The sequence below is a fragment of the Hemitrygon akajei genome, chromosome 29 (assembly GCF_048418815.1).
Source record: "Hemitrygon akajei chromosome 29, sHemAka1.3, whole genome shotgun sequence".
NCBI lineage: Eukaryota > Metazoa > Chordata > Chondrichthyes > Myliobatiformes > Dasyatidae > Hemitrygon > Hemitrygon akajei.
This window is the reverse complement of record NC_133152.1, coordinates 41843708-41987886: the sequence shown is the minus strand read 5'-3', so window position 1 is coordinate 41987886 and position 144179 is coordinate 41843708. Positions and strand designations below refer to the sequence as shown.

At 41.1% G+C, this 144179-nt stretch overlaps 1 protein-coding gene across 4 annotated transcripts; it reads left to right on the top strand.

Annotated features, from left to right (window-relative positions):
- The first annotated feature begins 64913 nt into the window (after window positions 1-64913).
- Window positions 64914-138301, top strand: clstn1 (calsyntenin 1). 4 transcript variants are annotated; one of them, XM_073032241.1, is made up of 19 exons: window positions 64914-65142; window positions 97395-97517; window positions 102853-102882; window positions 106754-106949; window positions 109828-110036; window positions 113541-113690; window positions 114626-114811; window positions 114990-115247; window positions 118223-118344; window positions 119511-119673; window positions 122287-122337; window positions 123751-123908; window positions 127612-127760; window positions 128890-129116; window positions 131180-131350; window positions 132522-132667; window positions 132944-133079; window positions 135089-135273; window positions 135419-138301. In XM_073032241.1, exons 1-19 carry the CDS (start codon window positions 65061-65063, stop codon window positions 135608-135610), a joined length of 2934 nt encoding a protein of 977 aa, XP_072888342.1. In that variant the 5' UTR covers window positions 64914-65060; the 3' UTR covers window positions 135611-138301. The 4 variants fall into 4 exon arrangements, with proteins under 4 accessions (XP_072888342.1, XP_072888339.1, XP_072888340.1 ...); XM_073032238.1 differs by lacking the exon at window positions 102853-102882 and having other exon boundaries at window positions 64937-65142; XM_073032239.1 differs by lacking the exon at window positions 122287-122337 and having other exon boundaries at window positions 64937-65142.
- Window positions 138302-144179: the final 5878 nt, after the last annotated feature.

Below are 144179 nucleotides of genomic sequence, written 5' to 3'. Positions count from 1 at the left end.
CCAATTTAATCCTTGTCTTATCACGGGACAATTAATAATGACTGGTTAACCTACCGAGCAGAACATCTTTTAGACTGTGGGGGGAAACTGGAGCACCAGGAGGAAACTCACTCGGCCACGGGGAGAATGTACAAACTCCTTACAGCCAGTGGCGGGAATTGAACCTGGGTTGTCGCCAGTACCGTTAAGCGTTGTGCTAACCACGACGCTACGCTGCCGGCTCAACAAGCCACGCACGTGCATTCTGTAAATGAATAAATAACATGCTACCTCCTTCGTCATAGAGTCCCAGAGTGCCACAGCATAGAAACAGGCCCTTCTGCCCATTTAGTTCGTGCTGACCGCTTTTCTACTGTAACCCTCAGGTTCTGTCAGCTGCGTAAGTCTTGGGAAAATGATCTCTGGTCCCGCCAAACGGTGAGATTGAGAGGCTAGTCTACCCCCAAAACCCCTGTTTGTGTGGATGCTGCGTGACTTGTAACGCTGCTACAAATCAGTACCATGAAATAGCAGACAGTATACCACACACAATTGAATGATTTAGCTTTATAATACTTACTGTGACTACAGGGTTAGTGAAGAAAAAGCAGAAGGAAGAAAAGGGCCCATTTCAATGAAACGGACTAACGTGCACAAGTTGGTCCTCCTGGTTTCCCCTTATCTCCCGGCCTTCGTCGGATCGTGGTTCTGCTCCGGCATCTTCTCTCTTCACCCCCTGCCGAACAAAAGACCCAGATCACACTGGTGTCAGACACACGGGATGGAAACACCCTCCCGTCAATGGACGGCTGACATTCCAAAGCACCGGTTCTCTCTAACCATAACCCTTTTATCTCGTGTTCACCTTTCACCCTCGCCCTTTGTAGGAGAATGACCCTGACGACTTGACTTCCTCTAAGTTTGTACGTCAGTCTGGACAAAGATTACGCTCTTGGGATGGCAGGTTACAGCTTTGAAATCACTGAGGCGAGGCTAACAGTCAAAATAGTCTGAGAGATCTAATTTATTTATTTATTTAGCAATACAGTGTCGATTAGGCCCTTCCGGCCCTTTGAACCATGTTGGACAGCAACCCCTGACAACCCCGATTTAAACTATGGGACAATTTACAATGACCATTTAACCTACTTGGTGTCTTTGGACTGTGGGAGGAAACCAGAGCACCCAGGGAAAACCCAGCACATTCCACGGGAGGACGTACAGAGACTCCTTACGGAGGACACTGGGATCGGACTCTGTACTCTGACACCAAGAGCTGTAATAGCGTCGCGCTAACCATCGCGCTAACTGTGGCGCTAACCATGGCGCTAACCGTGGCGCCCCTATGAGCTGCCTTGTGCTTTAACATGGCTATTTCACATCCAGCGCAGTTGGGTTCATCTGCGCATGTGGTTCGAGGCCCTTCTGGAAGGTTACCCCTCTCTGAAGAACAGTAAAAGGTGGAAATATTTCAGTTACGTAACGGAGAGGAACCTTCGAAGTCAAAGTCGAGTTTATTGTCATCGACACGTCCATGTGAACACAGGTGCAATGAAAATCATCCATGCAGCGACATCAGAGGCATCCTCTACGCAACATTCACACACCAATATATATATAAATTTAAACATAAATTGTTGGCAATTATTGCAAGAAAGAACACAATTAAAACACAAAGTGGCTAAAATAGATCTAGTGTCGCTATACTGAGGTAGTGATAAAGGTCGTGCAGGTTTGTTCATGAACTGAATAGTTAAGGGAAGTAGCTGTTCTTGAACCTGGTGGTGTAGGACTTCAAACCTCTGTACCTCCAACCTGATGGTATCTACAGGAAGATGGCAAGGCCTCGATTTGAGAATCTTTGATGAAAGATTTTACCTTTATAGATTCAGCACTGGAGCTGCGTTTAGCCACAGGGACTAAAGCAGAAGGTAGTACCCATTGGCTAAAAATGGTTCTAAAGATGAGTAGTGGAGAGTGTATTGATTGGCTGTATCACAGCCTGGTATGGAAACACCAATGCCCTTGAACAGAAAATCCTTCAGAGGGTCCATCACGAGTAAAGCCCTCCCCACTATTAACCACATCTACTTGAAACGCTGGTGCAGGAAAACAGCATCCATCAACAGGGACCCCCACCACCCAGGACGTGCTGTCTTCTTGCTGCTGCCATCAGGAAGGAGGTACAGAAACCTCGGGACCCACATCACCAGGTCCAGGAACAGTTATTACCCCTCAACCACCAGGCTTTTAAGCCAAAGAGGATAACTTCACTTGACCCATCACTGAAATGTCTCCACAACCTATGGACTCACTTGCAAGGACTCTTCCTTATTGCTTATTTATTATTATCATTCCTTTTTTGTTTGTATTTATTTGAACAGTTTGTTGCGTTTTGCTTTCTGGTTGAACGCCCAGTTGGTGTGGTCTTTCATTGATTCTAATATGGTTATTATTTCATTAAGGATTTATTGAGCATGCTCACAAAAAATGAATCTTAAGGGTTGTATATGGTGATATACTTGTCATCCTTTGATGATAAATTTACTTTGAAGAAAATGAGTTGCACCTGGGTTTATGGTCATTGAAGGTGACGCGTTGTTACCTGTCTATCCTTGCTAAGGGTGAACGCACTTAGTCTTTTTCCCAGAAAAAGGGAACTGAAAACTAGAGGGCATGGGTTCAGGGTGAGAGGTGGTAGATTGAAGAGACACCTGAGGGGCAACTTCTTAACACATTGGGTGCCAGAGAAGGTGGTTCTGGCCAGTACAATTACAACATTGGAAAGGCATCGATAAGTCAATGGATAGGAGGCATTTAGAGATCTGGTCCAAGCAGAATCAGCTTTAATCTCTCTGACACACGTTGTGAAATCTGTTGTTTTGTGCCAGCGGTTTTGCAACACTTCATGAAGAGCGAAGGACGTGACGAGACACAGGAGAAGTCACGGTCATCCACTGCAACCAAGTTTCTGACGACTCCTCGTACCACCAGACACTGACTTCCGAGGCTGAGTGAGTGGACCTGCCCCAGTACAACGGCTTTTCCGCTTTAAAAACTTTCCCGGAGAGGACGGACAACCAGCACAGTGCAATACATAAAATGTACTATATAGCACAAGAGGGAATGTGTATTAACAAATATGTAAGCAATGCAAAGAGAGAATAAAAATAGTGAGGGTAGTGTTCATGGGTTCGCTGTCTTTCAGAGATCTGATGATGGAGGGGAATGTTAAAATGTTAAGTTGAGAAGTGGGAACACTCAATGGGGAAATAGGACTAGTTTGCTCCTCTTCACTAGTGCCAAGAGGAGACCAGCCTCAAGATGGAGGAGCAACACCTTATATTCCGTCTGGGTACCCTAACAACCTGATGGCATGAACATCGATTTCTCCTTCCAGCAAACAAATTTCCCCCTCTCCTCCTTCCTTTATTCCCCACTTGAACCTTCTCACCTATTACTACCCCACGGGCCCTCTCCTCCTTCCCTTTCCCCTGTTGTCCACTCTCCTCTCCTATCAGATTCTTTCTTCTCCAGCCCTTGACCTTTCCCACCCACCTGGCTTCACCTATCACCTTCCAGCTATCCTCCTTCTCCTCCCCCCCCCCCCACCTTTTTATTCTGGTGTCCTGTCCCTTCCTTTGCATTCCCGAAGAAGGGTCTCAGCCTGCAATGTCTTCTGTTTATTCCTCTCCATAGATGCTGCCTGACCTCCAGCATTTTGTGTGTGTGTGTCAATAGGACTAGTTTGATGGGCACCTTGATTGGTATGACGAAGTTGGGCCAAAGAGCCTGCTTCTATCTGTATTACCCAATAGCAGTGATTCCCAACCTGGAGCCCACAGACCTCTCGGTTAATGGTGGGGTCTATGGCATTAAAAAGTTTGGGAACCCCTGCTCTACAGTAAATTTCCTGGAGCAGCATCATGTCAGAGGTTATAAATACCTATTCCTTTGTCACGGTCCTTCTGCTGTACAGCAATGCCAATGAAAAATGTACTTTTACCTCCGCTGCTCGTCGTTAATATGTCAGCTGAAAGTGCCTAAATATTGCTTTCACCTTGAAGAAACCGTCATCCATGTTAATGTCGTGTGGTGGAGGTAAGGTTTAAAAAAAGTAACAAGTTGCTATTGTTGGCATCAGCTTAAGGTCCAAGTTCCAAATGTAGGCAAAGAGAGCCCAGAGGCTTCATCACAATGAAGGACTCAGATGATATCATTAATCATGAGTGTTGAGTCAGGAAGGTTTAATAATGCAATTTGACCCTGAGGTCCTGTATCCAGTGATGTTCCTGATTATTTGGTGTCTGGCTGTGCTGTCTGCCAAGCTTAATTGCATTTAAACATTCTAACAAAAGAAATTTGATATTCGGGGGTTTATTGATTTTAACTATTGGTTTAAGAACGTGCAGAAAAGCCTGTGTTGGGTGCGTCGAGCAGCGTTAAGAATCAAACAAGGAAGCGGCCAGAGTTCTACACCTGCCCATTCACCTCTTCCCTCACCTCCACTCAGGACCCCAAGCAGTCCTTCCAGATGAGGTAATACTTCACCTGCGTGTGTCCGGTGCTCCTGATGTGGCCTCCTCTACATCGGTGAGACACATAGTAAATTCAGGGGCCACTTCTTCGAGCACCGATTCCTAATCCGCCAAACGCAGAACTTCCCATTCCCTTTCTCTTTCCAACGTTGGTCCGTGGCCTCCTCTTGTGCCAAGATGAAGCCACCCTCAGGGTGGAAGAGCAACACTTTATATTCCTACTGGGTACCCTCCAACATGATGGCGTGAATATCAATTTCTCCTGTGAAATTTTCCCTCCCGCTCCCCTCTTCTTCTATTCGGGATCATTCGGGAGGCAGAGGCAGAGATAGATAAGAGTTATCGGGAGGCAGTCACACCGAAAAGACAGGAGGTAGGCAAATGGGTGACAGTCAAGAGCGGCAGGGGGAGCAGACAGAGAGAGAAGAGCACCCCTGTGGCCGTTCCCATCAACAATAAGTATACCGTTTTGGATACTGTTGGTGGGGATGACCTACCAGGAACAAGCTGCAGTGGTCCTGTCTCTGGCACTGAGGTTGGACCCGCGACTAGGAAGGGGAGGAGGGAAGAGAAGAGAGCGGTATTGATAGGGGATTCTATAGTCAGGGGGGCGGATAGGAGATTTTGTGGGGAAGATCGGAAGTCTCGGATGGTATGTTGCTTCCCTGGTGCCGGGGTCCGGGACATCTCAGATCGGGTGCAGGTTATTCTCGAGAGGGAGGGCAAGAATCCAGATGTTGTGGTCCATGTAGGGACCAATGACGTGGGTAGGATGAGTGAGGGGGTCCTGCGTAGGGAGTTCAGGGAGTTAGATGCGAAGCTGAAGAGCAGGACCTCCAGGGTAACAATCTCAGGATTGCTACCTGTGCCACGTGCGAGTGAGGCAAGGAACAGGAGGATTATAAAGATTAATACGTGGCTGAGAGGATGGTGCAGGAGGGAGGGCTTCAGGTTTGTAGATAATTGGGCCTTGTTCCAGGGAAGGTGGGATCTGTTCCGAAGGGATGGTTTACACCTGAACTGGAGCGGTACTAACATTCTTGCAGGGAAGTTTGCTAGAGCTTCTTGGGGGGGGGTTTAAACTAAATTTGCAGGGGGCGGGGATCCAGAATATGAGAGAGGATAGCGAGAGGAAGAATAAAGGACAGGTGGGGACTACATGGTTCCAGAATATTAAGTGTGTAGTAGAGGAAGGTGGGGCGGAACAAGTGATAAGGAGGACTCGTGTACAGAGGGATGGTCTGACGGAACATGGAGTTAAATGTGTTGAAAGAATAAGTAAATGTAGGAAGGACAACAAAATTCTAGGGGCGAATAGCCCGATGGGAGTTCGGGGAGCTGGGTTAAGCACAATAGGCAGCGATTCAAACAGAGAGAGGAGAAATGGGTTAAAAATTCTATATCTGAATGCACGAAGTGTCAGGAATAAGGCGGATGAGCTTGAAGCCCAGGTGCGAATGGATAACTATGATGTTGTTGGGATAACGGAGACATGGCTGCAGGGAGATCAGACCTGGGAAATGAATGTACAAGGGTATACGTGCTATCATAGGGACAGAAATGTGGGCAGAGGGGGTGGGGTGGCTGATGCACCATCAATAACTCACTCTGCTACGTAAAAGCGAGGTATCGGCTTTTATTGACTGGAAGAAGGAACAAGCAGTGAGTGACCACCATACTACATCCTGGAGACTGAGAGGCCGGGCTCAGACCTCCATCACCTTTATACAGGGGTCTGTGGGAGGAGCCACAGGAGCAGTCATCAGGGGCGTGTCCAGACAGGTATATGTAGTTCACCACAGTGGCCCTGTTGGTGAGGAATGAGATTCAGTCCTTTGCAAGGGGGGACATAGGGTCAGGAGAAGTAGAGTCTGTGTGGATAGAACTGAGGAACAGTAAGGGCAAAAGGACCCAAATGGGTGTTGTCTACAGGCCACCAAACAGTAGCATGGATATTGGGTGCAAGTTGAATAGGGAGTTAACATTGGCATGTGGCAAAGGTAATGTCGCAGTAGTTATGGGGGATTTCAACATGCAGGTGAACTGGGAGAATCAGGTTGGTGCTGGACCACAGGATAGGGAGTTTGTAGAGTGCCTACGGGATGCATTCTTGGAACAACTTGTACGAGAGCCGACCAGGGACAAGACTATTCTGGATTTAGTGTTATGTAATGAACAGGATTTGATAAGTGATGTCGCAGTAAAGGAGCCATTAGGAGGTAGAGATCACAATATGATAAGCTTTTATCTGAAATTTGAGAAGGATAAGGGCAGCTCGGAGGTGTCAGTGTTGCAGATGAACAGGGGAAACTATGGAGCCATGAGGGAGGAGCTGGCCAAAGTTGACTGGACGGATAGCCTAGCAGAAAAGACAGTGGAACAGCAATGGCAGGTATTCTTGGGAATAATGCACAAGGTGCAAAATCAGTTCATCCCCCAGAGAAGGAAGGATTCAAAGGGGGGAAAGGGGCCTCAGTGGTTGACAAAGGAAGTCAGAGACTGCATAGCATTAAAAAAAAGGAAATATGACAGAGCTAAGGTGAGTGGGAGGACAGATGATTGGGAAGTTTTTAAGGAACAACAGAACTTAACTAAGAAGACAATACGGGGAGAAAAAATGAGGTACGAACGCAAGCTAGCCAGGAATATAAAGGAAGATAGCAAAAGCTTTTTTAGGTATGTGAAGAGAAAGAAGATAGTTAAGAACAATGTTGGGCCCTTGAAGAATGAATTGGGTGAAATTGTTATGGGAAACAGAGAAATGGCAGAAGAATTTAATGAGTACTTTAGATCTGTTTTCACTAAGGAAGACACAAGCAATCTCCCAGATGTATGGATGGGCCAAGGACATAGGGTAACAGAGGAAATGAAACAGATTGACAGTCAGAAGGAAACGGTGATGAGAAGACTGATGGGACTGAAGGCTGACAAATCCCCAGGTCCAGATGGTCTGCACCCTAGGGTACTAAAGGAGGTGGCCCTGGAAATTGCGGATGCATTGGTAATCATTTTCCAATGTTCCTTAGATTCAGGATCATTTCCTGAGGATTGGAGAATGGCTAATGTTATCCCACTTTTTAAGAAAGGAGGGAGGGAGAAAACAGAGAACTATCGACCTGTCAGCCTGACATCGGTGGTGAGAAAGATGCTAGAGTCCATTATTAAGGATGAAATAGTGGCATACCTAGATAGCAGTGATAGGATTGGGCCGAGCCAGCATGGATTTACCAAGGGTAAATCATGCTTGACTAATCTGTTGGAGTTTTTCGAGGATGTAACCAGGAAGTTAGACGGGGGAGATCCAGTGGATGTCGTGTACCTCGATTTTCAGAAGGCATTTGATAAGGTCCCACAAAGAAGATTGGTGGGTAAAATCAAAGCTCAGGGCATCGGGGGGAAGGCATTGACATGGATAGAAAACTGGTTGGCAGATAGAAAGCAAAGGGTAGCGGTGAATGGGTGTTTCTCGGAATGGCAGGTGGTGACTAGTGGGGTGCCACAGGGCTCGGTATTGGGACCACAGCTGTTTACCATTTACGTTAACGATTTGGATGAAGGCATAGAAAATAACATCAGCAAATTTGCTGATGATACTAAGCTGGGTGGCAGTGTGACATGTGATGAGGATGTTAGGAAAATTCAGGGTGACTTGGATAGGCTGGGTGAGTGGGCAGATACTTGGCAGATGTCGTTTAATGTGAATAAGTGTGAGGTTATCCACTTTGGGAGTAAGAACAGGAAGGCAGATTATTATCTGAACGGTATAGAGTTGGGTAAGGGAGTAATACAAAGAGATCTCGGAGTCCTTGTTCATCAGTCACTGAAGGTGAATGAGCAAGTGCAGCAGGCAGTGAAGAAGGCTAATGGAATGTTGGCCTTTGTTACAAAGGGAATTGAGTACAAGAGCAAGGAAATCCTCTTGCATTTGTACAGAGCCCTGGTGAGACCACACCTGGAGTATTGTGTACAGTTTTGGTCTCCAGGGTTAAGGAAGGACATCCTGGCTGTAGAGGAAGTGCAGCGTAGATTCACGAGGTTAATTCCTGGGATGTCTGGACTGTCTTACGCAGAGAGGTTAGAGAGACTGGGCTTGTACACGCTGCAATTAAGGAGATTGAGAGGGGATCTGATTGAAACATATAAGATTATTAAGGGATTGGACAAGATAGAGGCAGGAAATATGTTCCAGATGCTGGGAGAGTCCAGTACCAGAGGGCATGGTTTGAGAATAAGGGGTAAGTCATTTAGGACAGAGTTAAGGAAAAACTTCTTCTCCCAGAGAGTTGTGGGGGTCTGGAATGCACTGCCTCGGAAGGTAGTGGAGGCCAATTCTCTGGATGCTTTCAAGAAGGAGCTAGATAGGTATCTTATGGATAGGGGAATCAAGGGATATGGAGACAAGGCAGGAACCGGGTATTGATAGGAATTGATCAGCCATGATCTCAAAATGGTGGTGCAGGCTCGAAGGGCCGAATGGTCTACTTCTGCACCTATTGTCTATTGTCTATTGTCTATTCCCCACTCTGGCTGCTTACCTCTTCCCTTCACCTCCTCCAGGTGCCTCTCCTCCTTCCCTGTCTCCCATGGTCCACTCTCCTCTCCTATCAGATTCCTTCATCTCCAGTCTTAACCTTTCCAACTTCACCCATCGCCTTCTGGCTGGCCTTCTTCCCCTCCCCCCACCTTTTAATTCTGGCATCTTCACCCTTCGTTTCCAATCCGGAAGAAGTGTCTCAACCCAAAACGGCAACTGTTTGTTCATTTCCATGGATGCTGCCTGAGCTGCTGAGTTCCTCCTGCATTTTGTGTGTGTTGATTAGGAAGCAAAGTTGGGAAATAGAGCGAGGATGCGGTCAGGAAATGTCGGTACAGAGTTCACATATTCTTTCTCTGACCACGTTCCACACTGTTCCCTCCGGGTGTTCCATTTTCCTCTCGTGCTCCATCAGGCACTAGCCTCCCAGCACTGAGCACATCTTCAAAAGATGATGCCAGAAATAGGCAGCATCCATCCCTGTCACCCAGGACATGCCCTCTTCTCATTGCTACCATCAGGTAGGAGGTACAGGAGCCTGAAGACACACACTCAATGAATCAGGAACAGCTTCTTCCCCTCTGCCATCAGATCTCTAAATGGACATTGAACCCATGAACATTAGCTCACTAATTTTTTTTCCCTATTTTTTTTGCTCACCTATTGCATTACAGACAGACATACTTTATTGATCCCGAGGGAAATTGGGTTTCGTTACAGCCACACCAACCAAGAATAGTGAAGAAATATAGCAATATAAAACCATAAATAATTAAATAAAAATAAGTTAATCATGAGGGTGTCTGACACTCCGAGGGAGGAGTTGTAAAGTTTGATGGCCACAGGTAGGAATGACTTCCTATGACGCTCAGTGTTGCATCTCGGTGGAATGAGTCTCTGGCTGAATGTACTCCTGTGCCTAACCAGTACATTATGGAGTGGATGGGAGACATTGTCCAAGATAGCATGCAACTTGGACAGCATCCTCTTTTCAGACACCACCACCGTCAGAGAGTCCAGTTCCACCCCCACAACATCACTGGCCTTACGAATGAGTTTGTTGATTCTGTCGGTGTCTGCTACCCTCAGCCTGCTGCCCCAGCACACAACAGCCAACATGATAGCACTGGCCACCACAGCCTCGTAGAACCTCCTCAGCATCGTCCGGCAGATGTTAAAGGACCTCAGTCTCCTCAGGAAATAGAGAGACGGCTCTGATCCTTCTTGTAGACAGCCTCAGTGTTCTTTGAACAGTCCAGTTTATTGTCCATTTGTATCCCCAGGTATTTGTAATCCTCCACCATGTCCACATTGACCCCTTGGATGGAAACAGGGGTCACTTATCAAACAGGATTACTTAACAAATTTGAATTTGTATGTTTATATATTTCTTGTGTATTGCAATGCACTTCAGCCACAAAACAACAAATTTCACGCCATATGCCAGCGATATAGAGTCATAGAGTTGTAGAAAATTACAGAACTGAAATAGGCCCTTCGGCCCATCTAGTCTGTGCACTCCCACTGACCTGCACCCTGATCATAGCCCTCTCTCCATACCCCTTCCATCCATGTACCTAGCGAGACTTCCCTTAAACCTGATTCTGATTCCCAAATGTATATGTGAAAGTGCCTCCTCTTCGGTTGTCCATCGGATTCCAATGACGACATCCACTCCTTTAAGCACCTACCACAGTGCTCAAGGACAGCTTCTATCCCACAGTTACCAAACTGTTGGATGGACCTCTTGATAAGAAGGGCTCCCGGCCTCACAATCTACCTCGTTATGATCTCAAAATCAAAGGAAATTTATATTCCAAGTACGTATGCGTTACCATATACTACCTTGAGATCCAGTTTCTTGCAGATTATAATCTTGCAGGATTATAAAGAAATACAATTAAATTTATGGAAAGTATATGGAGGAATTTAAGGTTGAGGGTTATATGGGAGGCAGGGTTTAAGGGTCGGCACAACATAGTGGGCTGAAAGGCCTGTACTGTGCTGTATTGTTCTATGTTCTATATGAAAACATATATATATATCAACAAAGATTTACAAATAACCTGATGAAGAGTGTCAGCCCAAAACGTCGACTCTTTATTCCTCTCCATAGATGCTGCCTGACTTGCTGAGTTCTTCCAGCATTTTGTGCAAATGTTTAAAAAATAGAGCGTAGGTATCTTGCACTCCATTGTTCACCTACCCTAAGCTTTTTTTGTAGCTTTCAGACTTCAAAGGTTCAAATTAAAGATTAAAAATTAAAGAAATGCTTTGTTTGTCAGAAGTTCATCGAAACATTAAATCACGCAGTGAACACATCGTTTTGCGTCAACACCAAACGCAGTTTGGGGATTGTGCGGTGGGGCAGCCCACAAGTGTGGTCAGACTTCCTGCATCAACATAGCATGTCCACAGCTTACTGACCTTAACCCGTACGTCTTTGGAATGTGGGTGAATACCAGGGCACCTGCCGGAAACCCACGTGGTCACAGGAAGGATGTACAGACTCCTTACAGACAGTGGCAAGAATTTATTCTGCACTGTTATTGTTTTGCCTCGTTCCACCTCAAAGCACTGTGGAAGGATTTGGGTGGCGGGATGGAGGTACCTTTTTGCCAACTGAGGTGTGAGGCGCTCCTTTTCATCGCTAGCCTGCAGGTCGCCTATGGGCAAGATGTAGCACCTGCTTAGCCCCCAAATCAGGGTCACGAGAAGCCATTGGAGCAGCTGGTGGATATCACAAGTCCTGGTTATGTGACCACTGTCACCAGGCAGACAATCTCTGAAGGGTATTGATAATGGCTGGGGTAACCCCTCTTGTAAAGACACTGTCCAGAAGAAGACAATGGCAGACCACTTCTGCAGAAACATCTGCCAATAATTGTATAACTGTATGCAATAATCCAGATGTGGCCTAACCAGTTTCATAAAGTTACAACATAACCTCCTGACTTTTGAACTCAATGCCTCGACTAATAAAAGCAAGCATTTCGTAAGCTTTCTTAACCACCTTATCGACCTGTCGAGGAGCTATGACCTTGATTGTTCAAAGGAGTGCTGGCTGCCTGGAATGTGCTGCTAGGATTGGTGGTAAATTCGATAGAGGCTTTCTACATCTTTTAGAAGAAAACACAATAAGAACAATAAAAAAAAACAGTGATCATAGTCTTGCTAAACTGATATCATTGTTATGGAACTTTTCTGTAAGTGTAGCGCTTTATAGTGACAGTGATCAGGATTCACTTCCTAACACTGCCAGTAAGGAGTTTCTACATTCTCCACTTGACCACATGGGATTTCTCCGGCTGCCCAGGTTTCCTCCCCCATTCCAAAGAAACACAGCATTGTGCAAAAGTCTTAGGCACATATATACCTGTATGCCGTAAATCTACGGAGCCCAAGATTTTTGCACAGTATTCGTTAACGTAGAGCAGAGAGTGAGTTTGTAAATCTGGCGGGAGCAAAGGATGTTGGGAATGGCGAGGGTGGAGTGCCACAGGAGGGGTGTGGGGCAGGTGGCAGAGAAGGAGTGCCAAGGGTGGGGGGTTGGCGTGGGTGCAGACACACCCAGCCCTGAGACACCAGGCAAGGTGATTTGATTCCAAATAGCTGCTTTACTGATCATTACACAATGTCTCTCTGATGCTTCCTGCTCCCTCCCCTCTCCCTTCCCCTTTCCTCATCCATAATTTCCCTCTCCCTAAACCCTTCCCACTCTCATTCCTCCAACATAGAGCAGAATAGGGTTTATATATCAGAATCCGGTTTGTCAGCACTCACATATGTCATGACTACATGTTTATGGATTTCCAAGCAGCTTTTGATGATTTATTTATTTACTTACTTATTGAGATACAGTGCGGAAAACACCCTTCCAAATCTTTGAGCCACACTGCCCAGCATGCCTAATCCTAGCCTAATTATGGGACAATTTACAATGACCGGTTAACCTACCAGCTGGTACATGTTTGGACCGTGGGAGGAAACCGGAGCACCCGGAGGAAACCCACGCAGTCACAGGGAGAACGTACAAGCTCCAGACAGCAGCGGGAATTGAACCTGGATCACTGGTACTGTAAAGAGTTGTGCTAGCCGCTAGGCTGCTGCCCCCAAATCCCAACAGATGAAAGGGTTGCTGGCTGCATCACTGTGAAATTTGAAGTTTCCACCCATCCTCATAACTGTCGGAATGGAGCTGGAGGTGTGAATCCTCCCACAGCACCGCTTTGTGGAGCAGTCTTTCTTTTCTTTTCCATGTGGCTGGGGTCCTGTCGGAGTCCGTGATCCACATCCGCAGCTCATATCGTGGTTCTGCTTTGTGTTTAGGTTGCAGGGGTAACGTTGAGCTTGCCCTTGCCTTTTGCTTTAATTCCCCAGTCTACGCTGACTCTAACCAGTCTGTTTGTGGCCTCCAGCACCAATGTACGTAACCTCAGTGGCCACACCTGCTCATTAACACAACTATCTAATCAGCCAATCGTGTGGCAGCGACTCAATGTATAAAAGCACGCGGACATGGTCAAAAGGCTCAGTTGTTGTTAAAACCAAACATCAGACTGGGGAAGAAATGTGATCCAAGTGAAAGAGGATGTAATACTTCCCTGGCATATATGACGAATAAACTCTTCTCGGGCTTCCAGCCGGGTTTAGATTCAGGTATCGATTATAACCGACGTTTTGATGACAAACTTTACCATCTTCATTGCTGAATGATTGTTGGTGCCAGATGGGGTGGTCTGAGTATCTGAGATACTGCTGCTCTCCTGGGATTTCCACACACTACCCTCTCCAGAGTTTCCAGAGAATGGTGTGAAAAACAAAGAACATCCAGTGATTGGCAGTTCTCTGGGCAGAAATGCCTTGTTAGTGAGAGAGGTCAGGGGAAAATGGCCAGACTGGTTCAAGCTGACAGGAAACGACAATAACTCAAATAATCATGCGTTACAATGGTGGTGTGGAGAAGAGCATCCCTGAATGCACAACATGTAAAGTGGACAGGCTACAGCAAAGAAGTTACCTAATTAAAGTGGCTACTGATGTCGACTGCGAGCAACAGATTGGTGAGGTAGGTAGTGTTGTTCCCTCACAGCTCCTGTAATCTGGGCTCATTTTCAACCTCGGGAGCTGTCACAACATATGCCAGAGATATTAAACCTGATTCCGCGTCTGTGTGAAGGTTACACTTTCTGCCTGTGAGTTGTTGGAGTTCATCCATATCCTCCCATATCCCAAGGATACACGGGTGCTGAGGTTAATTGGCCACTGTAAAGTGTGAAAATGAGTTGTAAATTCCAATAGGGACCGATGAGAATAAAACCATTGGAGCAGATTTAGGCCTTTCAGCCCATTGAGTCTGTTCTGCTGTTCCACCATGGCTGATTTATTAACCTTCTCAACCCCATTTTCCTGCCTTCTTCTCTGACTAATCAAGAACCTATCAACCCCCACATTAAATATATTCAATGACTTGGCCTCCACAGCCGTTTGTAGTAATGAATTCCACTGATTCACCATCCTCTGGCTAACAAAGTTCCTCCTCATCTCTGTGCTAAAGGGACATCCTTGTATTCTGAGTCTGTGCCCTTTGGTCCGAGACTCCCCCACTGTAGGAAACATCCTCTCCATGTCCACACTATCTAGTCCTTTCAATATTCAATTGATGAGGCCCCCCTCTCATTCTTCCAAACTCCAGAGGGAACCAGAGCCATCGAATAGTCCTGATACGTTAACCCTTTCATTCCTGGAGGATCATGCCTTTTCTAAAGAGTAAACAAACCAACTTCGCCTATTAGAAAACATCCTCTCCACTTTCACTCTATTTAGGCCTTTCAGTATTAGAGTATAGGGAAAACAAAATGGGATTAGTGTAGAATTAATGTAAGTGGTTCATTAAGATTGTCATAGCTGGGGATAAGCTCCCATGACCCATTGAATAGTCCCGATGGTGTTAGCCTCAAATACTTTTGCTAGCCAAGTTCAGCTCCTGGCCTTCATGTGTGGCTTAGCTACTAAATGCGGTGTCTCCATTTCTACTGACAGGAGGAGGGGCAAAGGCAGATTACTGGCACCTTAATACCAGTCACTTCAGGCACGTCGGTCATGGTTGGCAGCTCATCTAGGAGAAGGAAAACTCCGATCTCAAAACTCCACTGCCTTGCGGCTACACCCACTCTTGGGGAAGGCTTCGGGAGTAAACCCCGAGGGGAAAATCCGGAGCTGGAGTCTCTAAGTTGAGTTTGACGCTGACTGGCAACTCCTGCAACGCCGCTGGTGCCAAACTGGATCGGTCTCTGCTGTTTCTTTGGATTCAGCAGCTGCGTGGAGAGGGGGAGTCCGCTGCCAGGGACAACAGCTTGCTCTCCATATCGTACTGCCCTGGCTTGTGTATCATGGGACTCAAAATCCATTGTACCCCAGCCGACAGAGGGCCTGAACATAGTTGATGATTGGTATAGACTCAGTAGGCCGAAGGGCTGCCTCTATGCTGTAAGTCTCTGAGGCATTCAAGAGGCATTTAGATAAGCTCATGAATAGGCATGAAATGGAAGGATACTGACATTATGAAGGCTGAAGAGATTAAATTTAGTTGGGAATGTGATAGCAAATTTAAAAATTCAGCACAACATTGTGGGCCGAAGCCCTGTTCCTGTACTGTAATGCTCTATGTTCAATGCTGTATGTATATATCTGGAGCCACAAGTGGAGTAGAATTCCTTCACAAAAGGGCACCAGTCCATCTGGTGGGTTTTTATAACAATCTGGTAGCTTCATGGTCACTGTGAATAGCATTCCTGATGCTGCCAGGTCAGCAGAAAAGGTCACTGGCTGCCGTCTACCCTCTCCGCAGGACTTGTGTGTCTCCAGGACAAAGAGGAGGGCAGAAGAAATCTCTGCAAACACTACCCTCCCAGTACACCGCCTTTTGCAAAAACTCCCTTCCGGTAAGTGCTATAGGGCTACTAACACAAGAACTTCCCACCATCTTTAAAGTTTCTTCCACGGGCAGTTTGTCTGAGCAAGCATTCTAGTAAACATCCTCTATGTATTACCCCGTCACTGCACTGTAAACCGCTTTTTATAATGCTGTAAATGCATGCTGGTATTTATGTATTTCTGCATATTTTGTTCCATATCCATACTTTAACCTCAAATTTATTTTTATATAATTCTTTATTCTCTATTAATTGTCGAATGTTGTTGTTTTTTTGTTGCATGTCACACCCTGACCAACACACCACAGCAAATTCCTTATACATGGCGAATAAAGACCAGAACACATAGGAGCAGAATTAGGCCATTCAGCCCATCGAGTCTGCTCCACCATTCCATCATGGCTGACCCTGGATCCCACTCAACCCCATACACCTGCCTTCTCGCCAAATTGTTTGATGCCCTGACCGATCAGGAAATGATCAACTTCCGCCTTGACTATACACACGGACTTGGCCTCCACCGCAGTCTGTGGCAGAGCATTCCACAGATTCACTATTCTCTGGCTAAAAAAATGCCTCCTTACCTCTGTTCTAAAAGGTCGCATCTCAATTCTGAGGCTGTACCCTCCAGTTCTGGATACCCCCACCATCAGAAACATCCACCCTATCTATTCCTTTCAACATTCGGTAGGTTTTAATGAGATTTCCCCCTGCATTCTTCTAAATTCCAGTTAGTACAGGCCCAAAGCTGCCAAGCACTCCTCATATGTTAACCCCTTCATTCCCAGAATCATCCTCGTGAACCTCCTCTGGACTCTGTCCAATGATAACACATCCTTTCCGAGATACGGGGCCCAAAACTGTTGAAAGTTGATTCTTGATCCCTGTAACAGCTTGACAAACCACTCTGAATAATTTTCCCAATGATTTAATTCATCGAATTAAATTGGTCAGCTGTCGTGATGATATTTCTTGTCCACCATCAAGGATATTAAACCCCTCCTTGTGACTACCTGTTGGTAATGTAACCATTATGCTTCCTCGCTCCTGTAAAAGTACCTCTATTTTCTTAGAAGTTTACATAGATTTGGCATGGCATCTAAAACTTGGACAAACTTCTTTAGGTGCTCACTGTGGAGAGAGTACCCTAACTGGTTGCATCTCGGCCTGGTATGGACACCAATGCTCACGAATCTACAGAAGGTGATCCAGGCCATCACAGGCAAAGCCCTCCTCACCACTAAGTAAACACATAGAGTGCTGCCACAGGAAAGAGGAATTCATCATCAAGGACCCCCACCATTAGACCATGCTCTCTTCCCTCTACCGCCATCGGGAAAGAGGTACAGGAGCCTCAGGTCCCCCACCACTGAGTTCAGGAACAGTTATTACCCCTTGACCATCAGGGTCCTGAACCAGCGTGGATAACTTCACTCACCTCAGCCCTGAACTGACTCCACAACCTGAAGACTCACTTTCAAGGACTCGAAACTTGTGTTCTCATTGTTATTTATTTACTTTTTCATATTTTTATTTTCACGGTTTGTCTTTTGCACATTGGTGGTTTGTCAGCTTCAGATTGTCTGTGGCTTTTCATCGATTCTATTGTATTTCTGTGAATGCCTGCAAGAAAATAAATCTCAGGGTGGCAGACGCTGACATATATGTACTTTGGAAATTAATTTACTTTGAGCTCTGAACCCTGTAGTTGAAGCTAATCAATGAGATTATTTTAAGTGCTGATGTTTCAACAAAATATCTTCCATCTCTCCTGAATTCACAAATCCAGAGGTGAGACCTGTGTTTCGGTCAAGAGGTTCAAAGCTCAAGTTCAAAGTAAATTTATTATCGAAGTACATATACTGCATGTCACCCTATCCTATCCTGAGATTTATTTTCCTTGTTCTGAGATTGGTGGTTTGTTCTGATGAAGGTTAATTGACCTGAAATATTAACTGTTTCTGTCTGCACAGATAACCTTTTAATGCAGGTTTCCCGACCTTTTTTATGCCAAGGACCCCTCCTGTTCTAATGGACTGAGTGATTTTCATAATTTTCCTTCTTACATCCAGCTTCCACAGAGTGAAGGTTTCCTATTTCTGCTGTATGAACAGTAAATGAGACACTGACTGTTGTCCCAGTGGGATTAATGCTGACAGAGTGAAATGACGTAATCCTGAGACCAGGAAGGCAATTGTCCTGATTGCTTTCTGACATGTCACAAAACTCCAGTGAAACAAAGACGGTCACTGAATCATTACAGATATTTTAGTATTTATGTAAAGTTGTGGCTTTATTTTCATGCTAACTGCATTATCCTATACGACTGTTTACTTCTGGACACAGATTATTATCCTATTTCTCAATTCAATTTCAGATGAACAGATAAATTAAACTGTGTTCTAATTCAGGAAGCTCATTTGCAAACCAGCACAGGAAAGAGGTGATTCCTTTCATTCTATTTATTGATAAGCTCATACAGTTGCTTTAATTTTATCACTGTAATTCAAATTTCCTGCAGTACGGTGTATTATGGCATCCGTTCTAATAGGCATCTGTTAGTCTCGTGAGACCATGGATTTGCGCCTTGGAAGGTTTCCAGGACGTAGGCCTAGGCAGGGTTGTATGGGAGACCGGCAGTTGCCCAAGCTGCAAGTCTCCCCTCTCCACGCCACCGATGTTGTCCAAGGGAAGGGCAAGGGCTGATACAGCTTGGCACCGGTGTCGTCGCAGAGCAATGTGTGGTTAAGTGTCTTGCTCAAGGACACAACACACTGCCGAACTAGCGACCTTAAGATCACTAGACCAAAGCCTTAACCACTTGGCCACATGCCAACTATGGGATATAATTGCTCTGTTAATTTACATTATGCTGTTATAAGAGTACTACAGCAGAGAATCTGGCCCTTTGGCCCATCCAGTCCATGCTGACCAGATCCCCTGCCATCCACCTGCACCCAGGTTATAGCCTGTTAGGGCAGATTCTGGAGTCATGGTTTATAACAAATATTAATTTCAACAACAGCCAGTCTTCAGACCTGAATGTGGATTGTAGATTGAACTTAAAATGCAGCTCTGAACAATGGTCTTCCTAGAGCTGCACTTAGGGGTTGATGGCCCAGACTGAGTGGGAATTAACATTCATTTTGGGTGCCTGGAGTGTGGGTGTGAAGAAAGAGGTGTTTGAAAATTGTACATAATTCAGATAATATACATTGTAACTATAAAATTTCCCTGCTGTTGCCTTATAAAAATGTCAAGTAATATTGGGTCGAGCAGGCCTCTTCCTCCAAAAGTGTCTCAATATGATGCCTTTTGCTCTATTTTTTTGCTGAATAAAGACTTCTATATCTACTGGCTTCTGTCTCTTTCTGGTGACTTTGTCCACAGTCACAACAAAGCCCCCCATACCCCTCTCATTCATGTATCTATCCAAACCTCCCTTCAGTCAGAATCAGAACCAGGTTTATTATCACTGGCATATGTCAGGAAATCTGTTGTTTTACGGCAGCAGTAGAATGAGATACATTTGGGTGGATGGAGCTCGTCAGCCTGGGAAGGCAGTCCATCTAAGAGAGGGAAAACTCTGATTTCAAACCTCCGCTGCCTTGCGGCCATACCCACTCATGGGAAAGGCTTCGGGAGTAAACCCTGAGGACAAATCCGGAGCTGGAGTCCCTAAGGCAGTCCGACGTTGCCTTCAACCTCTCTCTGGCAACTCCTGCGACGACACCGGTGCCAAGCTGTATCAGCCCTTGCCCTTCCCTTGGACAACATCAGTGGCGTGGAGAGGGGAGACTCGCTGCATGGGCAACTGCCGGTCTCCCATACAACCTTGCCTAGGCCTGCGTCCTGGAGACCTTCCAGGCGCAGATCCATGGTCTCGTGAGACTAACGGATGCCACCACCACAGTGAAATACAATAAAATATACAGTATATTCAAAGATTCAAGGTACATTTATTATCAAAGTATTTATACAGGATACAACTCTGGGATTTGCCCTCCCACAGGCAGCTGTGAAACAAAGAAACAATGGAACCCATTCAAGGAAACATCAGACACCCACTGTGCTATGTAGAGAGAGCAGGACCACAGTACTGAGGTAAATGACCAGATACAAGTGATATTCTCTGTGAATCTGAGTCATAGACTCATAGAAACAAGCCCTTTGAACCAACTCATCCATCCTGACCACAGAATGGCACCATTTTCCTGCATTTGGTTCATACTCCCCCCCCCGAAGCCCTCCCCCATCCAAGTACCTACCCACTTACTTTAATTAATCTCTCTCTCTCTCTCTCTCTCTCTCTCTCTCTCTCTCTCTCTCTCTCTCTCTCTCTCTCTCTCTCTCTCTCTCTCTCTCTCTCTCTCTCTCTCTCTCTCTCCCTCTCCCTCTCTCTCCCTCTCTCTCTCTCTCTCTCTCTCTCCTTTGAACTGTAGGAGGAAACCGGAGCACCCGGAGGAAACCCACACGGGGAGAACGTACAAACTCCTTACGGGCAATGGTGGGAATTGAACCCTGGTTGCTGGTACTGAAGAGTGTTGTGCTAACCACTATGCCATTGTACTGTTGTTGCTATTGTACCTGCCTCAATCGTGTTCCCTAGCAGCTCGTTCCATATACGCATCACCCTCTGCATGACGAAATTGGCTATCAGGTCTCTTTTAAATCTTTCCCCTCACACCTTAAACATACGCCTTCTGGTTATTAGCTTTCTTTCCCTGGGAAAGTGGCTACGTGCATTTACACTATCTGTATCCCCTCATGGTTTTATGCACCTCTTTCAGAACATCCCTTAACCTCCTACTTTCCAAAGAATCCTGGCCTGGCTAACATCTCCCTAGAACTTGGGCCCTCAGTTACTGGCAGCATCCACATGTTGAATGGTAAGGCAGGTTCAAAAGGGCAGAATGGCCTGTTGTTGGTGGTCTCTTTATTGGGTACCTCCTATATGTAATAAAGTGGCCATTGAGTTTATGTTCATGGTCTTCTGCTGCTGTAGCCCATCCACTTCAAGATTCGAAATGTTGTGCATTCAGAGATGCTCTTCTGCACACCACTGTTGTAACAAGTGGTTATTTGAGTTACTGTCACCTTCCCATCAGCTTGAACCAGTCCGACCATTCTCCTCTGACCTCTCACACTAACAAGGCACTTTCACCCACTGGACTGTCGCTCACTGGATGTTTTTTTTAAATTTTTCACAGCCTTCTCTGTAAACTCCAGAGACCGTTTTGTGAAGATCCCAAGAGATCAGCAGTTTCTGAGCTACTCAAACCACCCCATCTGGGACCAACAGTTATTCCACAGTCAAAGTCATTTAGATCGCATGACTTCCCCATTCTGATGTTTGGTCTGAATAATAGCTAAATCTTTTGACCACGTCTGCATGTTTTTATGCATGAAGATACTGCAACGTGATTGGCTGATTAGATATTTGCATTACAGAGCAGGTGTACAGGAGGTACCTAATAAAATGGCCTCTAAGTGCAATAAATCGTAAGCAGCCCTACCTCAGAATAATGAATCAGAGTCAGAATCAAGTTTAATATCGCTGGCGTAAGTCATGAAATTTGTTGTCATTTTAAGTTTGTCCCTGGCTCAATCAGTATTCACTCCAGAAGCCAGGACTAATAACTAAGTGAGCCAGGCAGTTTAAGAATGTGAATTGAGCTATTAAAACTTCAAGGTAAAGAAGATGACATTGGAGCTGTGGAGCAGTGAATAACATTGAAACTGTTTCACTAATGCCCTTCAGAGATACAAGCTGTGACTGAGTCCTATTCAATGGAGGAGTTGGTACTGCTCTATTAATGGTATTGATTTGATTATTGTCTCAGGTACCCAGATGCAGTGAAAAGCTTTTCTTTGCATGTCACCAAGACACATCATTCCAGACATTAATGCACTCACGTAGCAAAAAGTAAAACGGGATGCAGAATATAGACGCACACACAAAATGCTGGAGGAACTCGGCAGCTCAGGCAGCATCTATGGAGGGGGGTAAACGGTTGATGTTTGGTCTGAGACCCTTCATCAGGACTAGAAAGGAAAGGGGAATAAGCCAAAATATTGAGGGGAGGGAAAGGTGTACGAGCTGGCAGGCTGTACTATCACCTTCTTGCTTGTATTCCTTCCTCTCCCTCACCTCCTTGTTCTTCCCCCTTCCTTTCCAGCCCTGATGAAGGGAGTTGGCCTGAAACGTCGACTGTTTCTTCCCCTTCATAGGTGCTGCCTGACTTGCCGAATTCCTCCAGCATTTTTGTGTGTGCTGCTCAAGCCGGCAGGCGGTAGGTGAGCACAGGTGAGAGGAAGGTGGGAGAGGGGAGGAGGTAAGAAGCTGGGAGGGGTAAGGCTTGGGTCCCACTCTGCCAGGTTCGGGAGCCATTATTACCCTGAAGCCATCAGGCTCCTGGACCCGATTCACCCGCCACACCGCTGAACGGACTCTGCAGCTCACATTTTCACTATTACTTATTTACTTTTTAAAAATTATTTGCACAATTCATCCCTTTTTGCACCTTGGATGTTTGTCGGTCTTTGTTATATGTGGCTCTTTCATGAATTCTATTGTGTTTCTTTGTTCTCCTGCAGCTGCCTACAAGAAAATGAATCTCAAGGTTCTATACATACTTGGATAATAATTTACTTTGACTTTGGGTGAAGGGCTGAGGAAGAAGGGATCTGATAGGAGAAGAGAGCGGATCATGGGAGAACGGGAAGGAGAAGGGGCACAAGGAGGAGATGGAGATGGTGGACAGGTGGGGAGAAGGGAAGGCTGAGAAGGGAGCCAGAATAGGGAATGGAAGAAGAGGGAAGGCAGAGGAGGAAAAATTGCTGGAAATTAGAGAAATCAATGTCCATGGCTTCAGATTTGAGGCTAGCCAAGGGGAATAGAAGGTGTTGCTCCTCCAACCTGTGTTTGGCCTCACCTTGGCAGGAAAGGAGGCCATGGTCTGGAGGGGAATGGGATGTCAAATTGAAATGGGTGGTCACCAGGATGTCTTGCCTTTCGTGACTGATGGAGCAAAGGTGCTTGATGAAGCAGTCCGCCAACCTGGGACGGGTCTCCAGAGAAAGCCAACCAGGAATGCCTGGTCTCTAGATGACTCTGACAGACCCACAGGTGAAGTGTCACCTCACCTGGAAGGACTGTGCTACGTCTGCCCTACCCTGTACACATCAGACTTCCAATATAACTCGGAGTCCTGCCATGTGCAGAAGTTCGCTGATGACACGGCCATAGTGGGGTGTGTCAGGAATGGACAGGAGGAGGAGTATAGGAAACTGATACAGGACTTTGTGATATGGTGCAACTCAAACTACCTGCGTCTCAATATCACCAAGACCAAGGAGATGGTGGTGGACTTTAGGAGATCTAGGCCTCAAATGGAGCCAGTGATCATTAATGGAGAATGTGTGGAGCAGGTTAAGACCTACAAGTATCTGGGAGTACAGTTAGACGAGAAGCTAGACTGGACTGCCAACACAGATGCCTTGTGCAGGAAGGCACAGAGTCGACTGTACTTCCTAAGAAGGTTGGCGTCATTCAATGTCTGTAGTGAGATGCTGAAGATGTTCTATAGGTCAGTTGTGGAGAGCACCCTCTTCTTTGTGGTGGCGTGTTGGGGAGGAAGCATTAAGAAGAGGGACGCCTCACGTCTTAATAAGCTGGTAAGGAAGGCGGGCTCTGTCGTGGGCAAAGTACTGGAGGGTTTAACATCGGTAGCTGAGCGAAGGGCGCTGAGTAGGCTACGGTCAATTATGGATAACTCTGAACATCCTCTACATAGCACCATCCAGAGACAGAGAAGCAGTTTCAGTGACAGGTTACTATCGATGCAATGCTCCTCAGACAGGATGAAGAGGTCAATACTCCCCAATGCCATTAGGCTCTACAATTCTACCGCCAGGACTTAAGAACTTTTTAAAAGCTATTATTAATGCTTTTTGAGATAGTGATTTAGATGCATATCATTTTTTTTACTGAGTTAAGTATTGTATGTAATTAGTTTTGCTACAACAAGTGTATGGGACATTGGAAAAAAGTTGAATTTCCCCATGGGGATGAATAAAGTATCTATCTATCTATCTATCTATCTATCTACCTCCTCCCTCACCAACATTCAAGGCCTCAAACATTCGCCGTTTCGGATCGAAACCCTGCATCTCACCCAGCAGATTGGTTGTTTCTCCAGATTCCAGCATCTGTCATCTCCAGTGCCTTCATCATTTGCAGGCCTTGCTGCCTCTCTCTGTCCCTCACCGGACTCCATTTGCCAAGGACTGTGGAACATCTGCCCCTACACATCCTTCCTCACCACCATTCAGGGCCCCAAACACTCCTTCTTCCACTGATTAATATCAGATTACATAAAGCTCTCGGATCTGGGACGAATTGTTAAATGTGTGCATCTTTCTCTGCAACCCGTACATGAAATATTACCGTACTCTGAAATATTAATTTTCAATGTGCAGAAGTCAGTGGACGCAGCCCAGCCCATCACAGGCAAAGCTTTCCCCACCATTAAGCACATCTACAAGGAGCACTCCCACAAGAAAGCAGCATTCGTCATCGAGGAACCCAAACATCCAGACCGTGCTCTCTTCTCACTGCTGCCGTCGGGAAGGAGGTACAGGGGCCTTAGGTCCAACATCATGAGGTTCAGGAACAGTTATCACCCTAAACCATCAGTGTGGACAACTTCACTCACCTCAACAATGAATTGATTCTTGAAACCTATGGTCTCACCTTTCAAGGACTCTGCAACTCATATTTTCAGTATTATTTATTTATGTATTGTTATCTTTTTTTTTTGCATTGCCACAGTTTGTCTTGCTTTGCACATTGGTTATTTGTCAGTGCGTAGTTTTTCTTCGATTCTATTGTATCTCCTTGTTCTTCTGTGAAAATCCACAAGAAAACTTGTCTCAGGGTTGTATATGGTGACATGCTCATACTTTGATAATAAATTTACTTTGAACTTTGAGCTAATGAATACTGATTTTAAAACCACTCTATTTTTCTGACCACGTCTCACTTAGTTGTGGCTGCCTTTTGGGTGTGGACCTGATTGGCTGCAGGGCAGAGAGATTCTTCTGTCCAGCTCACTGGGAATGCTTTCTAGTGACACAAAATGCCCAAAATAGAACACATTCTGTTTTCCTGCTCTTTAGTCCATCATAACAATTTCACTAACATAAAAATTAAAAATGACCTGAGCCATCTCATTAGGATCGTACATCGTTACACAGAGGAGTTGTGCACCTGTATCCCTTTAAAATTATACAAGTTTAAATCGTTCAGTCCTGAAGGCTCCATATCTAAGAAACTGTGAGCTGACATTGGAAAGGGTCCAGAAGAGATTTACAAGATTGAAGCATTGAAAGGGTTAACATATGATGGGTTTTTGATGGCTCTGGGCCTGTACTTGCTGGAGTTTAGAAGAGTGGGGGGCAGGCATCTCATTGAAGTCTCCCCCATTTTGAAAGGCCTAGATAGAGTGGAGATGCAAAGGATGTTTACGATAGTGGGGGCGGGGGAAAGTCTAGGACCAGGGGGGCATGCCCTCGGAATAGAAGGACGTCCCTTTAGAGCAGAGGTGAGGAGGAATTCCTTTCACTAGAAAGCTGCGGATCCGTGGAATTCATTGACTGTGGAGGCAAAGTCATTGGGTATATTTGAAGCGGAGGTTGCTAGGTTCTTGATTAGTAAGGGGATCAAAGGTTAGGGGAAGAGGGCAGGAGAATGGAGTTGGGAGGGAAAATATCAGAATCAGGTTTAATGTCAATGATGTACGTTGGTGAATTTGTTGTTTTGTGGTAGCAGTACAGTGCAATAGATTAAAAAACTATAAATCAAATAACAAATACACACACACACACACACACACACACACACACACACACACACACACACACACACACACACACACACACACACACACACACACACACACACACACACACACACACATATATATATATATATATATACATACACATGCAAAATAAATTAAGTAATGCAAAAAAGGAGCAAAAGTCAGCCATGATGGATTGGCGGAGCAGACTCGATGGACTGAATGGACTAATTCTGCTCCTATGCCCTGCTGTCTTATTATCAGAGATCTGGTCGTTACTGGCGAGATCAGCAATTACTGCCCTTGAGATGACAGTGGTGGGTGTCTTTTGGAACTGCCCCAGCCCTTCCAGTGTCAGTGCTTCCAGAGGGGGTATTGGACAAGAGTTCCAGGATTTAAACCCGGCCACGATGAAAGGATGGTGGCATATTGCCAAGGATGGCACACAACCTGGCGGGTGGTCCTCAGGTGGTGACACCGCTTGTGCCCACTGCCCTTTCTGTTCTATGGTTCATGGGTTTGGGAGGTGCTACCACACACAGAACATGTACAGCCACAATTATATGCTTCTCTGGAAATCCTGTGGAAAAATTAGTATTGGAATAAATTAAGCTTAAACAAGTTATTTAAACATATTTATAGTGTTGACACCCCTTCCCACAGTCTACAAAGAGAAAATGCTGGAGGAACTCAGCAGGTCAGGCAGCATCTATAGAGAGGAATAAAGAGTCAACGCTTTGGGCTGAGACCCAAAAGTGAGACCAGGTGAGCAGGAAGTTGGTGGGTGGGGGAGGCGGGAATGAAGTGAGAAGCTGGGCATCTCCTCCCACCGTCTCTTGCTTCTGGTTGCTCTATCTATACATTCTTCGAAATAAGCACAAATTGCTGGAGGAATTTATTAGGTTAGGCAGCATCTTTTCAGGTCATGGTCCATTGTCACGGACACTGATGAAGTACCTTCATCTCTGGGGCAGACAACAGATTCTGAGTATGTAGGCCCCTGCTTGAAAAATGGCCAACCACCATTGTAACAGAGACAGCAGCTCACTTCAGTGAGAAGCTAACCACGCTATTCTGAGAGGGAAGAAGGAGGAAGCTAATCATTTAACCACATATCAGATCAAAGTGGCTGATAAAGCAATACATAACACCAGCAGAGAGCCAGATAAGATCAAAATACTCAATACTCCTGACCTTCTACAGATGCACAGATGAGAGCATGGTAACCAGCTGCACCACACTGTGTGGTATGGACACTGTACTGCAGTGGACAGGACGGGTCAACAAAGGGCAGTCAAAGCTGCCCAACATGTCGCCAGCATCAACCTACCCACCATCAAGGATGTATGTACAGAAAGCTGCTGGAAAAAAGCCAGGAACATCATGAAGGATCCCACCCACCCTGCTCACAGACTGTTTGTCCCATTCCCATCAGGGAGGAGGCTACGTAGCATCCACACCAGGACCACCAGACTCAAAAACAGTTACTTTCCCCAAGCAGTAAGGCCGATCAACACCTCCACCCACTAACCCACCTGTCCACACCCCCAACTACCACCACTTTATCATTTCCTGTCAGAGTCACCTTACGTACAGACACTCCTGTGCCTAGCGTCACTTTATGGACATACAATCAATCTGTGTATATAAGTTATCTTATGTATTTATATTTATTGTGTTTCTTGTTACTATTGTGTATATTTATTGACAGATACAACACAGAGTATGCCACTCGGGCCCTTCGCACCACATTGCCCCAGCAAACCTAGCCTAATCACATGACAATTTACAATGACCAGTTAATCTACTAACACGCACAATTTAGGTCTGTGGGAAGGAATGAGGGCACCCAGAGAGAACCCACGCATTCCACAGGGAGGACTCACAGACTCCTTACAGAACGGTCAGAATTGAACTCCGAACTCCGGAACGGCCAGAGGTGTGATAGTGTCGTGCTAACACGACACTATCATTTATTTTATTGTGTTTTTTCTGCGCTGCGTCAGGTCCGGAGTAACAATTATTTAGTTCTCCTTTACACTTGTATACTGGAAATGACACTAAACAATCTTGAATGTTGAATCTTAAAAATCAAGGAGTGTTCAAAATGAGTGTGGCTGTGATTAATGTAATTTCCTGTGAGTACTTATGCCAGTCTGTTTCCCTAGTTTCATGTTCAGAACACTGACTGTGGTAAAGCCATGTTGTTTATAGAAAACATGTTCTCAGCACCACCCTCACCCTCCCATGACAGCAGTGATTCACTGTCTAGACTCACGACTGAGTCAATAGTCACTTCGTGCTGTACAAAACAGCATCAGCCCTCTGACACACAGCTCCCTGTTTGTGAATGCAGCACAGAATTTCCAAAATAGTTAACCAGGGTCCAGGAGAAAACCCAGCCTTGTACTCTTTTATGCTGTTCAAGGGTCGGAAACTGCTGGCCGGTGGGCGCGGGTGGACAAACTCAGGAAACATGAACTGAAATCAGAAAATGCTGGTTGATACTCAGCAGGTCAGGCAGCATCTGTGGAGGGAGCAAATGGTCGATTGCTCTTCACTGGAATTGGAAAGATGTGAAGACGGATAGAGAGGGAGAGGAGAGGAAAGAACAGTCCTTTGAGGGCCAGAAAGAGAGTGTAGATTGAGAGCAAATTCTCTCCACCATCTTCAGAAGGCTCAAAAAATGTTAAGGACCCCCATCACTCAGGGCATGCCCTCTTTTCATTGCTACAATCAAGGAAGAGGTACTGGAGCCTAAAGATACAAACTCAACGTTTTAGGAAAATCTTCATCTCCTTTGCCACCAGCTTTCCTGATGGACAGTGAACCAACTCATGAACACTACCTTACATAGACCTGAATGGCAGAACATAGAAGCATAGAAAATCTACAGCACAATACAAGCCCTTCGGCCCACAAAGTTGTGCCGAACATGTCCCTACATTAGAAATTACCAGGCTTACCTATAGCCCTCTATTTTACTAAGCTCCATGTACCTATCTAAAAGTCTCTTAAAAGACCCTATCGTATCTGTCTCCACCACCGTTGCCAGCAGCCCATTCCATACACTCACCACTCTTTGAGTAAAAAACTTATCTCTGACATGTCCTCTGTACCTGCACCCCAGAACCTTAAACCTGTATCCTATTGTGGCAACCATTTCAGCCCTGGGAAAAAGCCTCCGACTTATCCATACAATCAATGCCTCTCATCATCTTGCACACCTCTATCAGGTCTCCTCTCATCCTCCTTCACTCCAAAGAGAAAAGGCCGAGTTCACTCAACCTATTCTCATAAGGCATGCTCCCCAATCCAGGCAACGTCCTTGTAAATCTCCTCTGCACCCTTTCTATGGCTTCCACATCCTTCCTGTAGTCAGGCGACCAGGAATGAGCACAGTACTCCAAGTGGCGTCCAAAATAGCTGCAACATTACCCCTCGGCCCCTAAATTCAATTCCACGATTGATGAAGGCCGATACACCATACGCCTTCTTAACCACAGCGTCAATATCAAAGGCCAACACACAGAACAAGCACCCAGCAACATGCACTAGCCAGGTGGCGTACACTGGGGGAGTGCCAGGTGTCGCAGGTTAATACTAGCTCTCAGACAAATTGTAGGAATTGGTTCTTGATGCACCTAATTCACTGGTAAACTTGATCAGCCAATCTTATGAGAACAGCATTGCACCAACTCTGATGTCTTATGCAATGCCCACTCCCTAACTCCACCACTGGCAATCCTGCTTTCAACTATCTAAGCCCAAATCCCCGGAATTCCTTCCCACCACCCTTCCATCTCTGTAACTGCAACACTATTTTCTTTCCCCGTTTCCCATTCTGGTTCCTCTTTGTGCAGGTATGGAGCATGGAGGGTTATAATCTAGCCGCAGGCTGGATGGGATGAGGGAGAGTAACAGTTTGGTGCAGACTGGATGGGCCGAAGGGTCTTTTGCAGCTCTCGATAACTCTATGAAACTAGTGAATGCTCCTGTTTTTGACCCAATATCCAATGACACCCACTGGGAGATAGAATCAGAATCAGATTTATTACTCAAATTTGTTGTTGTATAGCAGAAATACAGGGACAAGGCATAAAATTAATGTGAATTACTAAGTAAATAAATAGTGCAATACAGAAGGAATGGCGAGGTAATGTTCACGGGTTTATGGACGGATCATAAATTTGATAGCAGAGAGGAAGGATCTGTTTCTGAATCATTGAGTGTGTGTCTTCAGTCTCCTGTACCTCCCCCGATGGTTTGTTCGTTCATTATGCACCACACATAAGGCAATCATGGTCTTTCCATGACTGATTATTCTTGGTAATTTTTTCTACAGAAGTGGTTTGCCATTGCTGCCTTCAGGACAATGTCTTTACCTGACGGGTGATCCCAGCCATTATCAATACTCTTCAGAGATTGTCTGCCTGGCCTCAGTGGTCGCATAACCAGGACTTGTGATGTGCACCGGCTGCTCATACGACCATCCACCACCTGCTCCCATGGCTTCACGTGACCCTGATCGGGGGTTTGGGGGGGGGGGGTGCTAAACAGGTGCTACACCTGGCCCAAGAGACTGCAGGCTAGTGGAGGAAAGGTGCGCCTTTCACCTCCTTTGGTAGTGGCATATCTCCACCCCACAACCCTTGATGGTGGTGAAGAGAAAAGGCATGTCCCAGTTGGCGAGGATCCTTAGTAGTGGATGCTGCCTGGTTGAGGAACTGTGTCTCGAAGGTGGTTTCAGTAGTGGGGAGGATAGTGCCATATGGGAGCTGGCTAAGTCTACAACCTCCTTCGCCTTCTTGCAATCCTGTGTATTGGAGTGTCCATACCATACACCCTGTCAGAGTGCCTTCCACTATACATCTACAGAACTTTTTAAGTCTTAGGTGACACACAAAATCTCCTCAAACTATTGGAAGTGGGGCCACTGATGTGCCTTTTTCAGGATACATCAATGTGTTGGGCCCAGGGTAGATGCTGACACCCACAAACTTGAAACCGCTCCCCGTTCCCATCACTGACCCCTCAATGGGGACTGGTGTGCTTTCTCCCAGCTTCACCTTCCTGAAGTTTACCGTCAATTCCTTGGTCTTAACGGATGTAGAGCATGAGTTTCTTGTCATGACGCCATTTGATGTTGAGGGTGTGTCATCAGGCTCCTGTACCTCCTCCTTGATGATAGCAACAAGAAAAGGCCATGTTCTAGATGGTGAGGGATCCTTAATGGTAAATGCCAGTTCTTTGAGGTACAAGCTCTTGAGGACGTCTTTGAAGGTAACGCCCATGACGGAGCTGGCTGAGTCAATAACCCTCTGCAGCCTCTTACCTAAGATAATGATCAAAAAAACATCAGTGTCCAAGCTCAAACATGGCCAATCAGAACACATATGAAGTGGCTTTTTGAACTCTGAAATGATTTAATTCATAAATTCAAGTATTACTCTTACGACACTGTACAAGTTCTTCCCCGTATATTCAGAGGTTGCCAGCCATCTCCTCAACTATATTTAAAGTTCAAAATTCAAAGTAAGTTTATTATCAAAGTACATATATGTCACCGTATGCAACTCTGAGATTCATTTTCTTGCAGGCATACTCAATAAATCCATAATAGAATAATAACCATAACTGAATCAATGAAAGACCGCACCATGCTGGGCATTCAACCATTGCGCAGAAGATAAGAAACTGTGCAAATACAAAAATAAAGAAATAATAATAATAATAAATAAGCAATAACTATTGAGAACATGAGCTGAAGAGCTCTTAAAAGTGAGTCCACAGATTGTGGGAACTTCTCAATGATGAGGTAAGTGAAGTTGAGTGACGTTATCCCCTTTGGTTCAAGAGGCTGATGGTTGAGGGGTAATAACTGTTCCTGATCCTGGTGATATGAGTCCTGAGGCTCCTTTACCTTCCTCCTGTTGGCAGCAGCAAGATGAGAGCATGGCCTGGGTGGTGGGGGTCCCTGATGATGAATGCTGCTTTCCCGTGACAATGCTTTATGTAGATGTGCTATATCTACTATAAAGCTTTCTTTTATGACAATGGGAATATATACTCACTGCAGCCATGAGAGAAAGAAAAGAAAATGCAGGTATATATAAAGCTGCCTTTAAATATGGTCAAGCCAAAGCTAACAGAGCGAGATTCTTTTTATTGCATATAAATTAGATCACGCAGCCTGTTGGATTTACAGCACTGGGTCATAGTTGTCAGATCAACATGGATCACAGATTTATTCAGAGTAAAATAACAGTCTAATTGCCATGACGCTCCAAAAAAGATTGCTCAGAGCTAGAGAGAGCCAGCTGTAACTATAGCAACACAAGACCAATCTCCACATTCAATTAATGTACCTCACCCTGTACGAGTTCAGTGGTACCTTCTCAGTCCAGTTTTTAATTTTTAATAAAGGTGAGGGAGATTTGATTTCATTTCTTTTACAAGTGCAATAGAATAATAGAGTACCACTACAGGCTCTTCAGCCCACCTAGTCCATGCCAGACCATTAATCTGACCTCCACCTGCACCATAGCTCTCCATGCCCGTCCCATCCATGTACCTATCCAAATTTATCTTAATTATTGACATCCACCACTTGTGCTGGCAGTTCGTTCCACACTCTGACCACCCTCTTACTGAAGAAGTTCCCCCTTGTGTTCCCCTTAAACATTTCACCCTTCACCCTTAACCCATGACCTCTAGCATTTACGTGATTGCATTCACCCTCTCTATGCCCCTCATATTCTTGTATACCTCTATCAAATCTCCTCTCATTCTCCTATGTTCTGGGGAATTAAATAATAACGTTCAATTTTTCCCTATAAGTCAGGTCCGCAAGTCCTGGCAAATTCATTGAAAAATTTCTCTGCACTTTTTCAACCTCATTGATATTTTCCTGTAAACAGGTGATCAAAACTGCACACAATACTCCAAATTAGGCCTCACCAACATCTTGTACAACTTCAACATCCCAACTCATGTACTCAATCCAGTGGATTCTGGTTCATTGGAGCAGCCACTTATTTCGGACAACTCAAAGAACAAAAACTAATCAACAAAATAGCCTGGATTCCCTTTGTTAATTTGGGACACTGTGCCACTTAATTGGGACAGGAGTATGTTGCCAAACAGTTTCTAACTAGCATAATTCCTGTGCATGTGTGTGACCTTTAGACACGATACCGTGCTTAGAGTAAACAATTTTTAAATGGCATCAGTAGTGGGTGTTTGTGTTCAAAAAGCAGTGATCTTTATTGTCACTGATACTTAGTGAGAAATAAGCAGTAAGATAATTAGAACTGTTTTGCTCACTGCGGTTTCCAGTATTCGGGCTTGGAGATGCCAGAAATGGCGGGGAGTGAAAATGAAATGATTTCACCACTTCGACAAGTTAGAATTCACTACTTCAACTACAAAGAATTTGAAGGTATCACCAGTCATCATGAATATTACAATGACAATGAAGATTTGGCGGATGCAATTGTCAACAGCTTTGTATTAAGGCAGTCCATTATCTGCACTAGGTGTCTGCGCTGATTTTGTTCATTTACAATCAATCAAAAGAACACGGCAGTGTACACTGGATGAATTCCTCCAGTGTCAACTATTAGGAACTAATACACAGTTTTATAGTACGGTAGCAATATCAGTAGAGTTCTAACTTGTTGAGTATTTCATTCGAATACATAACTTGTTACTCAGTTAAACAGTAGTTTGTCTTTTTTATACCTTTTGCACTGTTTCCGTGCAACTTCTGCTAATCGGGGCAGCTGCTTAATCGAGCCAATATATACTACTCCCAATTAACTGGAATCTACTGTATCTCACTTATAAAAGCCAATGTGGCAATGTGACGAAGGGTCTCGGCCCGAAACATCCACAGTGCTTCTCCCTATAGATGCTGCCTGGCCTGCTGTGTTCCACCAGCATTTTGTGTGTGTTGTGGCAAAAGCTTGCTTTCTTTCTTTATTTCTTTAGTGGGACAGTGCAGAATAGCCCCTTCTGGCCCGACGAGCCACACGGCCCAGCAACCCACCTATTTAACACTAACCTAATCACAGGACAATTTACAATGACCAATGAACCGACTAATAAATATCTTTGGACTGTGGAACCGGAGGTCCCGGAGGAAACCCATGAAGTTCACGGGAGAAAATACAAACTTCTTACAGGTGGCGCCAGAACTGAACTCCAAACTCTGGAATGCCCTGAGCTTTAATAGATTCATGCTAACCGCTACACTACCATGGATTTGGTAAGTGGGACAGAAGACTGATTGTAAGTAAGCATGTTAACTATTTACAAACGAACAGTGAAACGGTCAACCAAACATCTTAAGTCAAACAAGAACTTATCTAAGTACTTACACAACTACTACCCTAAGAATTCAATAATACTTCTAGCTAAAATAGGTAGTTCGTTAAGTCCCCCCAAGTTACACAAAACTAAACATTCAATAAAAAGTGGGCACACAAGCCCTCTTATCTGCAGCACACTTTGCCAATGGTCTTTCAGCCTTAATTGTGACCCAATCTGACAGGAGCCCTCAGCAAAAAAGAGCCTCTCGCACGCACTTTTCTTATACCCCTGGGATGCCTGAACCAGAACCAGTGCTGTGGGGCAAAAGCTAGCCAATGGGAGAGAGCTGCCACATCCTTCGTGCAGGCCAATGAACGACCAGCATGGGGGAAGCGGCTTCTGACTGGCAGATAAGTTAACACTTCATGTTACAGTGCCCCATCTATCTTTGATGCCACTTTCAAGGAATTATGGATCTGTATTCCCAGCTCCTTCTGTTCTACCATAGTCCACAGTGCCCAACTACTCACTGTGCAAGTTCTACCCTGATTTTCCTCCCAAAGTGCAACATCTCACAGTTGCCTGCATTAAGTTCCATCTGAAATATACCAAATACTTGTGAAAGTAATCTTCGGGATTACCTCACGGGTTTCCACCCGAAGGTTAGTGCTGGTCTGTGAGGCAGACATTTGAAGAAAAGGGATTGCAGTTAGAGCGAGGGAGGGCCCTGACTAGCACTCAACTGTGGCTCAACATCTTGGAATGACTTAGCTCATTAGGGTGTGTCTATTTACCAAAGCCTCCCATAGCAAGGACTGTGATGCAGAATTAGTCTTGAGTGTAACATTGGTTTGGAAAGTAAGAGCAGGTTGACCACAGACTAACCCTCACAGCTTCTTACATCAGCCCCTTTCCCCACCACCTTCCCCCCTAATGTATCTGCTTTTACCTATCACCTTCCAGATTCTCACATCATCCACCCACCTTTCCCCACACCTGCCAGTTTGCTTAACAACTTCAGCAATTTTTTATACAACTGCGTGTAACTTCAAACACTTAAGTTGCACATTCAAATAACTGATTCCAAAACTCTCTTCAACATGAGATACATAAAATAAAGTTGTTTAAGACAAGTAAGAGCTCAGTACTTTTGAGTAAGTTGGAAATGCATGTTTTTTTTGCTCTGGAAATGCTCCCCCACCTTCTTGTTCAGCCCCTTAGCTTCCTAGTCCTGATGAAGCGTCTTGACCCGAAAACTCAACTCTTTATTCTTTTCTATAGATGCTGTCTGACCTGCTGAGTTTCTCCAGCATTTTGTGTGTGTTGCTCTGGATTTCCAGCATCTACAGAATCTCTCGTGTTTATTATCCGTAAGGAGTTTTCATGCTCTTGGTGTGTGTGTGGGTAAGTTTTTCCTGAGCGCTCCAGTTACCTCTCACATCTCAAAAGCATCAAAATGCTGGAGTAATTCAGCATTTAACAAGCTGGGGTGGAGGCAAAGGGCTGAAGAAGGATGAATCTGACGGGCATGGTAGGTTAATTTGTCAATTTAATTGCCCCTCCCTACAGGGTATAGATAGGTGGCAGGGTTAGTCATAAGCTATATAGTAGAGAAACAGGTCCTTCATCCTATGGAGTCCACACCAACAATCAGGCAACTATTAACACTAATTCTATACAAATCCCATTTTATTACTCCCCAGATTCTAGCACCCCTCACAGATTCTACCTTTGCACCAGGGGCAATTTCTATCTCGACCTGGCTATGCAGCAGACACTTTCCTGCCCCAAATCGGAGACGGCGCACCTAGAGTCGGTGAAAATCCTACCCCAGGCTGATCACAGCCAACCCCGGCATTTATCCATCAGATTCTCACAGGATGTCAGAACCAGAATCAGGTTTATTGCAAGTGATACAGTCCTGTGCAAAAGTCTTAGGCACATATATATTGCTCGGGTGCCTAAGATTTTTGCATAGTACTGTATATAAAACATAGAACATTAAAGCACAGGAACAGGCCCTTTGGATATGAAGTAAAATTTGTCATTTTATGGCAGAGGTATGGCACAATACATTAAAAAGTTACTATGATTTACAGTAAGATATTCTGTATAAAAATAAATAAGGAATGTAAAAAGAGAGCAGTATGAGTAACACACACAAAATGCCGGAGGAAATCAGTTGGTCAGGCAGCGTCTATGGAAAGGAATAAAGAGTTGATGTTTTGGAACTAAAATCTTACTCAGGACTGGGAAGGGGGATTAAGAAGGTGTGTGGGAGGGGAAGGAGGACAAGCTAGAAGGCGATAGATAAATTTCACAACATATGCTGGTAACATTAAATCTGATTCTGATTCTGACAGGAAACCTGTGCGTGAGAGTGTTTTAAAGTGGAAATGTTGTTTCACTGGGGCAGTTCCACTCTCTCGGCCTCAGAAGTCCGGGTCCAGTGGTACGAACAAATGCCACTTCCTTGATTGCAGTGGATGACCATGACATCGTCTGTGCCTCGTCACACCCTTCACTTACCACAAGGTGTTGGAGTACAGCCTTCCTGGCCGTTGGATCTCACTGTAGATCTCATCCGCCCGGTCTGTCAGAGCTGACTTGGCATGCTAGGACAGGCATGTTCCTGTCTCACTGGGGTACGAGGCTCACCTGGTTTAGCCTACCTGTCGAAGCCATGTACAGGACAAGTGGCCACTGTCACATGCAAACAGCTACTGAGAGCCCCAGGTGACCGAATCCCCAGCGGGGACCAAAGGTGAGCAATCTGCCCTGGAATGGACACAACAAGCCCCTTCATCGGAGGTGCTACCCCTTCCTTGGACACCCCATACATAGTGAGGTGGTGAGGTAGTTTTCGTGGGTTCATGGACCATTCAGAAATCTGATCTGAACAATTCTGTTGCTTCTGAGTGAAGAATCGGTGCAGGATCAGAAGAGAACACGCACAGAAGATTTTGCTTGTAAGTTTTAATGGAATCTTTCCCTCTTGGTTGCTTAGCAAGTGTTTTGAGTAGATATCAGGAAAGTGTTCATTTGGAATTTGTAATGAATGGCCAATCTTTGACTGGAATTGGTGGGGATTAGGAAATTCCCTTCAACCTGAATCTGACAAAGCAGTCGACTGCTAACAATCGTCATCATCAAATAGGAGGGGTTTCCTGTCTCCACCCTGGTATACACTCACTAATAAAATCAGTGTGACATGGATGTTCACAAGCTCGAAGGAACTACTTCAGACATTTGCGTAATGATTCCGATTGCTGCTTCAGAGAAACAGTTTTAACGGGCGTGTTAATAACCGTGTTAAGAACATCAGTGGATGTTTCAGGTTCCCGGTCAGACAAACACCTGATGAGGGGGTTACACACACACACACAAAATGCTGGAGGAACTCGGCAAGTGGGACACCATCTACGGAATGGAGTAAGCAGTCGACGTTTTGGACTGAGACCTTTCGTCAGTCTTGCGGCACTCCCCCATTTTGTGTGCATGTGTTACTCTGGATTTCCAGCATTTGCAGTATTTCTTGTGTTTATGACAAAGGGTCTCGGCCTGAAATATCAACTGTTTATTCCCCTCCAGAGACCTGCTGAGTTCCTCCAGTGTTTTGCAGAATCTCTTGTGCTTATGATTTGTGAAAGTGGTTGGCAGATTTAATATCTCCCATTTAAATCTTTCAAGAGGTTTGTTTTGTAATTAGACTTAAGTATCCCTTCCAGAATCTGTCTGAATGAAGTACAGTAAATGAGATCACTTTATCCCCACAAATACAGAAGTCCTCCAGTGTGTAATTGCCTGAGTGCCATTTTTCAGAACTTTCCTAAAAACCCTGCTCTTAATTTCCCTAGAGAGAAGGAAATGCCAAGGAGGAAGGAATTGGTTTCACTTTCATCTGTTGCATGTAATGACGACAGAAGCTGGACTTTTGACACCAAACGTAGAGAATTTGGGAATTAACCTTTTGCTCAAACATCTTCATGGAACAAAATAGCAGAAGTATAAAAATTCCACCACCCACAGGAACTGCTAGTAATCGCTTTTAATTTGTATTTATTTATTCATTTAGCAATACAGAGCAGAGTAGCCCTTCTGCCCCTTCAAGTCATGCAAACCCAACTACCCTGATTAACCCTAACCTAACCACAGGACAATTTACAATGACTAATTAACCTACCTGGTACGTCTTTGGACGGCGGGGATTAACCAGCGCACCCGGGGAAAACTCACGCATTCCATGGGGAGGGTTTATAGTGTCTCCTTACAGAACGGTGTTGGATTGAATTCTGAATACAGGAACACCCCGAGCTGTGATAGCATCTCGCTAGCCTCTACGTTACTGTAGTGCATAGGTATCATTCTGAGGTTTTGCTCTCAGGAATTTCCATTCAGGAATTTGATTCAGGAATACTTTCTTCCCCTCTGCCACCAGATTTCTGAATGGACATTGAACCCATGAACACTACCTCACTACCTTTTTTTCTTTCTTTTTGAGCTATTTATTTAATTTAACTTTTTAAATGTATATATGCCTACTGTCATTTTCAGTTTTTATTATTATGTATTACCATGTACTGCAGCCACAGAACAACAAATTTCACGACATATACTGGTGATATTTAAATTGATTCTAATTTCTGATTCCAATTTTACTTAGTTTGAATAGATGCTTCTCATGGTTAGAAACATCATGTGGCTCTGTACTTGATTTCAGATAAAGTACCCAGTACGTCTTTGGATTATGATTATGGGGGGAATCTGGAGCACCCAGAGAAAACCCATGCATTCCACGGAGGTTAGAGACTCCTTACAGAACAATGCCGGATTGAATTCCGAACTCCGGAACGTCCCGAACTGTAATATCGTTGCACTGACCGCTATGCTACCGTGATGTGTAGGAATTGCCCTTGGGAATTCCCCTTCTAACTTTGCTTAGTCTGGGTAATCACTTCTCATGACAGAGTGGTTAGAAACGTCATGTGGCTGTGCACCTGACTCCAGACAAAGTTACGAGGTTCTTGCAGACTTCTAGCGAAGTTGCTTTTGAAAATATCTTGCCCCATGGGTCTGAATCAGAATCAGGTTTATTATCACTGGCATATGTTGTGAAATTTCCTTTTCTGCAGCAGCAACAATACAATGCATACATAAATGAAAACTGTAACTATAAACTATAAAACTGTAAAACTACACTTTATATATATATATATATACATGAAAAACTGGTATGGCAAGTTGAAGTTCAATTTCAAATTTAATTATCACTCAACCATACATGAATACAGCCAAATGAAACAGCATTACTCCAAGGCAAAGGTGCAAAAACACAAAACCAACAGTCACACACAGCACAAGGCATATATATCACATATAAGATAGCAAGCACCTATCGGGTATCAGTAAAATACAGTCACACAAAAAGAAGATGTGCAATTCAAATGTGCAGGAATTTAAGAAGCTGCAGAGAGTAGCGGACCCTGCCCGGTACAGCACGGGCAATCACTCCCCACCATCGGCGTTATCGACAGGAGGCACTGCCTCAAGGTGGTAACATCCATCATCAAAGATCCCCAGCATCTGGGCCGTGACATCATTCCCCAGCTACCACTGGCCAGGAGGGACAGAAGCATTAAGTCCCACACTAGCAGCATCAAGAACTGCCACTTTCATTCAACCATACAGTTCTTGACCCGACCTGCACAACCCTGTTCGCTACCTTGCTGAGGCAGAATCAGAATCAGGTTTATTATCACTGATGTGCTGTGAAATTTGTTATTTTACAGCAGCAGTGCAGTGCAAAACACAGAAAAGATCTATGTTACAATAATTAATACATCAGGGAGTAAATAAGTAGTGCAAAGAGAGAGCAGAATTGTGAGGTAGTGCTCTTGGACCAAGGGAGAAAGGGGAGAGGGGGAAGCTCCAGAGGGAGGTGATGGGCAGGGCTAAGAGGGGAGCCAGAATGAGGAATAGAAAAAGAGAGAAGGTGGAGGGGGGAGAAATGATCAGAAATTAGAGAAATCCATGTTCATGCCATCAGGTTGGAGGCTACCCAGATGGAATATAAGGTGTTGTTCCTCCAACCCGAGTGTGGCCTCATCGCGAAAGTGGAGGAGACCATGGACTGACGTGTTGGAATGGGAATGGGAAGCCTCTGGAGGCCCCTCCGTTTGTGGCGGATGGAGCAAAGGTGCCCAGCGAAGCCGTCCATCCACCTACATCAGGTCTCACCGACGTAGAGGAGGCTGCACTGGGAGCACCCTACACAGTAGAAGACCCGAACAGATTTGCAGATGAAGTTTTGCCTCACCTGGAAGGACTGTTTTGGGAGGGTCTCTGTCCTGAAATCCTACCTCTCTTTCTCTTCCCGCCGATGTGATCTGACCTGCTGAATTGCAGCATTTTCTGTTTTATTTCCCAGCATTTGGAGTTTGTGATTTTCATTTGCTCTGTGTTAAAGGCTTGTTGACATTACTTAGGGAGAACTGCTCTGAAATAAATATTTCCACCTTATCTACCAGTTCACTACTTCATGTTACAACCATTTATAAATAATTCCTGCTGGGAATTCAATCTTGGATTCAGCCTGTAATAAATGTAAACTTCCCCTCCTACATGGTCCCCAGTTTTCCTTTGCTCCCTTGATGCTATCTTCTGTAATGACCGTTGGAAATTAAAGTTCTCCATGTCTATTTGACAGTGGCAAAATAAATGATATATTAAGCCCTGGAGGTATATACTGGCCTACATTCGGCACTTGAGTCTAATGGTGCATTATATTTTCTGTTACGAACAGCTAATATAATATCTTTCTCTCTCATTCACTCTGTCACACTCTCCTGTGTCTTCTAGTTACTATTTTTATACTCAAATACAGCAGTTGCTTCTTCACAACGCTCCCTTTCCACTCCTGAGAGGATATTGCAAGGTTACACACACCTGGATTTACAGAAGTTTCTCAGTAATCTATTCTTCATTCATACGGGATGATCACAAACTGTAGGAAACACTTTTTCTGTACTATTAATACAACCACATCCTTATAATTCACCTCTTTATTAAATGGCACATAATATTTCGATTCAGGTTTACCTATCACATGTACATTGAAACATACAGTGAAATGCATCATTCGTGTTAACAGCCAACATGCCCAAGGGTGTGTTGGGAGAAGCCCACAAGTGTCAAGTCAAGTCAAGTCAAATCACTTTTATTGTCATTTCGACCATAACTGCTGGTACAGTACATAGTAAAAATGAGACAACGTTTTTCAGGACCATCGTGTTACATCACACAGTACAAAAACTAGACTGAACTACGTAAAAAAATAACACAGAGAAAGCTACACTAGACTACAGACCTACACAGGACTGCATAAAGTGCACAAAAACAGTGCAGGCATTACAAATAAATAATAAACAAGACAATAGGGTAGTAAGGTGTCGGCCCAGGCTCTGGGTATTGAGGAGTCTGATAGCTTGGGGGAAGAAACTGTTACATAGTCTGGTCATGAGAGCTCAAATACTTCGGAGCCTTTTCCCAGACGGCAGGAGGAGAAGAGTTTGTATGAGGGGTGCATGGGGTCCTTCATAATGCTGTTCCCTTTGCGGATGCAGTGTGTAGTGTAAATGTCTGTAATGGTGGGAAGAGAGACCCCGATGATCTTCTCAGCTGACCTCACTATCTGTTGCAGGGTCTTGCGATCCGAGATGATGCAATTTCTAAACCAGGCAGTGATGCAGCTGCTCAGGATGCTCTCAATACAACCCCTGTAGAATGTGATGAGAATGGGGGGTAGGAGATGGACTTTCCTCAGCCTTCGCAGAAAGTAGAGATCCTGCTGGGCTTTCTTTGCTAAGGAGCTGGTGTTGAGGGACCAGGTGAGATTTTCCACCAGGTGAACACCAAGAAATTTGGTGCTCTTAACGATCTCTACTGAGGAGCCATTGATGTTCAGCGGGGAGTGGTCGCTCATTACACATTCCAGTGCCAACAGAAGGTCCTCAGGAAAATGAATGGTCTAAAGGTAGACAAGTCACCTGGACCTCAAGGGAAAATTTTGCCTGACTAATCTGTTGGAACCCTTTGAACAAATAACAAGCAGGAGAAACGAAGGAGAATTGGTTGATGTTGGGTACTTGGATGTTCAGAAGGCCTTTGTCAAGGTGACACACGAGGTTGCTTAGCCAGCTATGAGCCCACAGTAGTACAGGAAAGATTCTAGCATGGATAAAGTAGCGGCTGATTGGCAGGAGGCAAAGGGTGGGAATAAAGGGAGCCTCTTCTGGCTGGCTGCCGGTATCTAGTGGTGTTCCACGAGGGTCTGTGTTGAGACCAATTCTTTTTATGTTATAGGTCAATGATTTGGATGACGGAATTGATGGCTTTGTTGCAAAGTTTGCAGATGATACGAAGATAGGGGGAGGATAGATAGTTTTGAGAAAGTAGAGAGGCTACAGAAGGACTTAGACAGATTAGGAGAATGGGCAAAGAAGTGGCAGATGGAATACAGTGTTGGGAAGTGTATGGTCATGCACGTAAGTAGAAGAAATGAAAGGGTTGACTATTTTCCAACTAGAGAGAAAATACAAAAGTCTGAGGCACAAAGGTATTTGTGAGTCCTTGTGTAGGATTTCCTGAAGATTAATTGGCAGGTTGAGTCTATTATGAGGAAAGTAAAACGTGATGTTAGCATTAATTTCAAGAGGACTAGAATATAAAAGCAAGGATGTAATGTTGAGACTTTATAAAGCACTGGTGAAGCCTCACTTAGATTATTGTGAGCAGTCTTGGGCTCCTTATCTTAGAAAGGATGTGCTGAAACTGGAGAGGGTTCAAAGGAAGTTGACAGAAATGATTCCAGAATCGAATGGCTTGTCATATGAAGAGCATTTGATGGCTCTGTGCGTGTATTCACTAGAATTCAGAAGAATGAGGGGTGACCTAATTGAACCCTATTAAATAGTGAAAGGCCTTGATAGAGTGGATGTGGAGAGGATGTTTCCTAAGGTGAGAGAGTCTAAGACCAGAGAACATAGCCTCAGAATAGAGGGGCATCCTTTTAGAATGGAGATAAGAAGGAACTTTTTAAAGCAAAGAGTGGTAAATCAGTGGAATTCTTTGCCACAAGCAGCTGGGGAGGCCAAGTCTTTATGTATATTTAAGACAGAGGTTGATATATTCTTAATTGGTCAGGACATGAAGGGATACAGGGAGAAGGGAAGAGATTGGAGCTGAGAGGAAAATTGGATCAGCCGCCATGAAATGGTGGAACAGATCTAACTCTGCTCCAATATCTAACGGTCTTTGCTGATCGACCTTCAAGCTTTGATCTGGACTTCTGATTGACTTTTGGCCTTTGATCTTGACTTCTGATTGACCTACAGGCTTAGATCTGGACCTCTGATCGACCTATGGGTTTCGATCTGGATCTCCACTTGAGCTATGGGCTTCGATCTTTGGTATCAACCCAATACTTGCAGATGTTGACAATTGAGGATGCTGGATAAGGATCAGTGGTATTAATTAAGTTATGTCATATTATACAAGGCGGGTTCAAAGGGGAAGTGGGATACAGAACTGGATGCTGAACAATCAGGATTTCAGAATAACAGGATAGTGGAATATGGGAATTTGACTGTACTTTATTACATAAGGGAACTACGCTTTCAGCTGAGAGAGCTGATTGGAGCCCAAAAATCATGCAGGATTCAGATTTTCTCAGTAAAATGAAAATATCACAGATGTTGTAAATCATAACAAAAAATAAGCCATTAACATTATTGCAACATTATCTCTGTTTCTCCCTCCGCAGGTGGTGCCCGACACGTCGATTAATTCCAACACATCACTTATTCAGATGTTGGGAACTTTAATTCCCAAAGTTCCTCATTACAGATGAAGCTGAGGAAATGTGTTAATGTGGAATTGTTGAGCATGAAATTTCATAATTTCAAAGGCTGAAATCTGAATGTGAATCTTATAGGTAATAATTATGCTCTCACTCTAAATCCGTACTTGCGCCTTTTCCATTCGTCAGCAACTGAGCTTCAGTTAGAAGTGGATTTTCGCTTCTTCAGCCCAGTACAAATTTACCATAGGACAATAAGGACCTAAAGGCATTGGAGTAGAATTAGGCCATTCAGCCCATCGCATCTGCTTGGCCGTTCCATCATGGCTGATTCATTATCCCTTTCACCCCTCTTCTCCTGCCTCCTCCCAGTAAACTTTGACACCCTTACTAATCCAGAACCTGTCAACCTCTGCTTTAAATATGACCTCTACAGCCATCTGTGGCAATGAATTCCACAGATTCACCACCCTCTGGCTAAAGAAATTCCTCCTCATCTCTGTTCCAAGGGGAGGCTCTTCTATTCTGAGTCTGTGCCCTCTGGTCCTAGACTCTCTTACTATTGGAAACATCCTCTCCACATCCCTTCTATCAAGACCTGAGGATTGTAATTTGTGGAGCATTGACAGACAGAATTTAATCTCAACAAGTGCAAGGTGATAAAGTTTGTAAGCAGATGCATGATGCAGGCATGAACCAGGAAGCTCTGTTGGAATCCCACCCAACCCAAAATGATTTGCCTCCCTAACTGAAGTGAAAACAAAACTCTGGAACAACAGCCCTGAAGACCAGACTCACCACAAGCTCAAAACTGACTCTTGCAAAATTTCCACAAGTATTGACACTTTCTGGCCAGAAACCTCTAGAGCTATTTCACACAGATTCCCAAACAGGATTATTCTATAATTTTTCACCCGCTGGTTGTATCACATCCAGCGAAGCCCAGGAACAGAAAGGCTACAGGAACTAGTGTATATAGCCCAGTCCATTACAAATACGTCTCCACCATTGAACACATCTACAAGGAGGGCTGCCACAGGAAAGCAGCATCCATTATACCATCCAGGTCATGCTCTCTTCACACTACTACCATCGGGCAGGAGGTACTGGAGCCATAGCTCTAACACCACCTGGTTCTGAAACAATTATTACTCTGCAAGCATCAGGCTACTGAACCAGTGTGGATAACTCACTCACCTCAACTCTGAACTGATTCCTTAGCAATACAGACTCACTTTCAAGAACTCTTTGCAAATCATGTTCTCGGTATTTTTTTAATTTGCACAGTTTGTCTTCTTTTCCTCATTGGTTGTTTGTCAGTCTTTGCTTATGTATAGTTTTTCATTAATTCTATTATATTTCTCTATTTTCCTGTAAATGCCTGCAAGATACTGAATCTCAGGATAGCATATGGTAACACATACAGTGCTGTGCAAAAGTCTTAGGCACATAAATATGGGCAGGGTGTCTAAGACTTTTGCACAGTAGTGTAGAAATTTTATGTATTGCACTGTACTGCTGCTACAAAAAACAACTTTCATGACATAGGTGTGTGATGATAAACCCGATTCGGATATGGATCTCTATTGTGGACTGAGAGTGGGATGGAGGCAGGGACAGGGAAATCATGGTTGGGAAAAGGGAAAGGGGAGGGAGGCGGAAGCACCAGAGAGACATTCTGTAATGATCAATAAACCAATTGTTTGGAATCAAATGAGCTTGCCTGGTGTTTCAGGGCTGGGTGCGTCTGCACCTGTGCCAATGCCCCCACCCCCCGCACCTGGCACTCCTTCTCTGCCACCTGCCCAATACCCATCCTGCAGTGCTCCCCTCGCCATTCCCAACATCCTTTGCTCCCGCCAGATTTACAAACTTGTTCTCCACTCCACGTTGACAAATACAGTACTGTGAAAAGTCTTAGGCACCCGAGCGATATATATGTGCCTAAGACTTTTTTGTACATGTCCTTACCTTAGAACTACCTAGGCTTACCCATAGCCCTCTATTTTTCAAAGCTTCATGTATCCATCCAAGAGTCTCTTAAAAGACCCTATCGTTTCCGCCTCCACTGCCGCTGCCTGCAGCCCATTCCACGCACTCACCACTCTCTGAGTAAAAAACTTACCCCTGACATCTCCTCTGTACCTACTTCCAAGCACCTTAAAACTATGCCCTCTCGCGCAAGCCATTTCAGCCCTGGGAAAAAGCCTCTGGCTATCCACACAATCAATGCCTCTCATCATCTTATACACCTCTATCAGGTCTCCTCTCATCCTCCGTTGTTCCAAGGAGAAAAGGCCGAGTTCACTCTACCTATTCTCATATGGCATGCTCCCCAATCCAGGCAACATCCTTGTAAAATCTCTGCTTTGATAATAAATCTACTTTAAACTTTGAACTTTTTTTTTTACCCATGGTAAAATGCAAAGAGGGATGTAGATATAATTATTTATGGCTTTTGGTGGGCTGATAATGCATGCTATGATGGAGAGCTAGTGATTACTGTCATTGTAATTCACTTGAGTTTAAGATGCTGATGTTCATTCAATTGTTGCTGTAATTAATTCACCGCCTCCCACTGTCTTTTAATTATAGGATATGAGCAGAATTACACCATTCAGCCCATCAAGTCTGTTCTGCTATTCAATCATGGCTGTTTATTTATTTGGACGGTACTGTAGAGTAGCGGTTAGCAGAACGCTATTTTGTCGTAGTTTGTAAGGAGTTTGTTTGTTTTCCCTGTGACCAATGAGCTTATTCCAGGTGTTCCAGTTTCCTCTCACATTCCAAAGACATACTGGTTGATTGGTTAATTGGTCACATGTGTGCAATTGGGCTCGTTGGGCCACAAGAACCTGTACTGTGTCGTATCTCTAAGTAAATATAAAAAATCAACCCCATTCTCTCGTCTTCTCCCTGTAACCCTTAACTCTAATTAAGAACCTATCATTGTCTGTATTAAATATATGCAATGATTTGGCTTCCACTGTCCTCTGTGGTAACAAACTTCATGGATGCGCCATAAGTTCTAAATAGGGAAAACGGATTTCCCTTTGCATGGTAGTGAAAAGCTAAGGAGCCCAGAATTGATTGAAGAATTAAATGGAAGAAATGGAAGACTTTTTTCATCTGGAGCTCTGCGCCTGAATGGAACAGTCGGAAACCTCCATCATATATAGAAATTACTTGCATATGTACCTAAGGGCTGTAACCTACATGACTATGGACTGACTGTTAGAAGTTAAAATTAGCCTGGAGACCTCTTTTATAGTAACTGCAGACAAGAATGGTTTCCATATGTGCCGTGAACTTTCTATGATTCTACACTTCCAAAGAATCTGATTGGCTGTAAAATGTATTAGGGTAACTGAAGGCCTTCAAAGGTATTTTTAAAATACTGTATCGACAGCAAGATTTCAAGATTCAGACTTATTTGTCTTGTGTACATCGAAAAATACACTAAAGTGCATTGATTGTGTCCACAGCTAATGTAATCCGAGGGTGTGCTGGGGGCAGGTATCGCCACACGTTCCGATGCCAAAATATCATGCCAAAAGTGCTCAGGAGAACAACACAAATCACAACAAGCAACAAAACGACAGCAAAAATAAGCCCTGTTCCTCTCTCCCATCCTTGGGCAGGCCTTCAGTTTTCAGCCTCCAGCAGACGTGGAATCGGCCCTACAGACACCCAGCTTCAACCTCTCCAGAGGCGTCTTTCTTTATTAGTCTTTTTTCACAATGTTTCCTCCTCATATGTAATTGATTTTAATGCTGCAATTAATCTTTAGGCCAATGTGAATCAAAACTAATCCACTTGAAATACTATCCATAAAGAATTCAAATAATCTAGAACCAACTTTTCGCTATCATTTATTAGAGAAAATAGAAAGTTCGACAAAATATGTTCACCTGGGAACTGGATACATGCATCTGCAATGTCAAAGTTCAAAGTAAATTCATTATCAAGGTACTTATATGTCACCATATACAACCCTGAGATTTATTTCCATAAGACCATATGACCATAAGGCATGGGAGAAGATATAGACTTTTCTGCCCATCGAGTTTGCTCTGCCATTCCATGGCTGATTTATTATCCCACTAAATCCCATTTTCCTGCCTTCTCCCCATAACCTTCAATGAACTTACTAACCAAGAACATATCCTCAGCCATCTGTGGCAATGAATTCCACAGATTCACCACCCTCTGGCTAAAAAAATTTGGTGCCAGGGTAGCACAGCAGTTAGTGCAATGCTATTACAGCCCAGGGCATGAGTTCAATTCCAGCGTCCTCTGTAAGAAAGTTTATACACTCTACACATGGAAGTTTCCCTCCCACAGTCCAAAGACGTAGCAGTTAGAAGGTTAATTGGTCATTGTAACTTGTCTTGTGATTAGGCCGGGGTTAAATAGGTGGGTTGCTGGACTGTGCAGCTCGTTGGGCAGGAAGGGTCTGTTCTGCGCTGTATCTCTAAATAACAATAAATAAATTCTTCCTCACCTCTGTTCTAAATGGACATCCTTTTTTGCATTTCCCTGCAAGCATTCACAGTAGAACAAAGAAATACAACAGAATCAATGAAAAACTATACACAAAGACTACACAGACTGGCAGATGTGTGGAACATCAAAATGCAGCGTACAACAGCATGCTATGGTACACAAAACAAAGATGGCTACGGGGGAAGAACTTGGACTAAATGAATGACTCTTTCATGGAGGTGCTCATTGTGATGTTTGCTGCTGGCTAGAAAGCAATCACTGACTTGAGACCAAAATTAAAGCCTCAGTTCGTTTGATGCTGGAGTTATAGAGCAAATTTTGGTTTCAGCAATCTGGAAGGAAAGAATGAAGTTCTATAACTGACTATAAACACAAGAGATTAAGCAGATGCTGGAAATCCAGAGCAACGCTCACAAAATGCTTGAGGAATTCAGCGGGCCAGGCAGCAGCTATGGAGAGGAATAAACAGTCAATGTTTTAGGCTGACATCCTGCAACGGGACTAGAAAGGAAGGAGGCAGAAGCCAGAATAAGAAGCTGGGGGTGGGGAGGAATAAAGCTGAAGGTGATAGCTGAAGCCAGGTGAAGGGAAAGGTAGGTGGGTGGGGGAAGGGGGATGAAGAGAGAAGCTGGGAGGTGATAGGAGGTAAAGGTAAAGGGCTGAAGAAGGAGGAATCTGATAGGAGCAGAGAGCGGACCATGGGGAAAAGGGGAAAGAGGAGAGGCACCAGAGGGAGATGAGGAGAAGAGAAGGGATAAGAGGAGAGCCAGAATGGGGAATGGAAAAATCTATAACTGACCATCAATTCTTCCACATCAAATCGCAAGAAGAGAGGAATAAAACTCTAAGACAAAAATCATGAGCAGTGCATAATTTATTGCTAATGGTCTTAATAGCTTGTCCACAACTGACCTACAGACTGTAACTTGTTGATGTAGCCAGGCGGAGAGAGACCTTGTCTGCAGAGGACTGCATGACATTAGCACTTTGATGAACAGCAGTGGAGACAGGTACAAAGCAGCATGCCACATCTACGTGTTATGCTATGCATTTTTGCTTGTGTTATAGTGAGACAACAAACAAATATGATGTTGGGCACATATGCCAGAGGCAGAACACTTGGCTATGAAACTCAATCATTATGAGAAAGCATATGCAGAGCACATATTCTTCGTGTTTGGAAAAAAATGCAATTTTTGAACAGTTTAATCCAATAATAATAGATTTGTGTAATGGATTCATTGCTAAAGCAGTCTGGCATCATTCCCATTATAGGGCAGCTTCTCACAAAGACACTAATGGTGAGTGATTTATGTTGAAATAGAACAGACCCTTGGAGGCTCCAAATGTAATACAACAATACATGCTTTTCACTTGCAGGAGATAATCATGCAGGCAATTACAATAATGGATAGAAGTTTATAAAAATTGTTCGTCACCATTTGGGAGTCGTTAAATACTAGGGTAAATGCATGCTGATATAAAATTAGAATTTCTGATACAAAGGCAAAGTGAAGTCCTTGATAAGTGCAAAATGATGTGGATTTTTTCCAACTGCTGATGCTGAAATAAAAATAAAAATTGCTGGGAAAAGAGATGAAGGGTGTTAGGGCATATTCTGGAGATAGGCAATATAGCAAATATTAATTTTAACAGCAACCAGTCTTCAGATCTGAATGTGTATTGTAGATTGAATTCAAGATGCAGCTCAGAACAATGGTCTTCCTGGAGCTGCATTTTAGAGTAAATTGCAAACATCCAATTGACCTGCGATTTCTGCATATGCATGAATGCAATCGACACACCAATGCATGAATGGAGACCATAGTAATTAACACTCATTCTGGGTGTGTTGGTGAGAAGATCCACGGATATTAGAATTACATGTAACTCAAACAAGCATCATGAGGGCATTGTAACTGTAGAAATTGTCTTGTTACCTTTGTTCTTTAATGGATAAAAATGTGCTATAATATTGGATCTGTCAAGTGACTCCAAAGGCTGTCAGCTAGTGTGTGTCTTGAATAAACACTTTTATATCTTCCAGCTGTGTCTCTCCGGTGACTTTGTTCACAGTCACGACAAAGGGTCTCGGTCTGAAACTTCGAATGTTCATTCATTTCCATAAATACCGCCTGACCTGCTGAGTTCTTCCAACATTTTGAGTGTTTTGCATCTGCAGAATCTCGTGTTCAAGAAAGATTACTGTTATTTGTCAGACGTACATCGAAACATCAAAACTTGTAAATGTGTTCCACAGACATTATTGCTTTTGCCCAGATTCATTAACTGACTGTGTACAGACTTGCTGCAGTTCAAGCGGAAAGAAAATAAAGATTAGTTATGTAATCAGGAATGTACTGTGTGTTGTGTGTCTGGAAATCAGATTATCATTTCAAATCAAAATTTTCTCTGAAGGAGAAGTTGAACACAACAAGCTGCATCACTGTGTGGTACAGAAACTGCCCTGGAGCGGACAGGAGGGCTCTACAATGGGTAGTCAAAACTTCCCAACACATCACTGGCATCAGTCTACCTTCCATCAAGGACATATGATGCTCCGCGGAAAAGGCCAGTGATACCATGAAAGATCTCACCCTCCCATGTTAGGACCACCAGACTCAAATACATTTACTTTCCCCAAGCAGTAAGGCTGGTCAACACCTCCACCCACTACCCCACCCCTCCACACCCCCAAGCACCACTGCTTCATCATTTCCTGACAGCTGGTGTACCTTATGCACAGGAAGCAACTGACACGATGAGAGAATCCAGAGGAGGTTCACGAGGATGATTCCAGGAATGAAGGGGTTAACATAGGGGGAGCATTTAGCAGCATTGGACCTGTACTCACTGGAATATGGATCTCATTGAAACCTTCTCAATGCTGGAAGGACTAGATAGGGTGGATGTTTCCTCTGGTGGGGGCATCCAGAACTAGGGGGCCCAGTCTCAAACTTGAGGGGCAACCTTTTAGAACAGAGGTAAGGACGAAATCTTTTAGCCAGAGAGTAGTGAATCTGTGAAATGCTCTGCCACAGACTGCAGTCGAGGCCAAATCCAGGGTATATTTAAGGCGGAAGTTGATCATTTCCTGATCGGTCAGGGTATCAAATGATATGGCGAGAAGGCAGGTGTATGGGGTTGAGTGGGGTCCAGGGTCAGCCATGATGGAATGGCGGAACATATTCAATGGGCTGAATGGCTTAATTCTGCTCCTATGTCTTATGCTGTTATGGATGAAGGAAACCAGAAATGGTGGACCTACATTGCTGTTATAAACAGCAGCAGCGTTACGGGCAAAAGATAGATCTTTTGTACAGACACTTCTGTGCCGAACATCATTTTCTGGACATACAATCAATCTATTTATATAAGCCATCTAATGTATTTAAATTGTTTGTGTTTTTTTGTGCTGCATTGGATCTGGAGTAACAACCATTTTGTTCTCCTTTTGTGAACTGTTGAATGACAATAAACAATTTCGAATATAACATAGAACAGTACAGCGTGGGAACAGACCATTCAGCCCACAATGTTGTGCCAAACCATACGAAAAGTAAATCAAAAACACCCAAAAACTAATTCCTCCTACCTACAGAATGTCCATATCCCTCCAGCTTCCTCATATTCTTGTTCCTAGCCAAACATCTTTTAAAAGCCAACTCTTGGGTTGCATTTCCACAGGCTCCAGGCCTCAATGAGGCAGGCATCAGTTGCTGAAAGAACCCTTGGAAAATTCTGTCCCTACAAGCTGCTTGGCAGTGGGGATATATATACGTGAGCCCGTATCAATGTGGGATCAGAGGGTGGGATTCTCATTCACAATGGCTCTGCAAATAAGTCTCACTCCTGCAGGTTAAGCTAAAATTTTAAAATATAATCTATCTTAAAATAAATTTTAAAGATGAAAAAACACATGGGATTCTGCAGTTGCTGGAAATCCAGAGCGACGCACATAAAATGCTGGAGGATCTCAGCAGGGCAGGCAGCATCTATGAAAATAAAGAAACCGTTGACGTTTTGGGCTGAGTCCGTTCGTCAGATCTGGAAAGGAAGCAAGAAGATGCCAGAATAAGGAGGTAGGGGGAGGGGAAGGAGGACACACTAGAAGATGATAGTTGGAGCTAGATGGGTGAGGGAGGAAGCACTCAGTTATGGGTTATGTTAGGTGGAAAAGGTAAAAGGATGGAAAAGAAGGAATTGGATAGGAGAGGAGAGTGGCCCATGGGAGAAAGGGAAGGAGGAAGGGCACTAGGAAGAGGTGGTGGGCAGGTGAGGAGAAGAGGTAAGAGGCCAGAGTGGGCAATGGAAGAAGAGGGAAGGGGGAGGGAAAAATTACCAGAAGTTGGAGAAATCAATACTTATGTCATCAGTTTGGAGGCAACCTGGACGGAAAATGAGATGTTGCTCCTCCAACCAGAAAGTGGCCTCATCATGCTAGAAGAGGAGGCTATGGGCCTATGTGCCGGAACAGGATTGGCAATAGGAATTAAAATGTTTGGCCACCATGAAACTCTGCATTTTTGCAGATGGAGCAGAGGTGCTCGACAAAGCAATCCCCTAATCTACTTTGGGTCTCACCAACGTAGAGGAAGACACATTTCCAAGATATGATTTGTAACAAATATTCATCCCTTTTAGACATGACCCGGTGGTCCTCCAAACATAAGTAAGGATCGTATTACATCTAAGGAAAAAGTTTACCATACTTTTAATTAATCTATTAAAATTTTAAAAAAACAACTTTCCACTTCTGTGTTTTCATCTTTTATTGCTGTTGTTTTACATATTTTGATGTAAAACCTGCTTGTAAATGCAAATATCTAATCAGCCAATCACGTGGCAGCAACTCAATGCATAAAAGTAAGCAGGCATGGTCAAGAAGTTCAGTTGTGGTTTAGACCAAACATCACAATGGAGCAGAATTCTGATCTAAATGACTTTGACCATGGAATAATTGTCAGAGTGGTTTGAGTATCTCAGAAACTGCTGATCTTCACACAGAACAGTCTCTAGAGTTTACAGAGAATGGTGTGAAAACAAAACAAAACATCCAGTGAGCGGCAGTTCTGTGGGTGAAAGTGCCTTGTTAATGAGATAGATTAAAGGAGAATGGACAGACTGGTTCAAACTGACAGAAAAACAACAGTAACTCAAACAACTATGTGTTAGAATCATGCTGCACAGAAGAGCATCTCTGAACACACAACACGTCAAACATTGAAGTGGATGGGAAACAGCAGCAGAAGATCACAAACACACATAGGAGGTACCTAATAAAGTGGCCACTGAGTGTATGTAAGGCAAGGCATCATGAGGATTATCTTCAGCATTAGCTGTGAATTCTTGCTTGTAGACATACCAGAGCCCAGGGGGTAGAGGATAACTGGCAGTGTAGCTGAATGTTGTCTGAGGTGGCTGTTATGGTGCAATCCTTAATTGAGCAAAAACATTCAATTATATGACAACACACACAAAACACTGGAGGAACTCAGCAGGTCAGGAAGTATCTATGGAAAAACAGTCGATGTTTTGGGCCAAGACCCTTCTTCAGGACTACTTTAATTACGTTGCCTGCTTTCTCCTCCTCTCCTGAAGCAGTAATGTGCCAAGAGATGAGTCAACGAGCCTACTTTATAGCATCACACCCAAAGACTTCACTGCGGCGGACAGGAGGCCTCGACAACAGGTAGTTAAAACTGCGCAATGCATCACTGGCACCAACCTATCCGCCACCAAGAACATATACTCAGTGCCACTTTATTTGGTAATAATGTAGCCCATCCACTTCAAGGTGCTCTTCTACACACCACTGTTGCAACCAACAATCATTCCACAGTCAAAGTCACTTAGAGTACATTTCTCCCCCATTCTGATGTTTGGTCTGAACAACAACTGAACCTCCTGACCATGTCTGCATGCTTTTCTGCATTGGGTTGCTGCCACATGATTGGCTGATTAGAGATTTGCATTAACGATCAGGAGTACAGGTGTACAGATATACCTAATAAATAGTGTAGATACAGAAATGTTCCAGAAAGCAATGTCAGGAAGGATCCCACTTCCGTCAGGACCACCAGACTCAAAAACAGTTATTTCCTATTTCAAACTTCAAAGTTCAAAGTCTATTTATTATCAGAGTATGCATCATTATATACAACACTAAGATTCGTTTTCTTGCGGGCGTACGCAGTAAATCCAAGAAACACAATAGAATCAAATAAAGACCACATCCGACAGGATGGACAGACAGCCAATGTGCAAAGGACAGCAAACCGTGCAAACGTGAAAGAGAAAAAAATAATAATTATAATGCTGTTAAAACAAATGACGAAATTCACTGTGTGTTCTGATGTACATGTGATTAATAAATCTCTGAATCTGAAGGCTGTGCCAATGACATATACGTCCTTCCAGAGAATAGAAGAAAAAAACGCATTTCAAAAGTATCTAAACAGAAGAGATTGTGCAGATGTTAGAAAGAATCTCTTGTGTTTATGATTTACTGCTCCACTATGTAGTATTGAGGTACACCTACCCTGAAAAAGTTAAAATCTTCTCTTCGACGGGAGTTCTGTGAGACCCTCTCTCACTGCTCCTCTCCTGTGATCTCTGCTGCCCTCTGACTCTTCAAACATGTCCTAACCCAGACTTGTACCTTCTAGCTTCTTCCCTCTGCCTTTCCAGTCTCAACCCAAACTCTTTATTCCACTCCACTGATGCTGCCTGACCTGCTGAGTTCCTCCAGCATTTTGTGTGTGTGTGTGTGTGTGTGTGTGTGTTACTTTTAAAAATATCTACACAAGATAACTAGAAGCTGTTATGTTTTATCAGCTACAAGATGCATTTAGCATTTAAATATACAGGCATTTGAACAGTGATAAGAAAATAATACCCTTACTTTGTGTTCCCATTTCTCTACTATAATTATGCTAACATTAGTGGAACAACTGTGGAATTAACAAAATAAGAACAAGAATGAGTAAACCCAGCAAGAGTTAAGTTCACAGTTCCAAATATTAACCATTGTTCATTATAGTTAGATGATATTATGAAGTATGTATATAGATACACTCAGTGGACACTTTGTTAGGTCTGTCCTGTACCTAATAAAGTGGCCATTGAGTATATGTTCATGGTCTTCTGCTGTTGTAGCCATCCACTTCAAGGTTCAACAGATTGAGCGTCCAGAGATGTTCTTCTGCACACCACTGTTGTAATGCATGGTTATTTGAGTTACTATCGTCTTTGCATCAACTTGAACCAGTCTGGCAATCCTCCTCTGAATTCTGTCATTAGCAAGTCATTTTCGCACACAGAACTGCCACTCACAGGATTTTTTTTGCTTTTCACACCATTCTCTGTAAAATCTAGAGACTGTTGTGCATGAAAATCACAGGAGATCAGCAATTTCTGAGATACTCAAACCACCCCATCTGGCACCAACAATCTTTCTATGGTCAAAGTCACTTAGATCACATTTTTCCCCATTCTGATGTTTGCTTTGAACAACAACTGAACCTCCTGACCATGTCGGCATGCTTTTAAGCATTGAGTTGCTGCCACGTGATTGGCCGATGAGATATTTGCATTAATGTACCAGTAGCAAATAAGCTGACCACTGAGTATATAATGAATAACCGTTTACAACATTGTATCAAAAGTAACTTATGATTTAAAAGAGACAATTGTATGGGAATTAAATTGAACAACGTTATTGAGGTACTTCATTGCTTTTGTCAGTGTGTGAATTGAAGCTTGATTAAATTTAAAGAGTAATGGTTTTTGCAGAGAACTGATACAGGATAAAATTAATAGAAAATTGTGGAATGCAGAAAGATAATCTCATATGTAGGGTTGAACATCTATTAAAAATGATCTTTGAAGCCAAGGAAAATGTTACAATGCCTTCCTTCTCTCTCAGTAAATGCAAATATATTTTCTCTAATCTCAAAGGAGCCTTCTCGTCACATGTGAATGAATGAATTAATTAGGCTAATACAGGGACAGAAAATTCCAGTAACTATGCAAATCTAGTATAATTTCTGTAGTTAGGTTTTAAAAGGATTGGAAAAATAATTCTATTGTGGAAAGAGAGCCTTGAACTCGTGGGTGTGGTTGACTATTCTAGGTCACGGCAATCCTGCTGGCTATATTCCATGTAGGTTGAAATAAGATATTTAAGTTGGTTAAAGAGATTAAAAATGAAAGTGACAGTCTTAAATTAACAAGCCCAAAGTGAAATTGGAAATGAGGGGATGTTTAGCTTTATTAAACTGATTAGCAGTGAATAAAAGATGGTCCTCCTTCCCTTCTTCCATGGTCTACTGTCCTCTCCTATCATATTTCTTCTTCTTTAGCCCTTTATCTCTTCCACCTATCACTTCTCAGTTTCTTATTTCATCCCCACCCTCCCACCTTCCTTCTCACCTGGTCTCATCTTAGGTCCCACAGCACCAGGTTCAGGAACACCCTTCAACCATCAGGCTCCTGAACCAGTGTGGATAACTTCACTCACCTTAATACTGAACTGATTCCACAACCTATGAACTCACTTTCAATGACTCTACAACTCATGTTCTTAATATTATATATTACTTGCTTATTTATTATTATCATATGCTTTTCGTGTGTTTGCATAGTTTGCCTTCAGCTTCGTCGAGCGCCTCCTCCAGAAGAAGCAGGATCTCCCAGTGGCTACCCATTTTAATTCTACTTTCCATCCCCATTCCAATATGTCTTCCTCTACTGTTGTGATGGGGCCACTCTCAGGTTGGAGGAACAACACTTCATGTTCCGTCGGGCGCTCAGAATACGGTGTTCGGCGAAGTGGTCCTGCTGAAGGGTCTCGGCCCAAAACGTCAACTGTTACTCTTTTCCATAGACTCTGCCCCGGCCTGCTGGGTTCCTCCAGCATTTTATGTGTGTTGCTTAGATTTCCAGCATCTGCAGATTTTCCCTCGTTTGTCTTCAGCCACCGATACCTCTGTTACAGGTTGCAATCAGAATTCTTTCTCATTGCACATTTGCCTTTGAGACAGAAGATAAAAAATGTGTGCTTAGTAGATAGTGTGAAGTGAGTGATATCATATTCCGTGCCCTTTAGGGGACCATGGTACATAACGGTTAGCACGACATTATTACAGCTCAGGGCATCAGAGTTTGGAATTCAAATCTGGCGTCCTCTGTAAGAAAGTTTGTACCTTCTTCCTGTGTGTATAGAAACATAGAAAATAGGTGCAGGAGTAGGCCATTCGGACCTTCAAGCCTGCACCATCATTCAGTATGATCATGGCTGATCATCCAACTCAGAACCCTGTACCTGCCTTCTCTCCACACCCCCTGATCCCTTTAGCTACAAGGGCCATATCTAACTCCCTCTTAAATATAGCCAATGAACTGGCCTCAACTGCTCCCTGTGGCAGAGAATTCCACAGATGGTTTTGTTGGTGTTGGTTTCCTTTGGGTGTACTGTTTTCCTCCCACAGTCCAAAGATATATTGGTTAGTAGGCTAATTGGAATTGTCTTATGATTGGGCTGGGGTTAAGTAAGTGGGCTGCTGGGCAGTGTGACTCATTGGACCAGAGGGGCTTGTTCCCTACTGTATCTCTAAATAAATAAAATTAAAATAAATAAATATATACCCATTTCCATTAGCATCTATAGTAGTGTACACTGGGCAGTGCTGAACAGACTTGCTGACTCAGTACGTGCTTTGCACAACTGTCCTAGACAATTTATGTTTCTTACTGAATTGCTTAGCCATTACAATCAGTTAAGAAGTCATTTTTATTTTGATTTAAGTTCTCTGGAAGTGTTTATAATCAGCTGATCTGAAGCCAGAAGCAGCAACAATGAGGTCTGATATTCATGAGCCAGACGCAGGAAGTTGCTGGAAACTGATTACTTGCATTGGAGGCTACAGTCTACACATATTATTGTAACCCAAGCTGCAATTAGTCATCATGATATTTGCAGGTAATTGTATCTTTATAACAACTGTTTCTATATCTAGTGTTTGGGTCCGGAATTAGGGCCTAGTGTTCAGTGATCGACATATCTTGGGATCGATGCTGAGGATCAAGGCACAAGAGCCAAATCGGAAGTTCAGGAGTCAAGGCCCTCTGGCTGGAGCCGAGTCTGCGAATCTATAAGTGCACCGGGGAGGTCAGTGTCCGTTGGAGGCTGGAGATTGGATGTTTGTCTTGGGGTTGTAGGACTGTGTAGGTAGGTTGGTTGGTTGGAAGGAGGAATGGGGCTTGCGTTTGCTTTAGTTGTTTGTTGCTTGTTCTGTTTCATATTGTCCTGCTGAACATTGTGGACATGCTACATTGGTGCCTGAATGTGTAGCTACACCCTCGGATGTGTTGGCTATTAATGCAAATGATGCATTTAACTGTATCTTTCAATATACATGTGATAAATAAACTTGAATCTTGAATCTACAGCTGAAAGTATGTATGTCTGCCCATTCCCCTGTACTTATGAATCCTAAAAGAGAAAAAGGAAAACGATTTTCTAAGTTTTCAATGTCTTACCTTTTGTTTATTTCATTGTATTTGTCATAATGCCCATGGTAAGTTCTGCTTCCATCTATCATCCACCTCTCTCTGGATCTCTCTCCAGGGACTCACTAACCCGTCTCATCACTCCACCTCTCCACTGTAAACCTGAAGCAGACTTGGCCCAAAATATCAATCATTCCCTCCCCCATCCACAGATGCTGCCCAAATTGCTGAGTTCCTCCAGCACAGAAATAGGCCACTGAGCCCACAATGTTGTGCTGAACTAACTTAAATTAGTAATCAAATGCACAACTACTCTAATCCCATCTGCCGACACGATATTTGTTGTTGTCACCGTAGAGTCGTTCAGCATGGAAGCAGGCCTTCCAGCCTAGGCCATCCATACTGACCAAAATGTCTGTCGAAGCTTGTCCCGTTTGCCTCTATTTGACCCATAAAGCTCTATGTATATGGGTCAAATAGAGGCAAATGAGAGCCTAGGCCTTTTCTATCCATGTACTTGTCCAAATGTCTTTTAAACATTATAATTGCACCCATTTCTTAATGTCTAAGCTGCCTCTGGCGCCTCATTCTATATATTACCTAAGTTAAAAATTTTGCCCATTAATTCTTTTCCTCTCTCACCCTAAACCATAATCAGAAGCAGAATCAGGTTTATTATCACTGACATACAATATGTTGTGACACAAAAGGTACTGCAGATGCTGGAAATCCAGAGTAATACACACAATGTGCTGAAGGAGCTCAGCAGGTCAGGCAGCATCTATGGAGGGGAATGAACAGTTGACATATTAGGCAGAGACCTTTCATTAGGACAACATCAGTATGTTGTGAAATTTATTGTTTATTGGCAGTAGCACAGTGCAATGCATAAAAAATACTACAAGATACAATAAGAAAAATATAAATAAAATAAATAAGTAGCTCAAGAAGACAGCAAAGAGTGAGGTCGTGTTCATGGTCCACTCATAAATCTGATGGTGGAGGGGACGAAGCTGTTCCTGAATCAGTGAGTGTGGGTCTTCAAACCCCTCTACCTCCTCCCTGATGGTAGCAATGAGAAGAGGGCATGACCTGGTGGCGGGGGTCTGTAATGATGGATGCTGCCTTCATCAGACATTGCTTTTTGAAGATGTCCTCGGTGGGGAGGCTAGTGCCTTTGATGCAACCTACCCCCTCTCCCCTACCCCGGGGAAAAAAAATGGTGAATCATATTTTATCCCTTGCCTTACGTATCTTATCTCCACCCTCTCAATTTTATACATCCTCTAAAAATGAGGTCACCTCACAATTTCCAGTGCTCCTGGGAGAACACACTTATTGTCCCACTTCCCTCCAGAAGGTGGTTCAGGAGCATGAAGACTTGTATGGCCAGATTTGGGAACAGCTTCTTTCCAACTGTGATAAGACTGCTGAACAGATCCTGACCCGGATCTGGGCCGTACCTTCCAAATATCTGGACCTGACTTGCACTACCTTACTTTCCCTTTTCTATTTTCTAATTATGATTTATAATTAAAATTTGTATTATATTTACTTCGATTTGTACTTCAGGGAGTGCGAAGCGCAGAAACAAGTATCACTGTGATGATTGTATGCTCTAGTATCAATTGTTTGGTGACAAAAAAGTAAAGTAAAGTAAAACAGTCCCAGCCTATCCAGTTTTTCCTTATAACTGAAGCCCTCCAGTCCTGCTAACAACCTTGTGAATCCTTTTTGGACCCTTTCCAGCTCAATGTCATCCTTCCTATAACTGGGCGACCGGAACCACACACAATGCTCCAAGCTTTGTAAGCTGCAACATAATTTTTACCTCCTGTACTCACAGCCCTTACTGACAAAGACAGATGCCTTCATCATTCCTCTGTCCATCTGTTTCACCACTTACAGGGACTATGTATCTGTACCCCTAGGTTTCTCTGTTCAATAACAGTCTCCCGAGCTCTACCAGTTACTGTTTAAGCCTTGCCCTGGTTTCACTGACCAAAGTGCAAAATCTTGCACTTGTCTGAGTTACTGAGTTAAATTCCATCTGCCATTCCTTGGCCTATTTCCCCAAATTCATCTAGGCTCTATTGTAATCTTAGATAACCATCTTCAATGTACACCGCCAATTTTGATGTCATCTGCAAATTTACTGTTTTAACAGCAATGTCATCCAAATTGTTAATATTAATGACAAACAACAGTGAGCCTAACACCGATCCCTGCGGCTCAACACTAGTCACAGGCCTCCAGCATAACCACCCTCCACTTCTACCTTTCAATATATTATCATCCAAGTGAAAAAGGTGCCCCTTAGGTCCCTTTTAATTTTTCCCTGCTCTCCCAAAACCATAATCGGAATCAGTTTATTATCACTGACACATGTCTGATTCCTTCATCCAAGTCAAGTTTGGATCCTATTGACTAGTTCACCATGCATTCCTTGTGATCTAACCTTCCAGTCTAGTTTACCATGTGGGCTCTTATCAAAAGTCTTTGCTGAATTCTATACAGACAACGCCTACCACCTTCCCCTCATAATCCTCCTCGGCATCTCCAGGAAAACTCAGTCAAATTTCTAATGATCAAAGCCATGCTGACTACAGTATTTCTAATCAATCCCTGCTTTTCCAAATGTCTGAACCTGTTCTGATAAAGAGTAACTCACTTGGAACAATAACTCTATTTATCTCTTTCGGTGTAACTGCCTGATCTGATAAGCATTTGCAGCATCAAGTGTTTCTAGACTTCACCTCCTGCAGTGTTTAGCTTTCACAGTCTAAGACAGCTGGAAAAGCTGAGACTACATGGATAGATTTCAGTGGAATGAGGTGATGAGAGACACCACACACATATAAATTTCTTCTTCACACACACACAAAATATTCTTCAATTTTTTTTATCATTTAACCACACACACAGGTATACAGCTAAACGAAACAGCTTTCGTCAGGGAGCAGAGTGCAAAACACAGTACATAAAATATATCATTCATTCGTTATGACATGGGCAATCATGGTCTTTCCATGACCGTAATTATTCCTGGCAAATTTTTCTACAGAAGTGGTTTGCCATTGCCTTCTTCTGTGCTGTGTCTTTACAAGACAGGTGACCCCAGCCATTATCAATACTCTTCAGAGATTGTCTGCCTGGTGTCAGTGGTCACATTACCAGGACTTGTGACGCACCGGCTGCTCATACGACCATCCACCACCTGCTCCCATGGCTTCACGTGACCCTGACTGGGGGGCTGAGCAGGTGCTACACCTTGCCCAAGGGTGACCTGCAGGCTAGCAGAGGGAAGGAGCACCTTACACCTCCTTTGGTAAAGATGTATCTCCATCCCACCACCCAATATAATACATATAACACATCAAATAATATTAACAAAAAATGTTAAAAATCTGTAGACGTACAAGTTGGCATAAAGTGCATATAGGACCTTAGTTAAATGTACAACAGTATAAAGCTACTGCTGTTATCATAAATAATGTGTACTGGGTGGTAGCAGGGTGTTTGAAAGTCCCACAGCCTGGGGGAAGAAGCTGTTAGCCAGCCTAACAGTCCTTGTTCTCATACTGCTCGACAGGAGAAGGTCAGCGAGATTGTGGGATGGGTGGGAGGGGTCCCTTGACAATGCTGCAGGCTCTGCAAATGCAACAAATGTTCAAGGAACTCAGTGGGTCAGACAGCATCTACGGAGGGAAATAAAACAGTTGACATTTCGGGCCGAGACTCTGCATCAGAACTGGAAAGGAAGAGGGCATAAACCAGAAAATAGGGTGGGGAGAGGGGTAAGGAGCACAAGCTGGTAGACGATAGGTAAATCAGAATCAGGTTTAATATCACACTGACATATGTCATGAAAGTTGTTGTTTTGGGGAAGCAGTGCATTGTAATACATAATAATAAAAGTTCAAAGTAAAATTTACTATCAGAGTACATACATGTCACCACATACAACCCAGAAATTCTTTTTCTTGCAGGCATACTTAGCAAATCGATAGAACAGTAACTGTGAACAGGATCAATGAACAGCAAACTGTACAGATGTAAATAAAACGAAGCAGTAATAAATAACAAGAGCATCTCCAACTCGCTGACTATCAACTCTGGGGCACCACAGGGGTGTCTGCTTAGCCCGCTGCTTTACTCTCTCTAAGCTCATGACTGTGTGACTAGGCATTGCTCAAATCTCTCCATAAATTTGCTGATGATACAACCATTGCTGGCAAAATTTCAGATGGTAATGTAAGGGCATACAGAAGCGATATTTACCAGTTAGTGGAGTGGTGTCGCAGCAGCAACCTCATACTCAATGTCAGGAAGACCAAAGAGCTGATTGTGGATTTCAGAAAGGGTAAGACAAGGGAACACAAACCAATCCTCATAGGGGGATCAGAAGTGGAGAGGGTGAACAATTTCAAGTTCCTGGGTGTCAACATCTCTGAGGACATAACCTGGACACAACATATTAAAGAAGGCAAGGCAGCAGCTATATTTCATTAGGAGTTTGGGGAGGTTTAGTTGGTCAACTAAAATACTCGAAACTGTACTGTGGAGTGCATTCTGACTGGCTGCATCAAACTTGTATGCAGTGTTGGAGCTGTGCTTGGCCACACAGTCATAAGTGTAAAGCAAGTAGAGCAGGGGGCTAAGCACACAGCCTTGTAGTGCACCTGAGCTGATGGAGATTGTGGAGTAGGTGTTTTTGGCAATCCAAGTTGACTGGGGTTCCCAAGTGGGGAAATCTAGGATCCAATTGCACAAGGGGTTATCGAGGTCCAGGTCTTGACGTTCACTGATTAATTTTGAGGGGTGATGTTATTAAAGGAAATTTAAAGGTTCAAAGTAATCGTTATTATGAAAATACATATACATCGCCATAACAATCCTCAGATTCATTTTCTTGTAGGCATACTCAATAAATCTATAAAATAATAACCATAACAGAATCAATGAAATACTGCCCTATTTGGGTATTCATGGTACGGAAGACAACAAACTATGCAAATACAAAAAGAAAGAAATAGTAATAATAATAAATAAGCAACAACTATCAAGAACATGAGATGAAGAGTCCTTGAAAGTGAGTCAATTGGTTGTGGGAGCATTTCAATGATGGGGCAAGTGAACAATAAGTGTATGGATGTAATGCTGCTGGCATACATCCTGGGATGCACTGGGACACATCATCAGTGATGTAACCTGTGGTGACCAGGTGTTTCAGGTCTTTGAATATCAGACATTCTCACCCAGATTACCCAGCTAGGGCTGGTCAGGCCAGGGCTTGTGTCCCAGCAGCATCTCTCCATGAGTCACACCTCTAGATCCATAACCATCTGGAGGCTTGCTTAGCAGCTTCTGCTATGGTCCTGATGGCTCTTTCCAGCCCCATAAGTGCCAAGGATATATATATATATATATATAATTACATTAAATGACTAGCGCAAAAAGTGAGGGTAAATACTGAGCAACACACACAAAATGCTGGTGGAACGCAGCAGGCTAGGCAGCATCTATAGGAAGAAGCACTGTCGACGGACAACACACACAAAATGCTGGTGGAACACAGCAGGCCAGGCAGCATCTATAGGGAGAAGCACTGTCGACGTTTCGGGCCGAGACCCTTCGTCAGGGAAATACTGAGGTAGTTTTCATGGGTTCATTGTCCAGGTGAGAGGGGGATGGCAAGAGCGTAGGGCAGGTAATAAAAAAGGTGTGATGTGAGGGAAAGGGCTGAAGGAGAAGAAATTAAATAGCAGAGGACAGCGGATCACAAAATAAAGACCGAGCGTTCACCTTCCCAATGCGGCCGAGCACCGGAGCCTTTAACGGTCACGTGACGCGGAGCGGCGGCACCGGTGGGCGGGGCCGGGCGGTGACGGCGGCGGCGGTGGTGACGTCAGGCAGGCAGTGGCGCTGGGCTGCGGAGCGCTGGCGGTCCAGCGGGAGGGCGGCTGTCCGCCATTTTACCCCAGCACCCGGGCGAGGAGCGGCAAGGGCAGCGGCAGCGTGGGCATGGATTCGGTTAGGTGTAAGCTCGTCGCCTCGTTGGCCTGCCTGTTGCTGAGCTTTTCGGTCGCCGCCGCGGCCGGTAAAGGTGAGGATAAGTCCACCCTCCCCTCCCTTACACTGCGATTGATCCCATCGTGATTTATTTTTGTTTCGCTTGAGGATGTTTGTGTTTTTCTTCGCTCCGGCCATGTTCCTACAGATGCTTCTGGTGTTGATGCTGAGGAGCAAAATGTTTATTCATCTTATTTAAATTAAAATGCTAGTTGATGCATTTTTCCTTTACGGGGGATCTGTGTGCTTTATCCAGGTTGCAACGTCCAATTCCAGTCACCTCCACCCTCTCTGCCTCCACTGGGATGAGAGAAGTGGCATCTTGCAGATTTATTCTTAATTAAATTCCTTCCTTCGGCACAGGAATCCGCCCACCTTCCAGAAAATACTTCATCTTTCTAATCAAAGCGGAAAAATAACTTTATAATGTGCCGGAATGCTGCGCTTGTTTGTCTTCACATTTTTAGATTTAAGATAAAGCATTGCATTTTCTACTTCTCGTGTCTTGTTTTCTTTAAGGACATCCTTGTGCTATGTCGGGATGGGTTAAATATTTCAGAAGATTATCTCCTTTTTCAGTGTGGGTTTGGTTTATAGGGTTAGCAAAGGGCAAGGCTTTGTTTATATATAGACCCAAATGACGTTACTTTAGGCTGCAGTAGCAATGCTCATTACACCCAAATATTAGGTAGTTAAGGCAGCTTGTGCCTTCCAGTAGGTTTGGTGCTTACTGTTAAATATGCCTGCCCTCCATCTCTATTCCCCCGTCCCAACAATTGCAATTATTTCCTCCTATTCCTTTTAAAAAATCTCTCAAATTGAAGAGCTCTGTTAACATTCTTAATTTCTATGTGCATTGGTGTGACATTTTTCTTAATAAGTTTAAATAATTTTAATAGGAAACCAAGCCTTTGACCTTTCTTCCCCCTCCCCTACCCACACTGGATTTTTAAAAGATCTATTGATATCTGTTGCAAGGCTTAAAAGTGATTACCCTTTACAGTATTGTTAATTAAGTTTTCAAAGACTGAAAAATACCAGGCTGTCTAGACTTCTAGAAAATGCATAATGGATAGTATTAATATTGATTATTCTTTTAAATGCAAAAGTCGACGCATTGCAGGTTCTTTGATCTTCTATTGTTTCTTGAAGTAATTTAGTGAAAAGCTTCAGATTTTAGGTGGTATCTTGGAAAATGTAGCGGTTCTGTGGAGATATAGCAGATATTGATGTTGCTTCTAATCTGCATATTGAAATACCACTAGTACTTCATATCATTATTGTTAATTAAATGAGGTAAATACCAAAGAATTTCTAGTCACCTTATTTTTTTCCTTGAAATCTGTTTAATATCTGAGGACTATCGTCATTATCTGTGAAGAATAAAATTGCATTTCACCCTACACTGATGAAATGTTTTTAAAAATGGAAGATGCATTTATGATTTAACTGTTTGAGAGTTGCTGAGCTCCACAATTTTAACAACACCAAGGAGCAGTGAAAAAATATTAATCAAGGCATTCTGGTCTATTGTAAATTCTCGCTCATCTCAGGGATTCCTCATAGCTGTCTCCTGCAGTGTTTTTTTTTAAACTGCTATTGCAGAACAAATCCTGAAAGTTCAAAATAAGTTGTTGAATATGATTTATGCAAACCTTACTTTCCAGCCCTTTACTTTTCCTACTCACCTGGTATAACCTATCACCTTCTAGCCAGCCTTCTTCCCCTCCCCCTACCTTTCCGTTCCTGACGACATCTCAGTCCATGGCCGCCTCTTGTGCTATGATGAGGCCACCCTCAGGGTGAAAGAGCAACACTCATATGCTGTCTGGGTAGCCTCCAGCCTGATGACATGAATATTGATTGCTCCTTAAGGTAAAAAAAAATTCCCACACCCTCCCATCTACCTGGCCTCTTACCTCTTCTCACCTGTCTATCAGCTCTCCCATAGATTAATTGCTCTCCAGCCCTTTACCTTTCCTACCCATCCGGCTTCACCTATCGCTTTCTAGCTATCCTCCTCTCCCTTACCCCCACCTTTTTATTCTGGTGTCTTCACCCTTCCTTCTCTGTCCTGAAGAAAGGTCTTGGTCCGAAATGTCGACTGTTTATTTGGTTCCTTAGATGTTGCCTGGCCTGCTGAGTTCCTCCAGCAGTTTGTGTCTGTTGCTTTGCTAAATTTCTTATCTTATTGATTCAGAGAGCTGCTTAATTAATTTTTTCAGCAATCAAAATGTGCAGTTGTGATGTTACACTACACACTTTTGCACATTGGTTGCCAGTGTAGTTTTTCATTAATTCTACAGTATTTCTATATTCTACTGTGAATGCCTACAAGATGTTGATTCATGGTAGTATATGGTGACAAACGTACTTAGATTATAAATTAATTTTGAAATTTGATAAATGATAGGCATGCTGAATGTTTGAGGACTGACATCATGGTTAGAAACTTGGTTAAAATATGAATTAAACTTGCTTATTATTTTAGTCAGCTTCATGGGGTATGCCTGTACCTGTATTTGGGCAGGTGTGCCATCTCGAATGTATTCCATGAAGCTTCTATTTCCAAATACAACTTAATGATTGAGCTATCAATTGTAACTTTTTCAGTCTTAGTTAAAGCCTTTTGTTTGAGTTCTTTGAACAGTGCGCAGTGTTTTTAACTGCTTCCCACAGATAAGTAACAATGTTTTAAGGTATGTTTTGACTAGATTGAGATGGTTGCTCTCAAAGAATGGATTTGTCTTGAAGTGACATTATTCTTAGGCTTGTTAACTGTTGGTCCTTTCACTTTTAAACGATTGAGGCAGAAATCTTACTCTGATATCTTTCTTGGGAAAGTATGATTGCAGTTTTTAGTGTACTTAGATTTCTATCTTTCTATTTAATAGTGATTAATTGTTTCCAGCTGTGATATATGATTCCATTCTTTGAGGTAGGTTATTTTCATAATAGAATAGCAGTGTAGTTGGTATATGTACAAGAATGATGTGTTTTAAGATCAAAATTAATTTATTTAGAGATAGTGTAGCACAGGGCCTTCTGATCCAATGAGTCGCACTGCTTAGCAACCCACCTATTTAACATGAGCCTAATCATAGGACAATTTACAATGGCCAATTAACCTAACCAATCTTTGGAATCTGGGAGGAAACCCACGTAGCCACAGGGTGAATGTAAACTCCTTTCAAATGGCATTGAAATTGAACTCTGACCTCCACCCCGAGCAGAAATAGCGTTGTGCTAACTGCTACACTACCATAGTGGCTGTTATTAGTTTATAGTACAGGGTGTTATCTATCCATAGTGATCTATTTTCCTTGGTCTTAATCTGAAACAAATGCAAGAAAAGTTCTTACTGGAACTGAGAAATTTGGAAAAGCTGTAGCTGTAGTTTGATTGTTTATTGGATTTTAGATGTGCTTGCATGGACAAATGTCCTTTCAGCAGTATTATTATAGTACATTAATTATTAATTTAGTAAACTATTGATTTTTATTGTTGTTCTGAACTTATCTATGTATTATTGACTCTTGAAAAGTTCTTCATTCAATCAGTATTCATATGGATACTGATTGCATTTGTTGCCTATTTCTCATTGCCCTGGAAAGGTAACAGTGCATTGTGTCTGGGTGGTTTCCTAGACCATTAAAAGTCAATCACTTTGAACACCTAGATGGCATTTAGTAGGAAAAGATTTCCATCATTTTTAGATTCTGGATTTTGTTTAACTAACTGAACTTAAATCCCCCAATGGCAAAATCAAGATTTAAACAGGTTATTTGGGTTTTGGCAACACACAGAAAATGCTGGTGGAACGCAGCAGGCCAGGCAACATCTATAGGGAGAAGCACTGTCGTCGTTTTGGGCTGAGACCCTTCGTCAGGACTAACTGAAAGGAAAGATAGTAAGAGATTTGAAAGTAGGAGGGGGAAATGTGAAATGATAGGAGAAGACTGGAGGGGGTGGGGTGAAGCTGACAGCCGGAAAGGTGATTGGTGAAAGGGATACAGAGCTGGAGAAGGGAAAGGATCATGGGATTTTGGTTCATTTAATCCAGTAACATAACCATTCTGCAATTGTATCTCATAGAATTGCCCTAAATTAAATCTGCAATTGTAGCTACCCCTTAAATCTGAGAGGCCAAAATGAAACAGATATTGACCATCTTGTAATGAACAAAATTAAAATTAATTTAGACTGGCATACTGAAATTTGTATAACTCATCAGCCTAATGGAGCTGAGTTGGTTTGTGGCATGACTAAACATATACAAATGGACATTGATTTCTAATCATATGAAGAATGTTTTTTTTACCAAAATAGATGACGTCAAGATTACACACACACACACACACACACACACACACACACACACACACACACACACACACACACACACACACACACACACACACACACACACACACACACACACACACACACACACACACACACACACACACACACACACACACACACACACACACACACACACACACACACACACACACGTTCCCTACCCAATACATGTCTCAACCTTATCGTTTTTCCTTCTCTATACACATTTTAAGCAATTGAGTTTTAGGCTTTTTATATTGCTATTAGCTACAGGATCACCTTGGGTTGTTATCACACTTTGTGTGATAAAAGTCTTGGGAAGCATCTTGTTCGTTTTCCCAAAGCAAAGGTGTTAGAACAACAAGCAGTCCCTCGGGGTTGAGAATAATTTCTGTTTCAATTCTGAGATGGCTGGCAAGGTTGATGTGCGACCAAAAGTATGATAATATGTAGGAGGATAACTTTTATTAAGCTCTTTCAGTTTGCTTATGGTGGATGCTGCTCTAAATGACGAAATTTTAATCTCAAAAAACAACTGGGTCAGGTGAAATGAGAACATTTTTAAAATCTTAACTCTGCATGCTCTGATCATGAATAAGAGCCACATTGTATGAGAGATGTATTATAACACTGCAGGCAGGTTTGGAGAAGTGGGCTTCCCTATCTGTTCTAACCCTGTTGCATGCCCAGACATTTTTAATAAAAATGATTCTAGCCTTTCAGCGACAGTCATGATTGAGTTTGAAAAGGTGAAGCTAAAAAATAATAGGTTTATCTCTTGCTGCTAGCTTGCAGTCATTTACAAGTGATTACTTACTGACAAGGAGGAGTTGAGGTTAAACTGGGAAAGAAAAAGACATGCAGTGGTATTTAGACAACTCTCCATATGGAGGTTAATATGAGAATGAATCTTGTATGCATATTATGTTAATTTGCCAAATAGATTGTGATGGCATAAATTGTAAGAGCACAGAGGTCTTAATTCGATCTTCAAAATAGTTAAAATTTGGTTCTACAATTATCAAATTGCATACACAAATAGAACTCTTCAAAAGTGTTGCTAACTTAAAATATGCCTAATATTTGGAATCAAAATTTCCTCCCATTTTTTTCCAGCAAGCTTCTAATAGTGCCAGCATTCATTTCCCATGCATGTCTGAGGGTAAGTGATCTGTGGATGTAACAATGAATGGGTTGTAATGATGAATGTATTGTGTATTTCCCTACTGACAATTAATAATTTGTACTTTTCATTGGCAATGAGAATTAGATGTTGGAACATTTTGTGCCGAGCAGTCACTGAAGTTTGGATTTCAGTTGTGCCTACTTCCCTGCTCTACTGACATTGTCAGTTTTTTCCTATTTGCTACTCAATGCTATTTTGCTGTGTGTATATTCTACTTGTAATTAACATTTTCTATAATTTGTGAAGTTAAAACAAGCTGCCAATAGATGTTACATTTGGATTATGGAATATTTAATGTTTTAAATGTTTGTCAATATGTCATATCTTGGTGCCCGTGACTTGGGTTCAATTTCCACTGGTGTCTTTAAAGACCTTGTATGTTTTCCCTGTGTGGGTTTCTGCCGGTGCTCCATTTTCCTCCCACATTCCAAAGACGTGGGTTAGTATGTTGTGGGCATGTTATTTTGATGCTGGAAACATGGCAGTACTTGTGGGTTGCTCCCAGCACATCGTTAGACTGTGGTTGTGACGTAAATGACACATCTCATTGTTCAAACCATATTAAACATTTAAAAACTTCTGTAATTAAGCTTGATTTTGTTCATGATTGTAAACAGTGTAATTCTTTAAAAATCATTTAGATTTAATAAGAATGAGATTCTAAAGCCACTTAAAATTTTTGCAGTTAATATTTTTATTATTTAGAATTTACCTAGATATAACTACTCAAATGTCTTGTAATTACTGCACTGAAAATGATCATGTATGTTACTAATTCTAGATCTTATAATCGTTTTTTCTCATGCATATTATCCTTTAAGTGACATCAGCAAAGTATTTGCTGTTGTGTTTGGCTATTAAAGCTTTACTGAGATCTTTTACAAATTTCAAAGTAATTATCAAAGTACATCATGTGTCACCATATACAGCCTTGAAGTTTGTTCCCTTGCAGACATTTATTTATTGAGATATAGTGCAGAATAGGCCCTACTGGCCCTTTGATCTGTGCTGCACGGCAGCCCCCTTTTTTTTAATAAAACCCTTGCATAATTGTAAGATTATTTACTTTAGATCAATTAACCTATCAACTGGTACGTCTTTGGATTGTGGGAGGAAACTGAAGCACCCAGAGGAGAGCCATGTGGTCATGGGGAGAATGTATAAAACTCCTTGCAGTCAGTGGTAGGCATTGAACCTGGGTTGCTGGTACTGTAAAGCGGTCTGCCACTACCCTACCATGGATGCTTAGTAAATCCAAGACTGCACCCAACAGGACAGACAAATAACCAATGTGCAAAAGACAACAAGCTGTGCAAATACAAAAGAATTAACAATAATAAATATCAAGGACTGAGATAAAGAGTACTTGAAAATGAGTCAATAGGTTGTGAGAGCAGCTCAGTGATGGAGCAAGTGAAGTTATTCCCACTGGTTCAAGAACCTGACGGTGGTGGTGGGGAGCTGAGGGGTTAATAACTGTTCCTGAACCTGGTGATGAGGGTTCTGAGGCTCCTGTACCACCTTCCTGATGGCAGCAGTGAGAAGAGAGCATGTCCTGGGTGGTGGGGATTCTCGATGGTGGATGCTGCTTTCCTGCGACAATGCTCCATGAGGATGTGCTGAAGGTGGGGAGGATTTTACCCTTGATGGAGTGGGCTGAATCCACTACTTTAGTAGGATTTTCTGTCTGAGGGCATTGGTGTTTCTTTACCAGGTTGTGATGGTACCTTTCAATATACTCTCCACCACACATTTATACAGATTTGTCCCGGTTTTAGATGTCATGCTGAATCTTTGCAAACTTAAGGCAGTGGAGGTGCTGCCATGTTTGCTTCATATTTGCACCTACATGAGAGACCCTCTGAAAAGATAACATAGAGGAATTTAAAGTTGCTGACTTTCAACACCTGATCCCCCAATGAGGAGTTGCTCATGGACCTCAGGTTTCCTCCTCCTCAAGTCAATGGTCATCTTGCTTTTTCTGACATGAGTAAGAGGTTGTTGTTGTGGCACCACTCAGCTAGGTTTTCAGGCTCCCTCCTATAAGCTGAGATTCGTCTCCACCTTTGATTCAGCCAGCAACAAATTAAATATGACATTAGAGCTGTGCTTAGTCTCAGTCATAAGTATAAAGAGAGTAGACAGCCTTGTGCAAATGTGCTGATGGAGATTGTGAAAGTGATGATGTTGTTATTCCGAACTAACTGGGAACTGAGTGAGGAGCCAATTGCATATGGAGCTATTGAGCCCAGGTCTTGAAGCTTAATAGATTAGTTTTGAGGGGATGATATGAATGCCAAGCCATATTCAATAAAGAACATCTTGATGTATGCATCCTTGCTGTTCAGGTGTTCTTTCTGTGATTTGCACACACAAAAAGGTAAGAAATTGGAGCAAGCATGGATCATGCATTGTTTTCAACCTGAGCTGTTGTTCAGTAAGAATACAGTCAATCTGATTATTGACCTAATCATTTTCTTTATTGATCCCCACAAACTATGATTCACCTGAAGTACAAAAAAATCTAGCAGTCTGTACCTTCAGTGCACACTTAGCTATGTAGCTCTTTAGAGAATTCAACCTTGGGAGAGGAATTTTATCTTTGTTTTATAGTCTGCCCCTTACAGAAAATGTCCTATTTATAGACTCTCCAATCAGTGGAAAAATTGCACAGCATCAAGCCCAATACCACCTCTGATTCTTCTCAAAATTGTTTGTGATTATGCCACATTTTCTCTGAGAAAAACCCTGCCATCCCCAGTCAATCTTGTACACCCTCATTGGTGGTTCTCTGAAAATGCTTTCTTAAATGAGGAAACTAAGATTGTAGGCAATACTTATTGCCAAAGTCTGTACAGCTGTAGCAAGATTTGCTGTTGTACTCCACCTTAGTGCAATAATCACTGTCATTTCATTTACCATAATTACTTGCTGTGACTACACCCTAACTTTTTAGAAGCACATCCAAGTCTTGGTATCATGTTACAATAATATATCATGTGAATCTTTTCTGCTTGTCCTGCCATTTAAACTTTACTGACACCCCCAATTCTGTTGCTTACCTGTATTTGTCAGCAAGTTGTAATAGGAATTTTGTATGATAGTCATGCCTAAGTCAGAAATATAGATTGCAGAGCACTGAACCTCAAGGCATCCTGCTAATCACAGCTTTCTAATGTGAAAATGGTCAATTCATATTTTTGTTTTCAGTTAATTGCTTGTACCTCAATGATTTCACCAAGTCTGCATTAACTTTTAAGCAGCCAGTGATACTTCCCACATTCCCAGAGCTTTTGGAGAGAATCCATCAGTCAAAAAGAATGCGCAAACCTCACACAGATGATACTTGAGGTCTGGTTCAAACCTGAATAGCTGTGAAGTTGCAATTGCTCACTGCTCCACTGTGCCACCTAATAGCAGTGGAGGAGAAAAAGAATAGAACTAGGGCCACATCTCTGAAGGACTCTGAGAGAACTTGTTTGAGAAGAAAGGAAGGTCTTCGCAAATGATTTTCAGTCATTATGAATAAACTCTTCTCTGGCTTCCAGCCAGGTACAGGTATTTATTTTAACCAACGTTTTGATGACAAACTCCAGCATCTTCATCAGGGATGATGCCTAGGTATGTCTAGTCAGTGGTATATGTACCCCCATCGTCCATCCCTCCTTATTGATTACTCTTCAACCAATCAGGCTTCTGCTTTCCCACCTTGTTTACAGTCAAATTCCAGTTCTTATTTGGAGCAGGACCTTCATCTTTGATAAAATTCTTATTCTCTGGCCTTTCTTTTCAATAGCTTCCTTCACCAGGCCACCTGAAAAGCCATTACCATGGTACAGTAGTTTTGTCAATTGGGTGCATGGTGGAAACCTGTTTGGGTTACCCGGAGGAATTGGCGGGTAGCAGAACATTACATTTGCAATGACCACAGGATTGACTCCGGCACAAAACTACTGTGCTGCGCTAATGGCTTTTTGGACTGCTTGGTAAGACTAGAAAATAAGAATTTTAACAAAGCTAAAGGTCTTGATCTAAGAACTGGAATTCAATTGTAAACAAGGTGGGACAGCGGAAGCCTGATTGGTTGAAGAGTAGCCAAAAAGAAAGTATGGATGAAGGGGGTATATATACCACCAGACTAGATGTGTCTAGGCATTGTCCCTTATGAAGATGGCAGAGTTTGTCATCGAAACTTCGGTTAAAATTGATACCTGTACCCAGCTGGAAGCCCAAGAAGAGTTTATTGATCATAAGCTGGGAAAGCAGTAGATCTTTTTTTATTATTATTTAGTCATTCATCTGAATAAACACGAATAAGGTTAGGCAAGCAGGAAGAAAACTTCATTTCTCTTTATTTGAGCTTTTCAGCAGATGTTTTCTGGAAAGTTTTGGGACAGGTGTGCAGTGGTTATCTGGTGGTTTTGGTGACTAGCTCAAATACTGATGTTTTATTATTGGACAAGGTGTTGTTTCACGTGTGGTTTCCTAGATAATTTGTTCAAGAGCACTTAGTTATGTTTCTGCATCTTACCTATATTTCATTCTTTTACTTCTGTGGTTACTGCTGCTTCTCCAGGAATGGCTTTTCTTTGTCCTGTAGTTTCCTTTGGAGCTGGCTTATTTCTACCACAGTGTATAACAATTGTTTTGCCTTTATGGCATTTGTTTAGTTTATAATATTTTTGCTTTAGTAATTTGTTAGCATTTTTTAGTTAAAGTTAGGATTGTTTAAAGTAAATTCGTTGTCTGTGACATATCGCGGCATGCGATGACGTCACATCCGGTTTCGCCGCGTCTTGTGGGCAAATACCGGTTTGGAGAAACAGGAAGGAGGGGGCTCACATGTGCGAGATCAGCGCAAAAAAAGTTGTCTTCTACGCATTAGAAACATAGTGAAGCAACACCTTTTCACCATACATTAATGTGGAAGAGTGAACAGTAAACGGTTAATCTTACTGCGATCCTGTTTTCATTGACGACGGTTTACCTCGGTGTTTAGTTCAGCGTTCTCTTACACCTGAGCGAGAACACTACAGTGAAAAGGCATCCTCTCCACCACATTGCCAAGCACATCCCAGAACTGGATCCAAAAGCAGAAATACTCCTGCTATTAGGAAGAGATGTTCTCCGGGTGCACAAGGTTAGGCAGCAGGTCAATGGACCACACGACACCCCCTTTGCGCAACGCCTGGATCTGGGCTGGGTGGTGATAGGAGAGGTGTGTCTTGGCAACGTACACAAACCGACAGTTAACGCACTCAAGACCAATGTGCTAGAGAGTGGCCGCCATTCAATTTTTCAACCCTGCACAAGTTTCATGTGTATCAAGGACGCACGACAAGGCTTTAACAAATGTAAAGTAACCGACAAGACGCTGGGTCAGTCAGTTTTCGCTCAAACTGAGCATGATAATAAACTTGCTCCATCAGCACAAGACGCCATTTTCTTAAAAATAATGGACACCAAGGTCTTCAGAGATGAAGCAAATAATTGGGTCGCCCCACTACCTTTCAGGGAACCACGCCGGTGCTTGCCAAACAACAAAGAGCAGGCAGTCAAGCGGTTCACGTCCTTGCAAAAAACCCTGAAAAGGAAACCTGAGATGCAGCAACAATACATAGCATTTATGGAGAAGATTTTTGCTAATGGACATGCTGAAGTAGCACCGCCACTGAGGGAAGGCGGGGAGTGCTGGTACCTCCCAACATTTGGGGTTTACCACCCACAAAAGCCCAATCAGATCAGGGTGGTCTTTGACTCCAGTGCTCAGTGCACTGGGGTCTCCCTTAATGACGTGCTCCTTACAGGCCCCGACCTTAACAATACCCTCCTCAGGGTCCTGCTGCGCTTCCGGAAGGAGAAGGTCGCAATCTTAGCAGACATCCAGCAGATGTTCCATTGCTTCTTAGTACAGGAGGACTATCGCGATTTCCTCTGTTTCTTATGGTACAAGGACAATGACATTAACAAGGAAGTCATTGAGTACCGGATGAAAGTCCACGTTTTCGGCAATAGTCCATCACCTGCCGTGGCCATCTATGGGCTGCGAAGAGCCATCAGAGAAGGCGCACAGGAGCACGGCGACGACACCTTTGAGTTTGTAGAAAGGCACTTCTATGTCGATGACGGCTTGATATCGCTACAGAAAGAAGACGAGGCAATCGATCTGCTCCGACGTACGCAAGCCTCACTCGCAGAGTCAAACCTCCGCTTGCATAAGTTTGCATCAAACTGTCAGGCAGTAATGGAGGCCTTTCCACACGATGACTGTGCTTCGGCAATCAAAGACCTAGATTTAGATGGAGAAACCATACCCACACAAAGGAACTTGGGTCTCCTCTGGGAGATTACGGCTGACTCATTCACATTCTCCGTGCTGACCGTGATCAAGCCATTTACCCGCCGCGGAGTTCTCTCCACTGTCAACAGTGTTTTCGATCCCTTGGGTCTACTGGCACCAGTTACGATCCAAGGAAGAGTCCTTCTCAGAGAACTTACCTCTGAGCTCTCTGACTGGGATACCACCCTACCAGAAGACAAGCTAAGCAAGTGGGAGGCTTGGAGAGGTTCACTTCAAGATCTAAAACTGCTTCATATCCGACGTAGGTACACTGCGACCTCACCCACCGAGGCAGCGCACACAGAATTGTCTGTTTTTTCGGATGCGTCTACCAAGGCCATCGGTGCTGTGGCCTACTTGAAAGTGGTCGGGAAGGATGGTCGAGTTGAAGTAGGATTTGTAACTGGTAAGGCGAAGCTCACTCCTCAGTCCGAGCCAACAATTCCAAGGCTTGAACTGTGCACAGCTGTCCTGGCTGTGGAAATGGCAGATCTTATCCAGGACGAGCTAGACCTAGAGTTCGACGATATCAAGTTCTACACGGATAGCAAAGTAGTGCTTGGTTATATTTATAACGAATCAAAATGCTTCTACGTGTACGTTCATAATAGAGTTCAACTTATCCGCCTGTCTTCAAAGCCCGAACAATGGCATTATGTACGTACCGAGGATAACCCTGCAGACCATGCATCGAGATCCTTACCTGCATCCCGCCTGGCTCAGACATCCTGGTTTACCGGACCCCCCTTTCTGTATCAACCACCAACGGAAAAGACTCAAATGAGCGAGACATTTGAGCTGATTGAACCCGAAAAAGACTCGGAAATTCGGCCGCAAATGCAAACAGGAGCCACCTACCTCGAAGAATCGATACGTATTAACGAACGCTTTCAGCGGTTCTCCACTTTGCATTCTTTAGTGAGAGGACTTGCATTCCTCATTCACATGGTCAGATCACACAAACATTCCTCCCGAAACAGTAAATGTAGGGGATGGCACAAATGTAACTTACCTCGCACTGCGGACGAATTGGCCCAGGCAAAAGACGTCATCTTTAAAGCAACTCAAAGAGCGGCTTTTGCAGGGGAGTTTTCAGCTCTCCAAGTTAATAAACCAATACCAAAGGACAGCCCTTTGAGGAAATTCAGCCCGATCCTGAAGAACGATATCATCTGCATTGGAGGCCGGTTAATACACTCCCAACTTCCAGCTGCAGAAAAGAGTCCAGTAATCCTGCCCAAAGACAGCCATCTCTCCTTACTGCTCACTCGCCATCACCATGAACAGGTAAAGCATCAGGGCCGTCACCTGACGGAAGGAGCAATAAGGGCAGCAGGACTGTGGATCTTGGGAGGTAAAACACTGACCAATTCAGTACTTCATAAATGTGTAACCTGCAAGAAACTGCGAGGCAAGTTGGAAGTTCAGCATATGGCGGACCTCCCACCAGAACGCCTCGAAGCCTGTCCTCCTTTTACTTATGTGGGGCTCGACGTATTTGGTCCCTGGACTATCACTACGAGACGCACCAGAGGAGGACAAGCAGAGAGCAAGCGGTGGGCCATCATGTTTAGCTGCATGAGTTCAAGAGCGGTACACATTGAAGTCATCGAATCTTTGGATACATCCAGCTGCATTAACACTCTCAGGCGCTTCTTTGCGCTAAGAGGCCCTGCAAAACAGTTAAGGTCTGATTGCGGCACGAACTTTGTTGGAGCATCAAAGGAGCTGGGGATGGACAAAACGGTGCAAAAGTACCTCAGTCAGCAGGGATGCAACTGGGACACCACACACCTCTCACATGGGAGGCGCATGGGAGCGGATGGTTGGTATCGCCAGAAGAATTCTTGATTCAATGTTTCTGCAGCAACGCACGATTGACCCACGAGGTACTGTGCACAGTAATGGCAGAGGTCACAGCCATTATAAATGCACGACCACTCCTACCTGTGTCTTCTGACCCGGAAAACCCCTTCATACTCTCGCCATCAATGCTCCTTACGCTGAAGGCAGGAGCCCCCCCTCCACCAGGGGACTTCTCTGATAAGGATTTGTACACAAAGCAATGGAGACAGGTCCAGGCTCTGACAAATCGGTTCTGGTCTCGTTGGAGACAGGAATATCTACCTTTGTTGTAACACAGACAAAAGTGGACAGAACCCTGCAGGAATCTTCAAGCTGGAGATTTAGTCCTGCTCAGGGACAAGCAAATCGCCCGCAACTGCTGGCCAATGGCCAGAATCACTGCCACATTCCCTAGTAGGGATGGACATGTCAGGAAGGTTGAGCTGAAAACTACCGACCAAGGTGATGTGAAAATTTACCAAAGGCCAGTTACAGAAGTCATTCTACTTCTACCTAAGGACTGATTTAGAGACTGAAGTTTTGTATTATGTTCATTGTGACCTTACGAAGGTCAAGCGGGGAGTGTGTTGCCTTTATGGCATTTGTTTAGTTTATAGTATTTTCGCTTTAGTAATTCGTTTGTTAGCATTTTTTAGTTAAAGTTAGGATTGTTTAAAGTAAATTCGTTGTCTGTGATATATTGCGGCATGCGATGACGTCACATCCGGTTTTGCCGCGTCTTGTGGGAAAATACCGGTTTGGAGAAACAGGAAGGAGGGGGCTCACATGTGCGAGATCAGCGCAAGAAAAGTTGTCTTCTACGCATTAGAAACATAGTGAAGCAACGCCTTTTCACCATACGTTAATGTGGAAGAGTGAACAGTAAACGGTTAATCTTACTGCGATCCTGTTTTCATTGACGACGGTTTACCTCGGTGTTTAGTTCAGCGTTCTCTTACACCTGAGCGAGAACACTACAACATATTTCAGTCTGTGAAGTACTGTTGTTTAAACTAATCCATGTGTGTTAATATTCCTGACCTTGATTAGCGGTTTAATTGGTTTCCTTCTGTGATGTTGTCATACAACAAAATGAAACGCCAGGGTCATTTACCCTCAGTCTAGAAGGTGTCTATATAGACTTGCAATTATCAAGGTTAATGAAAGGAAGTGTCATGATAATGCAAAGCCAAGATAACAGCATTTTAAAGGTATTATGTCACCTAATGCTTAACTCTTTGCTGTAGCTCAGTATCACCTGTTTGGATCAACAGTTAAGCAAATACTAGAGGAACAGTACCCCATCCCTGGGCTTTGGCTAGGAGAGTGGTTTGCAGAGATGATATATGGGCAATGGATGCCAGGATTGATATAGGTGATTGGATGTTGATCAAATATTTAAAATCTTAATTTCAAAATTATAAACACGTATCTCTTTTCCCTTTCCCTTCCTTCTCCTTTGTTCCTTTGTTTTTCAGCCTTTTCTCCCTCTCTGGGGGTTGCTTGGTAGAGTTGAATATAATGAATTCCAGCATCTTTTAAAAAAGAACTTCAATTGACTGGATATATTAAGTAACAGATAGACTTCAACTGACTTAATTGCTTAATTGGTATTTGACGAAGGTAAATTGACGACAGTTTTGTAAGCAAGCTGTATCCCATAGACAGTTAATAATTAGTTTCAAAGTTCAAAGTATGTATAAATTATAGAACCTTGCTCCTGGTTTAGATGGACGGGCTCCGAAACAGCTCTGCTACTGTTTTTCCTCCATTCCATTTGCTCCAACTATGTCCCTGATTTCAACTCCAATTCCATCTTCTTCATTCAAGGAATCAGGAACCATTCTGAATGGAAGAGGATTGGATGTGCTTTGCATATCTGGTTGCCATTTTTAAATTACTGTATCTCTTGCCATAAAATTTAAGATGAAAGTATATACCATTTCTAAGTCAAATGGAGCTTGAAGTTCAACCCTTATTGAAACTCAAACCTGCAGGTGCAGAAAATCTGAAACAAGAGCAATGCTGGAGGCACTCAACACATCAGACAGCATTTCTTGTCCTTCAATTCCTCTTCTCCATTTCCCACTTTGCCTCAGCAAGAGAAGTGATTAATGTCTCAGGTTGATGTTGCAATAAAGGATGTCAACCTAAGATGTTTACTCAATGCTGCTTGACCTAAGCATTTCCAATACTTTTTATTTCAATTTTGTTAAAGAGTTTGTAGTTCCTGAAAAGGTGTAAATACATAGCAGATGGCACTTTGTACAAGGTGACATTGGTAGGTCTGGAAACCAATCACTAACTCAGTTCCATTTTTTGAATGGAGGATTTGTGGGAGGTGGGAGTGAAGCTTGAATAGTTTCCATATTAAATCTAATCCTGAAACAACTGTCAGTATTTCAAGCAGTGAGCCACCTGTTTTAGGAAATTTATAGCTTGAGGTGTTATGAATAGCTGATTTGTTGAAAGTAGAACAGGACTTTGTAGAAAATGGTAAGATTAATATTGAATGTTTGGGTGTGTCTTTTTTAGTTAATGTCTGCTTTGTCCATACAGACTAGGTCTGTTTAGAAAGCTGAGGTAGGTTTGCTTGTGAAAATGGTTGATTCTGTTATTTAAATATCCTTAAATTTGCAGTTTTAGAAAACTTGTCCATAGAATTCATTTACTAAGAATGTTTGTTGAAGGGTGGTGTTTCAGATTTTTTCAGTCCAGGGCATACTTTGCTGTTTTGCCTGAGATACTATAACTTTCTAAAAGGATTAAATGAAAAAATATTCATGTACATTAAGAAGCCTCTAGCAATTCTCAATAGCAACAGCTAATTTGACCACAGCAATATCATGCATACTGCAATGAGAGACCAGACATGACTGTGATGATACTTGAAGGATAAAATTTTCACAGAACATGAGGTTAGATATTTTATTTTACTTGTGTTTTTTTTTAAAGAATGGGCACATAATTCTTATGTTAGATTCTTCAAGGACAAAAGTTCACTGTTGATGTCCTCAAATGCACTTTTAGTTTCTCTGAAATTTTAAAACTCATTTATTTAATCAATGTTGTACTATAGATTTGAAATAGCATCATCCAAAATATCAAGAAATCTCCAGCAAAGCTGAAGGACTTTGCAACATTGATTTATGTTGTAAGCAGTGAACCATTTAACTCTAATGTCTGAACTGCTAGTCAGAAGACCATAACTGATCATTTAATTTCATTGACTCCATACCTTCTGATTTTTCTTGATACTAAAGAAAAAATCTATCAATCCCTGCCTTGAATATGCTTGACAACTCGTCTACAATATCACAGCCCCCTTGGATAGAGGGTTCCAAAAATTCAGCAATCCCTAGGTAAAGTTCTGAATGACTGACCCACTATTTTAAGATTGATCTCTGGTTTCAGATGATCCTGTCAGGAAAAACCTTACTTTTCATTTGCAGCTTGACAGGATAAAATTTTGTCTGTGTGTGTGTATGTATGTATGGAAGCACTTTTGCACTCCCTCTCACACAGATCCTTCCTTCAGTAAGGGGATCAGAAAGTACTGTAAGGTGGGGACTTGTAAAATTAAAAAGTCTTAGTGAAATTACACAAATGCAAATTTTCTTATAATACGTAGCCAACATAGTATTTATCTTGCTAATTTCTTCGATGTTAACTTTGGTGATTCATGTACAAGAATATGCAAATCCTTTGGAATACCAAAACCTTTCAATATTCCTATACAAGAAAACTCCAGTTTTCTTCTTTTAATACGGAAAATGACTTCTGTGCTCATTATTCCAAGGCTCTCCCTCCTTTAATACCATCCAGTTTGGTTTCGTTAGCAAATTTCGATTATACAGTAGATTCCGATGGGTAAATTGGGGCTGCTGCCCCAGTTAGCCGAAGTTTCATGGAAATAGTTAAAAGGTATTAAAAAAAAGAGACAAACTACCATTTAACTGAGTAACAATTTATGTTTAAATGAAATACAGAACAAATTAGAATACTACCGATGCCTCTTACTACTGTAAAACTGTATTAGTTCCTAATGGTTATTGACAGAGGAATTCATCTTGTGTGTTCTGACTAAAAATGAACAATATTAGCACGGACACCTAGTGTACATAATGGACTGCTTTCATACAATACTTTGGATTGTTATGTTCTCCAAATCTTCATTTTCATTGTGACATAATTGTAGATATCTTCAAATTCTTTGTAATTCTTAACTTGTTAAGTAGTAAAATTGCTTCATTTTCACCTCCGGCTGTTTCTGACATCTCCAAGCTTGAATGCTTGAAACCGCGGTGAGCAAAACTGTTCTGAATTGTCTTGCTGCTTATTTCTTGCCAACTATCAGTGACAAAAATCACTGCTTTTTGAACACAAACGCACACAACTGAAGTTATTTTTTTAAAAATACCTGTTCACTCTAAGCATAGCACAGTGTCTAATGGCCACGTAATGCGTCTGATGCTAGTGAGACACTGCTTGGCTACAGCCTCCTGTCCAATAAGTAGCATAGTGTTCCAAATAAACGATGGGAAACCTGGATATTTCCTTGATTTAGTTATGTTCTTTTTGTCCCAAATAAATGGCTGTCCCAATTAACCAGAAATCCACTGTATTGCAGTTCATCCTTTAATCCAAAGCAGTAGCTAACACCACATTGATCACAGCCTCTTAAATCAAAATTCAGCTATCTATCCATACCACTTTCTCTATTAATTAGTCTTTAGTCCCTATGCCAGTATATTTCTCCTTGTCCTGTGCACTGTTACTGTTTAGATTCTTGCAAGGTAGCAGTAATGACATGCTGTCATATTGAAAGCCTTTTGAAGCTCCAGGTGCACCACATTAACACGTTAGTCAAATGTGATTTCCTTTTCATAAATTCATATTGACTTTCCCCTTTTTTATTTTTCAAGTTCTCGTTTTACCACTTGATACCTCTCACACTAACTTGCTTTATGGAGTGGTTGAATTCCTGGAGATTAGTCTGTATTATGACTTTCTGCAATGTGATCTCTCCATGCCCCTTTCCTAATAAATTCCGTGTTATGAGTGGAAATGTGCTCCTAGAGGATCTCATTAAGCCACTACATTTGTATTGATAAAATGACTGACCACTATTATTGAATAAAATTGGATGATGGTAAGAGAAACAAATTTTGCTAACATTTTTTCAACAGTGAGTACTATGGGACAGAAAAATTTGCATAAAATATCACGGCATTAATTGAGTTGGCGATTGCAACGGAGTCTCTTGCCACACTTTCTAGTCCAAGGATGTCTCAGACTGCAGTGATGCCATGCTTTTCACCTCTAAGGTATTTTGTCTGATGTGCAAGATTTGTTGATCATGAAAGGGTTTACGAAGTGGGTGTACCAGGTTAAGGAATGGGGTTTGAAAATCAAGGTTCATGGAAGAAAGATGATGTATAAGAAGTTCAGGCTGTAATTGCTTAAAATGTAATGACTTAGTGGAAATGGAGTAAAAGACAAGAGATTAAAAGCATGGAAATGTTGCATTCTGTTTATATGTTTTCAATGATGAGGGACTTGGCCACAACTGCCAACCCAATTAATGCAGTAATGTCATATCTAAATCTTAATGCTACACAGTACTGAATCACAGTACTGGACATTAATTTCACATTTAAACTAATGCTCATGACTTTGAACTCATTCACTTCAGACTTTTATTTTCCAGCAATTTTTGTCTTTGTAAAAAATCATAAATTACTTGTTTATTTCATCCAACATAATTGCTCCTTTCTCCATCTATAACGTTCCCACCTTAGCCAACCTTTCTTTTTTATATGCCCATTAGAAGCTTTTGTATTCTCTATTTCTTTGGTAGACTATTCCTGTATTCTACTCTTAATCTTTGTTACCCTTTTGCTAAATTGAAAAATTCCCAGGTTTTTATATAAATCTTTTCCCTTTATCTAATAATTCCATTCACTAGCCATGGCTGTATTATATTCCTGATGGGTTTTGTGGCTTAATATACTTACAAGTAAATTCAATACTTTTTAATGCTTTTAGTGTCCTAGTCTTGTCATTTCATATTCAGCCATTGCCAATCTTGTGTCTTTTGGCCTGCTGTACTCAGATTTAGAATGTAGAATAGTACAATACAAGCCCTTTGGAGCATGATTTTGTGCCAACTTGTATAAACCTACTCCATGATGAATCTAAATGTCCCCACTCTAGGTACCTAAGTAACAACAACACCTCTTATCCTCCATCGCTCAAAGGAGAAAAGGCCAAGTTCACTCAACCTTTTTCTTGTAAGGCATGCTCCCCAATCCAGGCAACATCCTTGTAAATCTCCTCTGCACCCTTTCTATAATTTCCACATCCTTCCTGCAGTGAGGTGAGCGCAGTACTCCAAGTGGGGTCTGACCTCTCAGCTCTTGAACTCAGTCCCACGGTTGATGAAGGCCAGTGCATTGTATGCCATCTTAACCACAGTCAACCTGCACAGCTGCTTTGAGTGTCCTATGGATTTGGACCCCAAGATCCCTGACCCTCCACACTGCCAAGAGTCTTAACATTAACACTATATTCTGCCATCATATTTGACCTACCAAAATGAACCACCTCACACTTAACTGGGTTGAACTCCATCTGCCACTTCTCAGCCCAGTTTTGCATCCTGTCGATGTCCCGCTGTGACAGCTCTCCACCCTATCCACAACACCCCCAACCTTTGTATCACCAGCAAATTTACTGACCCATTCCTCCACTTCCCTCATCCACGTCATTTATAAAAATCATGAAGAGAAGAGGTCCCAGAACAGATCCCTGAGGCACATCATGGTCACCAACCTCCATGCAGAATATGACCCTTCTACAACCACTCTTTGCCTTCTGTGGGCAGGAAAGAGGAATCTGATAGGATAGGAGAGGACAAAGGGTATTGAAGAAAGAGAATGGGGTGGGGGAGCATCAGAGCGTGCTGATGGGCAGGTTAAGGAGATGAGGTGAGAAGGAAATGGGAATGGAAAATGTGAAGGAGAAGTGGGGTGAACAGCAGTTACCGGAAGTTCACAAAATCGATGTTCATACCATTGGGCTGGAGGCTAAGCAAACGGAATATAAGGTTATGCTCCTCCAACCTGAGTGTGGCCTATCGCAGCAGTAGAGGAGGCCTATCACCTCCCTTTAGTGCTGCTCCCCCCTCCCTTCCATTGCCTTCTGTCCTGTCAGATTCTCCCTTCTCTAGCCCATTATCTCTTTCACCAATCAACTTCCCAGCCCTTACTTCATCCTCCACTCTTAGGTTTCACCTATCACCTGCTGCCTTGTACTTCTCCCACCTTATTACTATGACTTTCCATCTATTTTTTGCCCAGTCCTGATGAAGGGTTTCCACCTGAAACGTTATTTCCATAGATGCTTGTTGAACTGCTGAGTTCCTCCAGCATTTTGAGTGTATTGCTTTGATTTCCAGTATCTGCAGATTTTCTGTTTGGAGATATGTTTGTATGTTTGAATGTTTTGACCTTCTCTGAAAGATTGTTTATCTGTTGCCATTTCTTATTTTGCCTTAATACTTTTTCTTTAACTTTATAAATATAAATTAGAGCCCACTCTCTGTGAATAGTACTATGTACTGCTCTGGTTATTTGGTTCATTGCCCTCTTACCTATGCTGTTTACACTGAATGCCTTTTCCACAGCTTTCTGTAAGACGTTTGTCTGGTCAGTTTGCTCATCCATTCTGTATTGCTATTGTAAGGTTGTAAGAGCATCGGACTTGCTGAATGACAACAAGGGCTGAAGCTTTTGCAATGCCACATTCTATATATACATAGAAACAGAAAACCTACAACACAATACAGGCTCTTTGGCCTACAAAGCTGTGCCGAACATGTCCTTACCTTAGAAATTACCTCGGGTTACCCATAGCCCTGTATTTTTCTAAGTTCCATGTACCTATTAAGGAGTCTCGTAAAAGACCCCTATCATATCCGCCTCCACCACTGTTGCCAGCAGCCCATTCCATGCACTCACCACTCTCTCACCTCGACCCGTTTATTTCTGTATTTCCTGCCTCTCTTTATTAAACAATCTTCCATTTGTGTAATCCTGACAAAGCAGATCTCTTAAGTTAAAGACATCTCCAACTGGTAAACATGCAGTATTTAAGTATTCAAATATATCATCAAATGCAAACAATTCAATCTGGACATCTGAATCTTGATTGCATTTGTTTACCAGCAAGTCACAAAATTTCTTAAACCATGTTAAATCAAAATGATTAAAGTCAGTCTGCTCAAAGCTTCCTCCTTAATTCTGTTTAAGAGCCATTTGAGTGGATGTAAAACTCTTGGCGGCATGAACGTAAAAAGCCAAAACACCACCAGTACATCAATAAAGAGGAGGAATTTTTTACATAACAATAGGAACAAATTGCAGGTCTTGCCCTACTCTTTGTCCACACCCATTTTTAAAAAATACCAAGCAATGAAGAGCATTGTGGTTGACACAGGAAATGTCTGACAGCTGGACTATTTTCTGACTTGCTGGTAAACAAATGCAATTGAGTAGCTAGGCTTGGTGGCCCATGATTATGTAGTTTGAGAGTGTTGACATTTGATTGTTTTTGCCATGGAACTGAAAATTTACGTTTGTATCCTATCACAAATTGCAACATAGGAGAACACCAGTTGAAGAGAAAGGGAATGAGAGGAGAGCTTTGAACAAGAGCTGAAGATACAACCACCAGTAATGTGTGGCAAAGGACAACACTAGCAAAGTGCTGTGCTGGCCAAATTTAAACAACTTCCAAAAACACCTTGATGTTTGTGAGAATGTGTGTGTACATTTGCAATTCAAATGTTCTAAAAATGTGTGTACTTGGGAGAAAGTCCTTCAGTTACATGCCTTGAAGTACTTAGATTTCATATTCAAAATTAGATATTTAATGTCCCTTTAATTAAATTTAATGGACATTATCTGAATTCAAATAACTGAGTTAGAAGTTGGACTAGTACAAACCCCAAGGTTTGCATTTCTTGACATGATGACTACTCTAATTCTAAAGGGAGAGCTAGAAGATGTGTATTTAGATACAGGTAATACAAATGAGGTTCTTAAAGTTAGAACACATGGGGTTGTGGATAATTTTTATTTTGGAAAACTGACTCATTGGGGTGTAAGTTCCTCCTGCATTTTTTTTGTAGAGATAGCTTACTATAGATATGCTGGGTCCTTGGTATTTTTTAAAAATGGGTGAGAATACACCTAGAATATCGTGTACAGATCCGTTTGCTACCTAAGGAAGGGTATACTTGCAATAGACAGTGATTGAATATTCCCAGATTTGATTCCTTGGATAGTGTATTTATTGCATTTGAAGAGATTAAGCAGAATGGGCTCACACTCTATGAATTTCAAGAATGACAAATGATCTCACTGAAACATAGAAAGTTCTTAACAGGTTTGGGGTAGATGCAGAGTTGAGTTTTTGGCTAGCCAGCTCCATCCAGGTGTCAGACTTAATAAGGACTGATTGCATAGGAAAGGATTGAGGAGAAATTTCATCACCATGATCATAGTGAATCGTGTTTTTTTTCATGTTAAGGGAAGTGAAAAAGGTAGTTTTAGTACTGGGGAGTGCTGTTGACCTAAAAGATCAGTCATGATTGTTTTGAAAGGCAGAGCAAGCATGGGGTTTGCTTGCTGAATGGCGACATCTATCATTTGGGTTGTGTAAGTACTATATTAAACTGAGTTCAGTAAAAGTAATTTTACAGACTTCCTAGACTGGCAGACTTTCTGGACCTTTTGATATAACTCCCTCGAACAGTTCACATTTCAGTTTAAAGGGTGTGCTGGGAACACAGCCCTGATGAGTTTGCTGGGAGTGTGGGAATTGGCAGCCAGGAAACCACACTGTCAAACTGGATTTCTGAGCAATGGAAATGTGGATTATCAGAATCTGAATGTAGCAGATTAAGCATGTATATTTGTGTTGGAATGTATACAGAGTTTCTGATCTTTTTGGAATTGTTTCGAAGTGGTAGGAAAACTGGCAATTGGAAGTTGTTTGATTTGAGAAGTCACCTTCCATTACTGTAGTCTGATCTGCCTGCATTGTATAGGTTCAGCCCTTGCAGATTTTACAAATTTAGGAATCGTTCAATTTCTTTCAGTTCTGTAACAAGAGAGATCTTTGGATTTTTGTCATAACCCTATGCCAGTGAAGCAGTTGGTGTGATGTTGGGTATTTAAATTGATATTTCTTTTGCAAAGAAATGTCTTTTTGCCTCACCAGAGTATACTTCAATTAACTGGAGAAGGATGCTACTAATAAGTTAAGAATCAGTGGGTGCATAATTTCATTTTTGTTTTTCATATCTTGAAGCAGATTATATTCACTTTAGCTTTCATCTTGCAATTAATGTGATTTCTGTACTGTTAAAAGTCATAAAATCCTGTGGCAAGGAAGGACAGTTCATTTTTGATTCCTTGCCAGTTTATTTAAAATTTGTTCTGATGTTTTGTAATGTCTTTTTTTAAACTCCCTTTTGAATCTCTGTCCATTTTTTTCTTTAAAGTTGCTACTGGTTCTGCCATCCTTCCCAGTGGTCCATTGCAGATCATAGTTCGTTAACTTTCAAATATCTTATGATTCCTTGGCTGAAATCTATCCTATTTGAAATGCTGGTAGATAACTCACATAATTTTGAAGACCTGTTAAGTTTCTCCATTCTGACCACCAAAATATTGATTTTGAGTCCAATTTCTCTGTATATGCCATATCACTGAAGCTCAATCCTAGTATCATTCCGGTGAATGTACAATATGACTCTGTGGGCTTGACACCCTTGCAGAACCAGTAAAAATCCCCAGACCTTATTAATGATGTTATGAAGGTTTAGAATTTTTGGGTTTTTACTTTGCCTCAATTTCTGAAACCAAAATCCCTATTTTCTATATTTCTAATTTAATTTTAAATAGTTCATTGTGGTCTTGCTTTGTCTACTGTCCCTTTAATGAAGTATATCTGCTACTGAGATGTGTAACTGAAGCAGGCTGAAAGGTGACACTTTCCTTCAGGGTCTCAGAGTCAATTACTGTCTCTAAATCTGCACAACTTTTAAAGTATTTCTTCAGTTGTTTGTCTTTGTTCGTGGTTTTGTACTGGGATTAGATGTTGGGAGGCTCGATTTGTATCATTAAAAATAATTCCATGACTTGATTCAGCAAGCATGGGATTTCTGGTATTTTGCCCTCAAGCAACAAGATAAATAAGAGATCTAGTCATTAATTTCATTGCTGTTCAAGATTAAAAGTACATTTATTATCAAAGTATGTATTCAATATCTGGGTCTTTTTGCAGATTAAATCCTCCCTCGTCCCCATGATGACAGTGATTACATTTCAAAAGTAGGGAATTACTGTTTAAAAAGTTCTGGAATGCACAGATATGAAAGGTGTTACACACGAGGAAATCTGCAGATGCTGGAAATTCAAGCAACACACACAAAATGCTGGTGGAACGCAGCAGGCCAGGCAGCATCTATAGGGAGAAGCGCTGTCGACGTTTCGGGCTGAGACCCTTCGTCAGGACTAACTGAAAGGAAAGATAGTAAGAGATTTGAAAATAGGAGGGGGAGGGGAAAATGCAAAATGTTCAAAGAAGACTGGAGGGGGTGGGGTGAAGCTGAGCATCAGAAAGGTGATTGGCAAAAGGGATACAGAACTGGAGAAGGGAAAGGATTGTGGGACAGGAGGCCTAGGGAGAAAGAAAGGGGGAAGGGAGCACCAGAGGGAGATGGAGAACAGGCAGAGTGATGGGCAGAGAGAGAGAAAAAACCAAACAACAAAATATTGTCAGGGATGGGGTAAGAAGGGGAGGAGGGGCATTAACGGAAGTTAGAGAAAGTCAATGTTCATGCCATCAGGTTGGAGGCTACCCAGCTGGTATATAAGGTGGTGTTCCTAAAGGTGTTACTTGGTTTCTGTCATAAATTATTAATTATGTATATGCATTTTTGTATTGCAATCCAGTATATAAAGCTAGTCTATTATTAGCCATCTTGACATTTGAAAAATCAAAACAGATACACAGAAATTAATATGCTTATTTTGTTGGAATGTGCATAATTTTTCTCCATTAATCTTTAATCCTGTTCCACACCTATAAATCACTCAACCATTCCATGAATAGACTAATCTTAACTTCAGATCTTGGCAATTTCAGTCATATTTTTGTCAGGTTTTGTCATTTAGGTCCAAAGAAACAAGGTTTCATTCATTATTTATCATAGTTTTGCACATTTGTTGATGATTTTGCAGCCGAATTTATATTACACTCCATTACAGTTCATTTCTCCCTACTTGTGCTTGGCTTGAAATACCAGAAAACTGTTGCCATTGAGAAAAAATTATGGATAGGAAAGGAAAGTGTTGAATTTATGGTCCCAAGATTTCCAAATCCTGACATCAAATTTTCTTTGTGCAGATATTGCTTTACAAATTTCTCTTTGAATTTTGGGTTGAACTTTCATTTGGATATAACATTGCAGGAAGGACTCTTGGTCTTCTATAGTTTTCCTCAGTCGTCATAGGTCATGCTGGCATTTTGAAGGTGACGATGAATGTTATCATCAATGTCGTCTATCACTAGATTGGTTCCCAAGATTTGGGAACAGGTCCATGTTTCCAGTGCCATGCTATGAGCATTTATTGTTGAAAGACAGTGCAGTGCAGCAAGCAGATCCATTGAGTGGATTTGTAGCTCTGCTTCTTTGCACAAGTGCAACTGTAATCGACATGTTGCAGCTTGACTATTGAGGCTCTAATAACTTTTGATCTGGAATGTAGTCACTGCTGTTTGAGCAGGTTTTGGTTAGTTCTGAAGATTTATTCCAATTGAGATACAACATTTTAGCAAGAATGTAGACGGATAGAGGTTCTGTGACCTCTACCGTCTACAGCAGGCAGTGTAAAGCACTGGAAAAATCAGTACATTTGCCACAAAATTCTCTTAGACCAATGTGAATGTTCAAAGCTACCTTCCCCAGTATTGTCATGGACAGGCCTTACATTATCATTCATCTTCCAGCCACAGACTTTTCAAAGGGAGTTTATTCTGAGCTCTGTAACAGAAAGCTACTACCTGGTGAAAAGTGTGTGCTCAAAGCTGCCTGATAAATACAAAGACAGCCCCAATGACTTCAGCAAATTTCTGGCCCAATATGGATCATGCAAAATGTTATTTAAAAATCTCCCATGACCATGAATTGGAAGCCTTTTTTGGGTGATAGAGTGGAGCACCTCACAGGCTGCCAACCGGTATGCCAAACCTGCCCCAACTGTAGAAGAGTCTGCAGATCTCACATTGATGTCTTAGAACCCACAGATCAGTGGAAGTAAATACTCCTTGATCTTGAGGAGCTGCTTCAAAACAACATTGCAAAGAGTTCAGTAATTCTGATACAGAATATTTGTTATGGAACTTTGCTATTCTACTGTAGCATGTTTTGAGTTTTAGACTAACACCCTTAGTCGTTAACACTTTGGAGCAGCTAAGGATGTCATTTTGAATAAATCTTTTAAGTAATTCTCACGCACTGGATGTGTTGCTGATCTGCAATGCTTGAGAAAGTTTTTAACGAGAGCACCAAACATACTTCATATAGGAGATTTTTTAAAAAAGCTTTTTTTCCTCCTCTTTTTCTAGGAACTGGTGAGGTCCTAGAAAGTTTTGCAATGTAAGTGTAGAAGTCATATTTCCCATTTTGTACACCTCCAAGAACATGACTGGAGTATGGATCTGAAAGCTGGCAAAGTATGAAATCTGAGTTTATAGTTTATTACGTTTACTAAATCACAGTTACAGTCCTCTATCTTTCTGTGTCATTGGTTTGATATTCACAGTACAATGTGGCATGGTTTTTAGTTTTGACAAAATTATACTGTACAAGAAAGGTACTTTAGTTTCCCCTAAATCTGTCCAATTGATTTGAGCTACAAATTTTGATTAGTTTTCAGTTTTAAATTAAAGCAAGTCTTTACACTGTAAATCCAAGGAAGCTCCAGTGTATTTTTTTCTGATGAGTAGTTTACTAAATTGCCAAATTATTTCTGTGATGTAGTCTGCTATTAAGTAGGTAAGTGGGGCAGGCCCCTTTAATATAGGATAGATTCACATAATGAATAACAGATTCATATAGTTAACGTTCTGTCAATCATTTGGACCTATCAGCTGTGTGGAGAGGGGGAGTCTGCTACATGGGAACCAGCTTGCTGTCTATATCATACTGCCCAGCTTGTGTATCACGTAGACAGCTGGGACGCATCATCCATGGTTGATCCTAACCAGTGGAGGGCCTCTCTAGTTACTGCGGGTTTGAGTAATACAGTGGAAGAAAAGAAAATAACTAAAGATTATAGAAGTTATAAAGAAAAACAAACTGCTGGAAACAAGGTGAAGGTGCACCTTAATTATCAACATGTAACAACGCTGACCGGCTGATCACTTTGTGTCATATCCTTGTTTGGAGTCACTCCTGCAGAAGGAATATCTGGTTCTATTATACCACCATTCTGTTCCCATTTACTTTTTGCATCGTTGGAATGAGCTTAAGTAACACCATCATCTGAGCAAATTGCTTCCATCAGGACTATCAGCTTCTAATTTAAGGCTACTTATTATGTCGGTATCAGAACTGGCCATTTCTGCCTGTTACCATTTTAGCTGTTACTCAAGATAAAGTTAAAGTTCAATGTCATCTGACTACATATACAGAACCAAATGAAACAACATTCCTTCAGACCACATGAATCCACAAAACATATATCTCACAGCACAGAAACCAAAAAATAATACTCTATAAGTTAATAAAATATAATTCAATATTTTGTGTGGTAATGCGCAGCACAGGTAGATAGACAGTAATCAGGTCGCTCTCCTAATGACGAGACCTTGGTGGCAAGGTATTCATTAGTCTCACAGCCTGAGGGAAGAAGCTGTTGCCAAGTCTGGTAGTCTCAGTCTTGATGCTTCGTCGGTACTTCCTTGATGGTAGTGGGTCACAGATATTGTGGGATGGTTGAGAGGGATTCTCAGCAATGCTTTGTCTGCCATGCTTCCGGTGAATGTAACAAATGGGTGGGGGAAGACCACAGTGATCTTCTTGTCCATTTTTACTGTCCTCAATAAGGTTTTGCCTTGCAGCTTCCATTATCACACAATGATGTAGCCAGAGAGGACACTCAATGATGCTTCTGTAGAAAGTTGTTGGAATGGGACAGGGAGCCTTGCATACCCCAATCTCCACAAAGTAAAGACACTGCTATGCCGTCTTGACTAGCAAACTGATATTGTGAGTTCAGGTTCGATCATCCATTATGTGCCTATCAAGAAACTTTGTGCTCTTCACTCTCCACAGCAGAACCATTGATGTGTAATGGAGAGTGGTAGACCTGTACTTACTGAAGTCCTTTTTATATTATCCTTTTTGTACTATCGGACTTGCTAGGCCTGTCTTATTTTCAATGCATTATACAGATCAAATCAGCTGAATTTGCATGTAACTTCCCTCCTTAACCTTTCAGAGAGAATTCTCCATTGTTCTACCTATCCCTTCCCTCACCTAATCTTTTCTGCTAGTCTAAACTGATTTGCTTTCCTTTATTTTCATTTTCGAAAGGGTTGCAGATGAAACTTATGAAACAACAAATTGAGTCACAAGAGATTGGTCAGATCTTGGCTGGATTACTGTGTATCACCAGTAGGAAAGTGAAGAGGATGCAGAGGAAATTCACTAGGATTTTACCTATGATGTTCTTCAGTTATGTGGAGACTGGTGAGGGTAGCTTTGTTCTTTATCAAGTGGAGGAGGTTATAATGGGACATTATCGAGGTATAAGAGATTTAAAAGGGTTATAGATAGAGTAAATTACAGGAATTGTTTACCCTTAATTAGACATAGATTTTGGGGAAGGGAGAAATTGTTTAAATGAATAGAAAGCAGAGTTGATATAGATTGGTAGTAGGGGGTATCACAGATATCTATGCTTGGGCCTCAGTTGTTCACAGTCTATAATCAATGATTTGTCTGAGCAGACCAAATGTCATATTTTCCAAGTTTGCTTATGATATGAATCTAGATGGTGTTGCAAGTATGGAGGAAGATGTAAAGAGACTTCAAAGGGTTATGGGTAAATTGAGTGGGCAAGACGTGCAAATCGAATAGAATGTAGGAAATGTCCATTTTTGTTGCGAATCATAGAAAAGTAGTGAACTTCTTAAATGATGAGAGATGGGATAATCCTGATGCTCAAAAGACCCATCTATACTTGTATGCAAGTTGCTGAAGTCCAGCATTTAAGTGATTACGAGGACAAATGATATCTTAGCTTCTATTTGATTGTGTTTGTCTTGGAGTAAGAAAGACTCATTGCAAGTGTATAAGGCTTTGGGAACTGTGCGGATTACTGTATAGAGTACTGCATCCTGTATAACTACTAGATAGATAGATAGATAGATACTTTATTCAACCCCATGGGGAAATTCAACTTTTTTCCAATGTCCCATACACTTGTTGTAGCAAAACTAATTACATACAATACTTAACTCAGTAAAAAATATGATATGCATCTAAATCACTATCTCAAAAAGCATTAATAATAGCTTTTAAAAAGTTCTTAAGTCCTGGCGGTAGAATTGTAAAGCCTAATGGCATTGGGGAGTATTGACCTCTTCATCCTGTCTGAGGAGCAGTGCATCGATAGTAACCTGTCGCTGAAACTGCTTCTCTGTCTCTGGATGGTGCTATGTAGAGGATGTTCAGAGTTATCCATAATTGACCGTAGCCTACTCAGCGCCCTTCGCTCAGCTACCGATGTTAAACTCTCCAGTACTTTGCCCACGACAGAGCCCGCCTTCCTTACCAGCTTATTAAGACGTGAGGCGTCCCTCTTCTTAATGCTTCCTCCCCAACACGCCACCACAAAGAAGAGGGCGCTCTCCACAACTGACCTATAGAACATCTTCAGCATCTCACTACAGACATTGAATGACGCCAACCTTCTTAGGAAGTACAGTCGACTCTGTGCCTTCCTGCACAAGGCATCTGTGTTGGCAGTCCAGTCTAGCTTCTCGTCTAACTGTACTCCCAGATACTTGTAGGTCTTAACCTGCTCCACACATTCTCCATTAATGATCACTGGCTCCATATGAGGCCTAGATCTCCTAAAGTCCACCACCATCTCCTTGGTCTTGGTGATATTGAGACGCAGGTAGTTTGAGTTGCACCATATCACAAAGTCCTGTATCAGGACTTTCCCAGAACAAAGGGATCAGGGAATACAGGTCCATAATTCATTGAAAGTGGTGTCACAGGCAGGTGGTGTCGTAAAGAACTCAATTGAATCGGTAGAACTTTATTCCCTACAACATCGAAGCTTGAAGGGAAATTTGATATATGTATATAAGATTGAGAGATAGAGATAAGGTAAATGCAAGCAGGCTTTTTCTACTGAGTTTAGGTTAAGGGTGAAAGGTGAAATGTTTAAGGGGAACATGAGGGGAAACACCTTCACTCAGGGCGTTGAAAGTATGGAGCAAGCTGCCAGCACAAATGATGGATGTGATTTTGATTTCTATGTTAATGCAAGTTTGAATAGTTACACAAATAGGAGGGGTATGGTCCAGGTGCAGTTTGATGGGACTAGGCAGTTTAAGTGGTTCAGCATGGTCTGGATGTTTTGGACAGAAAACCTGTTTCTGTGCTGTAGTTTTCCTTGACTCTAATATTCCAGTGATAGCAGGCTTACTCTACAAGGAGAAATTGAAAAAGCTAAGAGATTGAGTATTCTGTGATTGCCTCATTTTTAGATTGTAGCATTTTTCTGTCTCTTCTCTTTAAAATGTGAGGTCATATTGCTGCCGTCTACTTGAACAATTCCAGAATCTCTAAACATTGGAATACAATAAGTATATCCAATATCTCTAAAATGCTTTCTTTCAAAGCACTTGAATGAGATTGTCATCTTTTTAAAATTATCAGTTTTCAATCTTGGTATTTTTCCTAGATTTCACTCCATTGTAATCCCATTGTAAGAAGATATTTGCATTGTTTGATTTATTCATGCCTATAATTCCATCTCTAATGCTGCTGGTTTAACTGCATACTTTTTAATTATAGTCTTGTGTAGATTATTGCATTCCATGTGCATGAAATCCAGTCAATTAGATGCTGAGCTTTGGTTCCAAATTCTTCCTCGTCCTATCCAGTTGGGATATGACCAGATTAGTAGACTGTACATGATAGCATTCTTGGATGAAATGTGACTCAGTACTGCAGTTTTCTTCAGACTAGTATTGTGACTGAATATATAAGAAGGAAGTTTGCATTAAGAAAGCCGCACTATTATGGAGCTTGTATCAATAATGCAAAGTGTAATGAGATGCGTGGATATCATTTTGAAGCTGCAAATTTGGAATTTCATTCTAAAATTAATATTGTAATCTATCAGATTTATATTTTTCATGGTATTAAAACAAATTATTTGTAGTTAACCATTGATTATGTTTATTTCTGCAGTAAACAAGCACAAGCCTTGGATAGAAACCACTTATCATGGTATTGTAACAGAGAATGATGTCACAGTCCTGCTGGATCCTCCACTGATTGCCTTGGATAAAGATGCACCTCTGCGTTATGCAGGTATGTAAATTCATTCTCATGACTAAATGTTATGTTCTGCATTTGAATGTATTGTAAATCTGTAGACTTGTATATTGTTTGAAACACACATCAAAGAATGCTTGTGAACTTGATTTAGAAATACTAATCTTTTGCATCAGGGATTTGTGCTGCCATCAATAGACATCTTTTTGTCAACTTTGTCACATAACTGGCCTTTTAGTAAAATTGTATTCCATTTAAAGTGGCTTTATTGAACTTAAAAACTGGCAGTGCTGCACTGTTCAAGCTTAAACGATGGAATACTAAACCAAGGGCTCACCTTGTTTGTCCTCGTGTCTTGTGGGCTCTTCCAGTAGCCAACAACAGAGTACCTCATATGTACCGGTCAAGGTGCAGTACTTCAGCTGCTCTTTTACTTCGGCTGTTGCAATAATACTGGGGTATTAGAGGTTATTTGATAAATTGAATTTGAGAAGATCAGCAGGGTCTTTTAGTTCTGAGCATTAATGGTCTGCTGTTTGAGGACTTTGGACACTACTTGCATATGCTCAAAAGATATATTAATATTTTCATGAATTTGCACAAGAAAATAAGTAGGTTTTTATTGCAAGCAATTTATTGGTACGGTACTTAGTTTTCTAATTTTCTAAACAGAACCCAGTTCATAATAAACATTAGCATTTGTGCTTTCATTTGTACAGTTTTCAAAGTCTTCTGTGATTAAGATAAATATTCACATGAGCAGCCCTTAAATAATTAAGACCTTCAATCTGACTCTCCTTGCAAATGATGTCTTATTGTTTTACACCACTCTGGTGTCAAGTTTTATAAAATTTGTCAATTTGAAAATGTTGCCGCCTTCTATTTTATTCTAGAAGATATTTATCCAGCTTGTAACAATCAGGATTACACAAAGTAATTGAAGTTTACTTTTGATAATTGATAAAGTGAGCGGTACAGCAATTAATTTTGATATTTTTCTGCATTTCAATCAATTTGCATGTATTGCATGTTGTGTTCAGTCCTTGCCTTCTCCCCATGTGGCTGAAGCCAGAAACTAAAGCAAAACTAACTCTACATTGGGCCACTTCCATGGACACTGTGGTGAATTTACACCACAGCAGTGTGAACAGTGGACATTCTTTCCATTTTACTGCTCAGAACAGCTGGATGGTTATATTTAAACACAAAACCTTTTAAATTAATTGGAACAAAACATCGTCTAATTTTAAAAAGCAACTTGATCCACTTAATAGTTCATTCTGCAGGTGGATATACACAATATGTATCTAATAGTTTAGTGAAAATAGAGGCCCAGAGCACTCTTCATTGGTAAAGTATTTTCTTAAAAGCAAAATATCCAGGTGCCACAACCTTAACCACAAAGGTGCAGCTTGGCAATTTTAACTGTTGTTTTCTTTTAAAAGCTTCAAAGGTTATCCATATTGGTGTGAGTTCTGGCTTATCTGTAACTGAATTCCAAATAATTTCTCCATAACTTGCAGTTGTTACCCATAGCTCATGATTCAGGATGGTTTGGGGACCTTTGCTAAACATTAGAATATGCAAACAAAGGCTACTGTGTGAAATTTGCACTGTCGAGCATTCTAGTTGTATTAGCATCTTTCATATCCTTTGCTTGGCAATCCATGATTTTTGTATGAGTCGATCCAGCAGTTTGCATTGTAATCCAGCCAGCAATTTTACATGACACATTTAAGGTAATCTTCCATTGAGATTTGTTCAGTTTTTGCCAAATGAATTAGTGAGTTTGGTACATTGAGTACCAGATGGTGTGAATATGACAGCAGTTGTCCAGAAGGTCTTTTGATCCTCAACAGGATTTTGAATGGCCCTCAATCCAATTAGTGCAAATTAGACCTGATGATTTGTCGTGTAAAAAGAAACATTCTTTATATGTTTTGGTTAATTCAAACTTATTAGTTGAAGGATTTATTTTTGATTGTCACAATATTCTATTGTAAATTTTGATTACTTAGCTCTCCCTTAATATACCTGAGAGGCAGTGTTGCTTAAATCCACTGGCTGTCCACATTAATGAACTTGGGGATTGTTCAACTGTTTTGAAATCATTCTCCAGACTGATTTCCTTATCTGGGTTTCACTAATCACTTTTTCAGTCATCCTCTTGGCATCTGTAAGCATTTTACATTATAAGCTCTCAGTTGCACATAAATCACTTGATTTGCCATTTTACCGTGCAAGGGCTTGCTGCTGATTTCTGCATAATCATCTCCAGTTTTTGTATATTACTTTGTTTCCTCTTCTGCCACTCTCTCCAGGGGTTATCTACCAATATTTATGGCCTATTTATCAGTTAATTTCTTCTCCTAAATCTGGTCCCTTAGTCACTGCAATGTTGTTGCTAATCTGCCATCCAGGATTTGTCTAAGTGGGCACATATTTTTATTTTGCACCAGATGCTTAACTAGCTTTCCTATGGTAGATCTTTAGCCTTCATGTTTTCAAAGTTTTTCATCCTGTCTGTAGGGAATAACTTTTGTTTTCCCTTCCTCTGACCATTTGTCCTCTTAAAGCTATTGCTTTTAAGCATCTTGATTTTGTACTCTTTATTCTGAAAATGCTGTTAATATCCTTTTGCATTTATCAGCCTTCCCTCCACCTATTTCTCCACAGGGTGGTGAGGAAAGAATTAGCCATGATACTTTTAGATATAAAATTTTGAGAATAAACAATATATAATCAGATAAGAGTAAAGTTGTAGATGGGGAAGATTACCCTAATACTCTAAGCATGAAAATATTTAATCTCATTTTAAATCTTGCCCCAGCTAAAAAGCTACCTGATGGATTATAGCAATGTAAGCATGAATCTACTATTGCAGTGTAACCAGAGTAGGAGGATGATTTAGTCAGATTCTGAGCAGTGGGTAGAGATGGAATTGGTGTCCTCCCAAGAGGTGTTTCAAATTTGGTTGGGAAATGCTCAGATCCTCATCTCAGGCATTGCAATAAACAGGTCTACTAGGTCTATCCAATCCTTCCTTTTGCTTATTGCCTGAAAATAGAACAGTACAGCATAGGAACAGGTAGTTAAGTTAGAAATCAAATGGCCAACTAAACTAATCTCTTCTGCCTGCACAATGTCCATTTCCTTCTATTTTCCTTGCAGGCATGTGCCTTTCTAAATGTCTCCTAAAAGTCCCTAATGCATCTACCTCTACCATGACCCCAGATTCCAAGCAGTGCATTACAGGTACCTACCACTGTATTTTTTTTTAATTGCCCCTCTCATCTTATCTCCTGTCAATACCCCCCAATGCCTTAAATACATGCCCTCTGGTATTAAACAATTCATAGACATTTCAATCCTGGGAAGAAGATACTGTCTACTACTGTCTAGGCCTCTAATAATCTTAAACTCCTCAGATCTCCCCTCAGCCTCCAGAGAAAACAACCCAAGCTGCAATGATTTAAAAACTTGTTCTTCCCCAGAATAAAACTTGCTTTGTAACTTCAACTTTATGATTAATGACTTTAACGAAGATTATAAATAAGATGAGGTAAAAACTTTAAAAGAAAGCTGTTGTAAACTATTTTAATAATTCAAAAGTTGTTGATGTCTCCCATTAAATGTATGTCTAGTGTTACAGGAATTAGTTGCAAAATGCAACTCTGTATCTGTCACATTATCTTGCTTTAGTACCTAATAGTTGTTGGTTGATAGAAATGATTGGATTATTTTGAAAGGAGAGAGCAAGGCTTTAAATAGATGTTATTGATGTAATGTTTAATTATGTACATGATGTCTTTAGCAATGTCACTTGGATCTGGTATAAAAATGAAACCCCAAGGTCGAAGTTGACTATGAAATATTTCACTGTTACCTAATGGAATATTTCATGGTTAGTGTTTACAGTGAAATATTTCATAAATATAAATCACAAAAATATCTTCAACTACTGTAGATTCCGGACTACAGAGCGCACCTGATTAAAAGCCGCTGGCTCTAATTTTAGAAAGAAAATCAATTTTTTACTTGTACAGGCCGCACCGGATTTTCGGCCGCAGGTGTCCCACGTTGTAATATGAGATATTTACACAGAAAGATATTACACGTGAGGATTTTTTAACTTTTAATTAAATCCATATGGTAACATAAACAAATACATATTGCAAATGCTTTTTTTCGAACCGTGCCTGTAACATGGCTACTTTTAAATATACGTTGCGTATACTTTTTTACTGAACAACATTCCAATATCTCCTAACGACTGGTAAAAAATATATATACTGCAGCCTACCAGGAAAAGTTATTGATCGCCTTTAACTTAAAAGCAGCGTTCGCTCAGATCCAATGCCGCTCCGCCGCTCCCCGCCTCCTTCCCGTTTATCGCAAACGGCATTTTTCCCACAAGACGCGGCGAAACCGGGTGTGACGTCATAGCATCCCGCGATGTAGTACAGAAAACAAATATAGTTAAAACACTTCTAACTTTAACTAGAAAATGAATTACTATGCGAAAATATTATAAACTAAATAACTGCCATAAAGGCAGCACAATGCTTTTCTTCGAGTGTTTTCCATGTTGATGAGGGTGAGTACAAATGACTGATTTACAATAATTTAATTGTGAAAGTGCGCTTGATTTATCGTACAATTTCATTGGACCTCTGTGAACTACTCATCAATTTTATTGGTCTACTGTTACGAGGCAAAATGTTTTTGGCGGCATGAAAAAAAAACATGCATTAGCCGCACCGTATTAAAGGCCGCAGAGTTCAAAGCTGTTCAAAATGTGGGAAAAAAGTAGCGGCTTATAATCCGACATCTACGGTAATAGGATTGTAGTTAAAGGATCAGCAGTATTCCATTCTAAATGTTAACTGAATTTTATTTTATACAGGTAAGATTCAGTAATCTGTTGGATTATTATGCACCAGGTGCTATTTATGTGGTAGCACTCTGAATAATTTTGATCATCTTTCAAAATGGTGCATTTAAGTATCAAGTTACTTTCATTCTGAAAAAATAGGTGATGCAGAAATTATATAATTCTGCAATGCATTGCTTTTGATTTGAATCATGATAGATAATTTATTTTTATATAACCTGTTTTTAAAGGGAACCTGGAACTGTGAAGGTTAGTATGTTTATAATGAGCTATGTTGTGCCAAGAATTTTCTTTAATCTCTTTGGACTAAATCCCACTGTTGGTTTTCAAAGATCCTAAAAAGTTATACATGCATGAAAGAAAAATCTGTTTAAGTTGCTTTGTGTTTGCAATGATCCCTTTTACTTGTTCCTGTCTTCACCCTTTTGCTTTCTTACTTGATGACTGACTTCTGTTTATCTTTTCTTCCCCTTATAGAGAGGTATGAGGTGACATTCACCAAAGAAGGTGATACCTGGGTTCTTTCTTTCATTCTTCATGAACAGTTGTATTAACCCACTAACTCCGGTCATAAAATGGGGAATCAGCACTTAAAACAGCAAATCCTGTCATCCATATTATTCCCCATTGTTATCCAGGCTTATCTGAAAAATTACTGGATGTAAAGTTTAACATGAGTTCATTAGAAATATCAGTTAATTTGACATTTCACATTTCATATTTCGAGTTTGCATTCAGCCCAAACTCTTCCGATGTAGGTTAAAAAAATGAATTTTCTTCCTGACTTTGTATAGTTATTGCCTGAGGCTAACCTGATAATATAAATCCAGCTCTATATAAACCTTGGGTTTTAGTGTCTAGATTTTAGTCCTGGTACCTTATCAATATTGGAATATCTTGTTTGTTGTGTCTCATAGTAAATTCAAATTTAAACAACAAAATGCTTGACTGGAAATAAGTTGATAACTGAGTGCAGATATAGATGGTGAGCTGTCCTTGATGGAGAGAAAAGTAGCCTGGAAAGGGCTTGTGGGGCACATATTAGTGGTTAGACTTTACTTTGTTGGGAGAGAATCGGGATGAGCAAAGGGTTAGACTTCAAGAAGACAAGGTCATTTGTGCTTGTGTGGGAGGAAGTACATTGGCTAGATATCTGTGAGTCAGAATCAGTTGTGTTAGAGGAATGGTAACAGTGGTGAGTTGGTGTGCAAGTGGCTGGATGGAAAGTGCAAACTTAATGAAGCAGGCACCTGCTTGATCTAGTGTCCAGCAAAGTTTGGTCCATATCACTCAGATGGGATTCCACTGTCAGATGCCTCTTGATTGGATTCTAGGTGTCAAGTGCAATACCTACACCATTGATAATGAAAATCTTGTGCATCAGATACATGAGAATCACAAACAAAAATGGCAAACTGTGGGACTTGCATGATCCTTCATTTCCTCTCTCTCCCCCCCCCCATTTCCATTATTGAATATTGATTTAGAATTGCATGACAAATATGAACATGGTGCTTATTGATGTAATTTATGGGCCACTAGTTCTTTCCATTGCAAGGTTATTTGATATGCTATCCTTTCTCTTAATTATATGCAGAAATTAATTACTTTGAGCATGTTCACTTTCTAGGCAGTGACAAAGGAAAGCAAAACAGGCAGGAGTAGACTATTGGGCCTTTTAAGCCTGTCTTGCCATTTAATATGGTCATGGCTGGTATCTGCTGCCCTCAACTCCTCTTTGCTTTTCCTCCATACTCTTCAATCTATCAAATATTCATCCACCTCAACTTTAAATAGTTGCAATGATTTAACTTTCACCGCATGCTAAGCCAGAAAATTTCAGAGATCCACCATCCTCCAGTAATTTCTATGACTGTCCCTTTGGAGTTTATTCTGTCAAGCCTCCTTATAGTCTTGTATGTTTGACTAAGATCACCTCTCAGTTTTCTAAACTCCGAAGAATAGCTATTTAATGTCCTGGCAGGATAATTCTTTGACTTGAAGGACAATCGTCTCATTCAAGGTAGTCTGGTGGTCTGCCTCCAATATTATTACATTTAGAGGGAATCAAAACAGTATGCAGTATTCCATCAATCCAACACCCACTGCAAATTAACAAAGCATCCTGAATTTTAAATTCCAAAACCCTTGTAGTGAGGTCAAAATGCCGCCTGCAGCCTTAGCTACTTGTTCCATCTGCCTGTTAGCACTTTATTGATTGGTGCACAAGAACACCTAGATCTCTCTGTCCTTCCCTCTCAGTCTCCAGATAATCTGCACTGCCCTTTTTGCATGATCATGTGATTGATTATCCTGGAGTAGCATATTATGCAAGTGTCATCTTGGTTTAGCTGGTTTAAATTTCATTTCTGGTTTCATGCTGTACAAGTATTTAAACATTATTTTTGTACTAGCCTTTTGCTGTACAGAAGTGTGAATGGTTAGAAATGCTGTATATAGATTGCCCCTAAAGAAATAAACTTTTATACCTTTTCCATTCCCACCAAATGCTACCTTAGCAAAGATTCTGCATTAATTCAAAGGCGGTGCATGCTGCGATCCTGAGCATTCTCTGCTCTGCTAATGCCAGTGGAAAAGCTCTTCATACATTCATTTACTCTATGCATAAATTACATCCTGCAATTGCCACCTTACCTACCCTCAGAAATTCATTATTAAACACTTTGTGATGGGGCATTGCTGTTGGCAGGAGGATCTAATCGCAACATGACAGATTGCACACAAACATCTAATGGAAATAAAGGAAAACAAGCTTCAAATTGCATCTGTGCCCTCTGGTTCATTTATCCTTCCCTGTCACTTCACTTTCCCCCAGTGAATATGTTTGGTCTTGTTATCCCTGTTACAAGAAATCAACAGCTTAAATTTATCATATGTGTTTAACATAAGACTCCACTTGGTTTCTCTGAGGAACAATATTGAATGAAAATTGATGTCAAGCAATATGAAGGAGATACGGGGTGGATGATTAAAAGGGAAGAGGAGGGAGTTTAAGGAGAAAGTTCCATAGCTTCGGGTCTTTCAATCTGTGAGTACAAGCTCCTTTTGGAGGAATGGATAAATCCAGGAAATGGCCAGAAGGCCTGTACTGGCAGATCTGTTAAGAATGATGAGATTAGAGAAGATTTTGGATGAAAGCATTCTCAAGTGAAGTCATTGAGTCGTCCAAAACATTCTAGTGTCTGCATTTACTCATCTAGAAGGTAACAGCTCTTAATAGTTGAAATAAGATGAAAAAATCAAAGCCTCATATCCCTGATTGCTGAAAGTTTAGAGCTCTTGATTTCAGTGTGAAGTTCTTAGTCATTTGTATCATAATTTAATAACCATTGGACAATTTACAGTAGATTATTCAATATAAATTCTTTATGAAGTTGAAATGAAAAACCTGCTTACTTGCCAAATGTCTCCAGTAGTTTTGTCCTTGGTGCCTAAAAATTGTACTCTGGTATTTCTGATTAGCTGAATTTGTTGATGTGATATCCAGCCCTTCTGTGCTTCTCCTCCTCCCCCTTCCACCCCAAATTTTCCTTGTGTTAATACTGAACAGAGAAATTCTGACCTATCACAAGTATTGAATTTGTGGTCAAATATGTGGTCCAACATGCTGTTTAATATCTTAAATCTTCAGAAGAAAATTTGTTGATGAATAATTTTGTTAATCCACAGAATTCACTTTAAATATACTTGATTTGGGTTCTCTAGTTGCCATCCCCAGTTGTCAAAAGGCCTGATCTGGTTAGAATCAATTCATGTAAGGTGTTAATTTTTTTTGAATAGGAAATCCAACTGATATTTCTAATGCTGAGTTGCCATCCAGTGATTTATCTTGATTCCTAATTGTAGACAGATACATTGCACAGGAAGACTTAAAACACAATTGTTTTTCAAAAGAAAATTGACAGAATTTGTGAAACTGTGCTGAACCTTTTGTCAAATGCTTGTACATTTCCAGATTTTTAACTTGCACTTTAACTTTTTATCCTGGTCAGAATAGACAGCCCAGCTCTGCCCAGTAGCTTGGCATAGAAGATCCTAGCAGCCATGGCTGTATTTTACAAGTTATAGCTGTCATAAGTAATCCTGTGAAATGCCTGTCTCTTTCTCTCTCCTTTTATCTCTTTTTCCTGCATGAGTGGATGCATTGTAAACCAGTGGCTTGGAAGGCAGGCATATGCACCCATACTAAGTCCCAGAACTCACCCAAACAAGGCACAGGCTTTGCTTTCTCAACAGACCCTCACAATAAAAGCAAAACCCTTGGCTGCGAAGTTTGGACTGCTGTTGCACATTAAACTTTATTGTTAAATTGTTGCATTATTGTTCAAGTTCTAACTTGCTGTTTGTTAATCTCTAGGTGAGATCTGTGGATTTAGAATTCATGGGCAGAATGTTCCTTTTGAAGCTGTGATGGTTGATAAAACCACCGGTGAAGCTGTCTTGCGTTCGAAAGAAGTGATGGACTGTGAGCTGCAGAAAGAGTACACATTTACTATCCAGGCCTATGACTGTGGAGAGGGTCCAGATGGAGAAAATATGAAAAAATCCCATAAGTAAGTGTATACTGCAATGCAGGACAAAATTACTCTGACTTCTACTTTATTACACATGGTCACATGGATGTAATTGGGTGGCGTGGGCTAGTTTATCCAGAAGTGCCTGTAACGGGCTGTATCTCTGCAAATAACATTGGAACAGAAGACATGGTATAACCAATGTAATGATGCATTTGCTAATTACTGCTCATAATGATCTAATATAGTATGTAATAAAAAGTTCATCTGCATAAGCTGAAGTTCTGGCCTTGACTGTGCATTCAGAACAGTTCAAAATAAATCACTTTTTTATCCGTATGGTGTCCTGCATTTAATGAAATTACAAGCGGATCTTTGGCCTGCTTTATTTTTTGCTGTCATGCACTAATCGAATGATTGAAGATGCATTCCATAGCAGGTCACCAGTTACATCAGAGCAGGCCTGTGCAATTACCAAGCGACATCTTAGATTATATTGTTTTTAAAATGGCAGCTTAAAATCTAGAAAGTCAAATATTAGCAGTATTAGAAATCTAACTGACATGAATATTGTGTTAAGCAAATTGAATTAAGTTTATTGTATGTTTGTCCTGTTCTATTTATTCTCAGATGCTTTAAAGAAAATTACTTAAGATATATATGCTGTCAGCTTTTTGGCTTATTGTTTAACTCTTGACTGTTAAATTTTGCAATTAGTCAAGGGGAAACGATTGATTCCAATTAGGTTGCTTTTTGTATTTGAAAAGATAACTTCTCCCTCCACACATTTTGAGCAACTCACTGCTTGCTATCAGTAAGATGGGTTCCCATCCTGGGGTCCACGGATTAATGCTAGGGATCCATTGCATAAAAAAGGTTGGGGACGCCTGCAGTAGAATTTCAATAACCAACATTTTAGTAAAATCCTAATTTTATTTCTCTGTGTACAGTACTGTGCAAAAAGTCTTATGCACATATATAGCTAGGGTGCTGTAATAATTTTATGTTTTGCCACTGTGCAAAAAAAACCCACAAATTTCATGATGTGTGAGTGATAAACCTGATTCTGATTCTATTGTGGACTGAATGTGAAAGGAGCAGGGAGAGAGGAATCATGTTGGGAAAAGGGGAAAGGGAGAGTGGAGAGAGCAGAAGCACCAGAGAAGCATTCTGTAATGATCAATAAACCAATTGTTTGGAATCAAACAACCTTGACTGGTGTCTGCACCCACGGCACCCGCTTGCTCCTGGCACTCCTTCTGTTACCTGTCCCACGCCCCTCCTGCGGCATCCCAACCTCACCTTTTCCAACATGCTTTGCTCCTGTCAGATTTACAAACTCTGTCTGCTTCACGTTATGCAAAATTCTTAGGCACCCTAGTTATATATGTTCCTGAGACTTTTACCCAGTAGTGTACATAAGTCCTGAAAGTCACTTGCCAAATTGCATCACACCTAAGCAAGTATATATCAATGAAAGCTTATAATTACATTATTTATCGTAAATGTACCATGCCCCAGTGTGAACCACTCGCTGTCTGTTAGGTGTCCACCTAACTACGTGATCCACTGATTGGATATTGTTTTTGCAATTCCAAGGAGATAGCACAGGTAATTGATTACAAGTCATTGCACTTCCACTTCATTAAACAACAACTACAAAAAATGAATTGACTGGGCATTTCAGGTAATGGAAAAAAGGTATAGATTTTGACACATTCTCAATTTAGCCCATTTGTGTTCAGTCCTTATTATTATCACATAAGTTGTCCAAATCAGTTCATTAGAAGTGCTTAAAAAAGGAAGAGAATGCATGTTGAATTTTATTGGAGATGTCTACAAGTATGAAGTATCAATTTTTGAAGATGTATGCTACTGTGCACAAGCTTTGAATTTCACATGATTACTCCTGAGTTGTGGGTGATATCACCAGCCAACTAGTGAAATTATTTCATAAAGACAGACAACCTAAGTCATAATTCTCAAAATAATTGACATCATTTTGGCATGTCTGATAAATGAGTACGCAAGTGCCAGACAGAAACTGCCCCCCATCCCCTCAAGAAAAAGTCGAGTCAGCAGCCTTTCATTTTTAAATGGCATATACAGTAGATTTGGGTTAATTGGGACACATTGGGCTGCCCCCCAGTAAACTGGTTTCAAGGAAATAGTTTTTTTTAAGTTTAAAAAAAGACAAGCTACAGTTTGAGTAACAAATTAGAACAATTCATAAGCACCTACAGAACTATAAAACTACGGTATTAGTTCCTAATGGTGTTCTTTTGATTGACTGTAAATGAACAAAATCAGCGCAACGACCTAGTGCAGATAATGGATTGCTTTAATACAATGCTTTTGATGATTGCATCCTCCAAATCTTAGTTGTAATTGTAGCATCAAGATGATTCTTTGTAGTTCCTAACATTTTGAAATTGTGAGATTGTTTTATTTTCACTCCTAAGAGTTTCTGGCATCCCTGGGCCTGAATGTTTGAAACTGCGGTGTGCAAAACAGTTCCAAATTGTCTTGCTGCTATTTAAAAACTGTTCACTCTAAGCACGGTGTGGTAAATGACTTTTCAGCAGTGGTCTTCTGACCCAAATAAACAGCATAGTGTCCCAAATAAATTAAGGGAATCCCAGCTATTTTCTCAATTTGCTTATTGTTCTTTAAGAGTTGTCCTAAATAAGCAGCTGCCCCGGTTAACTGATGGTCTATATCCAGGTAAACATGGTATCCTGAGAGGGACTCCCAGTTTAAAAGTAACCTTTTTGATAGAAATCAAATAATTTGTGCTGACTGGACAAGTGTTTATAGAAAGGAAAGAGTGCACTATATTCATCTTTTAAGTGATTCAGGTGCTGCCTCTCAGTTGATGACCACTGCCATGTGACTGACCAGTGTTTCTGTTTTGTAGAGCCAATGTTCATATCCAGGTGAATGATGTAAATGAATACTCCCCAGTTTTCAAGGAAAAGTCCTACAAAGCTACAGTTGTTGAAGGAAAGAAATATGACAGCATTTTGAGAGTGGAAGCAATTGATGCAGACTGTTCACCTCAATATAGTCAAATTTGTAGTTATGAAATTGTTACTCCTGATGTGCCGTTCACTATTGATAAAGATGGTAAGTTGTAAGTCATGTAGGTATTAACTTAATTTCAAAAAGATACACAGCAAATTAAATTTCCATTACTGAACTGTTCTATAAAGCAAAAGTAAATGTTTCTTTTTCCAGTACAGATTTGCAATGTTAACAGGCTTCCTCACTGTCTCAGAAATGAAACCTGTATCGATTAAGTGACGGCCTGTACTTTCCACTGTGAATTACTGGATGTTCGATGTAGCATGGGAATATAGTCAAATATGAACAGAAGGCCATTCTGCCATTCAAGCATACACTGTCATTAAATAAAATCATGGCTAATTATTTATTTGAGATACTGCGCAGAATAGGCCCTTCCAGCCCACCAAGCCGCACCACCCAGCAATCCCCCGATTTAATCCTAGCCTAATCATGGGACAGTTTAAAATGACCAATTAACCTACCAACTATATGTCTGTGGACTGCGGGAGGAAACTGAAGCTCCTGGAGGAAACCTGTGCAGGCACATGGAGAATGTAGAAGCTCCTTACAGGCAGTAGCCAGAATTGAGCCCAGGTCCCTCATACTGTAAAGTGTTGTGCTAACCACCATGCTACTGTGCCACCCTCTATATAAAAGACCTGCTGTTAGTCCATACTTCTAAACCCCCCCCAACCATGTTCAATTTTTTGCAGTAGTGCAGCAGGCAGTTTCGCTGCTTCAACTTCAGTGGCTCAAATTAAGCCCTGACGTCATCCTCTGCAAATTAATTCCTGAGACTACATGAATTTCCTCCCACATCCCAATGACATTCTAGTTAGTACTGCAAATTAACCTTGAAGTGGTTGAGTAACAGGAACTAATGGGCACGCGAGAGAACGAACTGGTTATTGGAAAATAAGCATGGAAGTTATAACAATGGAATTGCTCAAGGAGCTAGCATAGACTTAAGGCCAAATGGTTTTTAGAATTCTACTTATTGCCTTTTTAATTATCTTTGGCTATTTTATCTCCCAAGGCTTTCTGTGAAAAAGAATTTCAGATGCACCAAGTGGGAAATAAAATTCTCCTCAATTTTGTCCCAAATGTCTTGCTCTATAGCCTAAGTCTGTGGTCCCTTTCTTCCTTTACCCCCTTGCATTCAACGTTTCAAGCCCTGACAGAATTTTGTATATTCCACTGAGATCTATTCACCATTAACTCTGTTCTGTAGATGAGTTGTAAAATTGAAGTGGGGTGTGGTTGGAGAGAATTAATAGTATGTAGTGAAAATAGAAATAATGTGGGATCACTGTAAATGGGTGGTTGATATTCCCTATGGACCCTGTGTGTCAAAAGGCATGTTTCATGCTGTATCTGTTGTTCCAAACTCGAACAGATATGGGCCTAAACCTAGTTTCTCAATGACTGTCCCAGATCTCATCAATTGTCCAGTGAATCTCTGCTGCACTCCCTATAGCAAGTAAATCCCTAAGTCTGAAGAGCAAAATTGCCTGAAATACCCAAGCATGGTCTTACACCTCCCACCCCTTTTTTGATTTCTCTGTCTCCATCTCTGGAGACAAACTGTCAACTGACATCTTTTATAAACCTACTGATTCCCACAGTTATCCTGAATATATCTCTTTCCATCCTATCTCCTGTAAAAATCCTACCCCCTTTTCTCATTTCCTTTATCTCTGCTACATCAGTTCCCAGGATGAGGCCTTCCTCTGATGTCCTCCTTCAAAGAACAGGGTTTCCCTTCCTCCACCACTGATGCTGCTACCCTTGCCCACATCTCCATTTCCCAGCCATCTGCTGTCACCCATCTTCCCACTGCCTTTAACAATGGTAGAGTTCCTCATGTCCTTACCTACCACCGCATCAGCTTCTGTATCCAACACATCATCCTTCACAACTTCTGCATCCCAAAGGGACCCTACCACTAAGCATACATTTACCTTCCCACTCCGCCTTCTGCAAGGATTGCTCCCTCTGCCTTCCTTTGTCTATTCGTCCCTCCCAACTAATCTCCCTCCAGGCACTTAACCCTGCAAGTTGCCCAAGTGCTACACCTGCCCATTCACCTCCTTCCTCACTTCCATTCAGGGCACTTCACCTGCAAATCTGCTGGGGTTGTGTATTTTGTCCAGTGTTTCCAATGTGGCCTCCTTCCCATCATAAATTGGAGGATAGCTTCACTGATCACATTCGCTCCATGTGCCTAAAGAGGAAATTCCCAGTTGCCAAACATTTTAATTCTGATTCCTATTTAGATTCTGACATGTCAATCCATCGTCTCCTCTTTTGCCACATGAGGCCATCATCAGGTGAAGGAGCAACACCCTTTTATTCGGTCTGGGTTGCCTCCAAACTGATGGCAAGAAGATCCATTTCTCCTTCCAGTAAACTGCACCCCACCTCCCCCTTACCTCTTCTCATTTGCCTGTCACTTCCCCCCCCCCCCCCCCCCCGGGTCCCCTCCTTCTACCCTTTCTCCTCTGGTCCGCTCTTGTATAATTATAATAAAGCATCTTTTCTCTTATAGTCAAAGCAATTTGCACTGAAGGCTAACAAATCCAGCTTTTTTAAAAACTGATTTCAGGAACTGGTAAACAAGGACACTCAGTTCCTCCATAGGTTGTCTAATCTGCCTTTCTGCTGTTGAAAATTGAAAACTGTTACCTTGTATTTGATGCTCATTCAACTTGTCTGAATTAAGTTGTATACTCATCAAAAATCTCAATCTGAAATTATTTTGTTCATCATCTGTAAACTTAATCACACCCAAATCATAGATGATATTTCCTTATCCAAATCATAGATGTTGTATTGTGATTCGCCCTAGCTCAGGCACTGATTCCCCCATTCCTCACCCCTTGCAATCCTGGAAAATACTTATTTACTTTTGCTTTCTTTTTCCTGTATGTCAACAAGTTTCACTGCATTCGTTCTTTAATATTATACACTATCACCTCTGGAACTTTTAACAAAGGCATTCTGAAAACCCATATACAAGATAGCCACTGGTTCTTTGTCATTGTTGTTCCTTTCCGTGCCTTATGGCGCATCGGGCAGTGACCTTGCTGTTTCTTTCGCATTTGTGTTTTTTTGAGGCCGAGTTGCTAACTCGTTGCTAACCCAGCACAGATGGAAAGCATGCAAGGAGATGGCCGACTTCAAACCTGGGACCACTCGCCTCGAAGTCCGGTACAGATGCCACTGTACTGGCCAGGAATTCTTTGTCATAATTTCTATCAATTCAATCTGTCACAAATCCAGGTTGGCTTTGTCCAATCCTTTCAATTTTTCCCCTAAGTATCTTGTTACTTATAAAATTATCCTGATGGATCTGTAATTTCCCCTTTCCCATTTTTTTTTCAAAGAAAGCCCAGTGCACTTTTTTTCCTTTTTCATAATCTAAGTTAATTCCATACCTTTTATTCAAATAAGCTTTTGCATTGAATATTCATTCATAAACTTATTTTCTAATTTCTTGATATAGAAGTGATAAACATAATATTCGTTTTGGGTTCTCTCTCATTAAGTTGGTGATTTTTGCAGGGTTTATTAAGAACACAGAGAAGGTGAACTATAGCAAAGATCGGCAGTATAAGCTTGCGGTCACTGCATATGATTGTGGGAAGAAACGTTCAACAGAAGATGTTCTTGTTAAGATCAACATTAAACCTACATGCAAGCCTGGCTGGCAAGGTAATGAGCAAGTTTACTTACCTATCACCTTCTCCTAGGTCCCCCTCCTTCCTCTATTCCTATGGTCCACTCTACTCTCCTGTCCAATCAAATCCCTTCCTCTCCAGCCCATTATCTTTTCAACCCACCTGGCTTCACCTATCACCTTCTTCCTCTTCCCTGTGTCTCTCCCCTCCCCCCACCTTTTTATTCTGGCATCTTTCCCCCCCTTCCTTTCCAGTCTTGAGGAAGGGTCTTGGCCCAAAACATCGACTGTTTATTCATTTCCATGGATGCTGCCTTGCCTGCTGAGTTCCTCCAGCATTTTGTCTGTGTTGCTTTGGATTTCCAGCATCTGCAGACTTGCGTTTAGAATTATTATTTATTAATGTCATGTATACATTGCGGGCAAAGCCACTATATTGTCCAAGCCTAATTGTAGCCAAGCTGAAAAGCCAATTGTCAATCATGGGCTAGACTGGTAAAGATTTCAGATATTTTTCCTTAAAGGATATTTGCAAACCAGGTGGGAGTTTTTACAGCTCACTGTTTGTTTTTGAGGATAACCATTTTAAATGACTTATTTATCTGGTTACTTGAAATTAACTTGTTCAGCTGCTGCATTTAAATTAATGGTCCAGAACTCCAGTTGTGAAATTTCTAACGCTATATTGCTGCTATTAAAAATATTACTCAATTTCTTAATACAAGTTTTACACAAACCTATAAAGCATTGTTTATTGTGTGTTTACTGATTTTATATCTCAGATAATGTGGTTATGAATCAGAGGTAAAATATAGGTTCTTTGAATTGCATCAGTAAAACACAGTGCAGTTGCATATTTTTGTGGCATTGATCATACCAAATATTAAGAGTTAAAATATTTATTTTGTGGTATTGATAATGGCTTCTGACAAGATGATATTAAGAGTTGTTAATATTTTTGTGATTATAGGTTGGAGTAAAAGAATTGAATATGAACCCGGTACTGGAAGTTTGGCATTATTTCCAAGTATGCATTTGGAGACATGTGATGAACCTGTTACCTTCATTAAAACAACAATCGAGTTAGAAACAAACCACATTGGCAAAGGATGTGACAGGGACACCTATTCTGAAAAATCACTCCATAAACTATGTGGTAAGACTATTGACTATCAGTTTTGATTTTATTTTCCCACAATGTGTTTTTATTGCATGCATAATTATGATTTTAAAGAAATTGAACTTGTATTTACAGTATTTAATAACAGTTTTAATGTTTGTCTTAGTTCTGTCTCGTAATAATGCTCATGTCTAATGTTCTTATTTTATGGCAGGTGTTACTTCTGGTACAGTTGATCTCCTACCCTCGCCAAGCAGCAGCACAAATTGGACAGTTGGTCTTCCTACGGACAATGGGCACGACAGTGATGAGGTCTTTGAATTCAATGGTACTCAAGCTGTGAAAATCCCAGATGGCGTTTTGACAACAAATCTGGAAGAAACATTTACTATCTCTGTGTGGATGCGGCATGGACCTGCTTCTGGTATTCAAGGGGGCAAGGAAACGATCCTTTGCAATTCTGACAAACGAGGTATGCACAAGTTCAAGTTGCCTTATTCATCTACCTCAAGACTTTCTTAGAAATCCATGCACTTGACCAGGCTTCTGCTCGGCCACTGTTTCTTATGGCTTTAAGTTGGGTTTTTGTAAACTGAAATCATATGAAATATTAACCCACATCAAAGGAATCGTATACAGTACTGTGCAAAGTTCTTAGACATATATAGTTAGGGTGCCTGAGGCTTTTGCACAGTCCTGTAGTAATTTTTCTTATTGCTGCTACCAAAAAAAACCAAGTTTCATTACATATGTGAGTGATGATAAACCTGATTCTGCTCTGGTTTTCTATTGTGAACTGAGAGTGGGAAGGGTGCTGGAAGAGGGTAATCATGGTTAGTAAAAGGGAGGGGAGGGAGCAGGGAGCACCAGAGAGACATTCTGTAATGATCAATAAACCAATTGTTTGGAATCAAATGACCTTGCTTGGTGTCTCAGGACTGGGTGTGTCTGCACCAGTGCTACCCAGCCCCTGGCACTCCTTCTCTGCCACCTGACACACACCCTCCCATGGTGTTCCATCATTGCCATTCCCAACGTTGTTTTGCTCCCCCCAGATTTACAAACCTGCTCTTCATTCCATGTTGACAAGTACAGTACAGGTAGTCCCCGAGTTACGAACGTCCGACTTACGGACAACTCATACTTACAAACCAAGGAAGGAGAACACTGTCTGCCATTTTAAGTCAGATCGCGACGCCGTCTGCCATTTTAAGTCATTGCTGTTGACACTATGTTGAGTGTGTAACTTTGTATTTGGTTTAAATACAAAGACCCCCCCCCCCCCCCCCAAAAAAAATTCCGGTCAGCTGGTGGCGCAGTGAGATCAGCGCCGGGTTGGAGAACGGAGGTTCCCGAGTTCGATCCAGTGACAGACTGCTCCCGTGCCGGGTTGATGTCAATCCAGTGACTCCTGTACCATCTGTGCCGGGTTGATATCGAGCTCGCAACTCGATCTCATTAAAAAAAAACACTGACACCTTCAGTTTAAATTCCCATGCAGAATATTGTGGAGGATCAAATACCCAAACCCAGCACAGCCCCCACTTGTCCCATTTAGCCTGTCTCAGTGCGGTGGTCCTTAGGACCCAGCGAACCTCGGGAGCCAGCACAGCTCGGGACCCACCGCTCGCATTGTTTCTGTTCCATTGACGGGAAGCGATCGTGATTGAAAATAAAGTGGAAATAATAAAGCGTTTGGAAAGAGGTGAAATGCCATCGGTCATTGGAAAAGCGTTAGGCTACAGTCGGCCAAGGATCGGAACAATTTTAAAGGATAACGGATAAAGTGAGAATAACGGAGCATGTGAAAGGCTCTGCCCCAATGAAAGCTACAATTATTACTAAGCAACGCAGTGGTTTAATTATTGGAATACATATGTTTCTTAAGTGTTTTATATGCATAGAAAGGTAAAATATATGCTGTATATTAAGACAAACGTTTGACTAACTGACGCTAAATAATACTGGAAGTACTTGTTCCGGACTTACGTACAAATCCGACTTAAAGACGGACTCAGGAATGGAACTCGTACGTAACCCGAGGACTGCCTGTACTATGCAAAAGTCTTGGGCACCCTTGCTTACATATATGTGCTTAAGAGTTTTACATAGTACGGTACATGCTACTTGTAAAAAAGGGTCTATCACATTACGGACATTCAAGAGACTCTTAACTAGGCGTATGGATGAAAGGATAATGAAGGGCTATGTGAGAAGGAAGGGTTAGTTTAAACGGTAGAAATGCCTGTACTATGCTGTACTGTTCTATGTTCTAATTTAGCAAGAGATGTCTGGTGAGGCAGAATGTTTTTTAGTTATGTCCAATCAAGAATTAACCATCTTTTTAACCTAGTCTAAAGTACTTCAGATTGCTTTCTAATCATGGCTGTAGTTGCTGTTTTCCCCTTTTAAAACAGTAAAATATCAATCAAACAAAAAAATTCAAATGATAGATTAAGTAATAACGGACTGAAAATAGACTTAAAACTGCAGTATGATCTATTGATGAGTGAACAGATCAAACAGCTAGAAAATTGGGTTGACATTTCAGATGAAAGAAACTTGGTCTAGACTATATAATCACTTGATCAAGGTAGTTGTATAATAATCAGACTTGTTTTTTTGAAATGGTATCCAAGGTAAAGAGGAGGATCGTCTAGGTTCACTTAGCAATTACTTTTAGGAAGATTTCTTCAGTAAATATAAGCAATTCAGATTGCATTAAGTGAACACTTGGCTTGAAGTGAACACAAGCCTGTTACTATGTTGCACTTATTTTAGAGAATTACTGATGATTTAATTAGCAACTCATTTGGCCTACTGTAATGTTATGTGTCCACAAATTTAAATCATTATCTCAACCAGTTAGTTAATTTATAGTTGGCTGCACTATGGATGGGGAAAATGAATGGCCAGGTTTCTTCCTATTCATTGCTATCTAGTGACCCCTACTGAAAAATTCTGAGAACAGGAACATGCTCTGCAGTATCCTCCCAAGGTCAGACCAGGGTTTATACGTGACATTCAATAAATTATTGAACATTGTACATGACAATAAATTATTTACCTGCATCAGCAAGGTTGGCAGTTAACTGTAGGCTGCCATTGAGGCTTGACAGAATTTCCTAACTGTTAATTGCATTTCATATAGCCTCAAGTTGGTCTTGTGGTCAGTGTCTTCATTCAAGGATTGTTCAGTTTATATTAAATGAGATGGCATGCATGAAAACTTTAACTGGGAACCCTTCCATCTCACACCAGTTACCAGTTGATCACTCTTTCTGACACTGCAAACAGTCATTTGAAGGATTATAGTGACAAGCTATTCTGTACCTAGTTTGAGGGGACAGTATGTACAAAATACTGATGAAGGGACCATTTTCTTTAAATAATTTTCTGAACTGCACTTAAAATTGATAAATTGTATATTGTTTATTTGAATCGTAGAAATGAATCGTCACCACTACTCCCTTTATGTGCACAACTGTCGCTTGGTTTTCCTCTTCCGTCAAAATCCTTCAGAGAATGAAAACTTCCGGCCTGCGGAATTCCATTGGAAAATTGACCAGGTTTGAAAATCTTTATAAATGTGTTTATACCCGGTGAGAGTGACATAGTTAAATAGTTAAACGTATAGCACATGCACTTCAAATGTAGGAATTATTGGTTGTTTTTACAATGAAGCAGTTCTGTTCTTAAAACAGCTTATTTAGGAATCAATCTTAAAAGCTTTATGTGTGTGCAATTTTTTTTTTTAAAAAAGGCACCTTGCTGTTGCAATCTATTGGCTGTAGTTTGAATTTATAAAGGATGTCAGTGAGAGGTTAGATTAATCTAGCTACTCAGTTGCTTTAGTAACAGTGCAGTGAAAGATTGGCACTGGAATATGAACTCTGGGTTAGAATCCTTCTTCCAATAAATGATTCCAAATTTCCTTTCCATGGTAGCTTTAAAGTTTCCTATATGAAATGAATTTTGAGTTACTCTAATCCTATTCCTGTTTGGCATTATCAGCAAAGTTAAATTGAGGGAGTCTGCTAAATCTGAAAAAATATTAAATATATTTACGTGATCTTCTGTGAGCTGAGGGCCAGATCCTTTACTCTGTTTAACTGGATAAGTTTATCATTTAATTTATTGCATGCTCTATCAGAATATGTTGTACTCTGTAGTGTTATCAGTTAACATTCAGGCAAATTAAAAGAATGGATATATAATTTGTGAAGAATTTATTTAGATTTATCAAACAGAAGTTAAACCTGGGGGGAGGGGGGGGAGACGGGTGGAAGAAATAAAATAACACTTATTACTTAGAAACATGAGAATAAAATCTTATCACCTTCCAGCTAACATCCATCCTCTCTTCTTCTCCCCCCCCCCCCCACCCCCACTGCCACCTTTTTATTCTAGTGTCTTCTCCCTTCCTTCTCACTCCTGAAGAAGGTCCTTGGCCCAAAATGTCGACTGTTTATTCATTTCCATAGATGCTGCCTGACCTGCTGAGTTCCTCCAATGTTTTGTGTGTGTTACTCTTAATATTTTTTGCACTGGCATTATCAAAGGAATACATTTAAATAAATTTGCTTTGAAACTTTTGGAGCAAGCAGAATATTAATATTCTGTATGCAAATTGTTTAGTTTTCTGTGGAGCTAATAATGCAGGATTCATGAAAGGACATGGGATAATTAAATGGAAAATTAATAATAATTATTATTCTTTTCCTATATCCTGTAGGTGTGTGATAAAGAATGGCATCACTATGTACTAAATGTTGACATCCCCACTGTGGCCCTGTTTGTTGATGGAGTTGCACATGATCCATTCTTGGTTACTGAGGATTATCCATTGCACCATTCAAAGATTGAAACCCAGTTGGTGGTTGGAGCTTGCTGGCAAGGTAAAGTGTTATATAATGCAGCATGCTGTTTCTGGGGGGTGTTGACACTACAATAGGATCAGCTCCATATAATTAAAATTTATTTCATTCTCGGCTATTAATATAGAATATAACAGTAACAGCAAAAAGCAAAATCATCAATACATAATTAAAAGGAATAAGATCAGTGAAAATTAACATATGCCCCTTGCTGTCACAACAGGATAAATTGGGGAAATACGGAAATGAGAAAGATCATTAATATTTTTAGTACTCAGAGAAAGAAGCTCAGTAAACCTGAGGAGAGCTGTAGGTCAGGAATGAGTGAGAAGCTCACAGAAACCAGCATTAGTAAGATGATGTCCAGAGTGGTTAACGGGACTGAAAGGCAATAGGTTGCCAGAACCTGATGATCCGGACACCAGACACTCAGTCATTTTCCAAAATTGCAGTCAGATGCAGTCTCAACAGAATGAATGGATAATTTCATAGAGCATTGCAACTCAGAAACAGGCCCTTCAACCTATCTGTGCCAGTCTGGTCTTCTACCTAGTCCTATCTACCAGCACGCAGACCAAGTTTCTCCAAATCCTTCCCAGTTATTATACCTCTCTTCGATGTTACAATTGAACCTTCACCTACCACTCTCGCCATCCTCTGAAGAAGTTTCTCCACAGATTCCCCTTAATATTTCACCTTTCCCTCTAAACCTGTGACATCTAGTTCTAGTCTTGCCCAACCTGAAGGGAAAACGCCTGCATGCACTTACTTTATCTGTACCCCTCATAAATTTGTATACCTCTAAAAGATTTTTTCTCATTCTCCTGTGCTTCAGGGAAAAAGCTATAACTTTCCCTATAACTATAAATTGAAGGTGAGCAGGGGAGTTCCCATCCTCCTGAGTGATGATTATCCTCTAAGTACATTGGTGGATTCCTTGCTGTGGGGATTTGTCACCTTCCTTACTATTCATAATGCGTCAACAATCTGATTGAAGAGATTGAATGTAATCTGACCCAGGTTATTCAAGATATTAGTTCAGGTGGCAATGTGGCCTGAAGCGAATGTATTTAGGCTTCAAGGACAAAAGGGTCCTTAATGAGGTGAGACCCTAGTAGGTTGAATATAGTGTGACAAACATGAGGTTACCCAGGTTGTCAAGAACAAATTAATTGCTGATCAATTGAAAGACGTTGTTCAGAGGGACTCAAGTGTCCTTCTGCATGACACTGAAAATTATATCATCTTCCTGATTGCTTACTTTTTGTTGACCTCTATTGTGAAAGAACTTGAGTGCATGAGTAGTGACATTGTGCTCCAATATGGGACCCTAGTACTTTGCTTTTGTTGCGTGAAAAGTTAAGCAAACTTGCCTTATACTTTGAATTTAAAAGTATAAAAGTAATCTGATTAAAATTATTTTTATGGGGTTTTTCCAGAGTTCTATGTGGGGTTGTGATTCTACAAGCAGTGTCTACAAACTCAAAACAAGAGGTTAGCCATTAAGGATGTAAATGAATTTTCTTTAGAAGTGTTTCTGAATCACTGAATTTTTGTATCCAAGAGGGGCGTGGATGCTCACTCTCAGCATGTTCAATGCAGATTGATAGATGATCCTCATGATATTGCTGTAGCAGTATAAGGAGCAGATGATAAACTCCATTCATGTTGTTTTAACATGTACTTGTGAAAGAGTATTTATTGTGTTTTACTGAATTCATCCATAAATGCTTTGAAATACTGTGTGTGTGAATGTCATACAAAATTGAGGACCAGGCTCAAATATGATTGTTTTTCTCCCCTCCACCAACAAGACTGACCTGTTAACATTTGCTGTAGTAACATTTGGTAAGCCTCCTGCTGTGTTTGTAGCGATAACTGGTTCTGTATGCCAGCATGATACTGCGTTCAGGAGAAAACTGGGAATAAGGTTTCAGGAAAAGCGGTTGTGTGTACTTCAGTTTCATTTTACAAATCTAATGGGAAACAATTGTAAATAAATTCTCATTAATTTAAGAAATCTTATATTTTTCTGAATATAAGATATATTTAGGAACACTTTAGCTGATCAGAAAAAATGAGGGACAATATAGATTAATTAGAACTTGCATTCTAAGTTAATGGAGAAGGTTCATTCAGAAATGGGTAAAGATACCTGGCATTGCAGTACAAGGCTATAGAGATGCATAATTAGGCTTGGATTTGTAGAATGAGAAGGTGATTTTCTGTCCAGCTGCTCATACTGGGTCATGGTTGGGAACAAGCTTGCCTCCCCTACACAGTCAAATGATCTGCCGTTTTTGTTATGCACTCTTGCATAAGAATGGCCACCTGGGCAAGTTACTGGACATTGGTCGCTGCCTTTGGAGTTGTACCCCACCAAGAATGGTTCAGAAATGGGCTGGAGTGAAAGGATGTACTTCAAGAAATGTTAAGATGTACTTGGACAACTAGATAAGTATTTCATGGGTGATCAAAGGAAGAAAACAGCAATTTTTATAATAAGTATTTTAGAATTGCTAGAACCTACTAGCCGAAGGATTTCTCCATTACTTTGACAACCTGCAGTTAGATTTCCCCATGGTCATTTCGTCCTTCACCGCAGTTCTTTTTTTCTGTCTTGCTTTTCCACAGAATATACAGGAAGCGAAAATGAAAATGAAACTGTGACTGAAGCCTATCCAGGTTCCTGGGGGTTTCCCTCCTGTTTAGTATACGTTCACAATTAGCATGAGAATGTTCTTTTTTTATTCACTTTGGCTGCATCATCCCCTGCTTATTTCTGCATTGTGCTACCTAAATTTCTTTTCATCGAGGAGTGTGGGGTTATCGTGCATTCGGGGTTCATGTGTGCACGCTGTTTGACAGTGAGTTGGTTATTAAAGTTATTGGCATTTCTATGAAATCTTAAGTAATGGGCTATTATTATAAAATGGACATTCCCATTTGGTACTTCAATTTTGTTTTAAAATTGCAGCATAATATTGTTTTGATCCTGTCATTTGCTACTTCGAGACTTTGGAAAACTGCTTTTGGAAACAGTTGTTGAATTCTAAGTATCCCCTCTTCAAAAGAATGTGTCAACTTCATGAAGTTAGAATTACAGGCAACTATGCTTTGACTAACTTGAACTGAGAGGGGAAAAATATCTGTGGTTTTCTTTCAACATTCTCCTTAATTCTATTAATTCCCGTATTCCAGGTGAATGTATTTGGAAAGGATTATACTTTAAATTCCACTTCACTCCCATGCAGTAACTCACTTGCCTTTGGCATTAGGGATAAGTAAATGTTCCCCAAATATTAAATAATCAAATACTTGTATATTGATATTCACATTTTATCTTGTATAGTAAGTGGAATAATTTTACAATTGGAGTTTTAGTGGAGAAAGTGCTTGAATTTTCTACCTACTTTGCCTTACTGATTATTTTCTGATCCACCATGTTATAAAGCCCAGTGTGTCATTCCTTGCAAGCGATTTTTTTAGCATTGGGAATTTTCAAAGTCTAGTCCTTGCACACAATGGAAGTGTGAGACAATTGAAGCTACTTGTGTGCACAAAGTATTTACAAGTAGCTAAGTATTGAGGCAATTTGTTACAAAGTTTGGTGGTGGGAATGAGTGGGGGTGGAGGAGGATGTTGATTATGGTCTGCTGTTTCAGTTGGGTAGAATTTTTAAACCTATTTTCCTGTCACCAGTTTACTTGAATTAGATTTGATATACATTGCAGCACAGACCATTGCCTGAATGGCCTTTATTCTGTATTATTTTAATTGTGTAAATTTAGCAGCAACTTCAATCTAGTTAGTATTTGTGTGCCACCTCACTGACTTAAAGCTTGTGCAACTGCTCACCTCAGCCCATCCCCATTCCTTCCATCTTCATCAATTTTACCTGACTAAATGCTTTTTCCCAATCCATTTGCATGAGGGCAAGTTCCCTACTGCAAGTCACCATTATGCCCATGACAGCAAAGCTAACCGTGGTAAGAGTGGAAGTTTCACTAACCTGCATGATTGCACGATAAATAGAAGATTTGGAAGATTGCCAAGCATAATTCTAAAGCATATTTATTTCCGTTCTTAATATGGCAGGAGGAGAATTCCGCATGGCTCAGTTTTTCCGAGGCAATCTAGCAGGTTTGATGATACAGAGTGGGAAAATTGAAAGCAAAAAGGTGATTGACTGCTTGTACACTTGCAAAGAAGGGCTGGATCTCTTGGAATCTGAGAACCTTGACAAAAGTGTGAAGGTAAGAGCATTAAAGATTATTTTCTTCACATTTAAGCATGTTTAGCTGTGTGTTCTTTTCATGATTTCTGCTCTGCAGTGTCAGGTCCTGATGTACTGCTTGCCCTAATGATAACATGAATAAAATTCCAGAGAAGCATGTGCCCACTTTGTCATTGCAAGACCATTGTTAGTGTTTAACCCAGGTGTTCAGAGAATAGGATAGATTTTGCTTTGAATCCATACTGGGGATTTTATTGCGCCTATGTATACACATTCTAATGAGCATATTCAGATTTTCATTTTCCCATTATGCAATCTACAAGTTTGCCTGTGGCATTTACTGGTCAGCTGATTGTGATAACATTTGCACGAATTAATAGTTTAATTCCAACTGCTGGCCAAAATAATTTAGGATGTTGAAACTGTTTTAAAATAGCAAAGCCGTGTATTTTTTTAAAATTTAAGATGAATTTTTTATATCTCATTTATACATATGACTTACTAGTGAGATGTCATGGTGGACAGTGCAAATTATAGATTATGCCTTTGTGTAGCTCAACTCTACATGAAACTACTGAGCATACTGCTGTAGGAATCTACTGAGAGTGATATTTCAGATAGACTATTGAATATTAATATTGACCCAATGCCCTTGAATAATGGTTACTTAAAAGCAGTTATAAAAATAGCAGTTTTTTTCTGATAGTATGCTGCGAATATGATTATTAGGAGTTTCTGGTTACTGCTGGCTTCTAATAAAGGCAGAGGGCAACACTTATCTATTATCCAGTGATTGTTGACCACAATTGTGTTGAATTCATGACTGAACCAAGGTGTATCATTTTAGTCAAGGATTTTGTAAGGAGTTAAATCCTGTTTCCAAGACCCATGTCTCTGGCCTTCATTGCACTGGTACATAGTTTGTCCTGTGATGAATTAATCCCAGAGGTTACTCCTTCAATTGAAGTTAATTTTGATCTTTTTTTTCCTTCATGTTCTTCAAACTGAAAGCTGTCTATTGTTCTGTTTTGTGATGGTTATTTTAATCTCTTGAATACCATACCACCAAATGAACATAAGAAATTCAGATGCTCTTTTATCTTAGAGCCACTTTCCTTTAACTCCATTCACCATGGTTTTCTTAAGGACAAAATGGCTATCAGTTTTTTGTCTCAATGTACTCAATTACTTGATCACCACTTGCCTACTGAGTAAAGAATTCTGAAGATCCATGACAGATTAGGGAAATAAATTTCCTTTAATTCATCTTGAATGGCTTTGACACAAGGTACGGCAGATGCTGGAATCAGGAGCAATAACAAACCTGCTGAAAGAACTCAGTAGGTCAGGCAGCGTCTGTGGAGGGAAATGAAGGGTCTCTACTTGAAGTTATGACTGTTTAGTGTGTCATTTTGTGCTTTGTTTTGAGAGTGTCCACTATTTATAGATCACTCAGCTCAATAGAACTTCCTTTCCTGAGGTCAGATATGGGATTGAACTAGACAGTTTGTTTTATTGAGTAGTTATATTTCGTATTGATCTGACTGCACCTGAAATACTGTGCTTAAGCAAGGGAATGAAGCAAAGCTTCACTCCTGGGCTCACAGGTCTGTCAAAACAGAATACTGACCCAGCGTGATAAATTGCATAACAAATCAGCCATTTCAGAAATGCACTAGTGGTCCTTCCTTAATTTCCTGCTCTCAATTATTTTGTTTCTTTAGAAGAGTGTTCAAACCTGTGCGCAATTTTGCAAGTATGGTTTTACCAGAACAATATATATTCAGAGCAATAAACGCCAATGTAATGTTTGCGTATTTAATTGCTTGTAGCATCCTCATGTTAATTTTCAGCCATTGGTGTACAAGGGTTTCCCTGTTGCTAACATATTTCAGGCTTTCAACATGGGGGGGGGGTGGTATGAGTGTCCTATATTTATTTTCTACCACAGTAGATGATAGTGGATATTTTAACAGACTGCTATCTTTTCTGTCAGGAGATCTAGCCAATTTCTTTAACATGTTCTTGAACTCCCAAACCCCATCTGCATCCTCCTGCATCCGGCACCTGCCTTTCCATCAACAGGAAATATGGAAATATGACATTTGGCTCCCTCAACCAAATCCTTGACATAGGATGTGTACGGCTGGAATCCCAGCCCTGATATCTATAGTATCCCACTGTTTACAACCTCTTAGTTAATTTTTCAATGATGTTTTGAGTTTGTTAATCCTCAGTTCACATCAAGACTCCTAGAAATCCAAATATGTTAGTGTTACCTATATAATTTTTTTTCTCTTTTGTAATTTAATTCACTCCAAGATAGATGAAAAGATCTGCATTGGAAGCTGAGAAATATGAAATAAGCCAGGGAGTGGTTAATGTGCCCCACTGAAGCCACGATTTTCTCCAGTAATCTGACTTGATAAATAGTGGGAAGAACAGTATTGCTAGTGTTGGGCTTGAAATTCTGCCCTGTGTTCGTTTAGGAAGAGAGACAACCAACACCGGAATATAGCAAAACGTGGCTTTATTGGCAGAATCGTAACTGGTACAGCGAATCGACGGAGTCGCTGGAGAAGGCGCGCTTTCTGACTTCCCCTTACAATCTGCTCTTATTTATATCCCTTTTTCCCCCCAGCACAACCCCCCGTTACATATTAGGTAATATCGGGCACTTGTGTCCATCTTATTGGCCCGCTGCCATATACTCACGAGTTACCTGTTTCTTTTGTTTACTGAATCGCGTGACACTAGTAGTTTCGGTGTAGCGGGGTCCCCAGTTTCGCTTCCCCCCTCCCTCGCATTACGTGAGCCACTCCTGACCTGCAATGGCAGTCTCGAATTAACCCTAACATTAACCCTAACACTAGTGAGCTGCACAGTTCTATGTGGTTAGTCTCTAATAGTACCTCTGTCATCCTTAAACTTGCCTGAGCCCCACTAAGCTCTTGGACAGTTGTATATTTTGTTTGTTTATTTATTAATATACACCTGGAATAGACCCTTCCGGCCCTTTGAGCCGTGCCACCCAGCAATCCCCCAATTTAACCCTAGCCTAATCACGGGGCAATTTACAATGACCATTTAACCTACCATCATGTATACAAGTATGTGTGTCTTCCAGATTAGGTAAATACATTCAACCTCAAATTTTTAATGTTTCTTTGGAGCAATTAACTGAAGAAGAAAACCATCAAATTGTATGTGCCCAATAATTGATGATTAGCTGCTGGGAGTTCAAATGTTGGCCTTATTTGAAATCTATTCTTTGTAATGTATTTGGCCGTTATTACATACGATGCAGTGAAAAGGGCAAAATTTCACAATTCTGCTGAAGTATTGCTGGCATCTTTTCTATGCCCTCTTGTTTGAAGGGCACTGTCAGTGACAGTGATCAGAACCCATAAACCTTTTTAACAAAAATTAAGCTTTCCTCATCTGTAACATTTATTATAGATGTGATGGATCTGATTATTCTCCACATTGCAGTGAAATGCACTGGAATTAGAAATGGGATATCATGTGTTCAGGACACAGATGGTGAATATGCTTTCCCTGCATTTGGGTGCTAAATAGCTCTCTGTGGAGCCCTGTAGCCCAAAATACCATGGGGTTTTTTGGATTGGGCAAGCACATCTCAAATGGAACAGTGAAATATCCAGCTCATTTGGAAAACTGTTTTGAACAAGATTGGAAAATGTTTGAATTTTTTTTTTTAGGTTCATTTCAATCCCACCCAGTCAGTGCTCAGCTTGGAGGGGAACGACATTGAAAGCTTCGATAAGAGTATACAGCACATGTCATATCTCAACTCTAGGCAGTTCCCAACACCTGGAATCAGACGATTAAAAATCAGCACAACTGTGAAGTAAGTTGGAAAACTTAAATTATTTAATACAAACATTTATAATTTTGTCTTCAGTCTCCAGGGTGCCTGTCATAGGTTTTTATAGGATTTGACTTGGATGTTGATCCACTAGGTGTTTATGTATTTTAACTGCTAATGGTGTGTTTTAAAAAAAAAACAGCCAAGAAATTTTGTAAGCTTTTAATGTTCTCTAATACAGAACTTAAATGATATAACTGTATTGCAGTTTAGTTTAGGAAAACCACAAACTGCACACTTATTTTCAGTCTTTCTGATTAACATAATAATTTTATTTTTGCAATGTATATTGCTCGTGTAACCAAGTTCTGTATTCTAGATGATCTTGGGAGTGATCTTATATTGCAAGTAAATTGGGATGGTCGGAGGGAAGTAAATTCCAACAACGCAAGTTCCTCTGAGCTTGGCATTCTGTAGATTTCTATTTTCTACCACTTACCCAACCCACCTCTTAAGCACGCCCTCATTCCAAATCATGTTAACTCGTAATGTATGATACTGGGATAATACAGCCACATAATAGTATGACATATTAAGCTTGGGATATTGATGCAGATTAGGATCAACACTGCACTGTTTCTACTTGCGACAAGTCTTAGGGTACTGGTCATTCAAGCACAAGAGTAGTAGTCATGAAACATCTCAAATCTGCCTGTCTCTCGTGCACCAAGCTGCAATATTAACCATTTGAAGGTGTGGTGGTATAATTGTATTTTAAGCTAAAGTTGGACCTGATTGCATATAAGAAAATTGAGATGCAGTCATTAGCATTTAGATCTTTAGTTCCATAACCTGTTTTCAGGCAACTGAATATAACAGTTAAAGGAGATGAACAATCTATTGCAGTTTAGCCATCTTGTTGCTTGGAACAAAATCTTTATCCATGTGTGAAGGTCTTGTCCAATGGTTGTGACATATTTGCATTTGACCTACAACGGTTTTTTAAAAAGAAATTTGAGGCTTTTTTGTGTTTGATAACTGCTCCCTGTTATTTGGAGGGCTTCATATATGGAGCCAATATGCTCGAAAGTCATATTGACACTTGGAAAATATGCAGATAGATGATTGGAAGCTAATATTCTTGAATTCTGCACAATAAAATCTTTTCCAGGTGCTTCAATGAAGAGACTTGCATCACTATCCCAGACGTGGAGGGCTACGTAATGGTTCTTCAGCCAGACGAACCAAGAATCAGCCTGAGTGGTATTGATCACTTTGCACGTGCTGCCTCTGAATTTGAAAGTGATGAGGGTGTTCCACTGTTCCCAGAGCTGAAGGTTATTAGCACCATCACAAGAGAGGTCGAACCAGAAGGAGAAGATGAAGATGAATCAGCAGGTAAACGCCCCAATGACTTTAAAGTTTCATATTCTAAATTGCTGTGATACTGATTTTTAGTTTGCCCTTTCATACCTTTTCAGTGTAGAATGATCAATCAGACAGCAGGATACTATTAGAGTAGCACTGGCATCAGTTACTGGTATATTTATGCACAGATTCACTTCATTAAATCACTGCCCTCAGATCACCCTGGTTGTCATAATACAGTTTATCACTAGGGTTTGGGGAAAATTATTTCTACTGTTCATCCCATCTCTACTAGGGTTTGGAAAAAAAAATCCTTTTCTTTGTCCGTCTCCATGTAAAGAACATTGTGATTTTAGTATGGTTTATTGTTGCCACATGTACCAAGACACAGTGAAAAGCTTGTCTTGCGTACTGTTTATACAGATCAAATCATTATATAATGCTAGAATAAGTTAAACGACAACAACGCAAATCAAAGCGTAAAAGCTACCGAAAAAGTGTGGTGCAGGTAAATGAAAAAGTGCCTCAAGGCCTTGGTTAGAAGAATGGAACAGGTTGGTCTGGATTTATAGTACTATGAAACAACTTGTTCACCCTGCAACTCACTTCTAGCATTTCACACAGCTTGCTGAGTTTTGGAATATCAGTGTGCTCAACTTTGGTGTCTTGAGGCAGCAAAGAGTGTCCATTGCATCAATGATAAGAAAGGTCAAGAAATTAATAGAATTGAACAATTTTCATTGAAATGTAAAAATGCAAAAATAAATTGGATGTTAATCATGAGGGATGAAATTAAGAGACCAACAATAAAGATCAAACATTTTCAACATAAGTCTCCAAATATGGGAAAGTAATTTTCAGGGCTGAAGAGGATTTTGGAAGGTCATTATCAATTGCCTTACCATTTAAGTGTTTGCTTACTGCACTTGGGTAGAGAATTCCAAAGATATGCAGATATTTCTGCCACCTCTTAGTAGTGGGCTGTTTAATTTGAGAATGTGGCACCTAGGTCTGGATATTCCTGTCAGAGTGACATAACAGTGTATTTACCCCGTCACACCCATTTCTGCTTGTGGCAAGTTTACTGAAGAACTACAGAGTTGAATACACATAAATTTGCTCCTGTTTTGATTCAAAGTATATCGGTGAAGGTGGTGTAGAGTTTCTTGCAGCAGCTTAGAATTCTGCATTTAAATGTGCACATTCATTCATTGGATATCATTGTCCAACAATGCTGAAATCTTAATTACTATTACAGAAATTTGGCCTGTCTTCTCTATCTTAAGGTAGATAGCAAAGGAGAAGGCAAAACACAGTAATTAAAACGTTTGAAATCTGAAATTAAAACAAACTGCTTAAAATACTTAGTAGGGTTAGTCAGCATCCATGGAGAGTAGGACGATTCCCATTTTAGGTTGACAGCCTTTCATCAGAAAAGAAAAGAAGACTTGGTGCAGTGTAGTCCAGTTGCACAGCCAGTACTGGGAACAAATAATATTATGTATTGAAAGAAAAGGCAGGAATTAATGTTGCACTAATTTATACAGGTAAAATGTTTAGATATTACTTTGATCTTAAAGCTGGTAATCATTGTTCATCATTTAAAGACTAAGACATAGGAGCAGAATTAGAACATTCAACACATTGAGTCTGCTCTGCCATTCCATCATGTCTGATTTATTACTGTTATCCCTGTCAACCTCTGCTTTAAATATACCCAGTGACGTGTCATCCACAACTGTCTGTGGCATTGAATTCCCCAGATTTCACTACCCTCTGGCTAAAGAAATTCTTCTTCATTTCTGTTCTAAAGAAACGTCCTTGTATTCTGAGGCTTGAATACCCCACTATAGGCAATACCGTCTTCGTGTCCACTCCATCTAGGCCTTTCAATATTTGATAAGTAAGATATGTTAATGAAATCTATAACTGAGAGATCAATTTGTATATCTAAGCTTCAACTTTTTTGTATTGGTATACAATTTAGTTCAACCTGATTTTTATTTGTTGCTAAACTACAGAGAATTGTTGAATTAACAGTGACCCATTATTTATATTGAACTAATTTGTCTTTATGGCTGTATTCTTTTTAGTCCAAGAGTCTGTGATATCTGAAGAAATAATGCACAATCTCGATATGTGTGAGATTTCGGTTCTTGGTGATGAGCTGAATGCAGAACAGGAAAGTTTTGATGTTGATCAGTCCCAACTTCGACAGAGGGGTATGGAAATGAGTAACTCTTCAACTGGCATGACCATCACAGGTGAGTTGTAAAATGCTGGAAGCTAATATTCTCTGAGTATGAGTTGTCATCAGATGGAGGCAAATATGTTTTTAAATGGTTCTCCCCTTCCCCACAACCCCAGTGGCTAGTGGGGTTGTCTGCAATTCCTGTATAATTAAAAATATTTTCTGCACTATTTAGAGGAATTTAACTTGTCCTTCAGAAGTTGGTGATTAGCTCCAAGGAAATGACCAGATTTACAGGGAGTTTCAGAGGTTATCTATGAAGACTGGGGACATATTTTTGGGAGACGCTCCCAAAAGATACTTAAGCTAATCTCCTCTTTGCCAAAATGGTGATATACTAATAGACAACTTGAGGTGTCATATTCTAAATTGTGATCATATTCTAAAGCAATCATTGGGATACAATAATTACTGTTCAGTTTACCCTCTCCTACCTATTTAGTGTGTAATAGTCAACCAACCAGCAGGATACTGTAAGATTATCACTGACAGCACTTACTGGTGTATTTCTGCCTGGGAAAAGAGCAGGCCAGGTTTGCAAATGATGCAAGTTAACTTGAGTTACAAAAGTATCCGTACACATTTCTCCATTGGGAAGAGGAAAATAAAACAATGGGATATCGTGTTGCCAAGAACTATTCATTAATGTCTACTGGAAGAGTGTATATGGTGTCAGGAAATACACTGAGTCAAATCTCAATTGTACAATGTGCATCTCTTGTTTGATTATGCCAAATCAGTATTGAGATGACCTGAGAGGCTGAACTGGAGAGATATTTGGATCTGAGGAATTTTTTGGTCTCGTCCAACCATTTTAACTGTAATAAGCTATAAGTACCTGATTTCATTTGTACAAAAAGTTGACTTTTTTAGTACAGTCCATGACCTGTCTATATTCTGTTCAGCAGCTTGTTAAGATTGAAGTTGATTGTTCTATTTCTTCTCTTGTTACTAAGTCTTGCTGTTGTTGCAAGAGTCATTACTTGCAGCAACATTTATTTAATAATAAATAATAACTATAACCATCTTCCATTGTCCAAATGATATTGGTAATATTACCACCACTGTCCTCTCACAAAGTAACTAATGGATCAAAGCTAAGATCCTTCTTGATTTTCTGCCTTGCAAGAGTTTTTGAAATAAATCCTAACACAAAACATTGCTTGAAATCTCATCTTGTATAGGTGTTGATACAATGGCAAATTATGAGGAGATGCTGCATTTGATTCGCTATCGAAACTGGAACAGTGAATCGCTGTTTGAAAGGAAATTTAAACTAATTTGCTCAGAATTAAATGGACGCTACTCCAGTAATGAGTTCACCGTTGAGGTATGTGGAAATTGAGACTTTGCTGAAAGAATCTGCAAATATTTATAAAGGATTACATTACAATTTTGCAATTAAAGTGTAAAATTATCGGATGATCAGGAGATAACATCTCAACATTCTTTGTAAGAGTCATCATTCACATTTGTACTCGTATTTTGGTCTCATTAGAGTCCCTATTTATAAAATCCGAAACATATCCAAAAATGTACAAAATTATCATTCTATACAGTTCTAATTTGACATGAATTTTAACTGGGATTTGTATATGATTTTCAGGTCAATGTCATTCACACTGCTAATCGAGTAGAGCATCCCAACCATGTAGTGGTACAACCAGAGTTTGTTCATCCAGTTCATCATTCTTCAGTTGACTTATCCGGACACAACCTTGCAAATCCACATCCATCCACAGGTACGCAAAATTTCAGTTTTCAAAATACCCGTATATATAGAAAAGATCCTCATTAATAATAAGATCAATCTTCCAACTATCGACTTTTGAGTTTTTGTCTATTGAGATACATTCCTTTGTTAACTTTATTGTCACCAAACAATTGATACTAGAGCATACAATCATCACAGCGATATTTGATTCTGCGCTTTGCGCTCCCTGAAGTACAAATCGAAGTAAATATAATAAAAATTTAAATTTTAAGATAATTAGAAAATAGAAAAGGAAAAGTACGGTAGTGCAAGTCAGGTCCGGATATTTGGAAGGTACGGCCCAGATCCAGGTCACGATCCGTTCAGCAGTCTTATCACAGTTGGAAAGAAGCTGTTCCCAAATCTGGCTGTACGAATCTTCAAGCTCTTGAACCTTCTCCCGGAGGGAAGGGGGACAAAAATTGTGTTGGCTGGGTGGGTCGTGTCCTTGATTATCCTGGCAGCACTGCTCCGACAGCTTGTGGTGTATAGTGAATCCAAGGATGGAAGATTGGTTTGTGTGATGTGCTGGGCTATGTTCACGATCTTCTGCAGCTTCTTCCGGTCTTGGACAGGACAACTTCCATACCAGGTTGTGATGCACCCTAGAAGAATGCTTTCTACGGTGCATCTATAAAAATTAGTGAGGGTTTTAGGGGACAGGCCAAATTTCTTCAGCTTTCTCAGGAAGTAAAGGTGCTGGTGGGCCACCTTAACTATTAATTAGTTAATAACAAAAATTTGGCCAAATGCTGTTCCTTTCCAATCTGACCTGGTCTTGAATACTTTGAAATAATTCAGCCAATGTGGCTTTAGATGAGTTTGTGTACAATACAGCCATAAAGGCATGTGCTTGGAAGTAGACTAATTTGGTTATCTATATGCTTATGATTTTTTTCCCAAAGTTTATGTAAAAGATCACAGTCCAATATTTCTGTGCTCTTCCATTAAGACTGAATTATCTGCTATGAGACAGATGCCTATTGTTCTGCAATTTGGCTGTATGTATGGTTTAGATCATAAAACATGGAGCAGAATTAGGCCATTCATCCCATTAAGTTTGTTCTGCCATTCCATCATGGCTGATTTTATCATACCCCTTGGCCCCATTCTCATGCCTTCTCCCCATAGCATTTGATGCCCTTATTAATTGAGAACCTATCACGTCTGCTTTAAATATACCCAGTGACTTGGCCTTTTGTGGCAATGAATTCCACAGATTCACCACCCTCTGACTAAGAAATTCCTCCTCATCTCTGTTCTAAAGGGACATCCTTGTGTTCTGAGGCTGTGCCCTCTGGTTCTAGATCCTCCCACTATAGGAACCATCCTCTCCTTGTCCATTTTTCTCGGCCTTTCAATATTCGCTAGGTTTCAATGAGAATCTCCCTTCATTCTTCTAAATATCGCGAGTATAAGCCCAGAGCTTTCAAATGCTCTTCATACGTTAACTCTTTCATTCCCGATATCATTCTTGTGAACCACCTCCAGACCCTCTCCAATGCCAACACAGCCTTTCCAAGATGAGGGGCCCAAAACTGCACCACATTCCAAATGCAGTCTACAAGACATCTGTTGGCTTATGTTGAGCAATATGTAATCCGTTCTTGAAATTAATGCTACAGAAGAAGTAATTCAGTCCAATGCAGAGCCCTCTAGGCAATGAGTCTTTGTCTTTAGACCTATTTAATCACTCTGCAGATGTAAAATTCTTTAATGAATGGTCTGGAAGAAGTCAGCAATGCTTTTTATTTTGGGGAGGGACGTTGGCAGGAGCCAGTGCTAATGGTGATACATGCCAGCTGTCAAGTTTTAAATCTCATTAACTGGGTGTTAAAATACAGCCAGTGTAGTTTGTTATAAGTGAAGCAGGAGAAATGTGATCCAAGCAAGTTGTCGTCCTTTTAAAGTTGTTTTTAATGAAAGCAAGTACACATATTCTTGCCCTGTAAATTGATGCCTTAAGTTTTAAAAAAAAAACACACCTTTATTTTGAAGTTGTGCCTGGTGCAGCTACAGTCGTTATCGTTGTCTGTGTCAGTTTCCTGGTCTTCATGATTATCCTTGGGGTTTTCCGAATCCGTGCTGCACATCAGCGGACGATACGGGATCAGGAGAATGGGAAAGAGAATGAGATGGACTGGGATGATTCAGCTCTGACAATTACAGTGAACCCCATGGAGGTAAATAGTTAAACTCAAATCTTCTTTTAAATTGCCAATTATCTCCCACCCAGGAAAATTGTGGTACAATGTAGGTGTAATTTTGAAGAGGCTTGACAGCTCATTAATTTGCTTCTCATAATAAACTATTGCATTGCCTCACTAGACGTACGAGGACCAGCATAGTAGCGAAGAGGAGGAGGAGGAAGAGGAGGAAGAAAGTGAGGAAGGTGATGAAGAAGATGACATTACCAGTGCAGAGTCTGAAAGCAGTGAAGAAGAGGGTGAGCAGGAAGATCATCAGAATGTAAACCGGCAACAGCAACTTGAATGGGATGACTCAACTCTTACCTATTGATTTTCCTGCTGTTACTTCGTGCTGTTGGAGACTCAGTTGCCCACTCCATCTTAGCTAAGGAACCATCTTGCACTTTTTTCTTGTCATCTGATGAATGACTCTAGCTAGACAATATACATGATTTTCAGGACTCTTTTTGCTCTAAGAGGCAGCTTTGCTATTTTCAGTTTTTTTGTGGAAAGAGGAAAAATTGCATTGAGTAGCGTTTAAAGTTGCTTGGTTCTGACCTGGTCATAATTTTTTTTCTGGTGCATGTGGAAAAAAATTGAGGTCAATTTATGTAGAAGAATAACAAGATTTTTAATATTTTGTAAATATATTGAAATTATGTAATTAATGTCATGGTAGTGAAATATTGGACAAAGAGTTAAAGCATACATTTAAAGAGACAGTATCTTTTTTTTAATATTGGCCTTTTGAAGTTCTATGTCAAATTTGTTCTAACTCTGTAATTAAAATGTGCTTAGTTTAATTATGGTCATCCTTACTGATGCTACCTGAAATACTTCTGCTGTAATTGTCTTCAACAGTAAAGCTGACGTAAGGGAGAAAATAGTTTAAAACAATTTTAGCTGCTTATCCCGCATTAATCTGTAGGTAGGCATTTAAACGGTGACCTTTTGGCATACAACTCTACAAATTTTATTTCATTGTTTTAAAAATTAAATCAATGTACAATTGTTGACTCTGTAACAGTTTGACTTTGCATTAAGTATCAGAAACCAGCCTTGTGTTGATTAAGCAAAGGTAATACTGTCTTTTTAAAGCAGAGTATTTAATGGAAGTGATGGATTCAACAAAACCAAGGACTTGATATGCTTGCTTTGAGAACCATCCCTGTTGGATCAATGCACAAAGTAACTACCAATAGTTCTGTACATTGAATTGTACTGTAGTTTTAAACTATTTGTTTACATTTAGTAAACTTTGCTTTCTCCTTGTAATATTGTAGTTGAACTGTACAAAGAAATTGGCTCATATTTGTGAATCAAATGTTTTGGTGATTTTAAAACAGTGCTCTGCCTCCATGTTTTTTTAAATGAATTGTTAACTGATGTGCAAGGACATTTGCCAGAATGGTACTAAAATATGCAGCTTTAGTGACGTGCACAGGGCAGGCTTGGCTGGATGGACAAAAGGGGGAATTGGAAAAGATGTTGCGGGAGTGTTTGTAGTCAGTGATGAGCAAGATTATGGCTGTTGAAGATTTTGTTTTATAAGATGGTTTTTTTTTGTGACTGGTAATGCATTAATAGTTGGAGCAAATGAGATGAATTTAGCTTCTGTAAGGGAAGAAGCAAGGCCTGGAGGGAATGGAAAGAAATAGCTGTTCTGTGCTCTTACAGACTCCCCCTTTCCTTAGAAGTAAGATTCTTAGAATTGCAAAAGTCCTTTGAGAATGAAAACTCCAATTCTGAAGATGTCTGAATCTAGGGAGTGCTTATTTGAGATTGCTTGGAATGCCCACAGCATTTTCAGCATCACATAAGCATGGTGTGAGTTTTTCAATTTTGTGTTACTTAGGGTAATCCTTGGAAATTGGAAGTGTATAACAAGGTACATTATTGGGTGTAGAAAATCTGTTTAAACATTATTTATGATATTAAAGCATCGTGGAAAGGCTAGCATCCCACAAACATCTAAGTGGGATTTAAATCGCATCTGCATGAATGACAAACTCACTAAATATTCCTGGTTTTAATGGCTAATAAATAAGTCATTACACTGGTTAAAAGTGAAAATGCAGCTCTTTTACAAAGGCTTTTATTGAAATATTATTTCATCATTTTGGTAAGGAGCATTCCAAGCACCTGTCTGGCTTTGTAACCAATAAAAATCCATGATTACCCTTTGGAAGAATGTCTCACTGGTTTTAACTTGGAGAATTGGTGTTGATGGGTTAATTGGGGGAGTTTCACACCAGCGTATCAACCAGTGATCCAGGAGCATTTTTTATCACTAGCTGAAAAAATATACATTTGCATGCTGCTAAATTAGTGATCTGTTAGTGGTTAAAGATGAAATTTTAGCTTTAAGTCTGGAATGATACTTGTTTTGAAATGGATTTAAGAACACTAAGTTCTATCAATCATGATTCTCCTAAATCCTTTGCCATGCAGCTTGTAATTCTGTGCCATGGCCACAGCAATCACCTGAAACCGGGTTTGCTTTTCCTTTTGTTGCATCTTCTTTTGTTCTTTGGGTCAGGATCTGTCTTGGCCACAAGTGTGTAATTTAAACTGGATCGAGATGAGCAGGTTGGGAGTGCCTTGACTTTCGCAAATAGCATAACTTAATGATGTACATCTAGGAAGTGGAATAGTCTAAATTTTTTTTAACTTTAAATTATAGATTTCCTAACAGTGGGGGAATATGGTTTTACTTGATTCTCTTTTTGTCAAGTTTTTTTTAAATGTGCTAGTTTTTTCATGGTGGAAAAGTAAATCCTACGTTATGTATTTGTCTGACATGGGTGTCTTGTGTTCATGTGTAAGAGACTTGAAGTCTATCCATTTATTGTCATCGTAGATAATGTATTAGACATAAAGGCTATCATGTTAAAAGCTAACAATGGTGTAATCATGTTATAAATTGTATGTAGCCAATATGGGTATTACTTACAGATATGTATATGATAGGTCGATCTGAAGTCTTTGAGCTACAATAAATTTCCAGCCCTAAACTCTACAATATCGTCCAGCATGTTTTAATGGGTTCTTAGTGTGCAATTACTTGGGGTGATGAAGCTTGCTGCCTGAAGCAGTGCAGTGTCAAATAAAAAAAAACTTAAAATCTGTGTTTGTTGTCTTAGTGCTTGCGTAAAATGGCTAAAATGATGCTTTGCTACGTTGGCCCAATATTTATGCCCACCAGACCTACAGTTGACCAGTTCCACAGCTGTGACCTTGCACAAAGAAGCTAGTTCTGGCCCAAAATCAGGTTTATTTTCATTAAAATATAGGTCATGTTGTTTTGCAGCAGCAGTACGGACATAAAAATTACTGCAAGTTACAATAAGAAACCCATAAATAGTGTAAAAAGAGCAAAATAGTGTGATATTGTATGGACTATTCAGAAATCTGATGGCAGAGGGGAGGAAGCTGTTCCTAAAACAGTGAGTATATCCTCCAGCTCCTGTATTTTATCTCTGATGTTAGTAATGAGAAGAGGACATGTTCTGTATGTTAAGGGTTCTTGATGATGACTGCAACCCTCTACAGTTTTTTTCTGACCCTGTGGATTGGAGCCTCCATACCGGACAGTGATGCAACCAGTCAGAATGCTCTCCACGGTACATCTGTAGAAATTTGCTGAAGTCTTTGGTGACATACCAAATCACCTCAAACTTGTGATGAATTAAAGCCGCTAGCGTGCCTTCTTAGTGTTTGCAACAATATATTAGGCAAAGTCTTGCTGATTATAACTACACTGAAAGCTGGTGAAGCCACATCACCAGTTGAATTAGCAGCAAACCTTGAATATTTCTGAAAAAAGATCTCGCGCTTTCCTGGCATATGTCAAGAATAAACTTTACTTGGGTTTCCAGCCAGGTACAGGTATTGATTTTAACCGATGCTTTGATGACAAACTGCCATCTTCATCAGGGATGATGCGTGGCCATGTCTAGTCCAATGATATTTATACCCTCGTCACCATCCCTCCTGATTGGTTAGTCCTCATCCAATCAGGTTTCTGCTGTCCCATCTTGTTTACAATCGAGTTCCAGTTCGTTCTTGGAGCAGAACCTTCATCTTTATTAAAATTCTTTTCCTCTAATTTTATTTCAATGGCTTCCTTAACCAGGCAATCCCAAAGCCTATTGGCATGACACGGTAGTTTTGTGTCATCAAAGTCAATCCTATGGCCATTGCGAATGCAATGTTCTGCTGCTGCCGATTTCTTTGGTTAACCCAAACGGATGCACCTGTGTTCCTTGATGCTGTTTTTCACAGTGCGTCCCCTCATTGCAGTCACAATGGCCATAGGATTGACTTCAGCACGAAACTACTGTGCTGCACCAATAATTTTTGGTTCCGCCTGGTGAAGGAAGCCATTGAGGTAAAACCAGAGGAAAAGAATTTTAACAAAAATGAAGGTCTCGCTTTAAGAAAGAACTGAAATTCAATTATGGAGCAATGGAAACCTGACTGGATGAGAGCTAACCAATCAAGAGGGATGGAATACAGGGCTATAAATACAACCAGACTAGACCTTCCCAGGCATCATCCCTGATGAAGATGGCAGTTAGTCATTGAAATGTTGGTTAAAATCGATACCTGGATGGAAGCCTGAGAAGAGTCTATTCTTGAATTTTCTATTCAAATTAGTAAGTCAACTGTACTTTCAAGAAAGTAGGATGTTCAGTTGAAAGATAACATTAAGCAGTTAAATACTTAAATTCACATGAAATTATTAATCATTCGTTATATATTGCTTCCATTTCAAAGTAACACAAATTGCTGCAGCAAGTCAGGCAGCATCTATAGAGAGGAATAAATAGTTGACATTTCAGGCTGAGGCCCTTCATCAGGACTGGAAAGAGAAGGAGGTGATTGGTGAAGCTAGGTAGTGGAGAAGGAGGGTGAATTAGGGGTGGGGAAGATGATATGTGGAAAAGATAAAGGGCTGAAGAAGAAATCTGATAGAAGAGAGTAGACCAAGGGACATAACAGAAAGAGGCAGAGCAGTTTTGATGGGGCAAGTGGCCTAATTCTTCTCCTGTGTCTTGTGGTCTTATTTAAGCACTGTATTTATGTGAAGATATTTTTTTGGGTTGCATTGACTTTCCTAATACTCTCCTGAGAAATTTGATGGCGGTGGTATCAAAACTTTAAATTAGTAAAGGAGATTCTGCAGAGAAACACACACAAAATGCTGGAGAAACTCAACAGATCAACCAGCATCTGTGGGGAGGAATGAACGGAATCAACATTTTGGACTGAGACCCTTCATCAGGTCTCAGCATTTCTATTTAAAATGTACCTGTGCTGAGTCTAAAATAGAAATTGGCTCAGCAATCAAGCTGGGAAGCTTCAGATTTGTGCTCCCACTGAAATACACTCAGTGTTAGATACCTACTGTACACCAAATAAAGTGAGTGAGTGTTCGTGATCATCTGCTGCTGTACCCATCTACTTCAAGGTTCAACATGTGCATTCAGAGATGCTCTTCTATACAGCTGTTGTATCATGTGGTTGAGTTGCTATCACCTTCCTATCAGCTTGAGCCAGTCTGGCCATTCTCTTCTGACCTCTCATTAACAAGACACTTTCACCCGGGTACTACCACTCACTGGATTTTTTTTTATTTTCATACCATTTTCTGTGAACTCTAGACATGAAAATCCCAAGAGATCAGTTTCTGAGATACTTAAACTGCCCCATCTGGCACCAACAATCATTCCACGGTTGATATCACTTAAATCACATTTCTTACACATTCTAACGTTGGGTCTGAACAACAACTGAACCTCTTAACCATGTCTGCATGCTTTTACGCATTGAGTTGCTGCCATGTGATTGGCTGATTAGATATTTGTAATAATAAGCAGTTGTATGTAAGTGACCTCTGTGTGTAAACATCAGAGCACAGCCAAGCTGATGATCATCAGTTTGGGAAATCACAGTTTCCATGTACATGAGTCTCTGAATTTCTACATGGTTACATTAACTAGCAGTTCCTCACAGAAGTAATGCTTTCGTGGAAGTTTTGGGCCATTTTCCCCACAAAGGAATGCTAACCTTGGTGAATATTACATTCTATGTGGGTGTTTGCAGTACAACTACAAAATATTTTGAATCAAAATACAGCAGAGTAGCTTTTGTATTGTGGCAAAAATAGTGTGTATATTTGATACTGTTACTTATGAATTTCTGTATAAATTTGCCTTTAATACCGATGAAAGTATGATTCAATAGGCAGTACATGGATGTAACTGCACATGCAGATGTCTGGCTGTCAATGAAATAATAAAGATGTTTTTAAAAAATTTTTATTTGTTACACATACATCAAAACATTACAGTGTTCACGTCATTTGTGCTGAAACAAATCAACATGGATTTACATGGCAGCTTCTGATGCAAACATACCATATTGACAACATACTGACATTAACCCATACATCTATGGAACGTGGGAGGAAACCCATGTGGTCACATGGAGAACATACAGAGACTCCTTACAGACAGCAGCGAGAATCAAACCATGATCTCACAGCCAGCGCTGTAAAGTTTTGCACAAATGTGCTGCCCCACAGTCTGTTTGGTGATGAGAAAATGATGTAAAACTCCTCTTGTGTCAAGATGAGGCCACTCTCAGGATGGAAGAGCATCACTTTATATTCCACCTGGGTGGCCACCAACCTGATGGCATCACTTCCGGTGAGAAAAATTACCCACCCACTACTCTATTCCCCACTCTGACCTGCCTATTACTTCCCCCCTGGGTCTCCTTCCCTTTCTCCTACAGTCCACTCTCCTATCAGGTTCCTTTTTCTCCAGCCCTTGACCTTTCCCACCTACCTGTCTTCACCCATCACCTTCCAGTTAGCCTCCTTACCCTTCCCCCACCTTTTTATTCTGGCATCTTCCCCTTTCTCAGTCCTGAGGAAGGGTCTTGGCCTGAAACGTCGATTATTTATTCACTTCCATAGATGTTGCCACACCTGCTGAGTTTGTGTGTGTTGCTCAATGTAAAGCAGAAGCCAGTCTCGTAGAAAACAATACACAACAGTTAACTTTCTGCAGATAACGGAAGGGCCAAATGTTTGTGGGATTAAAAAATGGCTGAAGTATTGCATTCACTCTTGCACCTGTGATAATGGACCTTCTGTCAAAACTACTTGGCAGAGGAAAGTGAGACCCTTGTACAACTAATTAGTGAGAGGAAAGGTAAATTGTTCTACAACACCCAAAGTGGCTTAGCAAGCTGTTCAATTGTCAAACCAGTTCAGTTGTCTACACATACACTTGAATCTCGTGGTGGGAGATGGGAGTAATATGGATGGGTCCCCACTTTTCAGTGTGAGATCTTGGTGTCAGTCAAAGTATGTATATCTACGCTGAAATCCATTTCCTTGTGGGCATTCATAGTAGATAAAAAGAAATACAATGGAATCAACGAAAATTACACACAAGGACTTGTGGGCTGCCCCCAACACATCCTCAGACCACATTTCACTGTATTTTTCGATGTACATGTGACAAATAAAGCTAACATATTTGCCATTGGACCAACACCAGGAAAGTGTGAGATCCCATTTCTGTGCAGAATGATTGACACCAATGATATTATTTATCTCGGTGCCTTGTGGCACATTGGGCTGCAATCTTGCTGCTTCTTTAGCATTTTGTCTGTTTTCTATGAGCCCAAGGAGGTAGCTCAACTCTCATCCCAACATGAATGGAAAGCATGCAAGGAGCTGGCTGGATCTGAACCTGGGACCACTCGCCTCGAAGTCCAATGCTGATGCCACTGGCCAGCACACCAACAATGACCTTGTTAGAAAAGCAAGCATTCTGAGAAGTTGAGTTTCCCTGTTTTTAACTCTTGTATTGGCATAAGTGGTTATGAGTTGCATATATTAAGAAAGGAGTTTTGAATCATTAAAATAGGGAAAAGTTTGTGTTCTGCTTTGGCAAATAAATTGGATGCCATTTTACAAGAATTGTATTTCTTTTTATCTACTATGAATACACACAAGAAAATGGATTTCAGGGTAGTATACGGTGAGATATACCTACATTGATAATAAATTTACTTTGAACTTTTGAACAAGTGTTGCCAAGCTTCCAATGCCAACATAGCAGCCCACAAATTACTAACCCTAACCCGTATGTCTTTGGAATGTAGGAGGAAATCCATGCAGTTATAGGGAGAACGTACAAACTCTTCACAAACAGCACCAGGAATTGAACCCCCGTTGGTGATCACTGACACTGTTAAGCACTATGCCAACTGCAAGACTACTCGGCCACTAATAGAGTCCAGGACAATGTCAGCCCTATACAAACATGAAATACAAACACATGATTTGGAGACTTTCCATCTGAAAGCAAAGGCCTTGTTCTGCCTTTCGGGCAATCGGTTTATTTTTACTATGTGATTAAGCACATTCAGCTTTTATCCTAATGAGCAGATTCAGATCCGTGCAGTCAGGACATAGCAAACAGGAAAGCACATTGGCTTGCAGTAGTCAGAGGATGACGTTAGGAGGGAAAGAAATTTCTATCTAAATCCACCTTGCTGTTTCCCCAGCAGAAGCATTGCTTGTAAGTTGATATTATATCATTTAGGAGATAATTTAAAGGTATCAATAAGATTTTGCTGAAATAGAATGCCATTTTTGGGTTCATTAGACACCAACATAGATGCCAGTGGTTTACACATACTATATTCCTTGTAGTACTTACTTGTCGGAATCTTATATTTACTTGCAGGAAACTTAACTGTTTTTCTTTTCCTGTGTATGTTAACTTGTGTGCATGAAACAACACGATAATTGTACTGTATTTTCATCAGGAGTCCTGATAAAAGGGTCTCGGCCCGAAACATCGAGTGTACTTCTT

Bases quoted from the DNA above. Each gene is read 5' to 3' on its own strand.
- clstn1 (XM_073032241.1), top strand. From the start codon at position 65,061: ATGGATTCGGTTAGGTGTAAGCTCGTCGCCTCGTTGGCCTGCCTGTTG. The intron at 102,883-106,753 runs GTGATACCTGGG...GTTAATCTCTAG, and splicing joins GGTGACATTCACCAAAGAAG to GTGAGATCTGTGGATTTAGA. The intron at 131,351-132,521 runs GTGAGTTGTAAA...CATCTTGTATAG, and splicing joins AACTGGCATGACCATCACAG to GTGTTGATACAATGGCAAAT.